A 113,378-nucleotide genomic window follows, 5' to 3' on the forward strand; every position below is an offset into this window, starting at 1 on the left:
AAATACGCACAAATATATAATAGAAGAAAAGCGTATTCACAGAGATGAAAGATAAAGACGTTAATGAGTCCAAATCTATTTTACATCTAATGAAAATGTGTTTACGTAAATTAATTATTTTTTCTCCTTTTTATGATAACTCAATACAAGAATGTCGAGAAGATTTTTTTAATTCATTTTATGTTTTCATACCTTTAAAATATAGAAAACATGTGACGAATTGATATCTTGGTTATGTAATTTAAACTTTTAAATTTATATTTTGAACTGTAGATAATTTGTTGCCAAGTTGAAAACGAATTATATATATTTTTTTTTTTGGAAAGATCTGTGAATGATAAAAAAATATGCTGACAGTTATTGTTTAATTTTGTGATATCGACGACACTTTGAAGTTATTTCTTTGAAAGATCTGAGAATCGGAAAAAGATTTGTGGTGGAAAGTTAAAATTTAAATTTATATTTGGAGTAATCCCAAATATATTGCTATTTTATTCAAAGGAAAAAGATTAGGACAAATGTCATTATATAATGAACGTTATATTTGAAAAAAAAAAAAAAAAAAAACGAAATCGAAAGGTATCCTAAATTTGTTGAAATATCAGAGAATAATCTGAATGTCTGTATTTTAATCAGAGGGACTAATTATTTAAACTTTCATAGAAATCAATATTCGTTTATCCAAATGATAAATCAATAAAACATATTAGTGATGAGACGATTCCAAAATTTTTCTCGATTCTTATACAATTACCGATTCCGTTCTAAATTTCCGATTCCGATACGATTCCCAATTCCAATTCTTTGAAAATTTATATATATTTAATTAGAGATTTGTTGTTTTGGGTTTTTTTTTTTTTTTTTTTTTTTGTAAATTTTTTAATCATTACATAAACCCCCGCGTGATTTTTGTGTATATTTTTTCCTAAATACTTTCCTTGTAATTGATTGAAAATTGTAATACAACAAAAGATTTATTTTGATTTTAAAACAAAGCCAAATTGTATCAGTTCGTCGTCAGTGTATAACATGCTACTTGAAAGTTTTCATAAACAGTTGAAAATAATCGACGATTGATAGGCAAATGAGAAAACGATGTAAGAACAAAATATTTAACAACGTCCCTACCCATTGTTACGAATGAATTTCTAAATAAAAATGTTACTATTTAGAAAAACATTTTTAGCATGAGTACGGCATGGGCTTCGTTAACTATTGCATGCCTTCTCTCTATAAATGAAGTTAAGGTTTTATTTTGATTATAAAAATTTGGTAGATTATTAGATTGATTTGCTGTAAAAAAAAAAAAAAACACAAAAACAAAAATGAGATGCAAATAATAATAATAATAATAATAATAATAATAGTAATAATAATAATAATAATAATATTAATAATAGTAATAATAATGACAAATTTGTATATTAACACAGGTAAATCCCGTGTTCAAAATTAAATATTACTTTTATAGGTGATTACATGTGAAACCCTTTAAAAAATTTAATGGAAAGAAAAGCAATCATTTTACTATTTAGAGTGGAAGATAAGGTTCTAATATAAATTTAACGTAAAATAATCTGTAATTCTTTTTTGAGGCACCATTATTTTTTTTGTTGGATATTATCTTTGTTCTAAAGTAACACTCGACACTACCTGTTTTTTTTTTTTAACTGAATAAATGCTTTAAAATAAGTTAGATCGTTAAAAACTTACTCGACACTACTTGTTTTTTAACTGAATAAACGCTTTAAAAAAAGTTAAATCACTAAAAACTTACAAAGGTAGGTAGAAACATTTGAAATTTTACATAAAGGGTAATCAGAGATAGGGCAAGCTTTTTAATCAGTTTGGGTCGAAAATTTGAGCTATCAATATATAAATGTACGTATGTATGTTTGCATGTCTGCCTAAAACTTTCGGCAGAGGCGACAGATTTTCACAAGATCAGTATCGTTTTGAAGCTCGACCCTTCAGACGAAAAATTGGCTAAAAACATTAATTTCTTCACCCTCAACTGAGCACATTTCTACAGGGAGGGGTCGCTTTTTTCGCCGATATTTTCGAAAGTCATCTCCTCTTTTCGATTAATTAAAACCTACGTTACTCCCGGTTTTACGCTGGTCGTAACATTTTTTTCCTCCTTCACGGTACGGGTTCGAGCTTACCTTCCTACTACCACTTTTATTTATATTTTTTGCTCAACATACACCTCCAAACACCCAGGCAACGTCGGGCTGAAATGCTAGTATATATATAAAAGTGAAAATGTGTGTGTGTGTGTGTGTGTACCTTTCCCTACACAATAACTGTCAATTTTCAGTCCAAAGACTCGAGATTTGACATAAGGGGTATTGAGATTTGGAGAAATCTTTTGAATCGGTTTTCAGCCAGAAATTTGGTTTTCAAGAGGTCAAAGTTCAACAATTTGACCGTTGAAAACTCTACCAAACTTCTCTGCTAATTTTGGGTCTAAATACTTTTTTAAAAAATTTTAAATGTAGGTTACTGGGACATGGATCAAATTTTATAATTCAATTTGAGTCCAAAAAATAAATGTTTAGAGGTAAAAATTGGGGTCAAAGTATTAAAAACTTTGACCTCTGCAGTCTCTACCAAATTACTCAGCCAATTTTTGGTCTAAAAATTTGAAATTTTACAAAAAGGGTATTCAGAGATATGGAAAGCTTTTTAATCGGTTTGGGTTGAAAATTTGAGCTGCCAAGGGGTCAAAGTTCAAAAGATTTTACCTTTATGGTGTCTAGCGAACTACTCAGCCAATTTTGGGTCAAAACATTTGAAATTTATACATAACGAGTATTCAGACATGTAGCAAGCATTTTAATTAGTTTTGGGACGAAAATTTGGCTGCCAAAAGGTCAAAGTTGAAAGAGTTAACCATTGCAGATTCTACCAAATTTCTCTGCCAATTTTGGATCTAAAGACTTGAAATTTAGATGTAGGTAACTTGGACATGGATAAAACTTTGTATATTGATTTGAGACCAAAATAATAAATGTTAAGGGGTCAAAATTGGGGCCCAAGTTATAAAAAATTGACATCTGCGGTCTCTACGAAATTACTCAGACAATTTTTGGTCTAAACATTTGAAATCTTACATAAAGTGTATTCACACATAGGGCAAGTTATGAACAGCAAAGTTGGGTTGAACTGCTAGTAATATATATATATATATATATATATATATATATATATATATATATATATATATATATATATATATAATGAAAACAAAGGGATGTAGTTTTTACCTGATATACACAATAGTAAACTTCAAACTAATATAAATAACAGTATTTATATATAGAAAATGTAATCCCAACCGAATTAAAAAAGCTCAATATGCAATAGAGAGTAGAGCTCTTTCTCTTATATATATATATATATATATATATATATATATATATATATATATATATATATATATATATATATATATATATATATATATATATAATTCTTTTTAAATAAAAAGAAAAGGAGAAATTATTTTAAGAAAAGAGGAGAAACGCATGAACTAGATATTTGGCCAAGTAACCTTTTCAATTAAGAACTGTTTTCTTTGAATTTGTCCTCAGTCATGCGAGACTTCTGCAATAAAGAAGGAACTTTTCATTGTATTTTATTCTCCAACTGTGAACTATTTCCGACAAAAAAAAAGAATTCTTTTCCAAAAATTCTTATTGCTTGCCAATAAAAACTTCTGAACGAATTTTATAAAAAAAAACACGCACAAACACACACACACACACACACACAAGACAATTTTCTCTTAAAAAATGTTATTGTAAAATTTCAACGGTGAGTATTTTTTTACTTTTTTTTCTTTTTGTCGAATGACATTTGGACACATATGCATTGTGAATGCTTTTCTTTTTCATTTATTTTCCACAAATTTCTAGTTCTTTGATCTACAAACCATTTTGTCATTCATTTTTATTGTTAAGCTAGCAGTGCAGTCCGGCTTTGCTTAGGCCCTATGCACTGTTCATAACTTTATGTGCATATGTATATATATATTTAAAAGTTTGACTCATATCCAGGTAACCTACATCTAAAATTTCAAGTATTTAGACCCAAAATTGGCAGAGGAGTTTGGTAGAGGCTGCAATGGTCAACTCTTTCAACTGTGACCTCTTGGAAGCCAAATTTTCGCCCAAAAAACTGATTAAAAAGCTTGCTGCATGTCTGAATACCCTTTATGTAACATTTCAAATGTTTAGACTCAAAATTGGCTGAATAGTTTGCTAGAGACAGCAACGGTCAAATCTTCTGAACTTTGACACCTTGGCAGCCAAATTTTCGGCCAAAAACCGATTAAAAGCTTGCCATATGTCTGAATACACTTTATATAATATTTCACATGTTTAGACCAAAAATTGGCTGAGTAATTTAGTAGAGACCGCAGAGGTCAATTTTTTCTTTTTTTAACTTTGACCCCATAACATTTATTGTTTTGGGCTCAAATTAAATGAAAAAGTTTGATCCATGTCCAAGTAACCTACATCTAAAATTTCAAGTGGTTAGACCACAAATTAGCGGAAAAGTTTGGTAGAGTTTTCAAAGGCCAAATCGTTGAACTTTGACCCCTTAACAGCCAAATTTCTGGCCGAAAACCGATTAAAAAGATTTTCCTTAATCTCAATACCCCTCATGTCAAATCTCGAGTGTGTAGACTGAAAATTGACAGAGTAGTTTGGCAGGGAAATGTACACACGGAGACACACACACACAGACAATTTAATTTTTATAGATATATAAATTATACTTTTATAGATGAATAGAGCGTATAGACGGGCACGTCTTATTGTCGTAAAATACAATTTATTTATGTTTTCAATATTAATTAACAAACCATAAAACTAAATTTAGGGTTAGGTTAGAGGGAGGGTTGATACGCCAGTCTGGCTCGATTAATGTGTTAGGGTTTTCTAACGACATTATTTGGCTTAACGTGAGATTCGAATAATCTTGAAAGAAAAATGTGTTGTTTGTACTTTTACGATGCCTACGTGATAATTACGCTGGTGATTAATCATTGCTTGCCGTTAGTGATTGATTATTGCTCGGCAAGCAATAATCAATCACCAGCGTAACTACCACGTAGGCACAAAGCAAAAGTACGTATTAATATACTTTCGCACAATCGAACTAGTCGAAACTAAAAGAAACATTATTTTTTGCCCTTACACCGGTTGAAATATGTGACGTAACATATTGCAGAGTTGAAATGTTCAAGATAATAACTAAAAGTGAAAAAAAAAAGAAAGAAAAAAGAAAATGAAGTACTTACTTCTCTAAAAGAACCAATCTGACTCTACACCGTGTGTGTGTATTTATTTATTTATACATACAGAAATAAACTTAAAATTCTTTTTTTTATGGAATTCAATGAATAAGGCTATTTAAAAGGAAAATGTAACTAGTCGACAATTCAATAACAATCGAGAATTTTCAATAAAATATGGCCGCCAGCGATTAAAACATTGAATTAAAGTCCAATTTTCAAACTTTTTAAAAATGTGCTGGTCTATGTGAGTAGACCTAAAAAATAAATTAAAAAAAGAAATAAAAACAAACAAATAATTTTATCCAAAACAGGTGATTTTTTTTTTTATTACAAAAATAGATGATATTTTTCAACGATCCTTATTCTTTAAACAACTGAATATTTTTTCAAACTCTTAAATTCTTTAAAAACGAAACCGAAAAGACTTTCAAAAGAGCCCAATTTATACCTTTCCTCCAGTCCTCCGCTTGTTCTCACAACGCGTCCATTGTGACAACAAAAACACCACAGCACAACCCACTTTTCGCCTCTTCGGTTAATTTTATTAAGTGATCTTTCGGGGAATTGTTTAGTCGACATCATAGACCCAGAAATGTCCAAAAATTCCGCAGACCCTTTCCTGAAACTCCGTGAGAAGCAGAAGAAAACCCGTCTACCGTTGTCGGGGGAGCAGAAAATTGAATTATTACATAAACTCGATCGCGGTGTGTCAGTGATGAGGCTTACCGTGGAATACGGTGTTGGCACGACCACGATTTATGACCTGAAGAGACAACGGGACAAATTATTAGAGCTTTATACCGGCATAAACGATCGGGAAGTGTCGAAACTTAAGAAAAAAACGCAAAAGGCAAAAAACGAAGATCTTGACCGCATGTTAGTTGAGTGGGTCAAACAAGAACTAAAGCGAAATTGTGGTTTGCCTTTATCGAGTTCTGTTGTAATTAAACAGGCTTTTAAGTACCACGGAGAACTGAAGATTGAAGGCGAGGGTGAATATACAGAAAGATGGCTACAGAAATTTGAAAAGCGTCACAATATAAACTATCTGAACAGTTATGATAGAACTACGTCAAGTTGGAATAAAACTACACGAACATACAATAATGTTGACAAGGTGAGTCAAAGCTAAGTACAAGAGTTATTATTATTATTATTATTATTATTTTAAATACTTCTGTATCGACTATACTTTTTATGATGATACTGACTTGTATTTCAGTAATCACACACACACACACACACACACACATTATATATATATATATATATATATATATATATATATATATATATATATATATATATATATATAAAATCAAAGTTGACTTTTTATATCTTGAGTTATCTCCCTTGATATGATTAAAACAAAAACTAATTTAGAATTTTCGGTTTTATATGTAAATTTAATGTTTTTTGTTTTTTTAAAATCATTTTTGTCCACATCACATTGTATGTGTATATTACCCATAAAATCACACGGTAGTGTACTAACTAAAAGATGAACGGTACTTTCGTTATATAAAGGATTTAAACAAGTATTAAATGGTTGTAATTTGTAGAAGTAATAGTAGCAAACTGGGCGACAAACAATCCACTAGTCGACAGCCATTGGTCGACAGTCAGGAAAGCCGTTGATAACTGCCTGTCACGTGCGAATTAAATTGAATAATTTCATTTATATTATCTGAATTTTTCTAACTACAATCCTCATCTGGGATGTCACAACGTTTCGGTCGATGTAACACCCGACCTTCTTCAGGTGCATCTTTTCGAATTTGAGAACGTTTCTAATCCACGGCGTAAATTGTTCTCATTAAATATTTTTAATAATTTGATTCCGCTCCAGAGCTGATGTCCGAGTACGTGGTATCCCAAAGAAGTAAAGACAAACTTGTGTTCAAAGAATTTATTTACACGGAAGACAGAACGCGAGGGATGAGAACTTATTGGAAATGCCATTTAAGAGCAATCTGCAATGGCAGAGCAGTGTCTGTTGTTAGTGATGGCAAAATAAACACTAGGATGACCAAGGAACATACACATCCACCCTCATACCAAGGAGGAGGCTGTGGAGTGGGAGGAACATCCGCTAAAACAAATTTGAAGAATGAGGTTCGTGCCCTGTCCTACCTACGCTGTTTTGACGTAAAATTATTTTGACGGACGTAGACGATGGTGACTCCTTTCCATTCTTCCTTGAAATACCATCGAATAAGTATTATGATAATAAAGCAACAGTGCAGCAGCAGCAGTGCAGCATGCAGCACACACACACACACACACACACACACACACACACACACACACGATTTCTTAATTGGTATTGTAGATTAACACTTTCATCCCCCAAAATATGAGATTCTACTTTTTTAGTCGATTACGTATGAACATCATGAAAAAAAAAAAAAAAAAAAACTCGGTAGAAGAAAAAAAAACTAGTAGGAGGTGGGTGGGGTGGGGGTCAGTTTCGCATATGAATTAAACATAAAATGATCTCATATTCAGGACAGTTAAAAACTTTTTTTTTGCTATGGGAGATAAATCCAGTGGGTTTTTTTGTTTTTTTTTTAATGAAAATCAAGTTCAGTCCGTCTTTGTTTACATTCTTCGTCAGCTGATCGTTTATCCCTTCTGATTAATGTTTGCCCGTTTTAAAACATTTTGTTATTATGAAAAACAGTCAAATTCGTTTAGAAACTGGTAAACATTAATCAGAAGTGACTATTCCAGGGCATTCATCATGCAGCATAACGATTAGCTAACGAAGAATGTAAGATGGGTGGAATTTGATTTTTAACCCGTTTTTTTTTGGGGGGGGGGTATTTTATGCGATTCTGTGTTGTTTACAAATCTACCACTCGGACTGAGGATTAATGGTACAAATGTAGGTACTTATGCAGAATACTAACCGTGCTTTTTTAGAAAGGATTTTCAAGTTAACTTAAATTTTTACGGTATATGTTGTTTATTAAAATGTTAGGTGAAAGTACGGAACAGTTAAACAAACAAACAAAAAACGGATCTCTCTACATGTAAAGAATGGGTTTCTAAATAATAATATTAGGGTTTGTATTACTGTACACATAGATTCGAAAAAGTTGTCAAAAAACAAATATATAACAAATAAATGTTATCAAAGGCAAGATAAGTTACTTTTCTGCCAAACTGGATATATTTTTTTGTTTTTATTCAATGTAACATATTTATTCAGCTCGAAAAACATAGTGTTTACCGATGTATTCGAAAATTCAAGATGGCGTCTCACACCCTCTTTAACACCGTAAGTTTGGAAAAAGGTGTTATAAATTAAAAAAAACTATACAAAATACTATTAAAAACCCGCGGAATATATGTCAACCTATGTCACGGTAACATATATTGAGCGAGTTTTTAACAGTATTTTATCCGGTTTTTTATTTATAACATCTTTTCCCACACTTACCGTGTTAAAGAGAGAATCAGACGCCATCTTGAATGTTCCAATACATACATCGGTAAACATTGTATGGTTTTCGATCTGAATAAACATGTTACATTGAATAAAAACACGAAAAATATATCCAGTTTGGTAGAAAAGTAACTCATCTTGCCTTTGATAACATTTATTTGTTATATATTTGTTTTTTGACAACTTTCGAATCTATGTGTACAGTAATACAAACCCTAACATTATTTTAGCACTTTTCTGTATTTTGCATAAAGTATCAAGATTTGTTGGCAGATTTGCCGTTATCCTCAAACCAGGTAATCACTAAAAGGGACTCTTAAAGGTCGACACCGGTATCAAGTAAAAGTTTGTTTACGTTTTACAAACTTTAAATAAGTAAAATATAATCACTTAATTATTGAAAATGTTATCATGTGATTAAAATTTAATTTAAATTAACCATGTTGTTTAACAAATTAAAAAATATAATGCATGAAGTTTTAAAATGATTAAATGTTTTTTATTTTATTTAAAATTAAAGACATTGACCAATAAAAATGAAATTTTCAGTACTTATGTAGTTTTGGTGCCGTTCTGAAATAATAACGTTATTATTTCAGCACACTCACAGACAGCACCAAAACTACGAATGGCTTTCAGAATACTAACTTGTTACACCAAAACTAAAAATGGTTTTCAAAATAATAGGTTATTATTTTGAAAACCATTCTTGATTAGGAGATGAGGGTGTTTTGTAACTATTCTGTGCTTCCACCTTACAATTAAAAAAAAAGGGGGGGTATCGTGAAACTTGAATTTAAACTGAAAAAAATTATAAAAAATAACATAGTATCATCTGCCATCATATACACCCGAGAACAATATCTACTGTAAAATTAAACCAAAATTTGGTGCTTATGCATTTTTGATATCACGCTATTTTTAAATAGTTTTTCAGGTTAAATTAAAGTTTCACGATATTTTTTTTTTTTTTTTTTACCTGTAAGGTGTAAGCACAGAATAGTTACAAAACATCCTCCCCATGTTAAGAATGGCTTTCAAAATAACATTATTATTGCAGAGCACAGTAACAAAAAAATACATAAGTACCCAAAATTTTATTTTTATTGTTCAATGTTTTTAATGTTAAGTTATAAAATAAAAACATATTTAATCGTTTTAAAATTTCATCTTGCATTATTTTTTAAAATTTGTTAAACAACGTGGTTAATTAAAATAAATTTTAATAACGATGATCACATTTTCAATAATTATGTGATTAATTGTGAAACAAAAACACGTAAACAAAAAAAACCTTCTGCTCGATACGGGTGTCTACTTTTAAGAGTCTCTTTTAGTGATTACCTGGTTTGAGGATATTTGTACAACTAAACGGCAAATCTGCCGATTTGTTTAACTGTCAGGCAATGACGCGTATTAACTAGCCATTACTCTGCAACTCTTAGAAAATAGACGGTGGCAGCCAATATGACATCCCCACTAAAAAAAAGGTCCACGAGTTCTTGTTTGTTTCATTTCAATATTGTTTTTAAATCTAATAAGAATATCTGTAAACTGTTTTTCTTTTTTAATAAATGTGTTGGTGAATGGTGGACGTCTACGGGATTGCCCCCCCCCCCTCTGCTCTATAAATTCCATAATTTTCACTTTTGAAAACTTTTTCCGGTTAATCTCATCGATTACAGACTTCACTTCACTTCCAGATTAAAAAATAAAATTTTGAAAAAATATATCGTCGGAATCAGTTTTCAATTATAACGTTCTACTAAATTAAACATCCACTTTGTGACCATAATCGAGAAAAAATAGCGACTCTCATGTGACCGGTGAATATTCCTGTCTAAAGAAAATGCGTAGAATTTCGGATGAAAACGTCCTAGCACACATACATTTTATTTATATATATATATATATATATATATATATATATATATATATATATATATATATATATATATATATATATATATATATATATATATATATATATATATATATATATAAAGGGGGTTAGAATAGTAGTCTAAAGAGCAGAGTGTATTTTAATGTGATAGTAAAATTACTAATTTAATTAAAATACAAGAAAAGAACAGTGCTCGTTGTAATTCAGATATAATAAGCTCGATAGGCAAATATCCTAGAGCTACTTTAATATTTAGTAATGTGATTCATAATTTAAAATTCAAATTAGAATTAAAAATCTGTTTCATAAGAAGGAACAACAACAAAGTCAATAATTTGTACGATCGTTTCGAAAACAATGTTTTTATTGTGATAGACTAGGTGTATCAGATTTTTTTGTAGGAATTTTTGACACCCCTAACACGAAACTGCAAATAAAATATAAAAAAACTCGTAATTTCTCTTTTAAAAGTGGGTTGTTTATTTTCTTTATGGATTATACTTCCAAAATAAACTATTAAAGTTGTTTTAAAAGTAATAGAAATATTTTTATTTTATTTTTTAAAAAACTATAATGAATTTTACGAACTCAATATTTTTCAATTTTTAAACTTTAAAAATCTATCAATTTTTCAATTGATTCTATTTTTACGATATTTTCAGGGTCAATGTGAAATTTTATGCTCTTTCCAATAAACCGAATATAATATTTTAGACAAACGTTTTTTTTTTTAATTCACCCACCCCCCCATTTTCAAGTGTCTATTATAAAGTAAATGATTAATTTACTCACCAAAGTTTTATATATCACAAATTGAAGAGAAAAGGTCAATAAATAATATATTCAAATTTAAAACAAAAAAGTAGTGTTTTCTAGAAATTTACCTGTAAAGTTCAAAGTTTAAAACCTTTTTTTTTTTTAAACCACGTTATTTGTTTTTTCTTTTGTTTTTTGTTGTTTTTTTAATGAAACCTTGGTCCTTGCTCCTTTAATTGAAAAAAAAATTAGGGCTTGAATTACATTTTTCGAGTAGTTATAAGCTTGGAAAGACAGGAGGTCGAATAATTCACGCCTCCCATTTTGAAATATCTATTAAAAAGTAAATAATTAATTTACTCACCAAAGTGTTATATATCACAAATTGAAGATAAAAGATCAATAAATAATATATTCAAATTTAAAACAAAAAAAAGTAGTGTTTTTTAGAAATTTACCTGTAAAGTCCGAAGTTTAAAACCTTTTAAAAAAAAAAAACCTTTTTTTTTTTTTTTTTTTAATGAAACCTTGGTCCTTGCTCCTTTAATTGAAAAAAATTAGGGTTTGAATTACATTTTTCGAGGAGTTATAAGCTTGGAAAGACGGGGTGAAATTATTCAATATTTTTCACGAAATTTCTGACACACCTAAAGCCACGGACAATAATTTTGACATATAGTTTTTTTTTTAAACAAAGTCTCCTCATCAGCAAAAGTATTGGGTGGGTTTTTTTTTATATGTAAAAGACACCATAAATAAACCTAGCAATTTTTTAAGTAAGGCAGATGTATCTTTTAATTGTTTCAAAAGACGAACAATTAAAAGATACATCTGCCTTACTTAAAAAATTTAAAATTCGGAGATCCATCGGATTTTAGCTCAGATGGTAACAAATAAGGCTAGAAAACTATATATTTTGATTTCTATTCTAGCTGATGACACATAAGTCATTTTTTATAAACTTTTGAAACTATTATATATTTGGTACAATATAATGATCAATAGAGAATTTACTCTCTAATAATAAATGTGAAATCTGCATGAATTAAAATATCATATTTAAGCATATTTTAAAACCGAGTAATGCCAAGTGACCTACTAGTATATATATATATATATATATATATATATATATTAGTAGACTTACTAGTATAAATATATATATATTAGTTTTGAAAATAATAAGCGGAAGTTTCTCAAGAGCTCTTTCGGCTATCATCTCATCAGGAGAAAATCGATAGCGTACAAAATAATATTATGTCGAAAATAAAGAGTTCTAATCGGGAACTTATTAAATGTGCCAAAAGTATGGGGACACTAAAATAAATTTATTAACGTTTAAAAACGATTAAAATATTGGCACAACAAGGGAGAAAAAAAAAAAAACGGGAGAAAAGATTCAAAGTTCCCCAAAGAGAAACAATGCGTTGGATGTTTCCTTTTGCCAGCACAAAGAAGGTTGACGCACCGCAATAGAGACAGACTCCAAAATCTTTAAATGGTTTTTGGAGTCTACTCTATGTGGCACCTCGAACCATTCTATTTTATATCTACCGGCACAGCACGGGTTGTCAACCAAATGTTGGCCAATAGCAGAGTCCAAGGCTGCAGAAGGAGGGAGACCACCAGACCCCATCCTCCCTTGTCTGATCTTCGATGGAACATGCTGGTTTATACGTCAAAAAGTGTAAGGATGTTCGTCCAACATAACCAGCATCGCACTGGCATTTAAATTGATATACAATATTGCTATTTTGGATGTAAGGTCAACTATCCTTGCGAAAAGACGGAAAAGCAGATCTCGTAGTATATACCAAACGCAAGGACACAGAATAATAGCAGTCCTAAATACTTCTGCGAATCTGTTGGAAAGACTTTCCAAACAGATTTGCAGAAGTATTTACGACCGCTATTATTTTTTGTGGAAAAGTGGGGACAGACAGATATTTTTGTATGAAGTTTTATTGATTGGATTTCTAACACTAAATAAATTTATTATTGGCAGACAATTTATTGATATTTTTTAGCCATATTATGGAAAATATTTTTTAATTAAAAATGTATTAATGTTAATGAAGAATATTATATATATATATATATATATATTATATGATGATTGCAACGTCTTGTCAAACGAGTGCCACTCCCTCAGACATTTAAAAACCATGATTCCAAATGTCTGAGGGAGTATCTATACAAATATGATGTTACAGAGTCTTAGCTTTGTACGACAGCTAAGTCTCTCTCTTGGTTCAAAATGCTGAGATCCAGCAACAAGCAAAAGCAAGATAGCCAGCAACAAATATATTATATATGTATGTATATTCAACATATTGACACTATTTTGAATAGAAGTAAATGTGGTATTGTGATGAATGAAATGATTCTAGCTAAGAATAATATAGATAGTGTAAGATAGAGGATAACCAACGATCCCCACCTTCCCCCACATTTGATGACCTTGTTCTCTGTTATATTTTTTAGCAAATAAATAATTTAAAGTGTACAACCTGTTCTGATACTACACTTTATTTTTTCTGTCTTCAGTCAGTAAAAAAGAAATCCTTCTAGATTGAGACAATTTTTATTTTTATCCCAATTTAAAATGACTCTTCTTGGAGAGCTGGAGTCTGTACACTATAAACCAACCTGGTGTCTAAATCTCACTGAGAAGATAACGAAATGAATGATACATAAGTAATAAAAAATTTAGGAAAACTCGTCCACAGAAAACTAATCCATGGAAAACTCGTCCGTTTTTGCTTGGTAGGAAAACTGGTGCATCTAAAACTAAGCTCCTATCTTTACATCATCGATGCTCTGATATCCATCTGACATCAATTGAACTGGATGGCTCTCGTCTAGGGGAAGCTCCATGTTTTGATAAGCTTCTGGGCTTGACCTTTACTCCTGACTTGAAATGGAACACGTACATCAAGTCAGTTACCAAGGTCGCAGGAAAAATGGTAGGATCCTTTTACCGCTCCAGAAGATATTTCACTGTTGATGCAATTCTCTATCTATATAAAAGCCAAGTACGTCCAAGGATGGAGTACTGCTGCCATATCTGGGTAGGAGCTGCTAAAAACAGCCTATCCTGCCTTGACAGAGTATAAAATAGAGTTTGTGGCTTAGTGAGGGATGCCCTTTTCTCTTCCCTGCAACCTCTCTCCCACAGGAGAGACGTTGCGAGCCTGTCTTTGTTTTATCATTACTTCCATGGCAAGTGCTCGTCTGAGCTCCAATCTCTGGTCTCCCCTCGCTAATCTTTCACGATAAACACCCATCTAGCTGAAACCACTGTCAAAAGTTTTCCCCACTCTTTATCTGTGCCAAAACAAAAACGTAGATTCCACGAACAAAGCTTCTTTGTTAGAAGTGCACGCCTGTGGAACTCTGTTCTGTTTGCCTGTTTCCCACCTGACTACAACCTGGATGTCTTCAAGTCTAACATAAAACAAATTCCTGATGAACCGCCCTCTTAAGACACTTTATCAAATCTCCAATACTAACGATTACTATAATACTACCCCATTGATTACTGTACACACAATAACCCTTATCCCCGAATGACTTCTGGGCCTTGCTAAGTAGTGACTACCTTGTAAAAAAAAAAAAAATTATTGAATTAAATATCAATTGAAAACACATTTTATGACCATTCTTGAAGGAGGTATTGTTTTTAGGAGAGACTACACCCATAAATTATTAAAAATATATTTTTACTTGTTTACTGTTGGTTTATAAAATATAAAATTGACTTTTCAAAGTGTTTGTTTTTTTTTTTTACCTAGTTGGATATGTTTTTAGTATATTAACTTATTTTAAAGTGTTTATTCTGTTAAAAAAAGAGACTACATCCCCTATAATACTTTTGGTTTTCCTGATTTCTACTTTCGCTTTTCTTGCTCACATGCCCCTAATCTGAATTCGAAACAGCGGGCGACATTAATGGACTTTTATTGTACACATGGATTCGAAAAAGTTGTCAAAATTGTGGTAGAAACCCAACCAATAAATGTCACAGTAACATTTATTGGGTGCGTTTCTATCACCATTTTGTTTTATTTTTTATTTTGAAGTGATTATGTTCTCCAGCAGCTTCAACATTACTTGCTTTTCGAACTGAATATACATTTTACATTAAATAAAAACACTAAAATCTTATCCAGTTAGATAGAAAAGTAACTTATCTTGCCTTTGGTAACATTTATTTGTTATATATATATATATTTTTTTTTTGGCAACTTTTTTCTACCTCTGTGTATAACAATACAAACTCTTCTATTTTTGTACTATTATCGAAACTCCCAAGATGCGATTTCCTCGCGTCAGACATTTTTCTTGTTCTCACATGACACTCGACACTACTTATTTATTTTAACTGAATAAACGCTTTAAAATAAGTTAAACCACTGAAAACTTAGCAAACAAGGTACAAAACAAACACTCAGAAAAATCGATGGCTGATGTACACGAGTGAGGCCCCTTTAGCGAAATATGCATCGGCTCTGATGTTGCACACAGTTCGTCTGAGGGAGCATTTATTATTCTGAAAAGGAAAGAAGTTTAGCGTGTGTGGCCTTGTTTTTTTTTTTATTTTGGCTTTAACTTTGCACTTTTTGGATTATTTTGTTATATTGCTTTTTTTGGGATGGATATTTTTTGGGGCCGTGTTTTTTTTTTTTTGGATGGATATTTTTTGTTTGGTCGTGTTTTTTTTTTGGGGGGGGGGGGATATTATTTTTGGCCAGAGATTATAGTTATAGGTAGTTATTAACAGGAAAATTGGTTCAGGTCTAGATTAGCACTTGTAGCGATAAACAAAAACCTTTATGAGTACCTGTTATTTTCTTGAATAAAAAAAACCTACTCGACGAGAACACTACTGTTTTTGTTTTAATAATTATTTTTTATTCAAACATAAAAAATAAAAAATTCAATTTGGCTTGAACTTAGCGATTTTAGGATTATTTTGTTAATTTTTTTTTTTTTTAACCGAATTTAACAAACAAAATGAAAACAAAAACAATGTTGGTGCTTATGCACTTATGTTACCGTGATTTTTTTAGGGTTCAAGTGCCACCCACAATGTTTGAACTGTTTCTAATTCTAATGTTTTTAAATGCTTGGAACATGTGCCCATACCCCCTCCCCCACACCGTTAAATCTGATTAAAAAAAATCAATAACAAAATAATCCGAAAATCGCAAAGTTCAAGCCAAATTTAAATTTTTATCCATCCCCGCTCACCCACCAAAAAAACATGGCCAAACAAAAAATATCCATCCAAAAGAAAAAAAAATACGGCGAGAAAAAAATATCTATCGAAACAAAAAAAAAAAAGTATCCATCCCCAAAACAAAAAACACCCCCCTTCCCCGCCAAATATCTATATAAAAAAGTATAATAATAAAAAAACAAGGCCACTCATGCCAAAATTTATTTCCTTTTCGGAATAATGATAGCTCCCTTGAACAAACTACGTACAACATCAGAGCTGATGTGTATTTTGCTATAGGGACCTCAATTATGTATGTCCGCCAAATCGATTTTATTTTTTTTAAAACAACAGTAAACAAGTAAAAATACTTTAAAAAAAAACTATTATGAGGTGTGTACTCTCTTTTAAAAACAATATCTCCTTCAAGAACGGTCATAAAATGTGTTTTCAATCGATATTTGTTCAATAATGGGCCAGTTTTTCTACCTAGCAAAAATGAACGAGTTTTCCATAGGCGATTTTCCGGGCACTGTAATAACACCCGTAACTAAATAATTGCCTTCCAAAATGAGTTTCTACTTTTTAGGTGATTATGGTGACTGAATATTCTAAAAAAAAAAACTTGACAGAAAAAAAACGGAAAAAAATAATTTGAGAATTTGGGATGGGGGATTAGTTTCTTCTATAAATTTAATTTTTTGCCGCTAACCCCATGTCTGACTGGAATGAAAGTAAAATCACACTCAATCATTTTAAAAAGTTAATTTTAACACCTCCTCTCAAAATGTCAAGAAAACTGCCCTAAAACACTGGAACAGCTCAGAAATTCGAGTCATCTCTTACGTTATGTGAAACTCTTAAATTCAAAAAGAATTCATGTTTTTCTTCCTCGACAAATTTTTCAGAGTGTTCATACGTAATCTCACTTTTGCTTAGAGGGATTTGTTGAAGACTTTCATATACTACTACAAAAATACTAATTTTTTATATAGTAAAATAATCCACTTAACTTTTATATTTACATGAAAATATAAGGTTAAATATGAAACGAAATATATTTTAGTAAAGTATATATTTCAATCATTTAAAAAAATTATGCACTTACATTTTTGTTGGCAGAGATACTTTCAATCTCCATCTGTGCATCAGTGGAAATAATATAAACTTAGCTGATAACCATGAATCGTTTATTACTTTATTTAGTTTATGGCCTTTATCAGCATATTAAAAATTTGCTTTTATGACAAGTTAAACACTACTAACAGACAGGAGATGCCGAAATCAAAGAAGCACTGGCGCCCAAAGGCGACTAATTCATTAAAGTTTTTTTGTCAGCTTTGTCAATGACACGGCAAAAGCCAAAAATTTTCATTTTCTTTTTTTGGCATAAGTAGCCATTTTTTTATGTTATTATAAATATAGATTTTAATATCACTAGGTACTTAAAAACGATAAATGATCATCATTTTATCTTAAATGCCAACAATGTAAAATTAAGTTTAACATGTTTTTTAAGGAATCAGTTATGGAATCGGAAACTAGAGTATTTTTTCCGATTCTGATACCCTGAAAAGTTCTGATTTTTCCGATTCCGATTCTGATTAATCGTCCCAACACTAATATATACATATTAGAGGCCTGGCAAGGGCACTGGGGAGACAATTGAAGCAGCAAAACTGAAGCTGACTTGCAGAACACTATATATACAAATGTAAGCAAATTTGGGCATATTTTATTGATTTTAAAATATAGGCTCTTTTTTACCAATTGTCATGATATTTTAATCATAGAACAGTATTATAATCTTGAAAAACTGCAAATTTTCATGTAGTTTCGTCCCATAGAACCAAAGATATGAGCATCTCAATATTCAATTTATATATATATATATATATATATATATATATATATATATATATATATATATTATTATTATTATTATTATTATTATTATTATTATTATTATTATTATTATTATGACCGTTTTATCTGCTTAGTTAAACATGTTTCGGTTACCGAATCGTATCAAGACCCATGGGGTGAGGGGAGGGGGGATTTCAATTCTAATTCGACAATATTTAAGTTTTAGGATTTAATAAACATTAGAAGGTGGTAAGTGGCGAGGTGGAGTTTAAAATATTCAAACACACGTATAGGAATAGAGGGAGGGGGAATAGAAGGAGAAGGTGGAAAAGAAGGGAAGGGCGTAAGATGCGTAAGACTCTGAAGGCGAGGGTAGGGGGAAAGAAAGAGAGATAAGAACTAAAGGGAGAGAGGGAAAGACAAGCAGTCAAAGAGGTGGTGCTCACTAGCAGACTGTTGGACTGTCGTGGTTAATTGCTGGATATATGTCATATGGAGTTTGACATGTTAAAGATCTATGTGGATTGGGGGGGGGGATATTGTTCACAGCAACTAAGATGTGTCCTCTCAAAGCAAGCTTAGTTACATCCAACTTAAGTGCATTTGCCTATTTAAATGCATTGACTGTAAAAGGTCTCTAAGAAATCAAGTAAATTAAAAAATTGCCAAATATGGATTGAATAAATATAAAATCATAAAAATATGCATGTAAGAGGATATAAATAAAATAATAATAATAATAATGATACTGATGATAGTAAAAGAAATGGAATAATATTCGCTAAGTAATTGTATAAATCCAGTGGGTATAAGATAGAAGAAAATAGAAAAAAAAAAATAAATAAATAAAATTAAATAAAAGTGGGATATATAAGTAAGTATAATTAACTAGGCGAGTTTAGTGCCAAATGTATCACATATACACACACACACACACACACACATTATATATATATATATATATATATATATATATATATATATATATATATATATATATACACATTTTTTTTTTTTTTTTTGCTTCTTCTAATATCGTTTTTCCAATCATAATAACCATTTCTGTAAAATCTGATGAAGTTACTGGGTCGTTGATAGGATTCGGTAACCGAAACATGTGTAACTAAGCAGATAAAACAGTAATAAAAATATATTTGTTCTGCAATAGTATTGAGCACTTTCTTTAGGTTTTTACTGATTACCATTTTTGCTAAATGTATATATCACCTTTTTTTGTCAATTTTATAAGTTCCAAATCTCGGCGATTATTGATCAGAATTTAACAAATGAAGACTCGTTGGAAAGATAATGACCTAAATTGTGTAGTGGGCTATGTGACATTTGCCCTTAAGATCACACATTAAGGGGATCATCCATCATCCAAAGCCTATTTTTGCCACTTTTTTTACAGCCATAAAATGTTTCAATTATAATCATTTGTTTTCCTAGTTTTGCATATGAATTACAAAATATCTAATATTTCCCCAAAACCTCTGGTTTTGATGGAGGGTAGACTAAAACTTTTTGTTATGGTTTCGAATGATCTGAAATAACAGCAAGGGGAGACTTGATTCCAAATATTTGTTATATTATATCTCCCCTCTTTGGGTTTCATACATAAAGTAAATTTCACAGTGTATAAGGATTATTTGATACTGGGGATAGTCATAACCGTACCCTATTTCTAAAAGAGGGAAGATATAACATATGAGAAATATTTGAAATCAAGTCTCCCCTTGCTGTTATTTCAGATCATTTGAAACCATAGCAGCAAGTTTTAGTCTCTCCACCATCAAGGCTGGAGGTTTTGGAGAAATATATATGTACTAGCTCACAGCCTGGCATTGCCCGGTTGTGCAATATGCTTAAACATAATACTTTAATTTATACAAATGTATTGTTAAAGTCAATCCTCTATTGAGTATTATATATTATGAGGAATAATTTGCCTGGTGGTCTAATTCGCAAAAAAAATTAAAAAATAATAATGATAATGTCATTCATAAAATCCCGTCTGTGTTTGTTTACACTATCATGTCAGCTAATATTTGGGATTGATGATGACTGCCCTGGAAAAGTAAATTCTGATTAATGTTTAGTTTTAAAATATGCAAACCAAGAAATGATTTGCGGCGATTTTAAATGATACCGCTTCTTTTCTTGTAAATTGAACTCATTAATAAGAAAAAATTTAAATAAAACGGTGAGGTACACCCAGGCTTGAACAGGGGGACTATTCGATCTGTAGTCGAATGCTCTACCACTAAGCTATATCTCCAGATTATAATAAATCTATTTTGTTTTTATTTAAAGAAATGATTTGCTGAAATGTTATCTCCCTTTGCTGGTGTAATGTAAAATGTTCCTCTGTAAAAATTATTCTTTTTTATCTATAAAAGATAAAAACTATTTTTAAGAGTGGATTTTTTTCCGACTTTCGATAATTTATTGGATGAATTTCTGTACAAAACATATCTAAGAACACTACCAGACATCATTTTGATTAAGTAGGTTTTCTTTTCTTTTTATTTTTAATAGAGGAAAATAAAATTTTTAGCGAGACCGATCGCGACACAGCCATCTTGTCAATTTACAACTATGAAGAAGGGGGGGCAGGGAAGATAACTCCATCTAATTCTTGAAGTTTGCCAAAATTTGACGAGATCATTTTTACAATTTTGAATAATTTTAGTTATTCCTTTTTCTTTTTCTTTTTTTTTTTTTCAGCAATTGTTTTAAAATTTAATCATAAAATTATTAGACCTTCATGTGCGTTTTGACAAACTTCAAGAGTTAGAAAGAGTTATCTCCCCTTTGGTTACCCCCCCCCCTCTCATCTTGTAGCTGGAAATTGCCAAGTTAGCTGCGTCGCGAGTGGTCTCACTAAAATTTGATTTTGCTCTGTAAAAAAAAAAAAACACTTGATCAAGTTAAGCGGTATTTTTAAAATGAGAACTTCATTTCGTAACAGGTACATACATCATAAAGATTATTCGGTACTCATGCAGCATTGCAGCATGCACTTATTGATCCGTGCTGCTGAAATAATAGCGTTATTATTTAAAAAGCCATTCTTAACATGGGCAGGGTGTTTTGTACATATTCTGTACTTTAACTTTATAATTGAATAAAAAAAAACATAAAACTTTAATTAAACTTGGAAATACGATTTAAAAAATAGCGCGGATCGGATCAGTAAGTGCATTAGCACCGATTTTTCTTTATCTTCGTTTTTTAATATGTTTGCTAAACTACACAAGAAGCACCCAATATTTTTAAATTGTTTAAGAATTTATTTCGTTTTACTACACATCTTTACGTTGCATTTTTTTTATTACCCTGGAATTATGGTCGGTTTTTTTGGTTTTTTTTGTATCGCTCAAAACGCAAAAGTGTTAGAATTTGTGAGTTTTTTATTACTGCTATTGATTTGAACTTCGAAACGCTTCTCGTGTCATAATCCTTTTATTTCTTTACTTTTTTACCGCCTATACTCTTTTTACTCAAAGTTTCAAAGAAACTGCTTAGGACTGTGATCATTTCAACATCGTAATCATAAGATCTCGTCATTCATCAAAACAAAATCGAAATCGGGACTAGTAAAAGTCAATTTCTCTCCGATAATATTTTCTTTTTATACAATTCTGGTGAATTAAAAAAAAAAAATTTTTTTTTTTTATCCAAACGTGTTTTCTCCCCATTCTCAAAACAAAATATTGATAATATTTCTGTTGAAGCATGTGCTATTTGAAGGATAATTACCTCGTCCAAACTCGGTAAGTTTTGTTTTTGTTATTATGATTATTTTCTCACCTGATATGGCACCATGTTTGATTACATTAGTGATCTTTTAAACCAACGCATTTCAGGTGACAACATTATTACGTACTTAGATGTCATGTCGAAATTAGTATAAATTCCAAAAATTACAAAAAAAATGATCCAGCAGATGATGTGCGAGAAGTATTTTAAATAATCAAAATAAATAAGCCACAATAACCCAGACGTTTAAAGATGGTGGGCCTAAGGCATTGCCAAACGAATGTGAAAAAACGACCGCATAATTCCGTGACGCCAGACTTGTGTTTAACTGTACAAACTAAGGAAAAGCAGAAGCGACTTAATGATTTTTTAAAACGTTTGTTTATCTTCTTCAAACTGCAATTAACTTTGTTATGATTTTTTTAGGTTTTAAGATTTACACATTTTAATGATAAATGATGTGATGTACATTAACAAATATTAAATACGGTTTTATTAAATATGTACGAGTGTTCATTTCGTTAACTACCGGCTTCCATACTTTTGTTTGGTAAAAAGAGACAAACAAATATGCGAGTCGTCTATAAAATGTTTAATATTTGTGCAATGATATTTTTTAATCGATTTTAATTTGGCGATAATATAGCTAGCAAGAGTCCTTAGAGTCATGTTTATATTAAAAAATATTTTTCCAAAAATTTAAACACAATTAATTAAAAATCCATGTTGTAACGGAATATTTTGAAATAATGGAATTTTAATCATTTTAATCTTTTAAAAATTATTAAATTTTTAATTACAAAAAATGCTATTAAAAAAAAAACAATATTAAATTTTTTTTAATTGCAACTTCAAGGCAAGTTTTTGTTCAATACGTGTATTTAATTATATTTAATTGGAATTCATTGAGATGAGTGTTATTTATTAATTTTTATTTATTGCGGACTATTATCCTCATCTTTTATTAGTTGTTTCACGACGTTTCGGCCAACTATTCCTCTGGCTTTCGTCAGGTGGTAACCGCGACAGATAGGAACTCTCCTGACTGCATTCACTGCAATTACGGACTTCCTATAAGTGTTGTCACGTCGTCTCACCACGTTTTTGGCCAAGTAAGCCTCTGGTCGGCTTTGGGTAGGATTGAAACTGCTATCTTCAGACAGTTCTCATCTGGAACTGTAGAGATTCAACGTCTTTATCAACTGCGCCACGGGCCCGGTGAGACGACAACAATTATGGAAAGCTGTTATTGCAGTGAATGCAGTCAGGACATTCAGAGTTCCTATACGTCGCGGTTACCATCTGACGAAGGTTTGTTAAGATGGAGTCGACAAATAGATTTTTTTTATATATATGTCATTTTAAGCAAAAACAATATTACCTACTTAATTGCCATGTCGTAAATAGTAATATATTCAACAATTCATTGAGTAGAAAGTTATATATAGTAAAAAGCAATTTTTACGAACAATTGATAAAATTGCATTAGTCTTAGATGTTATAAAATAAACGAAGAGGCTACACATAGGACATAACTCGGAAAATTTAGATTACACCGATATTTGTAGCCTATAGCGATACATTTTTTTTTAAATAAAAACACTATGAATTTTCGTAATTTTTGGATACATTACTATTTTCGACGGGAAAAGTAAGTATGTAATATTGTTTTTGCTTAAAACGACATATTTAAAAAAAAAAATGGGTGCTGATGCAGTGCTGAGAGTGATCCGCGATATTTTTTAAATCGTATTTCCACGTTTAATTAAAGTTTTATGTTTTTTTTGGTACTCATGCAGAGAGTGATCCATGCTGAAATAATAACGTTATTATTTAAAAAGCCATTCTTAACATGGGGAGAGGAGGGTGTTTTGTACCTATTCTGTACTTTAACCTTACAATTGAATTTAGTGCACTTATTGATTCGTGCTGAAATAACAAGGTTATTATTTAAAAAGCCATTCTTAACATGGAGAGGGGGGTTGTACCTATTCTGTACTTTAATCGTACAATTTAATAAAAACAGATATCATAAAAATTTAATTAAACTTGAAAATACTATTTAAAAAATAGTGCGGTGCAGTGCATTAGCACCAAAACAATCAATCCGTCGATCCTAGCTTAACGCGCACGTTTTTGGAATTTATACTAATTTTGTCATGGCACGTAAGTGCGTAATACTGTTTTCACCTGAAATGTGTTGGTTTAAAAGCTGACAAATGTAAACAAGCACCGACACCAATCCCTCAATTAATCTGGATCCATATTGTTTCTCGACAGTCGGTTGTCATGGCGACATCGTATCTTGTGCGCGTGCGTGAATTTGAATTAACAAAATCGTCTTAAATTCTGTTACTAAAAAAGACAGTATCGTTGAACATGAAGAGAATGTTTCAGGTGTCTGTAAATGCTACCATGCTGCCGAACTGTAGGGAAAACCAGAAAAAGAGAAAACGTATCAGTTTACCGATAATTGAGAAAGTGCGACTTTTAGAGAAACTTGAAAGCGGTGTCAGTGTGAAGAATTTAATGGCAGAGTTTGGCGTTGGCACCACGACCATCTACGACTTGAAGAAAAAGAAAGACAGGCTCTTAACGTTCTATAGCGAAAGTGACGAGCGAAACTTGATGGAACACAGGAAGACCCTGCATCGACCCAAAAATGTTTATCATGATCGCTTATTGATGGAATGGGTTCGTCAACGTCGAAAAGCACAGAAGCCATTAAACGGGATGATCATCACCAGACAAGCGAAAATATATCACAAGGAACTCAATTTAAAAACTAACTGCTCATATTCGGAAGGATGGCTACACAAGTTTAAGAAAAGACACGGCATTAGATTTTTAAGGCGTTCTGCTTATAAAGCTGCTCAACGCGATCAGGTAAAGTATAAATGCGTTCGGTGCAACTTCACTATTATTGCGAAATTCGAAATTTTTTATATTGAATTTCAAAGCAAACCAATGATCTCGACATGAATATATTTATAAAAAAAAAAAAAGAAAAAAAAAGTAAGAAAAGCGATAAGATAGAAAAAAAAATTGTTTTTGACGAAAATCAGCGAAAATAAAAGTTTGGGCTAAAAAACACCGGAGACTTTCACAGGGAAGTAAATAGCGTGTAACTATTACCAATTTTTTAAAATACAGTGCCTTGTTTTTTAGCATAACTGAGTTATTTCCCTTGTTATTATGTCACGTCTTTCCAAAGAAATATAGCGAGTGTTTTTTTTTGTTTTTTTTTTTTAAAAAAACACGCGTTTTTTATTTTATTTTATTTTACTTGAGTCACCACTTATGAAGACCCGAAGGCCACTCGAGGATATGGGTTAATGAATGTAAGGTGGTAGTGTAGTAACTGTTAATGATGTAAATTGGGTAGAATTTGATTATTTCAGAAGACGGTTCAATAAGAATTTGTTTACATTGGATTTGAAGGCTACTATGTTGTATTCAGCCGAGAAGCAGACCAGCGGAATAGTGTTCCACAAGTGGGCAGTTATGGGAAAGAAACTTTGTTCATGAAATCTGCGTTTAGATTTAGGGACGCTGTTTTACAATTTGCCATTGTTCTGAGGAAGACAACTCTCTTTGATTAAGAGATTTCATTTTTTTATCCCATAATTTAGGATGCTCAAATCCTTATGTTTTATTAAATTAAAACATTAAAAAAAGAAACCTGCTATGAATTTTTTTAATGTAACAAAGTTGAAAACATTAGTAATACAAAATGTCTTTACACGACTATTAAGAGAATCCTTTCTGTTTTCACATCATAATTTACGACGCTAAAGCCAACAGAAGAATGACAAACTGTAAAACAGTGCCGGAATAGATGGGTACTTATGCAGAGAAAGTACTGTGCATTTTTTATATAGGATCTTCAAGTTTTTACGGTATCTTTTGTCTATTAAATGGTTAAGTGAAAATATAGAGTAGTTAAAAAAACCAAACATATGTACTTATGCAATTTTTTGCTGTTTTTTTATTTTTGTTTGTGTGTTAAAGAATACTTGATCAAATTAAGTTTTTCTTCTTTTTTTTTTTTTTCGGTGGACCTGAACAAGAATCATATCCCCCCCCCCCCCTATAATTTTAACCAGTATTCTGCAGTTGGTATTTTTTTTTTGTACAACCATCAATCTAGAATTACAATCTTATCTCCCACACCCCAAAAAATAACGGGCATAAGTCAATAAGACGGCACCCATGACACTATAACCCTTTATAGCTTTTTCCTTTATTTTACATAGGAGTCACCACTTATCAAGGCCCAAAGGTCACTCGAGGATAATGGTTAATGAGTGTACAAAAGTCAATAGCACAATATCCTAGTAATCGTTAGTAGTGGAAATTTGGTAAATTTGATTACTTAAGGAGATGGCTCATCAAGAATTTGTTTATGTTGGACTTGAATATGATCAAATTGTAGTCAGCTGGAAAGCAGGGAAATAGAAGAGAGTTCCACAGGCGTGCAGTTCTAAGAAAGAAGCTTTGTTCATGTAATCTACGTTTAGGATTAGGTACAGAAAAAGAGTGGGGGAAATTATTGATAGTGGTTTCAGCTAGATGGTGTTTTTCATGAAAGTTTGGCGAGGAGGGACCATAGATTGGAGCTCAGACAGGCACCTGCCATGAAAATAGTGATAGAGTAAAGACAGGCTCGTAACGCCTCTTCTGTAGGAAAGAGGTTGTAGGGAAGAGAAAAGAGCACCCCCACCAGGTTATAAAGTCTATTTTGAACTTTGTCGAAGCATGATAAGAGTTTTCCAGCAGCTCCAGCCCAGATGTGGCAACAGTACTCAATCTGTGGATGTACCTGACTCTTACTTAGATAGAGAATTACATCAGCAGTGAGATATCTACTGGAGCACTAGAAGGATCCCACCATTTTTCCAGCCCAGAAGCTTGTCAAAACATGGAGCCTCCTCAAGACAAGAGCCATTCATTTCAATTGATGCCAGATAGATCAGAGCATTGGTGATATAAAGATAGAAGCTTGGTTTTAGATGCATGAAAATTAACCAGACACTTCTTTCCCCATTGCACCACATGCTCCAGATCAGAGAGGAGAGAATCACAGAACTTGGTCATTTACGGCCTTTGATGTGTTAACATAGATGGTAATAATGTCATCAGCATAAATGTCTTTGAATGATCTTAGGGTATATTTAGATCATTAATGTAGATCAGTAAGAGAGTTGGGCCAAAGATGGGCCCCTGAGGGACTCTGGCATTAATACTGTGAGCTTCTGATTTCTGCCCATCAACTACTACTCTTATGAACCTATCAGAGAGAAAGGATTTAATAATTGAGAAAACATTTCCAGCTATACTGTAGCTGGAGATCTTGTTAAGTAGGCTTTTATGCCATACCCCATCAAAGGTCTTTGATATCTCAAGAGCAATTGCCCTAGAAAGGAAGCCTCCATTGAGATATTCGCTAATCCTATGAGATATAACCATTACCACATCTGCTGTAGATCTAGCAGACCGGAAACCATATTGCATGTCACTAAGAAGGCTATTTTTGCTGAAATTGTTAACTACTTCTCCATTTAACACGGATTCCAGCAACTTATGACGCACAGGAGATTTATTGGCCTGTACTGAGAGGAAGATGACCGATCACCTGAATTTATGAATACAGGGCACACTTTTTTGTTTTCCAGGGTGTTGGGAAGTAATTAAACAGCTTTGTAAGTATGGGAATTCATTCTGGTTGAAGCGTTTTCAGCACTATAACTGAAATGCCATCAGGGTCAGTTGTTTTAGTGGAATCAAGGTTTTTGATTAGCTTGGCAACATCACGCACAGATATTTGTATGTCGCATAGTGTTTTTTTGATAAAAGAGGAAATACGATGGGTTGACGGCCTTAGTTCCATAGGGTATAATTAGTTGCAAAGTTCTTGGCAAAGAGTTTGGCTTTATCTGATGCTGACAAGATTACCTCAGGTCCATTGATGATGGTTGGGATAGAGCACATGATTCTGTTCAGGATTCTGTTTGCTATTTGCCAAAATGGTGGTAACCAAGCCGATGCTTTGGACTTAACGGACTGAACATACAACTCTCTCGCATTCTTTTTTTTTTTTATAAGGTGGTAACCACTTATCAAGGCCTGGAAGCCACTCGGGGATAAGGGTTATTGCGTATATAGTACGTTAGTGTTGAGATTTGACAAAGTGTCTTACTTAAGGGGGCGGTTCATCAGGAATTTGTTTTGTTAGACTTGAAGACATCCAGGTTGTAGTCAGGTGGGAAACAGGCGGACAGAGCAGAGTTCCACAGGCGTGCACTTCTAACAAAGAAGCTTTGTTCATGGAATGTACGTTTTTGTTTTTGCACAGATAAAGAGTGGGGAAAATCTTTGACAGTGGTTTCAGCTAGAGGGGGGCTCCTCGTGAAAAATTGGCAAGGGGGACCAGAGATTGGAGCTCAGACGAGCACTTGCCATGGAAAACAGAGAGGCTCGCAACGTCTCTCCTGTGGGAGAGAGGTTGCAGGGAAGAGAAAAGGGCATTTCTCACTAAGCCACGAAGCCTATTTTTTACTCTGTCAAGGCAGGATAGGCTGTTTTTAGCAGCTCCTGCCCAGATGTGGCAACAGTACTCCATCCTTGGATGTACTTGGCTTTTATATAGATAGAGAATTGCACCAGCAGTGAGATATCTTCTGGAGCGGTAAAAGGATCCTACCATTTTTCCAGCGACCTTGGCAATAGACTTGATGTACGTGTTCCATTTCAGGTCAGGAGTAAAGGTCAAGCCCAGAAGCTTGTCAATCTCCAACCAGAACTTGCCCACATACTTACAAAACTGTTTAAGCGTTGCCTTAAGGAGAAGTGCTTTCCAACACCCTGGAAAACCTCATCAGTATGCTCTGTATTTAAGAATTCAGGTGAAAAGTCATCTCCCTCTCAGTACAGACCAATAAGTCTCCTGTATGTCATGAGTAAGTTGTTGAAATCCATATTAAATAAAGAAGTAGTCAACCACCTCAACAGAAATAACCTTCTTAGTGACATGCAATATGGTTTCCGCTCTGCAAGATCTACCGCAGATGTGCTAACGGTTATATCACACAGGATTAGTGAATCTATTGACAAAGGTTTCCTTTCCAGGGCAATTGCTCTTGACATATCGAAGGTCTTCGATAAGGTATGGCATAAGGGCCTTATTCACAAGATTTCCAGCTATGGTATTACTGGAAATGTTTTCTCAATCATTAAATCATTTCTCTCCGATAGGTTCATAAGAGTAGTGGTTGATGGGCAGAAATCAGAGGTCCACAGTATTAATGCTGGAGTCCTTCAGGGGTCCATCCTGAGTCCAACTCTCTTCCTGATCTACATCAATGACCTCCCAAAACACATACTTAAATCATTCGTTGACATCTATACTAACACATCAAAGGCCGTAAATGACAAAGTTCTCTCTAATTCTCTCTCCTCTGATCTTGAGCATCAGATAGATGTATGCACGCGCTTAGAGTCTATATTCGTAGCATCCTTCCTTAGAGAGAAAAATCTTGAATCGGGTGACCAAGCTTTTAAGTGCTTTCGGCTAACATTTCATCACTGCATTACTTATATTTTCTCTGCTGTTTTTCCTCAAGTCAGGATTGTACCCTAATCGATCATGTCTCTGATAGTATAGATGCAGCACTCTCCTTGGATAGTAATGCCCAAATCATTAGAAAATGATCTCCAGACCATAGTTGAATGAGGACGCAAATGGATGGTAACATTTAATTCTAGGAAAACTAAGATGCTCTCCTTTAACAATTACAAGACACCTCTCAAACAGCCTACATTGATAAAAAATAACACCCTACCTGAGAATTCTACCTTCAAGCTCCTTTTTGGGGACTATTTTACCATATTTTACTTTGTGGGCAATATGAACTGGAACAAATACATAGAGGACATTGCGAAGACTGCTGCAAAGATGTTGGGTTCCCTCTATCGAGCTAGAAGACTACTCACACCTGAAAGTCTCTCGTACCTCTACAAGGCCACCATTCACTCATGCATGGAGTATTGTTGCTACATCTGGGCTGGTGGATATACCACTAGCCTCTCCAGCTTGGATAGGTTCCAAAAAATAGTTGTCAATCTAATCTGTCCCACTTTATCAACTAAGCTCCAGCTCTTGTCCCATCGTCACAATGTTGCATCCCTGTGCATGTTTTAATGGAATGTGTTCTGATGAACTCGTTGCACTTGTACTCCATACATATCTCCCAACAAACCCGTTCAGCAATGAGATCTCACACCTTCACTTTTGAGGTCCCTAGATGTCAAAAAGCTTTCTATTCTAATAGTTTCTTCCATTGAACAGCTGGACTTTGGAATTCCCTTCCTGCTACCTGCTTTCCTGGTCGTACTGCTATGTAGAAGTTTAAATGTAGCATAAACCGACATCTTGCTAACCTTTCCTAGACATGGTTCCAAAAAGTAGCCTTTTTCGTCCACGTGGTGATATGCCTTGTTATGAGTTAACGTTAAATAAATAAATAAATAAATAGAGCTGTTAGAGTGTATATGTGAGTATATTTATCATATAAGTGAATGTTAAATGTCAAAAATGATATACATGAAAAGTAATTATAAAATGCTGAATAGGTGTGGGAGGTTGGTATATTATGGATCTGCAGAATAGATTTCCACATAGGGGCCAAGGAGTCGGGAGTCGGCATTCTAGGAATTCAAGGAGTTGGAGTTGGACTTTCACCATCCGACTTCACCACCCTGGTATAAATACCTACAACCTCTCCATGTTAAGAACGGCTTTTGGAATAAACATCCTTTTGTTTTTTTTTACATAGGCATCACCACTTATCAAGACCAAGATGCTTCTCGGGGATAAGTGTTAAAGAGTGTACAGTAGACAATTGGACAATATAGTAATCATTAGTAATGGAAATTCAGTAAATTTGTTAACTTATATGGAACAGCTCATCAAAAACTTGTTTATGTTAGACTTGAAGACAACCATATTGTAGTCAGCTGGAAAGCAGGAAAACGGAAGACAATTCCATAGGTGTACAGTTCTAAAAAAGAAGACTTGTTCATAACCTAACCTCGAAAACTACACTACATACTAAAACATACTATAAAAAGTATGGGGAAGGTGATTCTCATTTGATTTTTCTTTTATGACAACTTCATTCCATAACGGGCATGCACATCATATTTTTTTTTGTTTTTTTGTTTTTTAATATATTTGCTAAACTGCATAAGCACCATAAAATCTCTCTTCCTCATATTAAGAATAAATTTCTAAATGTTATTCTGCATAAGTACCATAGATTGTTTCCATTTTGTGTTAATTTGTTATTTTTATTATTATCGCTTCTAGTATAAAATGAACCTTCAACTCTAGGTGATTGTCATCACTTAAAACTAATTGTGATGCTTATGCACTTATGTTACCGTGCTATTTGTTAAAAAACAGTATTTTCAAGTTTTATGACATGTTTTTGATTAAAGTGTTGGGTAAAAAAGTACAGAATAATTACAAAACACCCTCCTCTTCCCGATCTTAAGAATGGTTTTCTAAATAATAACATTATTTCAGCATGGTAACATAAGTGCATAAGTACCCTAATTGTTAATCAACGCTTTTAACTATCATGCCACGAGTTCAACCGAAATTCCGCATGGGCTCAAGTTGGATAAAATGCATCTGCAGAAAGTCAAAGATTACATCGGCCAAAACATTGTGAATATGACAATCAATATAAGAATAGTAGTCCAGTGCGAATAATACAAATGTGTTTCTTTGTTATCTGCTCGAATGTTTGATTCAAATGATTGAGAAATATTGATTATTTGCATTATATAATAGATGCTTAATAGATACATAAAGACTACATTTTGTATTATTAATGTTTTCAACTTTGTTACAGTAACAAAAAATTGTCACAGCTTTTTTTAATGTTTTGATTTAATAAAAATATCATTAGTTTGAGCGTCCTAAATTATGAGATAAAAAAAAAAAATAAAGAATCTCTTAGTAAAAGAGAGTTGTCTCCCTCTGCACAATAACAAATTGTAACAGCATTGATTTAGGCACAAATAGAGAGTGCGGGAAATCGTAAATAGTATTTATAGCTAGTTGAGTGTTTTTTGTAAAAGTTTGACAAAAAGGTTACTTTTTTTTTTTTATAATGTAGAATTATGTAAGTACTTCTAACATGCCAATTAAGTAGATTTTATTGCTTTTTAGATGAAATTGACACAAAAAGTCAGTAGATACCATTTTTTTTTTTTTTAAACCGATTTTTTTTTTGTTTTCAAATTTCACTATTATAGCGTAGTTGCACCACGCATCCAATTGCAGCATGAAGCACCAATGGAATCTCTCGCTCAGTTTGCATGGTTTTTGTTGGTCCAAAATAAACTTGGCAAACAACATTCCGTTTCTCTGCGGGTATGTTTCGTATACATAACTTTGATAAATATGTACTGAATTCATGTATTTATTTATTTACTATTAAATATTTATTGAAATCAAAAATTAAAAAAAAACAAAAAAACGAATATTTAAAAACTTAAAGGTTTGATGTAAGAAAAATAAACAAAATATTTGTCCGCAGCGATTAAAACATTGAATTAAAGTTAATTTGGGATTATTTTAGATTATCGCCCTCTGCTACCCCTCTCACATATACACACACAATGAGATTCCACTATTTTTGTAATTACAATTAAACCCCTGAAAACTTGACGGAAAGAAAAAAATATAGATTTTGAATTTAGAGTAGGAGGAATCAATCAGTTCTGCATATAAATTTTACATACAGTAAATCCCCATTTCCCTACTATGCAAATATTTTTTTCGTTATGTTCAACAAAGGGCATTTCTGCGTAGCTTGTTAGCTTGACAACCTTGATAACATAACATTCTAGGAAGAACTGAAAAAGAAAACAAACTAGCGAGAGATCATGTTTTATTGAGAAGCTGGACCTATAATCCAAGAAAGGGAGGTTAAAGAAATGAATTTAGTAACTCACTGGCTGCTAAGATATATCCATCTGGCTTATAAGGAATAGTCCTTAAAATAACAGCTTTCGAAAGAATAGAAATAGAGGGAGAGAAAGATTCATGTCTCTTAGCTGTAATTCAAATTTACAACTAATTTTAATGTCTTAGTTAAGACAGAAATGTTGATTGTCCTCGATAAGCTTTCTGGTTTCTTTTTCCTTGTCTGAGACCTCGACAAAATATGTCAGGTAACTTAGACATATTTAACCCGTCTTTCTTTTAAGACATACTTTCTGCAGCAACTGATCCTTTAATTTGAATTTTTTACCATTGAGCAGGAAAAAAAGTGGCTTGTCTAATCAGCGAACCAAACGGAATCACATGTTGTTCAAGAGGAGGAAATAGAATTAATTAGAGCATGGGAGTGGGAGAATAAGAGAAAGAAGAAAAGAGAAGAAAAAATGTAAATAAAATTTCTACAACTTATTCTAGCATTTTAGGGCAGTTAACTAAAGCTGTTTTTATGGGAGATAAATTATTTTTTATTTTATTTATTTTTTTTTTTTTTGAGAAGGCCTACTTGTTAGGCGGTTATGTGTGGTTTATGACCCTTTCAGTCAGACATGGGGTTAAATATTTAAGACAAAACAAACAAAAAGATGCTCACTGCTCTAAAATGAAGGATTGTTTTTATCAAATTGATCCTGTCAAAAATGTATGCGTGCCAGTGAAAAGATAAGGAATTACATTGTATAATAATGGCTTAATATCCGAAAAATTACTTATCTGCGCAAAATTAAAATGTCATATCCGTTTTCTGCATACCTGAAAACCTATAAAAGTCATCATTTTAAAGGTGGGTATTGAGGTGGAAAGAACATACAAATTTACTGCTAAGAGTGATAATTTACAAACTTATGCTTTTTAAACATTTCAAAAGGAAACTTAGAATTTCAATAGAAATACAATTTAAGCCCAACGATCAATTTTATCCAAAATGTGTGTGAAACAAAAACCAAGTGAAATGCGTGAGATATTCCAATAGTCCCCATACTACAATTGAAAAAGAAAAGTTAAAAATATAAAAATAAGAACATCCACATAATTTTGCCATATTATTTCAGAAAAAAGATTGAGAAGAAATCTAATTCCCTAGTTTACATAGTTTTGGATCGTTTTGCGCAAACCTTTTTTAATCATGATTTATGTATTCATTGTTGTTACGTAATGTTTTTTTTTTAAATTATTTTTCCAATTGAAAAAAGGAACACACTTATTTTAAAACAGATATATAAGAACTTCCAATGCGTGACAAAGATTTAACTCCTCTTTCCTATACGTAACATGATGTAACTGTAATCTAATCTGTATATTAATATGGTAGTATGTGTGTGTTTTTTCTGTGTCATGCTTACATCCGGGTTGTTTAATTGTTATGTACTTCTATTTCTTGTCATGAATAATTTTACCAAGAATTCTTGATAAGTTTTGGTTTCGGTTTGGATTATAACTGATGGCACTTAAGTCGTCTATTTTTTTTATTATAAACTAGCTGTACCCGGCCACGTGTTGCTATGGCTCGGTTTGTTAAAATGGAACTCATTCCTCAAGAAAAATAGGATTTTTTATTGTTTATTTACTTTTAATATTTTCTGCAATTTTTTTTTCCTCCAAAAAAGATTCCTTTTTACCATAAATTGTTAGGGGAACGTTTTTTTTGGTTTTTCTTTTTTTCAGGAAAAGTTGCACTTTTTTCTTTTTTTAAAGAAAACTGACAGTAAACATTTCTTTTTGCAAACGGAATTTTTATTATAAAAAGAAAAGATGAATGCTTTATATGAACACTGTAAATAGTAAGGTGAAAGTAGAGGAAAGTTGTTTTTTTTTTTATTGTGCCCCCCCCCAACGAATACAATGTAAAGAATAACGGTGCTTCTACCCTTTATTGCCAAAATTGGAGATGCCATTTTATTTGACGCACCTTCTGTGCAAATCCTGATTAAATTTAAACTGTAGAACGATTGCCGTTAAAACAAAAAAATAAATAAATAAAAAAACAACCCACTTCCCCGTTAAAAAAAGAAAACAACAATCATTTAAATTAATTTGTTGTTGACCTTTCAAAGTTGCTTCAAATGAACGTTTCCAAATATTTATTTGTTTGAAAAAAAAAAAAAACACAAAAAAAATGAAAACTTTATAAAAATCCAATGTTGCTTTTATTCTTTTATTTGGTTGTCAAATGGCGCTCGCCCAGTTTAAACTATGATGAATATGTCATCTCATTTTTCCAATGAAACGGGTCTCGGAATAGACACCACAAACCTCCTCGTGTTAAGAACAGGTTTCGGAATAGACACCCCTAATCTTGTCAGTGTACTCGAAAACCTAATGAAGTTGACATGTGTAATCTGAACGATGAGTTTGACGTAATGTAATAATGTACCGAATTGAAAAAGGAAAGAAAAGTCGATTTCCGTTGCATTTTTACTAGTGTTGGGACGATTCCTAATTTTTATACGATTCCGATTCCAGGAAAATATTGATTAACAATTCCGATACCAAGTACGATGCCAATTCCGATTCCTAGGGAATTATTGTTTTGAAATATACCAGGTAGTTTTATACTTATGGTCGGTAGTTTCCAAATATGGTCCCTAACTTTGGAAGAGATATTTTATGTCTACACCGTTGTGTTTTGGTTTAAATAAAATTATTATATAGTAAACTAAACGGAAAAATTAGCAAAATTTATTTTAGAGGAAATTAATTTTACTTAATTGGAATACAGAAAAAAAATACCCAAAGAAAATGGAATTTATCCTTCAGAGCAAAAACAAATAAAATAGAATTTATATAACAGAACAAAAACAAGAAAATTAGAGAATAAATTAACACGATTCATTATTTTGGTCCTCATAATTAACAGATTTAATGAATTAAATAAAAAAAATATAGCGGAAGAGAAAGAAAATATATACTAATTAAATATAAAAAAGATAAATATTTAATTTAATAATTTATAAATGAACGTGCGTAATGAAAAAAACAATATACCACGTGACATGGCGCTGTAGATACAAAATAACCCTTCCAAAGTTAACGACCATATTTGAGAAATACCATTAATCGAAAGTTTTTGTGTTTTATACCAAAAGGTAGGTATAGCGAAAAGTTACAATTAAAGGAATTTCAAAAACGATTTTTTGTTTGGCTATTGATAGTTGTGTTTGTGACGGCAGTTCTTCAGACCTCCATAATTCACAAAGAGTAGTTAACACCTATTGTTTTTTCTAACTTTTTCATTGCTTTTACACGTTGTTTCTAACGTGAAGAATAAGTTTAGCCAAACTAATTTTGAAATAGGGTATATCAAAGGAACACATATAAAAATGATACCACTATAAAAAACAAATGAAATACTAGATAAAATTGAGCAAACATAATTACCAAAATTACAGAAAAAGATAAAAAAAAAAAAAAATGAAAAAAAAATGGTGAAGTTTGAGTGAAATGAATTATTGAAAGAAAATTAATTGAACTAATAGAAATGTTAAATAAAAAAAATGTCACATTTCAATATTTTTTTAATAATTAAATTCTCAGGGTTGTCGAAATTAAAAATTGAGTGTTTTTTTTTTTTATTAGACTTATTTCGAATCTTGTTACCTTGAAAAAATACATTTTAAACCCTGTTTTTTTTTTTTTTTTAAATAAATTGAAAAAAAAAACCCAATGAAAAAATTTAATTGATAATTGAAACTTTAAAAACATATTAAACATTGAAAAATTACTTATCTCTCAAATTAACGTCCAATAAAGTAGATCCAGTCTTCATACAGGAATTCGGTTATAATAAATATATCTTTCCCAAACTTAAAAATCAAATCTTTTTCTTTTTTTTTTTTTTATCATCATTTAATTTCCTTTTTTCCTCCCCCCACACCTTTCCACGTTGTTCAGTAGTTAACAAAAAAAAACTTATAGAATTTAATTTTTGAAACCAATGTATAAAAGTTTACATAATGAAATGCAAATATGCATTTTCTTTTGAATTTTTTTTTTTTTTTTTTTTTTTTTTTGGTTGACTGTGTTCAATTCACACATGGTTGATGCGGTTCAATATTGCTAAACTATAAGTCTTAAGTAAAATTCTATTTATAAATACTTTTTAAAATGAAATTATTTAATTAATCGTAAATATTATTTAGACATAAAAATTAATTGATTACAAAACCTTTTAAAAAATATATATTAATTTCTTTTTCGTTCGGCAAAAAACTGCGCCAAACACTTTTTTTTAAATTTTCAATTTAAAATTCTAGAAAAAAGATTATATTATTCTGCTTTTAATATAATCAAATTCAGGGTTTTATCTTTCTGGAGAAAAAAATAATGGATTTTATTTCAATGAAATTAAAAAAAAAAAAACTTGACTGAATCGAATTAATTACCTTTAAATTAACGAAGGGTTATTTAATAACTTTAGGTTTGGAAGAGATAGATATGGGGTCGATTTTTTTGAAACTTCAAAAGGACTGCTGTCCAAATTTTGCGAAATAATACAACGTGATCAATTTCATTTTAGAGATATTTCTTTCAAAAGCCTTTTAAAAAAAGAAAAAAAAAGTATATTGTTCTATTAAACCTTTTACTGTTTAAATAAATTGACTTTGCTCGTTTTATTTTAAGAAAATATAAGTTGAAAAAGCATTTTCATTCAGTATTAGAAGATTTGTCAGTAAAAAAAAACAATCGCCAAAAAGATAAGCGTTTTTTTTATTTTTATTCGCAATGTAGAGCCCTGCATACTTCTTTTCAAGTTAACTCTTGTAGTTTTAATTACAATAGATCTGAATAAATGAACCTTGTAAGGGAGGGGCAGGGGCACTAAGCATTGCCCTGTTAATAATGAATTTCTTTGGTTTCTTTTTATAACATGCTACATTTCTCTCTTGCGGTTAGAAATATCAGGAATTTTTTTTCTTTTTTTCAACATCAGACTAAAAGAATCGTAATGAAGGAATCGGAAAATTAAGGTATTTTTTAATGATGCGATTCCGATTCCGATACCTCCCAAAATACACGATTCTTACGATTAACGATTCCGATTCCGATTAATCGTCCCACCACTAATTTTTACCACAACTGTAAAGCATTTCATTCTATGCAAATGTTGCCTAACATAGTTTAATAATGTTTATAATATTATAAATAATTAGGTTTGGCAGTAAATTCCTAAACTCCTGTCATGCTAAGTAATTTAGGTGACTGAAATAGGAATTGAAAGATTAAGGACCAAATTTCCCGTAAGTGAAAGAAAGTGTGTGTACACGTGGGGCCAAGAATTTTTGTTTTTGAAATTGCAACTTTATAATATATAAAAATCAATAGAACATTAACTCTATAATAATATATATGAAATCTGCAAGAATTAAAATATCATATTTAAGCATACTTTACGACCAGGCTAACAAAAAAGCTATAATAGTATCAGAGCATCTCCATTTACACTGAACATCTACTGAATGCCAACATCAATATATTACATATAAATAAGTCCCCTGTGAAATTTCCACAGGTCCTGTTAGTTTAATATTATTATCATTTATTAATGGTGTGCTATTTAAAAGAAGATTAAAATAAATTTAAAAAAAAAAGAAGCTTAAAATAAATAAAAAAAAATTTGTAAAAAATTTTTTTCAGTGTACAAAAGAACTGCAAGAACTTAGACACCAGAGTTGGAAAGTGGGATTGAGATGTCAGTGTTGCCAAGGAGGGGGCACTGCCCTGCAAAAAGTGCCTAGGCAGCTCCATTGGTATTCCTGGTAAGGACGCCTCAGGCAATTAGTAATAAACTCACCCCTTCTCAAAGAGAGATAGCAAAGCCTGGGAAGATAGACCCTTTATAACTGCTGCTTTTTAGCATACAAAAATAATGAAAATGCAAGACCAAAATCATGTTTACATTATTGACACCTTAAAACATTCTTATGTAGTGGTCATTTTGAAGCCATAAGCATCTCCATGTTTAAAAAAATTGGCACTTGTGTGTCGATACAACTGTTTTAGTTTTCAGTTTGGACATGGGAATAGTACATAGCAGGGGTAGACAAGTGCAATTTAAGACTTAAATTGAAAATCAAAATTTTTTTTCGTAAAAAGAAAAACACACAATTCAGAAATTATAAAATGCATGTTTTTGTTTTTTTGTTGAGAAAGTTAAGAAACTTATAATAACACAATAGTTTTTTTATTTTTTATTATTTTTCTAAAATCAATTAGATATTTTTTTTTAATAAAACATGATTATAAAGTTTTTGTAACATATTTCTGAAAAAATAAATATAAGAAACTTATAATAACACAAAATAGTTTATTATTTTTAAACAAAATAGACATTTCTTTATCTCCATATATAATATTTTGATTGCAGAAATTCCCCTCTGGACCAAAGTACCGTAGGTTTTTAATAAGAGATGCCACATACAAATTCAATACATCTATCCTGATAACCACTACCTTATGTAGCTTACAACCACCTTTTCTGCCACATTCACTTATGATAATAAAATGCTACATTGCATCGGATGAGCAACATCATCACAATCGTCACATCTACAGAGGAAGGAGTTCCTATTTTTCTCTCTTGATATTCAGTGCTCTCACCACTACCAGTTGATGCTAGGACAAATTTTATATTTTCCTATGATATTTTGCTTGCACCGCCATTGACTGGTTGACAGGATATGGCATGAGGGTCTCCTCAGGAAAATGAAATCATACGGTATCACTGGAAGAATACTTAACATAATTAAATCCTTCTTAGATAAGAGAAAAATCCAGGTTGTCCTTGACAGTCGTACATCTAAACAATATGATATAAATGCAGGAGTGCCTCAAGGGTCTATCCTTGGACCTCTATTATTCCTAATATTCATAAATAACCTCCCCAACAAAATTTCCTCTGAGATGGGTATATATACTGATGACACCACACTCTATAACAGGCACGACAAGAAAACGAATGAACACATGTCTAAAGAAATGGCAGAAACATTAGAGGATGACTTCCAATCTGTAGTGGAATGGAGACAAAAATGGATGGTCACATTCAATGCTGCCAAGACTAAACTTGTTTCCTTCAATAATTACAAGAAACCTTCTCTATACCACCAATAGCAATAGCCAATGACTCTTTATCTGAAAGTACATCTTTTAAACTCCTTGGCCTAACGTTCACAGGAAACGTGAGTTGGAACAATTACATTGAGAACATTGCCAGGACCGCTGCGAAGAAGGTAGGCTCTCTCTACCGTGCTAGAAAACTACTAACACCCGAAAGTATCCTGTACCTCTATAAGGCCACCATTCGCCCATGTATGGAGTATTGTTGTCATATTTGGGCTGGTGCATCTGCTACTAGTCTCTCGCTCCTAGACAAGGTTCAAAAGAGAGTCTCAAATCTGATAGGTCCTGAACTGTCATCTAAGCTTCAGTCTCTGCCCCATCAACGAAATGTTGCATCACTCCGCCTGTTCTACAAGTATTTTAATGGTGAATGCTCTGACGAACTGCAAGCACTTGTGCCCCCACGCCGTAAACACCCTCGACAAACCCGACAGGCAACTAAATCCCACCCCCACACAGTAGAGATCCCTAGATGTAAAAAATCTTTCTACTCCAGTAGTTTTTTCCCCAGAACTGCTAGACTTTGGAAATTCCATTCCAGGTCCCTGCTTCCCCAACTGTACTGACATGCAGAAGTTCAAGTGTAACGTGAACCAACATCTTGCTGCCCAACTCCCTACATAGTACCCCAGTAGCTGTTGCCCCTGATAGTAGCCCCCTAGACCAAAGTTACAATGTGCCTTGTTTGGGTTGAAAATGTAATAAATAAAAAAAAAATAATAATAAAAAAATTACATACACATACTATACTATTTCCATTTTCCACTTCACAAATAATAAAATCTTCCCAGCCTTATTCCAACCATTCTTATTGGCTAAGCTCTGACCATTCTTATATTCTGGAATACAATTCTTTCTCTTTATAAACGAACTAGCGAGCGGTACCTGGCGTTTCCCGGGTGTTTGGAGGTGTGTGTGGTTTTAGGTAAATAAAACTCTGTTGGGGGGGGGGGTAAAATAAAAAAAAATGTTTTGGTAGGTAAGTATGAGGATCGAACCCAAACTCTTGAGGCAAAGTTGGAAATTTAAGTGTGAAAAAAAAAGAGTGCGACGTTAACCACTTTTTTTTTTTTTTTTTTTTTCCAAGATGTTGGGGGTAGGGGGAAACAGCTCCACTTGTCCAAATTGAATAGCAATTGTCTTCTGATATAAGGAAATAATATTTCCATATTGAGTAAAGCTCATTGCTTTCGGACATTTCTGGCGATTGAGACCGGAAATATACCTAGACAATTAGTGTCGCTTTTATTATAGGAAAAGGCCTAACCCACATGCGGCGAGCGAAAACTGTTGAATATTTATCTTCCCGAAGTCGAGCAAATTAAATAGACAGGCAAGCTCCGTTGTTAACTCTGAGATATTACGATTTACATGTGATATAAAAAGTTTTAAAAAGTTGTTAGGCGACCGACCGCTTCTCTGAAAAAAGCCTTTTGTAGACATACAGAAAAAGCGAACACACATACATACATTTTCGCTTTTATATTTATAGATGGTAACTAAAAATGAAAGATGGCGTCACTAACACATGTTACACCCGTCGATGTACCAGATACAAAAAACACAAGTTCTGTTCTTAAAAAAATTGCTGAAGACAATATTGCATGTAATTAGACATTTGCTGTATTCCTATTTTTTCAGTTCACAACAATACATAAGTTTATTTTCACATTTACACATCACGACTACTACAACAATGTGTTCTCCATAAAATACATGAACAAACTTAGTTTCTCGCTTTTCTGTGCCATTGATGATGTTCCTATTTACTTGCCTCCCCACAAGAGTAGAGTTAGACACGAGATCGGTTCATAATGTTGAGAACAGCATCAACATTAACCGCTCTACATTTACATTGATGATTTTTCGGTAATGTTGACCCTTTCTGCCATCAAAAAGTCATCAATGTTTAATACTATTAAAATAACGTTTAAAATTCAAGGAAACAAATAGTTTCTATGATATGATAAATTTACAGTTCCTAGTAATGGGGAATCACTTTTTATATTAATTTATTAATGACAACCGGTCGTTTCAAGCACACCCAAAAACTCCTACAAAACAAGTTTATACTCTTTTTTTTTTTTTTTTTTTTTTTCATAGGCATCACCACATTATCAAGGCCAAGAGGCCACTCAAGGATAAGGGTTAAAGAGTGTACAGTAGAAATTGGGCAATATAGTAATCATTAGTAATGAAAATGTGGTAAATTTGATAACTTATATGGAACGGCTCATCAAGAACTTATTTACTTTAGACTTGAAGACAACCATATTGTAGTCAGCCGGAAAGCAGGAAAACGGAAGACAATTCCACAGGCGTGTAGTTCTAAGAAAGAAGCTTTGTTCATGGAATCTACGTTTAGGTTTAGGCACAGATAAAGAGTGGGGAGAATTATTGATAGTGTTAACAGCTAGACAAGTGTTTCTTGTGAAAGTTTGGCGAGGGGGGACCATAGATTGAAGCTCAGTCAAACACTTTCCATGAAAATAACGATACATCAGAGACAAACTCGCAACATCTCTTCTGTGAGAGGTTGCAAAGAAGAGAAAAGGACATCTACGAGGCTACGAAGTCTATTTTGAACTCTATCAAGGCAGGACAAGTTCTTTGTAGCAGCTCCTGCTCAGATGTGGCAACAGTATTCCATCCTTGGACGTACCTGGCTCTTATATAGATAGAGAATAGCATCAGCAGTGAGATATCTACCGGATCGATAGAAAGATCCCACCATTTTTCCAGCGGCCTTGGCAAGAGATTTGATGTACGTGTTCCATTTAAGATCAGGAGTAATGGTCAAGCCATGAAGTTTGTCAAAACTTGAGGCCTCCTGAAGACGAGAGCCATTCATTTCAATTGATGCCAGATGTGGATCGGAATGTTGATGATGTAAAGAGAGAAGCTTGGTTTTAGATGCATTAAAAGTAACCAGCCACTCCTTACCCCATTGTACTACGTGCTCAAGATCAGAGGAGAGAGAGTGGAGAGAACTTGGTCGTTTACTGTCTTAGATGTGCTACCATAAATGTCTACAAATGATGTAAAGATGTGATTTGGAAGATCATTAATGTAGATCAGGAAAAGAGTTGGGCCAAGGATGGACCCCTGAGGGACTCCAGCATTAATACTGTGAGCTTCTGATTTTTGCCCCTCAACTACTACTCTTATGAACCTATCAGAAAGAAATGATTTAATAATTGAGAAGACATTTCCAGCAATACCATAGCTAGAGATCTTATGAAGTAAACCTTTATGCCATACCCTATCAAAGGCCTTAGATATGTCAAGAGCAATTGCCCTAGAAAGGTTGCCTCCGTCGAGAGATTTGCTAATCCTATGCGATATAATTGTAAGCACATCTGCTGTAGATCTAGCAGAACGGAAACCATATTGAGTGTCACTAAGAAGGTTATTTTTGTTGAGATGGTTGATTACTTCTGTATTTAACACAGATTCCAGCAACTTACTCATGACGCATAGAAGACTTATTGGCCTGTACTGAGAGGGGGATGAACGATCACCTGAACTCTTAAATACAGGGCATACTGATGAAATTTTCCAGGGAGATGGGAAACAATTCTCCTTAAGACAACGTTTAAACAGTTTTGTAAGTATGGGCGCTAATTCAGGTTGAAGTTTTTTGAGTACTATAATTGGAATACCATCAGGGCCAGTTGCTTTACTCGAATCAAGGTTCTTGATTAGCTTGGCAACATCACGTACAGATATACGTATATCACATAGCGTGTTTTCTGATACAGGAGGAAATATTGGGGGTTGGCGGCCTTGATCGCAAAGGGTAGAATTAGCTGCAAAGTTCTTGACAAAGAGTTTGGCTTTGTCTGATGCTGACGAGATTACCTCAGGTCCATTGATAATAGTTGGGATGGAGCACACGCTTCTGTTCAGGATTCTGTTTGCTATTTGCCAAAACTGGTGGGAACCAAGCCGCTGCTCAGCTACTTTAGATTTAACAGATTGAGCATACAACTCTCTTGCGTTCTTTATTACTTTCTTACAATGGTTGCTGGCAGTCCTGAAAGTGGCTTTAGTTTCCATACATCTATTACGTTGGAAACACTGGAAAAAGTGATTTCTGTGCGCAATGGCAGCAGCACATTCTGGAAAGAACCATGGCTGGCTGTTAGGTTTTTGCTGAAACTTTTTCGAGGGTATGAAACGGTCAATACCTACAATTAACCATTCCGTCAGGTAGAGGACACATCCTTTTTAAACATGGAATGCAGAGGTAGATCAGATATAAATATACGGAAGCTATCCCAGTCAGCCTTAGTGTATCGATATACTGTACGATGGAGAGGTACGTTTGGGGACTTATTACATTTCATTTTTATCTTAATTGATACAATAGAGTGGTCGGAAGATCCAAGAGGCGACAGAACAGAAACTGAACATAGTTCAGGGCAAATTGTGAGAAAAGAGGTCTAGTAGGCTCGCATACTGGCCATCATTGTCGGGCACACGGGTGGGTTCCTGAACAATCTGAGTGAGGTCATAGGCAATGGAGAAATCATGACAGAACCTCTCCTCATCATCGGTCTTGTTTGAGTGGGTCAACCATTCGACGTTGTGAACATTGAAGTCTCTACATACGTGAATGTTAGCTGAAGGATAAACAGATAGGACTTGGTCAATTTTCTCATATGCTTTGAAAGATAGTAACTCCGCTGTTATGGGGGCGATAGAGAGTAAATATAAATGCCGTAGTGTGAGCTAAAGCAACCCGGAAGCACATATAGGGTAAGTTAGGATCTTCCCTGGAGATGTCCCTACCACATGGAAAGCTATCTTTAATATAGGTACATATTCCATGCCCATGGCGATCTTGGGGGTCAGATTTAGAAGTTAAGTTAGAGTATCCTTTAATTACGAACTTTTCTATACTTTTTTATACTCACCCACAAAAAAAAAATTTATTCAGTTTTTTGTTGTTAGGAAAGAAAAACAGGGTCAAAATGAAGATACTGACAGAAATGAATAGATACTTTTTAAAAAATAACATAAAAAAAATGTGAATCGAACAAACCAAAAAATTCAAATATTTAGCAGCGATTATTATCCAAAAACCGGTGATTTAAATAAATAAGAAAAAAAATTGGGTTTGTTTTACTATACACATAGATTCGAAAAAGTTTTCAAAAAACAAATATATGACATCAAAGGTAGGATAGTTACTTTTCTACCTAACTGGATCAGTTTTTAGTGTTTTTATTTAATGTAAAATGTTTATTCGGTTGGAAAAACAGTGTTTATCAGTATATTTGAAAAAGACAGATAGCGGCAAGCTCACTGTTGAATATGTTAAGTTTGGGAAAATGAGTCCAAACTAAAAAGTTATACAAAATACTGTAAGAAACATATCGAATATATGTCAGCTTAGGTCGCATTAGCATATATTGAGTGAGTTTCTAACAGTATTTTGTATAATTTTTGCAATTTTAAATTAGCAAATTCAACTACAACTAAAAATTATTTTATTTTAATTGTTAAAAGATTTTTATTTTTAGAGTGAGGTTAACTTGATTTTAGTGCCTATTTTCAAAAAAATGTATGAGGCTTTTAATTAATAAACTTAACACAATAAACGATAGTAAACAAAAGTTACTTCCTTTATTTAATTTTAGCATCTTTGGGCATTTGTAAAAATTATACATAATTATAAGTTAAACGTTGGTAATTTTACACAAAAATTTGGAAGGTGCCTTATATATAAACAAAATGTGGGGCTTCTTCATTATTAGAGTGAAATTTGCAAATCAAAAGATTGAATTTTAAGTAAAACCAATGGTATCATTCGTATATATAAAATCAATGGTATCTACTAAACTGTCATGTCGCAATAATGAAAATATCCCAAATTTACAAAATAACGAAAAGGTAAAAAGTTGATTATTAATGAAAACACACCTTGTCCTCTCACCCTACTTCTCAAACTCTATTATACAAAATACTGTTAGTAAGGTGGGGGACGAGGTGTGTTTTCATTAATAATTAACTTTTTACCTTATCGGTAGGGATTACCTCGTATTGAAATATGTCCCTGTACACGAGTCTGAAAAGGAATTTCACTTCACATAGGCGCCATTGAAATTTTTCTTCTTTTGGTCAGCAAGAAAAAAATTATAAGTACATTATGATATTTACCTTCTATTTTTTTTTTTTTTTTTTTTTTTTAACTTTTCAAAAGGCAGCTATCAACACAGTGAAGCTTTTCCATTTTACAGATTATGGCAACACATCAAAGGCCGTAAATGACCAAGTTCTCACTGATTCTCTCTCTTTAGATCTTGAGCAGGTGGTACAATGGGGGAAGAGGTGGCTGGTTACTTTTAATGCATCTAAAACCAAGCTCCTATCTTTACATCATTAACGCTCTGATCCCTATCTTCCATCAATTGAAATGGAGGGTTCTCGTCTTGGAGAAATGGAACATGTACATCAAATCTGTTGCCAAGGTCGCTGGAAGAATGGTGGGATCTTTCTACCACTCCAGCAGATATCTCATTGCTGATGCAATTCTCTATCTATATAAAAGTCAAGTACGTCAAGGGATGGAGTATTGTTGCCACATCTGGGCAGGAGCTGCTAGAAGCAGCTTATCCTGCCTTAACAGAGTACAAAATAGACTCCGTAACTTAGTGGAGGATGCCCTTTTCTCTTCCCTTCAACCTCTTTCCCATAGAAGGGATGTCGCAAGCCTGTCTTTGTTTTATCGTTACTTCCATGGCAAGTGCTCGTCTGAGCTCCAGTCTGGTTTCTCCTCGCCAATCTTTCTCGAAAAACACCCGTCTAGCTGAAACCATTATCAATAACTTTCTCCACTCTTTAACTGTGCCTAAATCAAAACGTAGATTCCATGAACAATGCTTCTTTCTTAGAACTGTATGTCTGTGGAACTCTCTTCCGTTTACCTGCTTCCCAGCTGACTACAACTTAGTTGTCTTCAAGTCCAACATAAACAAATTCTTAATGAACCGACCCCTTAAGTAATCCAATCTACCAAATTTCCATTAATAACGACCACTCCGATATTATACCATTGATTACTGTACACTCAATAACCCTTATCCTCGAGTGGCGACTCCTATTTAAAAAAAAAAAAAATTTTTAAAAACGGTTTTCGAAGACAATTAGCAAAAATTAAGTTTTACTAAACTGGTTTAAGATTTTCAAAGTTTTCAGAAAATATTTACCTCCATGTTTTTATGATTCGAACTCTCCAGTTTCTTTTTAACAAAATTCAATTTTTGCAAATTTCCTTTGAAAAAAATTTCATTAATAATTAAATTCCTATCTTTTAGTTTTTTTTTGTAATTTTTGGATATGTTCATTACGGTGACATGACAATTGAGTAGATACCATTGGTTTTACTTGAAATTCAATATTTCAAACTAGCATATCGACCCGGCATTGCTGGGGTGATGGTCTGGACCCTTTAGCAGTTATTTTTCTGGGTCAAAGCCAATAAAAAAATTTTTCTTCACATCCTATTACCCTGTATCTCAAATTTCGAGGCTTTACACTCCAAATTGGCATAGTAATTTGGTAGAAAATGTAAAAATGAAATATTTTGAACTTTGACACTATTTTTTTCATTTTCAGTTGGCTGAAGATATCCAGTCAGATGGTAGACCTGCCCCTGTACTTTGAATGTTGGCATAAACCCCCCTTCATATTGGTAACTGGATCTGAAATGCACAATTGTAGTGCTTTATTTTTTTCTTAAAGGTTCTTGATTCAGGATTTGAACCTGTGAGCAAGCGTAGTAGCGATTGTGGAAGTTCTTCAAAAAGTGGGAGTTTCACCTTGCTATTTGAACAGCATATTCCCGCTGGCTCACTTGGCCATCTTTTCACAAAACAATGGAAGCATTTCTTATACATAGAGCCTATTTTTATGTCAGGGTGTTCAGCATAATTAGGAGAGGGAATATAGTTGAATGCTTTTAAAGACCAGCGTGATTTTGTTGCTCTTGAATGTCCTTCCAAATTGGCTCTATATTGTATCTGACCCTCCATCTGTCTGTCTCGTTGCTCTACATTTTCTGAAGGGTGTGCAGTGGATATGGCTGAAGCATTTCTCCTTAAACGTCTGTCTCGTTGTTCTTCGGTTTCGGAAGCGCGTGCAGCAGATTGACCTAATGCCTTTCTTTTTAGGACGATTCTTTCGTTGCTTTTCAGTCGAACTTGAAGCATGTTTTTCCAAATAACTTTCTCTTGGATCTTTGTCTATTGAAGCTTGAGAAAAAACCTGGATTTTACTCTTTTCATTTGGGTAAATGGGGAGATTAGCGTGCAGTGCACCATCTAATGCTGCGATTAAGACACTACTTGTGTAAGGCCCCAGCAAATTGGAATTATCACGAATTGCATCCGAATCTGCAATGAAGGAAGAACCACTTCAGCCAAATGACCCAAACAACCATTTTCAACAAATACGACCCTATCATCCCCTGCCTGTTCTGCTTTGTCGTAGGGCACAGTAATTATTGATTGTTGCGCTATGCATCTTTGCATTAGTTGATGCCTCAATGCACTTTTTTTGCATAATTGATAGAATGTTCTCAAAATTAACAGCTGTAATATAAGTGTAATGAAAGTAATGCAAAATAGACTGACGAAATTATTACAATCAATCGTTTGTTTAAATTCAAAATTAAAATTAATATTTCTTAAATCTATAAATAATTTCAGCAAGCAGTCATTGATAGAAAGATGTAAATAGAAAATATCGTAACATAAATATATAAAAAATATGGTCAGTAATTTTTTAAAAACTGGTAATACCTTGCTTAATATACAAGATTGTGTTGAATCTGTAAATAGAAAAATAGTAAAAAGAAAGAAAGAAAGGGACAAAGTAATTTTATTTGGGGGGTTTGGCTACAATTCATGTCACATCTAAAGTAATCTATGCCTGTTTTTGTTTTTTGTTTTTTTTTTTGTTATAACGTTCAAAGTGTTGTTCTGCTTCTACTAAATAATAAAATTTTTTAACAATCATTGAATTAACCCCCCAACCACAAGAAAAATATTAATAAATGCTTCACAGAATATTGGCTGACCATAACCTATAAAAAATTATTTCTTACTGTACACAAATATTTTAAAAAATTTTTTTGAAAAATGCCAAGCAGATGAAAATTATTTTCTTAAAGCTACTTTTCAGTTAATAGGAAAAAATGAAAAAAAAAAAGGAATTTTTTGTTTTTAGAAGTTGTTATTGCTTGAAATTTTACGATAATTTTTTCATTAAAAATGTCATTTAAAAAACAGTTCAAAAATGTAAAAAAATATTAAATACAAGAGAAGTTCAAAATTAAAAATAATATTTCTTAAATCTATAAATAATTTAAGCAAAAAGTCAGTAATAAAACGATGTAAATAGAAAATATCTTAACATAAATATAACAAAAATATGGTCAGTAAATTAAAAAAAAACTGGTAATACCTTGCTTAATATACAAGATTGGGTTGAGTCTGTAAATAGAAAAGTAGTAAAAAGAAAGAAAGAAAGGGGCAAAGTAATTGGGGGGGGCTACAATTCATGTCAAAGTTAAAGTAATCTATGCCTGTTTTTATTGTTGTTGTTATAACGTTCAAAGTGTTCTTGTGCTTCTACTAAATAATAATTTTTTTTAACAATCATCGAATTATCCCCCACCCACAAGGAAAATAGTAAGAAAAAAATGAAAAAAAGAAAAATAATTTTTTTCAAAGAAGTTTTTATTGCATGAAATTTTACGATAATTTTTTGCATAGGAGTTACATTTAAACGGCAGTTTTCGTATTTTCAATGTGTTTTGGGTTAGTTTCGTATAATTGTATTTTTTAAAGGTTCACCTAGGAAAATAGGAAAAAAATGTGTATTTTAAAATTTTAACAGATTATCTAATATACCCATAGATACAAAATATCTCCATCTTGAGAGATAATTAAAAACGATTTATTTTTAAAAATGAGGCGTGGTTATGATTTAGTTTTTAAAAAAATCATATATGTGTGTAAGGGTGCGTTGCTATAGAAACTAGATCTAAGATTTAGATGTAAATGGCAATTTTCGTATATACAATGTCTTTTGGGGGTAGTTTCGTATAATTTTATTTTTGTAAATGTTCACTTAGAAAAAAATTAACACCCCCAAGATTAACAATAAATTATTGTCTTTCATTTGATGCTAAAATTAAGACAATTAGAATCATCGTTTATGAGGAGTTTTGATTATTAGATTAGCCAATCAAAACTGTTCCTAGTGTCCATACACATTTTTGATTTTATAGATATATAGATAGATATAGATTTTGAATTTCGCTATTATAACGAAGAAGAACCCAAACCAACAATTTTGAACAAGAATGACCATTAAAGTAAATATTGTATGAAAAATAACTCCGTATTATGTTAAGAATTGCTTTAAAATTAATAATTTTTGATCAGGTATCACTACAGAATTTGAACTGTACTGAACTTGATGCTTGTTCAGGTCAACAATTGTTGTCCTAAACATAAAATAAGATGAAAACATTAGCAAACATTTACTTGTGATAGTAAAAAAATTCAGACATCTTTAGCTAGGACAACAATCTGTACAAGCATAATTTTTTTCTTTTTTAAACCCTAATCTAACCCTAACCTAAGTTTTAGGTTTAATATAGCAAAATTTGGGTTTGGTTCTGTTCAAATTCTGTAGAAGCATTTAATGTTTAACCAAAAATACATAAAATAATAAGCACATAAATCATGATTTTTATTAGTAAAGTTGCTAGCTGCACAATTGTTGTCCTGGAGTCTTTTAGTTTAATTTTTTGTTTCGTTGTTTTGTTTTGTTTTTTTTTTAATTTATTTTTTTATTTTTTTTTTTATAATAGAACTTTGAAAGTTAAATTTAATTATTACAGTATAGATTGGTCATTAATTTATTACTTGAATTAAATTGTTATAAAATTATAACTAATATTGTTAAGTTGATGTTTTAGTCACTATTTATGAAATTATTTGGTATAAATAGCTTTGGTTCAGGATTTGTTAAGAGTTTAAAATCATAACTGACTTTTTATTTGACAGCTTAACTGCTCCAAAATTCTTGTTCGGCACTTTTTTTCCTCCCCACAACTCTCCACTGTTGGAATTTACAAATAGAAACTCACTGTGGCATCATCGGATATATATAAAAACACTTTTTTTGCTCAGGCAAAATAACGTTTACACAGTGTTTCGAATGTGGTTTCCATGAAGTGCGCAAACTTCAATCGTGTTCTTTCTCAATCTCAGTAATGACTTTCACAACTAATGGACATGTTTGCTCAACCTAATAAGAATCCAATTATTAAGGGAAGTTTTATCCCCATTTATATCCACAGACGGTATCTATGGAACTCGTACTGCTGTTATTCCACATGGTATTAATGGAGAAGGCAGGAACTCAAAGCTTCTGCTATTAAGAATTTATATTGTTAACACATTTTGGAAAGCATATTAGTACATTATCATTATTCTACATTCAACTTGCTGCAACGATCAAATTCTGATTCATCAAGATTCGTGCTTCCTTTCTTCCTCAATCTAGAATTTCTCACAATCCATTCATCTGAATAAAAAAAAATGTTTTCTATATTTCCCATGATGCTATAGTGAGTTTCTATTTGTGAATTCCAACACCAATCACAATCAAGTATTTGTCTCGCTTAACTCAAATTAACTGATCAAGGGCAACCATTTGAAATTGAAGAAAAGTTGTCTGCTCTGAATATTTTAATCTATTTTTATGAATTAAATATTTGCCGATCTTACAGTACTTTTTAGTATCTGTTCTCATACTGTACTAGGAGAAATCTTTCTAGATTGGGCAATTTTAATTTTTGTCCTAGTTCAGAGCTTTTTTTTATTTTTTGAGAGGGGTTGATTTTCTCCACGTTAAAAATCTTCCTTGTGGGGAAGCAAGTATTTTATTTATTTTTACATCGGTAAAACTTTTACTTTAGTGTTTATTATGACATATAATTGTCAGTGTGGATCTTAACACCTTTTCTAAGATGCAACAAACGTCAACGAATTATTACCCCCCCCACGTCGATTTCCTATGAGGTGTCATGAAGCAATGGCTTGAACAGGTTACTAAACGTGTTCATCAGTTTGCTATGTAGATTTAACATGCTGAGCACTCCCTTTTTGATCAATAGCATTTTGTTGGTTTTATCGTGTTACTAGAGAATTTCCTAGATTAAAAAAAAATTCTTTTGTATGAAAGAAAACTCAACCCAAATGTTTTTTATTTTGTTTTGCATAAAAGTCGCAGTTGACAAACTTTCTTCTATTTCTGTTTTTTCTTTTTACAATGATAAAAGTAACATTCAGTAAAATTCACAAATCCATTGAAAAAAAGAAATTGGTGCTTCTATATTGAATGAACAAATCAAAATATTGAATTTCAAGTGAATTGTTATGGCACAAATAGTAACATATCCAAAAATTACGAAAAACATCTTGTGGGGCCAGTCATCCAGAGACAATCGACCCAACAACTAACTTATTTTGGTTAAAGACGAGGGTTCGCCTTTTATTTGCAAAGGAAGCAAAAAATCATATGATCTGGATGCTGGTAGCCTGGAAGGTCGCACGTCACCGGAGTCTAAGGTCTTGAGGTCTGGAACGGGTACTCTAGATGTAACGTGGTTCAGAGTTGCTTGCTGGGCCTGGAACGATCGACTGGACGTCAGGGCGATCTGAAATGAATGGTGGACACTGAGAATGAGGTGGTCAGTGTTAAAGAACGGACGACACTGAGAGCATAGGGTCAGTGTTAGAGAACAGACTACACTGAGAACGGAGGATCAGTGTTAAGGAACGGACGACACTGAGAACGGAGGATCACTGTTAAGGAACAGACACTGAGAACGGAGGATCAGTGTTAGGGTACGGATAACGCTGAGAATGGAAAATCAGTGTTAAGGAACGAATGGTCGGTAGGGAGCCAGGTGCGAGCAAGGTAGCAGACCAGAGGTGTGAGGTGCAAGCGAGGTTGCAGGCTGAAGGTGCAGGTGAGGTTGCAGGAAAGCTACAGGAGGAAGCTGGAGGCATCAAGGGCTGGAAGGCTGCGAGAATGAGCAGGAAGCCGCTGGAATGAGCTGGAAGAGCTTGAGACTGGGAGTGAAGTTCGCTGCTGGTGGGTCTCAGGAGGCAAGCAGTAGTGAATCGCATTGTTTAGTCCTGATGTCCTGATAAGGGCTGTTTGAACTGCTGCTGAGACAGCTGGTGTCGCTGGAAATCCTGGGTTCAGTCGACGTGACTGATAGCGTCAGTTGTCGCTTCGGGAGCCTCCTCCTACTCCCCGGGCTGGAGCTGGCGCCCGGACGAAATTTAGTTGACTGGGCCAAAATGGGCTGTATCCATGTGGCCAGTGTGATATTAGAGCCGTCGCTCCCAATAAGACAAACAAACGACTAATTAATTCTAGAACGAAATTTATGCAATCAAAAGAAGAGTGTGAGTTTGTTGATTCCATTTAAATTAATTTTGTCTAAAAATTAAAAAGTCAATCGCCTGTTTTGTTGGCGTTTTGTTGATATATTTGAATTCCGACGTGAGTGGCGAAATTGATAATGAAAAGAGAAAGGGAAGGTCAATATATTCACTGAACTCGAATATGTTTATATGTTTAACTAGTTTTAGCCAATTGCATCCTTTGTTTAAGGTAAGGGAAAGGCAAAGAGAACAGCGGTGGGGGGGGGGGCGAAGAAAGAAGGCTGTGATTTTGAAACCACGACAAACGATAAGGTAGAAAAATAATAATTTTTAATGAAAAAAGAAATTTGTGAAATAAGCGAAATCGCTATATTACACTTACTAAAAAGAGATAAGTTGAAAGGGGAAATAATTAGGAGTTTTGTTGCTTACATCACGTGACGAATGTAAGTCAAACTGTCAGACAAATTTTATTCCTCTTGTAAACTTTTGTCGGAAACTGTTTTATGAATAATTATTTTGCTACCTTATCGTTTTCCATAATTTTTGGATATGTTGCTATTTGCGACATGACAGTTATGTAGGTACAATTTATTTTACTCAAAATTCAGTATTTCCATTTTCGTTCGTTCATATAGAAGCACCAGAAATTCTTATAACGTTGTATCAGATATTTTAGAGTGAGAATGGATCACACTTTCCTTTATAAATTTAATGTAAATTGATCACCTGCTTTCTGACCATCATTAATAAGTTGTTTTTTTTTTTTGTTTTTTGTTTACATATTTTCTTTAAAAAAGTAAATCATTGGCATTGCTCATACAGATTAAAGAACTCCACGCATTTGCCAGTTTCTGTTGCATGAGCAAAATTATGTATTCAGGTTTCATTGTGGTCATGCTCGAACATTGCAAAAGCATGGCCGGAGTGCATACATTCAGAGGATGAGTGTTAGCAAATCACAAAAATAAATTGTTTAACATTTTGTAGCGAATTCGTTAATTTATGGAAATTATAAAGAAAAAGAAACTAATTGTATCACTTGCATACTATTCTGCACAAGTGTCGAAATTGTAGCAATAAAAAAAAAAAAAATGGTTGGTAAAAAAAACAAATGCTCCCTCTCCATCCCCGCAACAAATGTATACTCATGCCAAAAAAAAAAAAAAAAAAAATGGTTACATTCTTTGCTGGATGGGTCGGTAAAATATGCTTAAATATATTTTAATTCGGTAATGGTGAATAAAAGGAGAGTCCAACTTTCAATCAAACACACCAGAAGTTGGCACCTGCGTCTCTAAATACAGGTATGGAAACACAGAATTGATATAATTTCCAAATATATTTTATGATTATTTTTTTTACGCCATTATAATAAAAATGTAAAAAAATATGTAAACTTTTCATCAATTATTTTTTTTATTTTTTAATTGCATATCATATATAAACTTGATTAAACATAGTTAAAACTGTAAAAAAATCACACATTCATAGTTTGTTTTTCATGTTTCTGTGATTAAATATATTTGTAAAATATCTAAATAGTTTGACAAAATATATAATGTATGAACTTAAATAAATAGTTATTTGAAAAGATATATGATTAAAATATTTTTTAAATTGAAAAAAAATGTACATATTTTATATATTTTTTATTAGAAGGGCGTGAAAAAAAATAAACATGAAATATGATTGAAAATTGTATTGATTCTGTGCTTCCATACTTCAATTGAGAGACGCGGAACCAACTTCCGGTGTGTTTGAAAGTTAGGGTCTCCTTTTATTCACCATTACCTTTCATTTATGCAGATTTTGTATTTGTTATTGCAGAACCAATTCTTTATTGAATATTATATTGTACCTAAATATATTACTAATTTCTAAAGTTTTTTAAAAACAAAATGGATGTCCCAGCTAGAATTTAGTGCTCCAGCCACGTTCTCTACTGTTTGAGCTATTAACAGATAGATAAGAAAGATTTAAAATTAAACCACTTCAAGCTACCTTTAAAGTTGCTCATATGCACAAATAATAGGAATATGTCGGCAAATTGAAATGAAGTTTGCATTTTAACTTGCTGACATAGTTCTCTACACATTATTCATCCATCCAAACAAAGATTTTACTTGTTATAAACCATCCTCAGTATATGATTACTATTTTCTGTTAATTTCAGTGTTATGTGACCAGTAGTTTAGGAATTTATTGGTTAAATATTTACACACACATACAGACTTTTTTATTTTTATAGATTAAGTTTTCGAACATTGGTTAAGTCTAAGAAATGGGTGATCCTTTTATGTTAAATTAATACAGTGACGCCCCCCCCCCGTCTAAAATCTTGACTAAAAAAGAGACAAGAAAATATGAAAATCTCTAGAGATATATGCGATATATGTATATCTGCTATTATATGAAAGGAACTTTGTGTGCGTGAGTTCATTTGCTATGAACTGGAAAATGACTGGGCTGATTTTGATGAAATTTCATACAAAGGTACTTTGTGTCTGGCAGTGTTCTTAGATAGGTTTTGTATCGGGAGATCTTTGATAAGTATCAATAGCCGATTATCAAAATAATCCAATGAAAGAAGAAATAAACAATTTTGATCAAAGTTAAAACCTTATACAGCCTAACATCACAAGTGCATTTGAGAAGTTTTATTACTACACAAGACGAAAGGCTCGACATATAAAATCAACAGTAGGTTCTTTGACATGACAGGTGTGCATTCAAAATTAACGTTTCTGTTTAAGGCACAATTTATGATTGAGGATTAAAAAAATGTTACCCACTTCCTGAGTACGGGGTTTTCACTACATTAAAAACCGACCTTGTATCTAACTTGTATCCTAGGAAGGCAAGTAAATATATTTTTTGTCTACATGTAGAAAACATTTTTTCTGTTTTTAATGTTTGCTAAAAAGTTAATGCAATAAACTTAGCTGAGGTGTTGACATATGCTCCATCTTAGAAAAGGTGGTTCACGCTGACAATTAAATGTAATAAATGTTGAAAAAATAGTAAAAAAACATGAATGTTGGATCTTTGAGGCGGCAAGTAAATAGGAACAACTGTCATTCGTGCAGAATAGTTAACAGTCGAGAAATTGTAAACAACAACAAATATCAACAAATACCTTATACCAAACAGTAAAATGAATTGTCTATCTTTTATACGTGCTGAAATTGTTTTTAAGATTTTTATTGCATTTTTTTTTCACTGTCTTTACAACAAATAACTGGTTTCTTGTCGCTTAATCATTGGAGACTTCATTCTTGAAAAATTGTTAAAAAAAAACAAAAAAAAAAAACATCTATGACTTACCACTAACTCTAAATTTGGGGTGCAACTCGAACTTAGTGGTAGAATAAGTCATTTGTTTTACATCTTTTCAGGGATTAAACCTCCCCACTCCTGAAGCGATAAGCGGCTATTTATTTGTTTTTTATTTGGTGTATAAAAAACTGGTATAAACAACATATTTTTAAGTTACAAAACTTAGTTTTTAGCACGTTAAAAGTAACAGGTCGCGGTAGATAATTAAATTCTACTGCATTTGGTATAAGTTATTTTTATACAATTTTTGACTATTAACTTTTACCAAGTGAATAAATACTTTTAAATTAAGAGTGCTTAGATCCTATTTTAAACTATAGAAACAGGATCCCCCCCCCTCCAAAAAAAAAAAAAAAAAAGTACTTGGAAAAATCGATTTTATGACGAGTTTTAAGAATGGTTAACCGAAAAAAAAAAAAATAGTGAATGCTACTTTTCTACCTATCTGAATGAGTTCAGGTGATGTTTGAAAATATTTTCAAGCGCTTTTCTTTATTTTTTTTATCTTAAATTGTAGGTGTATAGGTGTCAAAAAAAAAAAAAAAAAAAAAAAAAAACGCTAACCCCTAGATCAAAATGTTACCCGCTAGATTGCAAACGAAATCTCCAGATCTAGCAGGAAAATTGCTAAATTGGCAACACATGTTGTGGCTGTTACTAGTAGTAGTAGTAGTAGAACTGTGTGGAGTTTACTACTAAATTGTGTTAATTTTTAATATTGCTTTATCGTTTTGAATGTTTCCGTCTGAATTAATTTGGTTTTTATTTTGTTATTAAATCGTAGTGTTAACCTTTTCAAACATGATGCACTAAATTAGAGAATGTAATTGTTTAAAAACAGCACCTAAACATACGAAGCAAAGACTTAGGTTGACTTTAATATGTTATCTTTACATTGCATGAAACTATGCACAAGCAGTTTTATTTCAGCCGTATTTTCGTAGATGTGGACATATAGTCAGGGATTAATTTAGTTAGTAGTTTATATTACATTTTGAATTACCGGTGTCATAGAACATATATCATTTTCAAATATTTATCGGTCACGCTCTACTTAAAAAAGTAAATATGTACCATAAAAAAGAAAAACGACGAAATTATTACTGATGTCAGTTTTTTTGTTTGATTTGGTTTTCGTTTATACAATCCTCACTGTTATTTTTTTATGCAAAACAAAAGACCGCGCGTCTACGAAAAAACAAAAATAAAAGTGGTATTTAAAAACGGATAATTTGTATCGTAAGTATCCGCATTTAAAACCTGTAAATGGCTTTAGTTATTGTACAGTATAATAAGTTTTTGTTTAAGAATTGTTTACGAAAAAATAGCGTGAGCCAAGACTTGCATTCTGCTCATAGTTCTATCAAAGATATATTTTATACAAACCAACTTTTTAAATATATATTAATTTAAGCCGTTTCTTTTTTCTTTAAATATAAATAAAATATTCGGTAAACAACAGTTACTACTATTCTTTTCATATTTATTTAAGAGTAACAGATATACATTTTGATTCGCACATATAAAGACTTTCTTTAAAATATTGTATACAATGGAAACCCCAATAGAGAGAAAAAGACGTCTGGCAAGAGAGCGGAAAAGACGGCAAAGAGCCCGAGAAACACAAGCGCAAAAACTCTGCAGAAGAGAAGCAGATGCCCGGTATCGGATGAAGAAATTAAGTTGTGAAAGTTTTGAAGAGACTGAAGCGAGACGGCTTAAGTCACGACTTCGACAAGCTCAACGTCTTGCGAATGAGACTGTAGAGGAGGCTGAAAAGAGACGTTCATACATGCGGATGAAGCGGGGCGAACGAATTGCGAATGAGAGTATAGAAGAAGCCGAAATGAGACGAGCAGATTTGAGAAGGAGACTGGCCGAACGGATTGCAAACGAGACCAAGGAAGAGGTTCAGGCAAGGAGAAATAACGCAGGTTTCCGAACAGCCCAATTATTAGGAAATGAATATTTGGAGAAAGTAGATTTCCCAGTTCACAACAGCTTATCAATTGGAATGAAAAAAGCAGTGCACGTTTACTTTCAGGTAAGCCTTGGTTATAATTTTGAAACTTATATGAATGAAAGGTATTTTTTTAACTTGGCCTTACATACTTGCACTCACAGTTGAATGCCTACAGGAGACAACTTGAATGCTTACTAGACACTAACCTCAGGTGTCTTTGATCTCTCTGTTGTGGAAACTTTCTCTACTGAAAGGTAGAGGGTTACAAGGATTTTGCAACAATGGTTTGTTGCGACCTGTGACTAGGTAAAAATTGTAGAACCTTGTCGGTCTGTTAATAAGGGTTAACGATTCAATTTCCTTCAACTCCAATCCCAAACTGAACATCACAACCAAAATTCAGTTCACTCCATCATTTTTATAATCCAGTTATCCAATCAAATAAGTTAAGCGTAACAACTACCAATATAAAAAAGAGTCATCACACACACAAAAGGTTTCTGCTGCCACTCTTCCTGGGAGTCGCAGGTAAGTGCTTCAAGTTTTCTCAATGCTGTATAAGGGTTTGTCAGAGAGAATGACATGAGGATACTTTGAAGTAAACTCTGAACAAATATTAAAAAAAAAAATAGTGTGCTGTTTCATCAAACTATCCAGCATGTCCCCCTGGGTTGTGGACAGTGAGGATGAGGGGGTCATTCTCTATTAATAAAGGACAACTTTAAAATAAAAATGAAAAATACAATGAGGAACTCGTACATAAAAATTACTACTTAACTACTGTCATTTTAATCGCTATCTCTACTAATATATAAAAGGCACTTTGGGTGTGTGAGTGAGAAGGAGTTCCCTATGGACTCTGAAACTGCTGGGTCAATTTTTTTGTTGTTGAAATTTCACACAAACGTACTTTATAAGTATCGATAATAGAAAAAAATCTGATGAAAGAAGGAACCATCCTATTTTGACCTAAGTTAATATCACAAGTGCATTTGAGAAGCTTTGTTACAACACAAACAGAAGGGCCCAACATTAAATCAATAGTAGGTTCTTTGATAAGAGAGAGGCGTGTTCGAAATGAATGTTTTTGTTTAGTTAGTGCACAATTGAACCATGATACTGGGCTTTTGAAATATAAAATGTAATTCTGTTATATAATAATTTTATAAGATCGAAAGTAGGTTCATAAAAGTAGTGGTTGATGAGCAGAAATAAGAAACTCCAATACTGAAGTCCCTCAGAGGTTCATCCTGGGTCCAACTCTCTTCCTAATCTACATCAATGATCTCCCAAATCACATCCTTAGATCATTCGTAGACATCTATGCTGATGCCTCTACCATCTATGATAACACTTTAAAGGCCATAAACAACCAAGTTCTCTCTCTCCTCTGATTTTGTAGCATGTAGTACAATGGGGAAAGAGGTGGCTGGTTAATTTAATGCATCTAAAACCACACTTCTATCTGTACATCAACATTCTGATTCTTGTCTGGCATCAATGTAATGAATGGTTCTCATCGTGGGGAGGCTCCATGTTTTGACAAGCTTCTAGGTCTGATCTTTACTAGTGATCTGAAATGGATCAAATCCATTGCCGAGGTTGCTGGAAAAATGGTGGGATCATTCTACCACTCCAGTAGATATCTCGCTGCTGATGCTGTACTATAAGAGCCAAGTATGTCTAAGGATGAAGTACTGTTGCCACATCTGGGCAAGAGCTGCTAGAAGCAGCTTATCCTGCTTTGACAGAGTTCAAAATAGACTTTGTAGCCTAGTGGGGGATGCCCTTTTCTCTTCCCTGCAACCTCTTTCCCACGGAAGAGACGTTGCGAGCTTGTCTCTGCTTTACTATTATTTTCATGGCAAGTGCTTGTCTGAGCTCCAATCTATGGTCCCCCCCTTGTCTGACTTTCATGAAAAACACTCGTCTAGCTGAAACCACTATCAATAATTTCCCCCACTCTTTATCTTTGCCCAAACCTAAAAATGTGGATTCCATGAACACAGCTTCTTCTTTTAGAACTGCACGCCCGTGGAACTCTCTTCTGTTTCCCTGCTTTCCAACTTCGATTTCATAATTCAATTGAAGGTAGTTACTTTGTTTTATGATACATTATGATAACATTGTGTGATAAAATTTGTGAAAATTTTAAATTATTTTCGTATGAATATATTTTAAATATTTAGAAAATTATTTATAGAAATGTAAACTAGGAAAGGTTAAATTACTTTATTGAAGTAAAATATTTCCATATGAATATATTTTAAATATAAAAAAAAAATTATAGAAATGTAAAACATAAGTTATTTTTTTATTGTTTCACGATAAAACAAAAAGTATTTACATATGGTTTCGTATTTCGTTTCCTGCTTAGCGGCTTCCTTTCCATATTTAGCTAAACCGAGTTCACTTTCGGTGTCTTCTACTACTGAATTTTTGGATTTATCCGACATCTCAGGCAACCGGCAGAAAAAAAAAACACAAAAAAAACTGATCCTCTTTTTCGAAGGAGGTAAAGCTTTGAATGATGTCTTGAGGCTGAACAGTTCCATAGCTTAGAGAAATTTGAATAAATTTTTATTTGTTTCTAAAAGAAAAAGTCCCCTGCCTCAAATGGAAAGATTCGTTTCGAACATGTCGCATAACAGCGTAATATTAACTTTCCTACGCAGTCGTTAGCTTGCGAAAAGTAGTACCAAATTATTGGTTTGTTTGTTTTTATTCATTTCTCGAGATGGCGGGTTCATATTATAAACTAAATTGACATTTTTAATCTCGATTAATCTTTATATTTTAATATTAGTATCGATCGGAGAAGAGGATTCTCAATGTGTCCACTACAAAAGCCCACTATTTGTTAAAAAAAAAAAATCCTTAACGTTGTTTGCTTTCTTTCTTTTTTTTTTTTTTATTAATTTTATTTACAAACAGTAGTAGCAGCAACAATTTTAAACATGTCAGACATCTCGATAATACAGGAAGAAGCACCCATGAAATATCAAAACCTAAACCATTCCGAATCGAGAGAGGACGTCTTAGAGGCTTCCTATGGAGACGAGAATGTCCATTCTTTGTTGTACGACGGCATTCCGCCTCTTAAGACGACAAATCGAGCCCAAAGTATCAACAAAGAAAGTGGTTATTTTTCCGCCAGAAGGAAATCTCGCTGTGGGGCAAGACATCGTAAATTTTCCGAGGAGATGAAACTTCACCTTTTGGAAACCATAAAACGTAAACGATCCACGTTAACACTGCGCGAAATGTCATCCATTATTTTGCGCAAATTCCAAGTGAAGGTCACTCCCCAATGTATTGCTTACAACCTCTGTTCGGTTAAGATGCGAAAAGCAATCGCGGCTGGAATCAGTGTAAATATTGACCACATTTTTTATTTTAATTTTTTTGTAATTTCAATTATCTCTAAAATATTTATTCACAAATCCGTTTCGCGTTCATGCAATAGTAATAACGGCCAGGCAAAAATAACTCGTTATATTTAGCACAAATGAATAATATTGTCTTTATTTGTTAGTTTGGACTTACTATTCTCATTTTGGCGCTTGTTAAGATAATCGAAAGATTAATTTTTTTTTTAAATGTTTTAGGCAACAATACTTATTTGTCATGTCGAAAATAGTAATATATTAAATTATGAAAATTCATCACGTAGAAAATTATTTATAGTTAAAAGTAATCTTGGGGGGGGGGTCATTTTCTGTAGATGTGAACACCTTGAATATTGCAAATACAGAGCAGGTTTGGCAGACTAATAAATGTTTGAAGCCAAAATTTTAAAAGAAAAAGGCCAAAAGGGGCCAAATTGAAACCTGAAGCCACACTTTTAGAAACAAAAAAAGGCCAAATGGAAAGTTTTTTATATTAATGCAAAAAAAGTTATATTGAAGATGTTAACTGGGCTATATTAAAGATGTTAGCTTCCAAATATTTGTGTTTCTTAATTAATTTTGTATTGTTTTCAATAGCAGTGAAATAAAGACATTCCTATGAAATTGAAAGCATAGACTTTTTTACTAGGCACCTCCAAAAGTCACCACAGAATTACCCCCCCCCATATGTAAAACGATGTAACTTTATTATAAATTAATATTATCAATATAACTTTTGTACCATTTAAAAGAAGGGCAAAATAAACTAGTAATAATTAAAAAAAGATTTTTTTCATCGTACGAAAATAATGAAATTGCGAGACGAAAATCGTGTTTACATAATTGGCGCTTTAAAATAACGTTCCCATGTAGTAAGCATTCCGAACGTGAAAACATACCCGTGTTTAATAAATCTAGCAAAAATCAACTAATGGTCAGATTTTCGTGAAATTTTCGATACTTATCCATTTTAGAATGAAATTACATATAAAATGCAGTTTCCGTAAAATATACGAGGCCAAATATTTTTTTTAGTGCGTGCCCTGCCCCGCCCGCCTCCATATTTATTTTTTCGAAATCTGAACAAAATATATTTAAATCTATCGACATTTCTATTTATTATGAAACATAAGAGTTCAAATAAGTAAGCATTTTTTTTAAATTTAAATACACGTATTGAACAAAAAATTACTTTGAAGTTGCAATTTAAAAAAATGGGGTTTACACATAGATCCGAAAAAGTTGTCAAAAAACAAATATATAACAAATGTTATGGAAGGCAAGATAAGTTACTTTTCTACCTAACTGGATAATTTTTTTGGTGTTTTTTATTTAATGTAACATGTTTATCAGCTCGAAAAACATACAATGTTTACCGATGTATTGGAAAATTGGGGTTTGTGTTACTGTACACATAGATTCGAAAAAGTTGTCAAAAAACAAATATATAACAAATAAATGTTATCAAAAGCAAGATAAGTTATTTTTCTACCTAACTGGATATATTTTTTGTCTTTTTATTCGATGTAACATGTTTATTTTCTCCACGTTAAAAAAACGACCCTGGTGTCTAACTCTGTCCCGTGGGGAGGCATTGTAAATAGGAACATGTTTATTCAGCTCGAAAAACATGCAGTGTTTACCGATGTATTGGACAATTCAAAATGGCGCCCAACTCTCTTTTTAACACGGTAAGTTTGGGAAAAGGTGTTATAAATAATAAACTAGACAAAATACTATTAAAAAAAAAAACACCGAATATATGTCAACCTATGTCACGGTAATATATATTGAGCGAGTTTCTAACAATATTTTGTCTAGTTTATTATTTATAACACCTTTTCCCGAACTTACCGTGTTAAAGAGAGAGTCGGGCGCCATTTTGAATTTTCCAATACATCGGTAAACACTGTATGCTTTTCGAGCTGAATAAACATGTTACATTGAATAAAAACACGAAAATTATATCCAGTTTGGTAGAAAAGTAACTTATCTTGCCTTTGATAACATTTTTTTTGTTATATATTTGTTTTTTGACAACTTGTTCAAATCTATGTGTACAGTAATACAAACCCCACAAAATACTTTTAAAAACCTACCGAATATATGTCAGTCTATGTCACGGTAACATATATTGAGCGAGTTTCTAACAATATTTTTGTTAGTTTTTTAGTTTTAACTCATTTTCCCAAGCTTACCGTGTTTACCAGAGAGTGCCCCGCCATTTGCAATTTTCACATGCATCGGTAAACACTGTATGTTTTTCGAGCTGAATAAACATGTTACATCAAATAAAAACACTAAAAAGTTATCCAGTTAGGTAGAAAAGTAACTTGTCTTGCCTTTGATAACATTTATTTGTTATATATTTGTTTTTTGACAACTTTTTATGTGTACAGTAATACAAACCCAAAAAATGATATAAATTTAATTTTGTCTTTTTTAAATAGCGTTTTCCGAATTAATATATACTATAATCAGTTGAATTGCCAAGAAAAAAACTTCCTAAAAGTTAATTAATTTTTAAAAGATTAAAACTTAAAATTCCATTATTTCAAAATCTTCCATTACAACATAGATTTGAATTAATTGTGTTTAAATTTAAAAAAAAGATATTAAGTTTTAATATAAACATGACTCTCGTCAGCTATTTTATCGCCAGATTAAAACCAATTTGAAAATATTATTGCACAAATATTAAGCATTTTGTACCCCCCCTCATATTTTATTTGTCTCTTTTTACCGAACAAAATATGGAAGCCCGTAGGTAACTAAATGAACATTCAGTAAAACCGTATTTCATATTTAATATACAAATGTTTATAATATTATTAATCGTTAAACTGTGTAAATCTTAAAACCTAACAAAATTATAACAAAGATTAATTAATTGCAGTTTGAAGAAGATAAACAAAGATTTTTAAAAATCATTAAGTCTCTTCTGCTTTTCCATAGTTCATATAGTTAACACAAATCTGACGTCACGGAAACATACGGTCCATTTTTCACAATCATTTGGCAGACCCTACTTTTTACATATATGTTTTGAGGGAATTGCAGGCCTACTGGCCAGGGTTGAAGCCAAATTTTAGAAAAAAGGCCAAAAACTACCAAATTCAAAAGCGAAGCCACATTTAAAAAAAAAAAAAAAAAAAAAAGGCCAAATTAAAAAATTAAAGAAAAATTGACTATATTGAAGTTTTTAACCCCTATATGTCTGTAGTTTTTTGTTATTTTTTCTGTATTAGCTTTGTAGTGTTTTCTTTGCCAAAGACGTTACCTATGAAATTGAAAAATGATTTACCCCCCCACCCCCCACCCCACCCCCAAGCATAGTTTTCGGTTTTAATTTAATAGAGAATGGTCATATTTTTAATATTTAGGCAAATAATCTCATTACAATACATTCTACAGTTTAGATATGTTTAATATTATGCAAGAAAACGTTAAAGAATATTAGTACTATTTTAATATTAAATAATTTGCTAACTTTGTAAATGAAAACACTAAGATACAACCCCCCCCCCCCATAACAAATAGATCTGCTTTTTTAGATGATTACGTTTGAATATCTGGAAAAACTTGGGTAAAACAATCATTTTAGAATTTAGAGAGAGATCAGTCTCGCATATAAATTTATAAATTTAACGTCAGGGTAGCGTTTTAACAGCATATAACCAGAATTTCTTTTGCGAATGGAGATAAATTGTATTTTTTTACAAGATTAGTAACTTAAATTATTTAAATATAACATTTTCACATGTTATTCTTTCTTTAATGTCTTCCAGTACGATTTAAAAAATTATAGACTTGTTTCACAGTATGAATTTATTTATCTAAATATATTTTTTAATTCCCCCCACCCCCAATGATATCAATGAGACTACGGTTTCAATTTCATAAAAAGGGACTTTGCACCCTCACCGTTACGAAAATAAAATTAATATAGGAAACATGCAAACATTTGAGAGTTAACATCTTCAATATAGCTGAAAAATGTGTTCAAAATACTTTTCATTAACTATTATCACAGATTGTATAAATTGACAAACACAAAAATTATGAGAGAAAGAAGAAGTGAGTTGGGGTTTTACATGAATGAGGTTTAACTCTTGCAGTTTATCTTTAGAAGATATGAAAAACATCATAAGATAAAAACAAATATCAAATTGAAATGCAGCTATGTATATAAACGTTTGTGATAGTTCATGAGAATAGACTGTCAGAACAGAGGTAAATGTGGTAGAAAGGTAACAAATGTAAGTGGTCCAGAAAGTTCAGTTCTGATTTTTTATATGAAAGATGCAGAACTGATAAATCTGTAGAATTGAATGCATGTGCAATAATTAATGGAACATTTCCCAATTGAGTAAAATGACTGTATAAAAGACACATGTTGGTCAATGGTAGCAAAGAGAAACGTAATTCTTCCTGAAAATGTCTATAACATGGCAAAGAAATAAAAGGTAATAAGTTGAAAGTTCATGGCAAATAATGGAGAACGTCTTCTAAGTACTTAATTTTAACATTATTTGTGATGCTGCTTTCTTCGTTACTATAAAGTCTGTCACTGTTGTGTAGCTTTATCATTTTAGTTGTGTATATAAAGTCTTTGCAACAAATACCGTTATGTAAAAAGGTAAGAACAAACTCCTACAATAGCATCCAGTAATTTACTTTGAATTCTGTTACGAGACTTTGTTCTGATAGCATTAAAGAAAACATTCTTTCAACGGTTGCATTACTTGCAGGGGTTATTATGGATGTTAAAGCATATGCTGCAAGTTCCTGAAAATTATCATGTTTGGCCACACCTTGCTAGAATTTAAGAGAATATGAAGGAATGCTATTCTCTGCAAAATGTTGTTCTTCACACCATTCTACTAAATAAACTTTTCTGTATTGTGCTTCAATCATAGTTATTTTCCATGATATGTGGAAATAGCAAATCTTCAAACTTTGCTCTTAATCTTTAAGAACTTTATCAAGGTATAGAAATGAAAGTTCTATAAACATGTTGTCAGCTTTGGGAAATTTTTTTTTCTACTTGATGTAAGGCTTCTTGCAACATAGCTTTACACTTCAATTTCACTTCTATTATTTTGTAGTTTTTGTCCATTTCTGCGACAGCAGTTAATGTGAACCTATAGATTTCTTGACTGAAACTGTCACCAAAGTCAACATTTTGTTATAATGTTTTAAATGTCCCACCTTTGTTGAAAAGCTTTTCGTACAAATTCTAATGATGCATTATCAATTGCTTTGAGAGTTTGTGTGGATCGCTGTTTTCTTGTTGAAATGTTGAATTATCATTTCAAATTCCTGAACAGGAGTTTGCAAACAAAAAATAAAAATAATCCTATCTGCCAGCATTTCTTTTAGCAGACGACTTTTGTATTTTGCACTAATACTTAATTTTGTTTCACAAGTACTAAAATAACCTAATAATTCCTTCCAGTTCATCAAAATATTATATAAAATTTTTCCTCTTAGTAGCCATCTTGTTTTAGATAAATTTTGAAATGGAAGAGGAACATTTTTCCTTTTGTCGTTTTCATCTACAGGGTTAATAATTTGAACTAAATTTTTGAATTCTTCTCGTCTAAGGGCACTATTACTGAACCATAATGGCACTTCAATTAAAAGAAAACCAACATTAGAAGGCAACTTTGAGAATGCATGTTCGATGCAAAGACTCAAAGAATGACAGATGCATTTCATCTGAATACAATCTGGTGATTCAGACTTAATTCATGACCACACTGAATTTTTACTGCCAATCATAGAAGCTGCACCATCACTAACAAATCCAGTTTTTAAACAATTTTAAAAACAGTTTTTAAGAGTTTTGCCAAAATCAGTTATTTCTTCAACTATTTTGTCAAACAAAATATCTGCAGTAGTTTCGATTACTGGTACAATAGATAGAAAAGCTGTTTGGATATTTTACAGTAAAATCTTATTGATGCTTCTGAATCGCTACATCAGTTGATTCATCCACAAGTAAAACATATTTTTTATCTTTCAAATCATTTTTTAGTTCTTTTAGAGCAGTCGAAATTGCATTTTTAATTATTGCAGTGCACATAGTTCTATGCACGTTTATATTATCTAGAACATTTTTTTCACCATATTTTTTCACAATCTCACCAATATGGTGAATTGACTGGATTGAAAAATGGCAAGTTATAATTAAACAGTTTTATTTCTGCTTCCTTTTCTTGGTCGTTTGATTTTGTACATATAAAATTATCAAGAACTTTTGAGAAATATTCCTGTTTGGCCTTTTATCTTGATGCTTTTTTTTTTTTTTTGTGTGCTGAAATATTGTTTTGCTTAGGTAAAACTGTCACTTTGCACAACACAGTATGCTCGCTGACAACCATCAGCACTTTTGAGCTTTGGATATGACTTTTCCCAGGCTTTGTTATATTTACGCCTAGTTTCATAACTATTTTTCCACTTGGCCATTTTGAAGGGATAACCAAGAAAAAATATTGATATTTGTTCAATTAAAAGGCTAGACTTGATTGTGTGTGTGTGTGTGTGTGTGTGTGTGTGTGTGTGTGTATATATATATCATTTATTATTAGTCGAATATTAATTGAAATGAAAAAAATAAAAGGAAAAACTGAAACTCAGTGACCTAACTGGACAGTGCCAATGCCAAGGCACCAATACTAAAAAAAATGTCTCCAGAATGGTTTCTTACTCAACTGTGAACTCTCTGAGAGGTTCCATATAAACGTTTAGTAAGTAAGTGTGGAAACAAATTAAAACACTTAGGTGTGAAATTCCCTGGTGTGGCCTTTTAGTCTTTAGAAAAAGATTTTTTTTCCTGATATGACAAATGTTAGCATGTTCATTCTGAGGGCTGTTTTTCTCATGCAAATCCATGAATCTAGAAAGAAAGCCAAAATGAAAAAAATCTACAAGTTTTGAGATCTAACTACTTTTAAATTACTTAATTATGACTTTTTCTTTAATAATTACTATTTGAAAAAAAAAAGGCCAAGCTGCTTAAAAAAAAAAAAAAAAAAAAAAGCCAAATTTCGCGAAATTTGGCCTTAAAAAAGCCGACCTGGCAACCCTGCGTAAAGGACTTCAGTTGATCCATTCGGCGGAAGTTATGTTAGACACATTTTTAGGTACGGATGACCAAAACTGTATAAAGGTATTTTTTTTTTTTTTTTTTTTTTTTAATGCAAATATAAAAATAGAATTTTTATTCAGGCCTTGTTTGAACTTTCATAACAAAATTATAACCGTTATAATAAAAATATGTTTATGAACTGTGTTTATCTGTTTTTGTTGTTTTTTTTTTTATGGACTGTTTTCAAATATTGGTATTTTTTGTTTTCTGTTTTTCAAACGTTGGTATTTTTGTTTGTTTTACATCAAACATGAAAATAAAATTTTGGTCAATGTCAAGTTTCTTTCCAACTTCTCAAAAAACTTTAAAATGACGACTTTATAGGTTTTCAGTGGTGCGGTGCTGAAAACGAATATCACATTTAAATTTGGGGCAGATAAGTAGTTTTCATGATAGGAAGAAAAAGAAAGTAATTTCTTCATATCATGAAAACTACTTATCTGCCCCAAATTTAAATGTGATATTCGTTTTCTAGCACCACCAAAAACCTATAAAGTCGTCATTTTAAAGTTTTTTGAGGAGTTGGAAAGAAACTTGACCTTGGCTAAAACTTTTATAATAAAATATAGGCGAACCTGTACAAGAGTGCCCCCCTCCTAAAATGCTTTTTTTTTTTTTTTTTTTTTCTGATCATAGACTACAGACCTAACTATCATATCAACAGAAAAAAAAAATTGATAAAATATCAATGTAATGAATTTAAGAAAGCGGTTCACTTTTTCGTTATAATGTTCCAGTGGAATGTCGTTCCACTTGCTCCCTGACTTACTGTACATCTCTTTACCAATGTGTCACGTGATTAGTTACAGTGAGATTTCCTTAAATTCCCTTACAACAAATGGTAAAAAAAATTAAAATATCCCCTATTGATACTGAAATATATTTGAAGTATCTTTTAATATGGGAGCGTTTTTTTGTTTGTTTTTTAAATTTTTATTTATCTTTTTTATTCTTATTAATTATAAGTTACACAGCTATGAGATCTACGCACACACAGAAAATCTCACGTGTCATGTGACACGTCGGTAAGAGATGAATAGTAATTCAAGGAGCAAATAAGTAAAACGTTTTAACGAGAAAGTAGCCCCCCCCACGTCTTTTAAATCATTAAATTTATTTTTCATTACTTCATTTGCTAATTCATATTAGTTAAGTCTGTAATCTATTATAATCGCCTGAAAAAAGTTTTTTTAAGTAAAAACAAACAAAAAAACGCATTTTTATAGATTGTACAGGTCCGCCAAAATATATATATGAACTTTTTTCAAACATCAGAGGTGTTGGTAATTTTTAAATTTTTTTAAATCAAAAATCATTAAAAAAAAAAAAACAAAAAAACGTATCCAATAAAGAATATTTCCAAAATAATTGTCATTGATTAGAACTCACATTAAAAGTTGTTTATCTCCTTTCATTTTACTATTGAGAAAAAAACGGTTCATAAATATTTTTATTATAAAGGTTATAATTTTGTTATGGAAGTTCAAATAAGGACTGCTTGAATAAAACTTATTTTTATATTTGTATTAAAAAAAAAAAAAAGATACATTATATACAGTTTTGGTCATCTAAAAATTTGTTAGATGTCACTTCTGTCAAATGGACAAAGTACCAATCTTAAAGTCCAAAAAATACTTCGTCCATCAAACTTAAAAACTGAAACTCGAAATGACATGAAACATCAATTATGTATTTATTTATTTGTTTAACTATCATTATCTATATATTAATACGATAGCGTATGTGTTATTTTGTGTGTCACACTTTCATCTTTTTTCTTCTTAGTGACTTTTGTTTAATTGTTATGACCTTCCGTTTCTTGTAATTAATAATTTTATCAAGAATTCTTAAGTTTCAGTTTCGATTATAGCTGAATGAACTCAAGTTATATATACATGCATATATATATATATATATATATATATTCTTCATAAGTTTTGCTTTCGGTTTCGATTTTAGCTGATGCATCCAAGTCATATGAATTTTTTTTTTTTTTTTTGAAATCACAACTTTATAAGAATCGATAGAAAATAATATATACGAAATCTGCATAAATTAAAATATCATATTTAAGCATATTTTACAACTGCAATGCCGAGCGTCCCTGCTAGCTTATATAAAAAAATTTAATAGTCTTAACAAGAGAGCTACAATAATATCAGGGTGTCTCCATTTACTCTGAATATCCACAAAATGCCAACGTCAATACATTACGTATGAAAGAGCCGCTGTGGAATTTCCGCAGGTCCCGCTAGTTATTATTAATATTATTATCATTATTATTGTTTTTGCTGCACCTAAATGGCGCACATTTACCAGGAAAGAAGAGAATTACTATTTGGTAATCCTTCTAAACTAAAACAAAATTATTTCTAATATTTTTTTTCCATGCTTACCTGCTCGAATTACTATTTTGGGTTCTTTAGACCCTTGTGTCTCCCAATTTTTAGTCTGCTAAAATTTTAATCACATGATTACAGTATAGCGACAATAAAATAAACCATTCATTAAATTGTTGCTTGTTATGGATTAAACCGAAATAATTTAATTTTTAAACGAAAAAAGTCAATTTGGTATACCTTTTTAGTATTTTTTTTACTTGCCATTCACATTGGAAATGTTAACTTTTACAGGTATGCATACAATGAATAAGCACCCCAACCTTCCCATGTTAAAAATGGCTTTCAGAATAGACACCCCCCCCAACCTCCCCATGTTAAGAACGGCTTTCTAAATAGACACCTCCAACCTTGTCAGCATACCCGAAAACCTATAAAAGGTGACATGTCAAATGTGAATGAGGAGTTGGACGTACTGTAAAAATGTACAGAATTTAAAACAGAACGAAAATAAAATTTCTGTTACATTTTTACACCAACCGTAAAACAGCATTCTCTGCAAGTTTTACCAAAAATCAATTTATTTTCAGTTATTCTGTACTTTCACTTAGCAATTTTTTAATAAACAAAAAGATATTGCAAAACTTGAATTTAAAATGAAAATACTATTACAAAGAAATAGCACGCTAGTATAAGTGCATAAGCACCACTTCATTTGACATATTTATATTCTAAAGGACCGTTTGAATAAGTTTTTCAGTTCTCGATGATTGTTTAAATTCTGAAAATAAAACAAAAAACTGATTAAAATTCACCCAATAAATGTCATGTGACACTTATAGGGTGGATTTCTATCAGTATTTTGTTTATTTTTCAAGTATTGTGCTGTTACTGACACTCCGAAGACGATATATTCTTGTCGGCCATGTTGTCAGTTTAACTTACCAACTCTACACCACTTGTTTTTTTAACTGAATAAAAGTTTTAAAATGCATTAAAACACAAAAAAAACTTATCTGGGTAGGTAAAAGTAGCAATACACATGAAAAAATTGAAATAGCTTAAAATATTTCAATATTGGTATACATAGAAAGAGCTTGATGAGCTAAGAATCTTTTTAAATTTTAAAAATCTGATTAAAATTAAGGAAGTTATGACTATTTTTGTGCCTCACACGTTTGGATATTTTCCCCTCTTTAAGACCGTATGTGTTTTGTCACATTTTTTACACTACTTTTTTAGTAAAAATGTCATATCTTTGTTAAAACACAAGATTAAGCAATGAAATTTACCATAGAAGTGTATTTTTGTACAAGGAATCAGAATATGCGACTGAAGATCTCAAAAATTTTATGGTTTCCAAATAATCTGCAGTAAATGTGCATAAATATGCTGCAGTTCCTTAAAAATGCCATGTATCCATAAACAGAAAAGAAGTTGGAGAACTTAAAGTTGAATTATAATGTGCTTTATGTACAAAAAACTTGAATCTAAACATAGGACCATTTAAAAATGAATATATTGCAATATTTCTTTGGTATTATTTTAGATTAACACATTCTGTTTAACCCCACCCAACCCCTTCTGACCACCCCTCCAAAATGTGATTCTACCTTTTTAGGCAATTATGTATGAAATGCCATGAAAAACTTTAATGAAAGATAAACAAATTATTTTAGAATTTAATGTAAAATAATTCCCCATTACAAGTCATTCTAGCATTTTAGGGCAGTTAACTGGGTTATTTTATGGGAGATAAATCCTGTATGCTTTTTGTTTTATTTTTTTTTTTTTTAAGACGATTATGTGTGGTTTTAAGAGGGTTTCTATGCAATGAGAATATGGAGAGGGTTGCCATTCAGACTTTGAATTAATTGTAAGGCTAAGGAAAATTATGTGTGAACATACTGAAGACTTGACAGAAACAAAACAATATTAGAGGGTGGGGGTGGGGCGGTTAGTTTCACAAAAATTTAATTTCAAATAAATATCTTATTGAAAGTTATATATATATATATATATATATATATATGTGTGTGCATTCGACAGGTAAATAAGTCAGAAAATGTTATATTTAGTTTTAATTTAATAAGAAACTGCATTACGAAATTTCGAAGAAAATTCCATAAATTTGTTGATTTCTATTTTCGAGGTTGAAGGTGTTTATTCCATAGGCCATTTATACTACGCTGGAGCAGGTTGTAAAAATACCTTTCGTTTAATAAGTAGAAAAAATAACAGGGTTTGTATTACTGTACACATAGATTCGAAAAAGTTATCAAAAAGCAAATACATAACAAATAAATGTTATCAAAGGCAAGATAAGTTACTTTTCTACCTAACTGGATATGCTTTTAGTGTTTTTATTTAATGTAACATGTTTATTCAGCTCGAAAAACATACAGTGCTTAACGATGTATTGGAAAGTTAAAAATGGCGGCCGATTATCTCTTTCACCCGGTAAGTTTGGGAAAATGAGTTAAAAATAAAAAACTAGTCAAAATACTGTTAAAAACCTGCCGAATATATATCCGCCTATGTCACAGTAACATATATTGAGCGAATTTCTAACAGTATTTTGTCTAGTTTTTTATTTATAACTCATTTTCCCAAACTTATCGCCTCAAAGAGAGTCAGCCACCATTTTAAATTTTCGAATACATCAGTAAACACTGTTTTTCGAGCTGAATAAACAGGTTATATTAAATATAAACACTAAAAACATACCCAGTTAGGTAGAAAAGTAACTTATCTTGCCTTTGATAACATTTATTTGTTATATATTTGTTTTTTGACAACTTTTTTTAAATCTATGTGTATAGTAATACAAACAAGATTTTCATACATCTTTTGATTTGGAAAAAAACATTTGTGGCTGTTCGCAGTAAAACATTGTTTTAATTTGCTGTTCAAAACGAATGCAATGAATATGCAAGCTATATATCTACAAAAGTTTACTTTGTTTTTTTAACCAGGTTTTTAAATTTGACCAGAAATGTGAGAAATTATAATGGATTCATAATGCCGAATTGGTTGGGATTGTTATTATACATTCTGAAAACCGAATAGTTCTAAACTAATGTTATTCTGATAACAAAATAGCTCTAATTAAACATATCAGAACATTTGTATTTATATTTTCATGTTTTTCTTAATTCGTTTGTGAATAAAAATTAAAGAACGCGTGTTGTTTATACTGTGCTATGACTACTACTACTACAGCTGCTGCTACTAATACTAAATTAATTTGACCAAACTCGAGAAATAGAAACATTTCTTTTTCGGGTAGGTCCTTTTAAATTATTATCAATTACCGCGGTTCTACTCAACATAGAATAATACTAATTGATAAAAATAGTAAAAAGAATGATTTATTTACTAATGGGTGTCCGATGAAATTTTTTTTCAAAATGTTCGATACTCGTCATATTAAAGTCTTATTTTTAACACGACAAAAAAAGAAATGGTCAAAAATATTTCGGACACTTGACAGTATTAAGATTAACACATCTTCTGATTGTTTCCTAAATTTCATGATGAAATTCTTCATACAATCATGGTACGGGCCTTTAGAAAACAGGGAGGGTCATTACAAAACCTTACCGAAAATGCCATTTTATAATGTTTACATTTTTATCACTTTATTTGCCTAAAACTCTTAAAATATATAATGTACATTCATATTTATTAATTCATTTGAAAGTATATTCATTTCCGAAGAAAACAGTAGTATTTTGAAATCTTGAGGTGCTTTGGTTTGAAAAATATGGCTATTTTAGTAGAACTACCTTGAAATCTGTGATTATCGAAAGCGTTTTTTTTTTTCGTCCATGTGTATTACTAGTAAAAGAGTAACTTTTCTCGCCTTTGATAACATTTATTTGTTATATATTTGTTTCTTTACAACTTTTCATTTTGTTGTATATTCTGTAAAATCCCCATATATAGGTATAAAGTACAAAACGACTTTATTTTGGAGATCACAATCGTTGCTTATTCTTCATTCCTACTTTTCTTTTATCTCCCACTACTTCCTACTCCCACTTCGAGATTGACATGCTTGTTTTCAGGTTTGGCCTCGTTATTTGCGATTTATTGCCAATTTTTGTTGCAAATAAAAAAAATGACATTTTAAATACACACCATTGATATTATATTTTTAGAAGAACATTTAAGATATATGGAAATTGAAATCAAAATGAGACAGTGCCTTTAGAAAAGTTAGGAACAAATATTGAATTAAGAATTTACTTTGAAATAATTACTCTTTATAGATGTAATTTATAATTATAATTAATTCCCCTTTTGAAAATGAAGTCTTTTACATTATGTCTGTACAAGTTAATAACAGAATTGAAACTCATACAATTTATAAGATGGTAGTTCAAATTGGTCAATTAATATTTGACCTTTAAAGAATAATAGAGAAAGTCGATGTATTTAGCTTTTCATACCACACGCTGGCTTTCTCTGACTTAGCTAAAAGAAACCTGTGAATGGAGATTTTGTTTAATGAAGAGTTGCTATACAAATATCACATATACTGCACTGTTATCCTGAATAGCTTAAAAATATTTAATTATTGCATTTTCTTTTATAGTTATTACCAAATATATTTTTATGTACATCATTAGAAAAATACTGATAGTTAAAAATTTTTTAAAAAGCCAATAAAACGTTTGAAGTTCAAACTACTTCAAGAATAGTTGTAACATTTTCACTAATAATTGCTTTCAAATAGATATATTTTGTGAAATAGTGAAGAAAAAGTTCTACACGACATTGAAGACCTTTGGCCTATTCCTATTTTTTTGTTTATGTATTATTAATTAATGTTATTATTGTGGGGAAAAGAAGTAAAGAGAGCGAGACAGAGAGTCGAATTTACAAGGTTCTTTCGTAGAAAATATATCAACATAACAAACAAGGTTAACTCTGAATTTATAAAAGGAAAAAGATTTATTACATTTTAGGAAATATTTTCATTGAAAATAATAGTTCATTTATGAGTGAACAAAAGGGGGAAATTAGTTTGAGATTTCGAGGAAGTTTGAGTTGATAATTCAAGAGCCGTGATTAGTTCACGGGTCTGTAAATCGTAAAGAAAACTTCCTCACTCAACTATATAAAATAATTTTCACTGAAAGTTTTTGAGTAGAGTTAATTAATCACTCTGGAAGGTTCATTGAAAAATGTTAGAAGTTTTAAAATAATTATTTTCATAAACTTAATTTCAAGTGAGCATACGATAATAAAAGGGGGAATGCAAAAGTTAGTTACTGTTTCTGTGTGTGTTCGCCTACATTGTCTGATTAGCTGACTGTTATGTTCAAAGTGTTGTCGTGTTAAAGTTGAGTTGCAGACAGTAGTGATATATGCCTTCCAACACTATCTCTGAATTTTTGTTAACTGTTTTTTTTTGGAAAATACAGAGCTCTTTTAAAGATTCTCATCGGCTCCCACAGACACCGAATTTCCGACAGCTTGGAAAATTCTCTGATTGGTTAGAAAATCAAAACATTGAATTTTTAAAGTAATTTAGTAAAAAGGCGCCTCTAGCCGCATGCGCAGAAAACGTTTCGGGGCACTTGAACTTCCGGCAGCGAAAGAGTGAACATCGTAGCTCACCATAGACCAAATTTCTTTAATTATAACATCTTTTTTTTAATAATTACATTAAATAAATATTTTTGTGAAGTAAAAAAAGCCAAAATTGAAGCCAAATTTTTAAAAAGGCCAAATACAATTATTGAAGGCCAAACTACTTCCAAAAAGGCCAAATTCACGAAATTTGTACTTAAAAGGGCTAATCTGGCGACCCTTTTTCGCTACTTTAATGTAGCCTTTTGTTTTAGCCGATAGCGATAGATTTTTTTACGAAAAACACAATAGCATTTGTTGGCACTTGTACAGTTTAATCAAGACATTAAAAAATGAAAATATCGAAAAAAAGATTATATTGTACGTATCCGTTTTGGACTGAAGATCTCTGTACTGTTGTTTTGGCTTAAAACCACATATTAAAAAAATCGATCGATTGACTATCTTAACAACCAGTCTCATTTTTATATTCACAATGTCGAACATTGTCAATGTTCCTACCGATGTAATCGCCGACCTTCTTCGCGGACATCTTTTCGAATTCAGAATTTTTATGTCGAACACCAACTGGAACCCGTTTGGTTCGAACTTAACCTTAATCCACAGGAATAGATTATGTTCTCATTCTGTCAGCCAAAGAAGCAGGTAGAAAGTGTCAGTTTATGCTATTCTCAAAATAGCATTCCGAAGAGTACAAATTATCCATTCTCCTATAAAGAATACCAACATTTTTAAAAAAAAATTTTTTTTTTTTGTACTTCTCCAGTCTATCGCCGAGAATGGAAACGCCATTTTTTTTTTTTTTTTTCTCGGGCATTAAAATTAGAGGGAGAAATCAGTATTTTAAACTATGACCGAAGTAGGAAATAAATAACAACAAAATTAAACTAGATATTAATTTCTTCCAGAAAGAACTATGAAAAAAAGTAAATAAAGTGAAAGAGAATATATATCCGTAATTGTTTAATTGGAAATGTTTTGATTTAATTAATGAAAACGGAGAAACTTTTCATGAAACGTATGGAGGTGATGGTTATACAACTCCGCCTACTGATTTCTCCCTCTGATTTTCACAACAGCTGCCCCAAGAAAAATGGCATTTCCATTTTCGACGATAAACTGTAGAAGTACCTTTTTTTTTTCTTAGCCAACAGTTTTTTCTATGCAGAAATGATTTTCAAATAGGCAGTTTAACTTTCAAAAATCACTTTCAATTTGCAATTATTACTTTATACTTAAACATTGTTTGCTTCTCTTCCATTATTAAAGAAAAAATGGTCATCACGGGTTTAACTGTTTGTGAAACTAAATTCGAAAGTCATTTTTAATTAAAAGAAAAAAACAATCGAGTCTTGTGCTAATTTGTGCGTTCCTAAACTAAATAAAATTGTTTTTTTTTTGTTTTTTTACTACAATTAAGCCCCACATCAAGTATTGTGGGTTTTACTTTTTTATGGGTACGTATACACTATTTGATCCACACGCTGAAATAATGTTATTATTTAGAAAACCATTCTTAACAGGGGGATGGGGGGGTTGTAACTATTCTGTACTGTCACTTAACAATTTAATAAAAAAAAATTTTTGAAAACTTGAATTTAACTTGAAAATACTATTTTAAAAGTAGTGCGGGTTAAATAGTGCATAACCGCCTATTTTCATCTCGAAAGTCAAATAAATAAAACAAAAAACCCCATTCGCGCCACAATTGTATCAGATAAAGGCCATTTCTAGAGATTTTATTTATTTATTTTGTACGTGAACGATACAATAAAGTTATTGTGGGGATTGTGGGACACTAGTGTCTATTATTTGTTGATTTACCTGTTTTAACACAATGTTGGCATTATTTTATTTATTTATTTCAGTAAATGTTACCTTACGCTACAACAAAACACTGACCACTCTAATTTGTTTTTTGAAGGTATTCGAGGTTGCTGACAATGAATTTGATAATCAAACCCGTCGCAAATTTACTGTTTGCATAGTAATAATCCCTGGATTCTGGAACTATTTTGCGCCATTACACCGCCTTCAATAGTGTTTTCTTATAGTGAAGTGACTTATCACATCGCGGAGGAATCTTTAGCAGACATTTGAAATAACAAAGTTTTAAAAAAAAAATTTTTTTTTTGTTAGTGTTACATAGTTTTTAATGCTTTTTAATTGATCTAAAAAATTAATTTTTCACGAGTGGTTTACAAAAAGATATTTTTATGTTCTTCGTTCTTTTTTGGGGGGGTATTCAATTATAGAACTTGTGTAATTTAAGAGGTGATTCTGCAGTCTAATTAACCATTTTTCTGTAACACGCCGACATTTACCGAGTAGAATACGATTTAAAATTTCACACCCCTGCTCCTCTCCCCAATGTAAGCAGAATTTTTGTGAAATGTTAAACAGTATTCTACTCAGTAAATATCGGCGCGCTACTTACAGAAAAACGGTTGATTAGACAGCAGAAGCACTTCTTAAATTACACAAGTTCTATAATTGAATACCCCCCCCCCCCAAAAAAAAAGAACGAAGGACATAAAAATATCTTTTTGTAAACCGCTCATGAAAACTTAATTTTTTAGATCAATTAAAAAGCATTAAAAACTATGTAACACTCATAAAAAAATTAACCACTTTTCATTTTTTTTTTTTTTTTTTTGACTCTTTTGTTAATTCAAATGTCTGCTAAAGATTCCTTGTGATAAGTCACTTCATTATAAGGAAACACTATTGAAGGCAGTGTAATGGTGCAAAATAGGTCCAGGGGTTAATACCATGTAAACAGTAAATTTGCGACAGGTTTTTCGGTTATAGCGTAAGGTAACATTTACCTTTATTTATTTCACAGAATGGCTACGACCACCCCCTCCATAAAAATGGGGAGGTGAAAAAATACATATATAACAAATAAATGGGTATTACATTTTATCTCCTAAAATGGAGATGCCATTTTCTTTTTTACCTGTCGTCAGAATCAAAGGGAGAAATCAGTATTTTAAACTATGACTGAAGCATGAAATAAATAAAAAAGATTAAACTAGATAATGATTACTTCCAGAAAGAACTAATTACTACGTGCCCCAGTGTAGTATAAACACCCCGCCCCTCAACCTCCCCATGTTTAGAACAGCTTTCGAGGTTGGGGATGTTTATTCCGAAAGCCGTTCTTGGGTGGAGAACTGAATATATCCTACTTAAAAGCTTCATTGTGTCTAACTTTGCCTTGTTGGGAAGCAAGTATATAGGGCCACAACGTGGGACTTTGTTTTAAAGAGCGGCTGCTTTTATATAGCAAAAAGGGGGGTACAAGACAGTTCAGGTAATACTGAAGTATCTCAAAATTGTCTGTTTTAGAATTCAGTAGCAGGATGATGGATACACAGGGAAGTCTGGTGTTACACACTCTTTCAAGCTACATACATATAGAAAACATTAAAAACAGGGCGTATACATATGCAATATTAGGATGGGAAACATATAGACCAAGTATATGCATATAAGAATTCGTCCACTTTACAAATAGTATAAGCTTTGGAGCATAAAAAAATTAATGCCATCCGCACAGTGGCAAGAGGATCGGATGCAGAACATTAAGCTTACTGCTCAAAGGAAAAGTTATCTTCAAAGATACAACTCCACTGAAATAGAACGGAATAGGGGGAAGAAACATAGAGAATATAATCCAAAAACTAAAAATAACAGAAACAACAAGTTGTTTATCTCATAAAAATATTTATTCATGGTGTTTAGTTTGGTTGTTTTGTTTCACGGCATATAAACCCTTTTCAGATCATTTAATGCTACCAGACAAGGTACTGGCTTCCTGACCTAAAATGAACCAAACATTGATGTTCTTGTTTTTTACCTTACCCTTTGCAAAACTCAATCATCTGCAAAGCTAAAAACAAAAATAACAATTTTCCTTTACAAAACGACTAAGCACTATGAATAAAAATTTGAAAATATAAGAAACTAACTGGAAGCATCCAAACTTTCATTAAAACCCAAAAAAAGGTTGATATACTGTTACAAAAAAAAAATGACTGACTTATTGTACTGAAGAGACTCAGAATTTCAACAAAGATCCAAAGATAGATTCATCAACATTGCTGCTCTCATTCTGAATGTCACGACCCATGCAACAATATTATTCTCTTTCCCTGCAAACAGAAAATGTTGATGTAGTGTTAATAAAAATGAAATTAGACATTGTTATAAAGCATCTGGGGGGGGAAAAAAAAGTTAAAGAAGTGACATTGCAGCCTTATAGTCAGCGCAATATGTACAATGATGAAAATGATATCACAAAGGCCACATTTTATCTGCAACAAGTGTGCATCGTATTTATTAATAACATAATAAATAAAATACAAACCAGGCTTCCAAACACATCTCTATTGGATTGAGTCTTCATTCTATTTTCTTCTCCTGAGGAAGAGCTGAAAGTCTGTAGAGGAGTTTAAAATTTTAAGTTCTCAATATAAAGAAATATAAAGAAATTGCTTCTGAATTTTCAAGATGAGGATTGATAATTTGAATTATTTTTCTCACCTTCAGTGTTATTTGCACAACATTTCCACTGATGTACGTTCCAATCTTCTTTGGTTATATCTTGTTAAACTTCTGAATTTTCCTGTCGAACTTGATGATTTCGAACGGATTATTTTATTTAATCAACAGGGGTGACTGGATAGAAATCTTAACTAATTCACAATTGTATTCTTAGTATTGCCCACACTGATGATTGAATCATCAACCTCCAAAAGAGTGTCACTTACAACTGAATTTTATCTAGTACTTCATCCATTACACCATGTGTCCTTGCAGAACAAGGACATGCTAATCTCGATAATTAAATAAAGGGATCCATTGGAAATTCCTTAAAGATTTCTGAGTTCGACAGAAAGGCTTCACCAAGATATACCTGAAGAAGGTTGGAGGTTCATCGGCCAAAACGTGTGAATAACACTCGAGATGAGGACAGTAGTAATACAAATGGATTGAGGATGATCTCCAGGTGAGTATGCAGCCTCTTATCAATGCTATTCAGTCTCAGTGGAGAGGTACCTGCTGAAAAAAGTTGTCAAAGCATAACATTACCCCAAAGATATCATGTGCTAACTTTGGGCATTAGTAACAAAATATCACCTAAAAGACTTCCCTTATCTTAGCATCTTTCCTCAACTGGCTGCCATTTTATTCGTACATATAATTGTCTGTGAGCAAGGATTCTCAACTTATAACCTCTTCTCAAACTTCATCGGAACCTCAAGAACAGCTTATTTGCATTAACCTGTATCTTAAGAGGTCAGTTACTTTTTGGAGAGGTACTGACAATATTAAGAATGTGTTAAATCAAGAAAGCTGTGTGTGTAAAAACCATGTGGTACCACCGACCCCAACGTTGTTTCCATGGTCTTCGCCTTCGTTTTCTCTTCTGGCTGTGTCACCGTCTCACCAAGGGGGCACACACGGGTTCACAAGTATAAAAAACTGAAACAAAATACAAACTTTGCCAAATATCAATTGCATTCTGGGTGTGAGTGACACTATTGACCCTTTGAACACTAAAATCCACATCTACATGTATAGAAGATCGAGCATATCTCTTATTAATTTATCTCACATTTCTAAATCGATTGAAGAAAAGGAAGTTGACCTAATCACATTGTGTTCCATGAAAGTAAACACACCCTATTTTAATTTATAAAAAAAAAATTATTCTATTGTTGTAGCCTTGCAGGTCGGTAATAATGAAGACAAAATGCTGGTACAATTAACAAAAAATATATTAGCAAAAGTTTATTACAGAAGTACGCATCATGAATCTGGAAGCCATAACTGCCATGAATCACTATTCAATGTGTTAAATGAATATATATTTATAATCTCTAGGTAAGTCCATTATTTCTAAAATGGGTAGATCAGTTTACCCCTTAACAGTTATAATTCGAAAATATATTTTCTTAATTGATCTGTAATAAGTGTAAGTAGTTTTTTTTTTTTTTTTTTTTTTTTTTTTTTTATCTAATATGTAAAGTTATCTTGTCTGGTTTTCATAGTTTCTTAGAGATAGTAATTAAATCTGATGAATCAATATTTGATTAGTCTTTTTCTTTTCTTTTTTTCTTAAAAAATGTACTTTGGTTCTTTTTTTTTTTTTTTTTTCTTCAAATAACATTTAATCTGGTTTGGAACTTTTTAACATGCAGCCATTTTTAACTAATGCCTTCACATCTTCACCTGCTTACATTTTTAATAAAAGTAATTCTACATTTCTTTATAACAACTTTAACTTAAACAATTACATATTAACAGCACATACTAAACACATGTTTAAAACACAGAGTACTACTGTTTTCAAATTAAATCCACCTTCTCTTACAAATAAAATAAAGGTTATTAAATTAACAAGGTGTAGAACAAAATATTATTTTAACATAAATTCTTTAAATTTACTGATAAATTATGGTGATGGAAGAGGATGACAACAAACAATATACAATTGTTTTATGTACGTTATTTTTCTTTTCTTTTTTTTAGTGTGTAAATGTTTGTTGCGTTGTTGTTTCAAATAAGTTGCAGTTAGACAGCTTAAGATGGTTCTCACAGAAACCGATACTATGTATATAAGCAGATGAACATAAAAATTGCATATCGTTCTGACAAGTTATTCTTCTGTTGATCCCAGATTTTTGGCTTGTATCAAATCATTTTTTCTAACCTCTGTCAAAGGAAAAGGAAATTTTTTTTTTTTTATAGATTACAGTTACTTAGAAAAAATAGCTATTTTAATGAAGTAAAAATCATATTTGTAATAAATTTAGAAAACTTTAATAATTAAATTCATTGCAATAGAATGCAAATCATTTTTATAGAAAACAAATCGGCATATTTACTGAATTACTTTGTGAAATAAAATTCCAGGTTAGAACATGTCGAAATTGTTTAAAGTCCTAGCATTGTATCTCTTGAACTTGTCACAAAATTAAGTTTGCATCTTCAAAGAAAGCAGACAATTTGTCATCTACAGGAATAGGTTAACAATCAGCAAGAAATGTCAGAGGAAAGCAGGTGAAACTAAGGAAAAAAGAGGAACTGGCAGATTTTAGTGAAATAAAAATAAATACAACATTGGTAGAAATGTACTTTTCTCTTTTCCAAAAAGATGTATTTCTTTTAATAAATGGAAGACTTCCATCTCTTCTGTTTTTGTAAATATCTTAGATTGTTATGTTTTTAAACCATTTTTTTTTAAATTATTATTACAGACTGAATCTTTATCTCCAAATTTCTCTAATGGACCAGAAACAAGTTCCAGATTGAACCCAACTTCTGAAATTCTATCTTCTGCAAATTCTTTTATTCAAAATGATTCTCCATCTCATCCAACTGCTGCAAAACAGAAAAAAACAGATAGGCAATTTGGAAACCAGTTCTTTGAAGAAAGACAGTAAGTATTAAGTCACTTATCACCACAACTGCTTTTTGTAATACGATTTGATTCATCCGAAGTTAAGTGTTCAATTTAAATGGCAAGTATCTGCTTAACTTCAATGAAATTAGGAAAATATCCAAACTGATTCATTCTGGCATGTATTTTTTTTTTTTTTGTCAGAAATAGGCAGCTCAAAGTATCATACTAGTATTCTGTAAGGATCGCTGCAGGCAAGAACATATAGGATAATTGACAGAAGACAGACACATAGATCTTAACAAGCAATTTAATAAATTGTTATAGCACAAACAAGAGAGAAAGAAAAATAAACATTAAAATAAAAACAGGAAACAAGTGCTTTTCTTTTGCTAGAATGGAAGCGATGTATGTAGCATTTAATGCACAATTTTATGCAAAAAGTTTGACAGTTCGAATGACACACATTTTTAAGTTTGTTTTCTCTGAGAACTAAATCAAACAATCCTGTTTTGATAAATTGCTTTGTTTATCATGATTCTTATAATAATAGAAATGTTAAGACAATCATGCGCCCCATATTCATTGCTTTTATATTTTCTTCAAATCAATAAATCATGTTTATATACATCAATGCATGTAAACCTGATCTCCAACAAGACCTGATATGCTGTTTGACTCTATCATTTTCTTCCAATTCATTCTTTTAAACTTTGCACCTTTTCCCACATTATCGCCCGCTCCACAGTAACTACTGGTATGTTTCTTCTACCACCACCACCATGTTTTTTGTTGTGCTAAGCATGCAAGAAGACAATGTATAACATTAAATGTAACTATATTTATAGTCTCTGTATAAGTTCATTATTCCAGAAATAGGTATATCAGCTTATCCCATAGCATTTTTATGTACAAATAAATCTTTCATTCATATAAACTTTGCAATAATATTTTTTTTACTCAAAATGAAATGCAACAAGTCTTCAGACGTACCTCTCCACCGTATAGTATATCGATACTCTATGACTGACTGGGATAGCTTCCGTACATTTATATCTAATCTACCTCTGCATTCCATATTTAAAAAGGATGTGTCCTCTATAGTATCAGACCTGACCGAATTGTTAATTTTAGGCATAGACAGATTCATACCATCCAAAAAATTCCAACAAAAACCTAACAGCCAGCCATGGTTCTCCCCAGATTGTGCTGCTGCCATCGTGTATAGAAATCACTTTTTCCATAGCTACCAACGTAATAGATGTACTGGGACTAAAGCTGCTTTTAGGACTGCCAGCAACCACTGTAAAAGAGTAAAAAAAAAAAAAAAAATGCAAGGGAGCTATATGCTCAGTCCGTTAAATCCAAAGTAGCTGAGCAGCAGCTTGATTCCCACCAGTTTAGGGAAATAGCAAACAGGATCCTGAACAGAAGCATGCGTTCTATCCCAACCATCATCAATGGATCTAAGATCATCTTTTCAGCATCAGCCAAAGCCAAACTATTTGCCAAGAACTTTGCAGCTAATTCTACCCTATGCGACCAAGGCCATCAACTCCCCATATTTCCTCCTATAACAGACAACACACTATGCAATATACAAATATCTGTGCGTGATGTCGCCAAGCTAATCAAGTACCTTGATTCCAGTAAAGCAACTGGCCCCGATGGCATTCCAATTATAGTGTTGAAAAAGCTTTGACCAGAACTTGCCCTCATACTTACAAAACTGTTTAAGTGTTGTCTTAAAGAAAAGTGCTTCCCAGAACCCTGGAAAATCTCATCAGTATGCCCTGTATTTAAGAATTCAGGTGACGGGTCATCTCCCTTTCAGTACAGACCAATAAGTCTTCTGTGTGTCATGAGTAAGTTGCTGGAATCCATATTAAATAAAGAAGTAGTCAACCAAAGAAGTAGTCAACCACCTCAGCAGAAATAACCTTCTTAGTGACATGCAATATGGTTTCCGTTCTGCCAGATGTACAGCAGATGTGGTAATGGTTATATCTCATAGGATTAGCGAATCTCTTGACAAAGTCTTCCTTTCTAGGGCAATTGCTCTTGACATATGAAAAGCCTTTAAGGTATGGCATAAAGGCCTACTACACAAGATTTCCAGCTATGGTATTACTGGATATGTTTTCTCAATTATTAAATCATTTCTCTCTGATAGGCTCATAAGGGTAGTGGTTGATGGGCAGAAATCAGAGGCCCACAATATTAATGCTGGAGTCCCTCAGGGGTCCATCCTGGGCTCAACTCTCTTCCTGATCTACATCAATGATCTCCCAAAACACATACTTAAATTATTCATTGACATCTATGCTGATTACACCACCATCTATGTCAACACATCAAAGGCCGTAAATGATAAAGTTCTCCCTGATTCTCTCTCCTCTGATCTTGAGCACGTGGTACAATGGGGGAAGATGTGGCTGGTTACTTTTAGTGCATCTAAAACCAAGCTTCTATCTTTACATCATCAACGCTCTGATACCCATCTGGCATCAATTGAAATGGATGACTCTCATTTTGGAGAGGCTCCATGTTTTGACAAGCTTCTGGGTTTGACCTTTACTCCTGATCTGAAATGGAACCTATACATCAAATCTGTTGCCAAGGTCGCTGGAAAAATGGTGGGATCCTTCTACTGCCCCAGTAGATCTCTCACTGCTAATTTCAATTCTCTACCTATATAAAAGCCAAGTACATCCAAGGATAGAGTACTGCTGCCATATCTGGACAGGAGCTGCTAAAAACAGCCTATCCTGCCTTGACAGAGTACAAAATAGACTTCCTAGCCTAGTGGGGAATGCCCTTTTCTCTTCCCTGCAACCTCTCTCCCACAAAAGAGGCATTGCGAGCCTGTCGTTTTATCGTTATTTCCATGACAAGTGCTCATCTGAGCTCCAATCTCTAGCCCCCCCTCACCAATCTTTCACGAAAAACAACCATCTAGCTGAAACCACTGTCAGTAAGTTTCCCCACTCTTTATCTGTGCCTAAATCCACACATAGATTCAATGAACAAAGCTTCTTTCTTAGAAGTGCATGCCTGTGGAACTCTCTTCCGTCTGCCTGTTTCCCACCTGACTACAACTTGGATGTCTTCAAGTTCAACATAAACAAGTTCCTGATAAACTTCTCCCTTAAGTAAGACACTTTATCAGATCTCCATTACTACGATATTGTCCCATTGATTACTGTACACGCAATAACCCTTATCCCCAAGTGGCCTCCAGGCCTTGATAAGTGGTGACTTCCATGTAAAAAAAAAAACAAAAAAACTGAACTATGCTGAATCAGAACATGTAAGTTTTGTAAGTATAGTTTATGTATTTACCCAGATTATCCCAGACACACAAAATCTGTTTTTCATACATGTGTTTCATTGGCTAGCTAAGATATTTTCCTCATACCAAAATTTATGAATGTGAATTGATTCCATAGCGGGGGTGTGATAACAAATGGTATATATGCTCTGAAAGTGGAAATTCATCTTTATTGAGCTTAATATTTGTCATAACTCAAAATATAATTTATGGAATATATATACTTTACTTTAAGAGAGAGAGAGAGTGTAACAAAAGAAAATCGAAAGAATTGCTGCCAAATTTTACGGATTAAAACCACTGCCCACCCCAAATACAACCCTTACCTTGAAGAGTTTGAGAATTCCATGTTAAATTTAGTCATAAGAATTAAATTTAAGAAACAAAAGCACCATTATAACCAGTTACTCGAAAAATAAATAATTTTGCCGAAAAAGTTAAAAAGAATAAACATATTCGTCCCTGCTGCTAAAACAAAAAATTATAAACTTGACTATCCTACATATAAAAGACTTTTGTATAAAGAACTTAATAAATCTTATGAAATAGTCCCTTCTAAGACTTTAGATTCCATTAATTCTGAAGCTAAACAGTTACTGACTTCTATGAATATTCATAACTTCACTGAAATAATTTCTCTGGGTACCCCTAGATTCACCCTCAAGGATCATAAACCTAATTTCTATGACAACCCCTCCATCAGATTGATCTGCCCATCTAACTCTGACTTAGGTGCTGTAAGCAAAAATATCTTAGATAGAATTATCCCTTCTATTAAAGAAAAAGTAAGTTTCCCTCTTCGGCTAAATTCAGATTCCGTAATTAATTGATTTGTCTCCCTTAAAAATAAACACCTTAACTTCATAACCTTTGACATCTAAAATTATTAGCAATCAATTTCTCTGATCCTTTTAAATAAGGTTCTAATCTTTGCTCAAAGAAATTCTGACTTAACTAATTTAGAAATTAAATTAATTCTCCTAGCAAGAAAGTCCCTTATACAATTTAAGAATAAGTTTTGGACTAGAAAGAACACCCCTGATAATTTTGACATCTTGATGGGTGCTTCTGACTCTGCAGAAGTTACTGATTTAGTGGGACTCTTCTTACTGAAAGAACTTAAATACCACTTTAAACATATCCAAGGGGGGCCTTTATAGAGATGATGCCCTTTTTACTACAACAGCCAGGCCAAGAAAGTACAGCAAAACAATTAAAAAATTACATAACTTCTTTAATAACTTTGGCCTTTCTATAATTATCGAACCAAACAAAAAAACTTCAAATTTTCTAGATGTTACACTTAATCTTAACACCGAAACTCATAGCCCCTATCATAAACCCAACCTTACACTTTTATACATCCATAAATCTTCTAACCACCCCAACTCAATTATAAAATCTATGGTACCATCCGTCTCTAGAAGAATTTCTGCTCTTTCTGCTGATAAACAAACTTTTAATCAAAATGCTACTTTTTTCAATAATGCCTTAAGGAACTTAGGACACAAGGAAAAGATTAAATACAACCATTATGCTCCTCCTGCTGGTCACCTTAAATCTGTAATCACACACAATATGACTCACAAGAAACCAGTTCAAATAACAAGATCTGCCACTATCAATAACAATGAACCAGTCTACATATATAATCCAAACCAAAATACTAATCGTAATACCTCTAACCCACCCAGTCACATCAGGAGAAAGAAAAATGTTTGGTTTAATCCTCCATTTAGCGTAAATGTCAAAACTAATATACCTAAGGAATTCTTTAACATTGTACAAAACTCTTTCAAATACCCACACAGATATAGTTCTATTTTCAATAAAAACTCAATTGGGATTTCTTATTCAACAATGCCTAATTTAGCACAAAGAATCTTAACATCTAATAAAAATATTAAGTCAGCACAAAAAATCCCTTTTCCAATTAAACCCAAAACTAACTGTAATTGTAATAACAAACATCTTTGCCCACTCAATAATAATTGCATCCATAAAGATGTTATATATTCATGCACAATTACTGAGCTCCCACGCAATCCTCCCATAACAGACACTAATATTTCGTCTTCAAGTTATCCTTCTTCCCATCCTCCATCTGATATAGTTACTAATCCAATATACCACTCAAGCAGCCCCTCCATCTACAGTCATACAACTAGCAATAATAATAATGATGATAATAATATTAATGAGAATAATAATATTTCTCCTAACAGCCATCCTAACACTAACAACACTCATTATCCCCTCCAAAACAGTCGTACTATCATTGTCCCACCCTTTGTTGAACACAATGAACAAAATTCAAACTATTTAACTAATACAAATCAGCAAATTAATATTAATTAGTATCAGACCTCGAGCTTTTAATAAAGTACATACATATATCAGCGCTACTTCAACATTAATTAAAGAATATCAAACCCTATTTCTTCTGTTAACAACCATAATTCTAATAATAACCAAGGAGCGTCTCTAACCACTTTAATTTAAAAACTTAACTCTGATAATAACCCCTTCTCAATCAAATGGACTATCATAAAAAAAGTTAAGTCTTATACTCCAGGCTCTGTCATGTCGTCTCTGCACAACCGAAGCTATAACTACTTCCCCTCGAAGTAACAATATAATAAATTCTAAAATCAAATTGATCTCTTTCTGTAAACATAAGTCCAAATTTAATTATGGTAACTTTTAAATTACATAGCTATTACTTTAACCTTTCAGATATATATAATTTTTCTTTAACATTATTGTTTTTTTCTACATACTTTCTCAATACTTTATAACTTAATAATCCTTTATTTTAATTCTTTATTTCTTCTTTGTTTGGCCGTTTTTTTTTTGTTTTGTTTTTTTTTTGCCTGCAATTTCCGTTTTAGTCTTTAAATATTCCTATCTATCAAATATATCAATCTACCTACACATTCATATCCTGTATGTATATTTACTTATATTTTATTATATGCATTTACTTACATACTTACTCGCTTTATTCGGAATTTGCAGATACCGGCCATCCTCTCCCCTTAAAAAAATTTTTTTATTTTATTTATTTATTTTTTTTTATTTATTAATTTATTTATTTTTTTTTTTCATTTAGTGTCTTTTAATAACTCTTGCTGACATTTTCTTAAGTAATAACCTGTACATTTCAGTTGACCTCTTTTTTTGCCCTATATTTTTGCGCCTTTTAACGTCATCTTGTCTGGGTCATTTTGACATTTGCTTTTCTATTTTATATTTAATTCTATCACCATTTAATCTTTTTTTCTTATCTTCTTCACTGATTTTTCTTAATTACACTTTGTCTCGGCAGTTGTGTTAAACGCATATCTTGTTTTTCTTTTATTAATATTATTGGAATTTTTTCCCCTTTTCCTTGTACATATTTGTGTATTATTCCACGGATTTCGGCCTTTTGGATTATTTTGGACCATCTTCCAATTACGCGATTTCCTTGGATTTTACTTGTGCGAATGGAAATTTAATTAACTTTCTTGGATTTACATTTTTAGATTTTACCGTCATTGGATACTTTGCCTTTCACCAGACTATCCATTCACCATATTCCTTTTTGTTATCAAGTAAGATTTTTGACTTACTTGCAGTTTCATCAAATACATTTGTATGCAAAATCCGATCCCGCATTTTGCTAATTCCTACCTTCTGATTAGAAGGAAAGTATCTCTTCGAAATTCCGTGGATTAAGGACTATCCTCTTATTAAGTGTTTCCTTTTCAGATTAAATGTTTTTAACTCTTTTTCAAAGTGTTTTTTAACATGTTTTATTAACTACTTGCTCATATATATATATATATATATATACCGTTTTATAAATAAAACTCATATTTTCTCTGCAATAAGTATTGAGCACTTTCTTCAGGTTTTTACTAATTAGCATTTTTGCTAAATATATATATATATATATATATATAACTACTTCATTTACTCACATAAAATTAATATATGAAAGTATAAATTTATGCGTACTTTAAGTATTTATTTCAAAAGTGCTCAATACATAGGTAGAGCTAGTTAGTAATTTATAAAATATATATGGCGATTAAGCTACACTGAATATTCCGCGTTTCATCCACTCTAGGATTCTTCAGGCTTATGCACGAATTCTGTGGTTGTCTGTCGTTTTTATATACGCACCTTCTATTGAGATTTTAGTTAGCCAATCAGCTTTCTAGTATCCACTGTGCCCTTCCTATCAGCCAATGAACATGCATTTACAAGACAAAGGCCCATTTGACCTGTGGTGACCTGTTTTTTTTTTTTGTGTGTGTGCTCTATTTAGTCTGGATATCTAGTGTCTTGACCTGTTTTAAATCTAGATTAGTTTTTTTTTATGTTAGTTTATATATATATATATATATATATATATATATATATATATACATACTAACAAAAGTTCCCGTCATTGGCTGGGTTCAAAAGCAGCCTACAGAAAATGGACTCTGATTTATTAAAGTATGATAGGTTATGAAAAGGAAGGGTTGTAAAGAGATAGCTTTGAATTTGGGGGTATCAAAACCAAAGCAAAATATGATGAAAGTAAAAATAAAATAGATGAACCCCATAATTTATTATACCATACTTGTTCACATTGAAACACTTATCAAAATATTCTGTAGATCTATATTAAAAAACCTTGTTAAACTTTGTGACATATTTCTATTCTATGGAGGTCAGGCGCGAATGAACACCCCATAATTTTATTATACCATATTTCTTCAAACTGAAACATAATTATCAAAGTATACTTACGCAGATAGATATGAAAAGTCTTTATTAAAGTTTGTGCCTATTTCTATTCTATGGAGGCCAGACGCGAACCCAGACTCCACAATTTTATTATACCATCCCTATTTAAGTTAAAACATACTTATCAAAGTATTCTTATGTATATCTATATCAAAAACACTTGTAAACGTTTTTTAAAATTTTTTATTTCCATACTTTGTGGACCAGGCGCGAACGCAGACCTCACAATTTTAATGAACCACCGTTCTGCCAGATCAAACATACCCATTCCTGTGTCGCGATACATCTTCTATCATTATATGTAATCAGTTTTTTAAAATAGTCAACCATATAGGAGCCTATTCGTGACCAGACACACACACACAGACATTCAGCTTTATAATATATATATATATATGTGTGTGTATTTGTGTGTGATAGTTTAAATATATGCATGTTTATTTATTTGTTTATTTTCTATTGTTTTTGTTAGTTTTAAAATTATTTTGTATCTCTATCCTAGAGTAATTTTTATCCTGTGAACACAGTTGTTCGCTATTTCTCTCCTACAGTTTAATAGATGTTGGGGTTCTTTAAAGTACAGGATAGCAAATTTTTCATGAAGGCATAATCTAGAGTGGATGAAACGCAGAATATTCAGTGTATCTTAATGGCCATATACATTTTATAAATTACTATATATATATATATATATATATATATATATATATACCAGGAAGGGGCACACAAGCAGAAGGAAAACCATGATGAGACGCTGCATACTGTTGGAGATGCCATGTGATTCCTACTGAGGTTCGTTGTCGTGGATTTCAAGGACACTATCATCTCATTCCATATAAAAATAGGAATCATGGGCCGTAATTTAAAAGTTGCCTCTGATTGTCTTAAGAACACAGCTCAATATGCATCCAGCTGGATTTGGTCGAGAGTAAAAAGGCTACAGCATGAACAGACTTTATAAATTCTCCTTGTTGATCTGGATTGTTTTGGTTTTTTTGTCTTTTTTTTCAATACCCTGCCTGGTGGTGAAAGCTGCTTCGTAGCATTAGGAATCGTAGTACCGCCTTGAGCTACCAAAACTGTTATCGCTCTGGTTGGCAGCTGATGAGAGCAGGGTATCGCATATGCTTTCACATGTTGTATGATATATACACCCACACACACACACATACACATATATTAGACTAGCTGTACAGTTCTGGTGCTACTCAGGACCCATTACATTCAAATTTGTTTTGTAATATAAATATGTTCTATGTTCACGCCTTTTTTATTAGGTTTAGTATCTCTGCTAAGAAAGAAAATAAGGAACACCACTAAAAGAGCAAGAGCTGATTTTTCTTTTCAAATGCTTATTTTAGAATTTCTCCATATTAGTGAATGAATGAATCATATTATTTATTTTTTTAAAGAAGAAATGTTACTGAAGTACATTAATTTTTTGTTAATAACAAAGTACAACAATAAAAAGTGAAAATTGCTTGATCGGAATTAGTTTGATTTTTCAGCTTAAAAACTATAAAGGTCCATCTTTTAAAATCTGACCGACAATTTTGTATTCTTGTAAAAAAAAAAAAAATTCTTTTCCTATTTATGTTTATATATGAATTTGAATGTAAAAATTTAAAATTTATGAAAGGCAAAAACAATGTGCTTTTTTTTTTTTTTTTTTTTTTTTTTTTTTTAACAAACATTTATTACCTTAAAAATATGTAGAAAGCTTTCGACTCACCTTCATATATTTATAGTAAATAAACGTTTATTTTAAAGAAAAAAAAAAGCACATACTGTTTATTTGTTTTTTTTTTTTTCAAATGTTTAATATTCTTTCTATATATCGAAATAACAAATATTACTTGTGATATTAGTTTGAAACAATTTAAAAATGTTGAAATAAACTTCTCCAACTGTTATATCAAGGTATTATGTTTTTCATAAAATAATTAAAAATTTATTTTTTGTTTCTTATATAGACAAGGTTCTTTAGGGAAACCCATTCTGATAGGTGAATCGCATGTGCAGTTACCCTCTCAGCGGCAAGTGCCACAACATATGCAGGTTGCTCATCCACCTCCAGCTCCGGCGCCACCAGCTCCAAGGCAGATGCAAGCATTAGCACCGCCAGTTCAGGTACCAGTGGCTAAGCCAAAGCCAGTAGAAAAGCCTCGGCCCCGGGAAAAACGAATATTTGTTGTTGCTGACCATCAACGCTGTGTCATGTCTAATTTGTCCTCCCTCTGGAAAAGTGGGAAATTATGCGATGCAGGCATTGGCAACGGTACATCAATGGTATTGGTAAGTTCATTTGTTTTATTTTCCAATGGAGACCTTTTATATCTGGTTGATTTCTAAAACCTCTTTCTTTTCGAATAATACAAAAATAATCTCAAGTACCACCCTCCCCTCATCTTAATTAAAAAATACAAAACTTTTCTCAAAAATAAATCCATTAGTTTTTCACAAATTGTTATATGATGAACTAGATTTTTTATCCTAGAAATGTGTTAGTCTTCCAGCAGTAACATGACTAAAAGTGTCACCTTTTTTGATAATATTGAAAATTTTCTTGATTTTTTTTTTTTTTTTTTTTTTTTTTTTTTCAAAATCCACCAGTGGTTAGGCGTGGTTCTATGGACTGCCCCCAAGATTAAAATGTCAGAATGTTAAGCTAGAAAAATGAGGAAATAAGATAAATGGGTGACAACAGAGGGGTCAGCAAATCTATTGCTATCTCTTGATGGATGGTGCTCTGACAGTTTGTTAGTTTTTGGGAGTGGGTGAGATTATTTGGTTCTGCTGATCAGAATTTCTAGTCTAAAGTAGATATATTTAGAAGATGAGTAGATTGGACAAGACCAGGAGATCGAGTTAAAGAGACAAGTAGATGACTGAGCGAATGACAATGATTATCACGTCAGACAAATGATCTCAATTAGATCTTAGCTGAGATTTTGAATTTAGAGGACTGGAACTTAACACAGATATAGATTTTAACATATATTATGTATATATTTGTGGTTGTATTTTTATTGTGTGAGTTTGCGTTAATTTTGCGTGAAACATAACTTGTGAACCCATGCATGTTCTCTTGGCAATGGATAATGCAAGAGACAAGGCGGCCAGAACAAGAAGATGAAAAAAGAATCCTATGGCACAAACGTTGGAGCTCAACAGTCGTCAGGGCCCAACATGGGTTATACATAGGATTAATGGTTATTTACATGAAATACTTATTAACCTCAAAATACTCTTGTCAGGGGTGCAGAAAAGGTTAATTTTTATATTCTTTTTCTTCTTGGATACAAGGCACAACAAAGTGCAAAATAATATTTGGTTCTAAGTAATAAGTCTTTTGGAGGTTGATGGTTCAATTCTCAGTGTAGGCAGTACTAAGAATATTAAGATTTTCTAGTCATGCCTGATGGAATTAAATTAAATAAAAGGTTCTCTTTGAAATGTCATACAGATATCAAAGTTTGGCATAAATATTTTCGAGTTTAACAAGACTAACTTTTAGAGTGTCAAAGGTTAAATCGGCTGAAATCTTTTGAGAATAGCATCTTAGATGAGTGTCATACTATGTACACCTCCCCCAGAGCCAGGCCCCTAGGGAGCGTAAGAAGTGATGCATGGAAATATAAAAAATGTTGTCCCCAAAAGCTGTGATCCAGGACAATCGTTAGAAATGATTCACCTAGGCATACAAAGGCAGTAGGATGAATAGTCAACTGGTAGTGGCTGATAGGACGAGTGCAGAAGTAATCAGTTTCTATTAATCGGCTGTGGTGGTGACTGACAAAAGACTGGACATAGGATTTCCAATCCTGAGCCAGTATATTCAGAAATTTTGAGTTTGGTGACAGTTTACAACTTCAAGTAGATTAGGCAGAGCTTTAGCAGACCTGAGATCAGCTGACATCAACCGAACAACAGTGATGGCCTTGACAGACAAATTATCTCAATTATATCTTAGTTGATACACTGAAACTTAACTAAGATGTGGGTGTTAGCATTTGAGTCATTTTCCGTGGTGGTATCACACATACACAGTACAACTGATCTATACGCAATGTGTCTGAGTTTGTGTTTTCTTTTGTGAGTTTGTATTGTTTTATTTCTGACTCAACATTTTTTCATTTGTATTTCAGGTTCACAAGGTTGTCCTTTCTGCTGTTTGCCCAAAACTACTTTCCGTGTTTAGTACAGATGTTTTATCGCAAAAATTTCTACAAGTGAATTTCCCAGATGAAGTCAGTACAGAAGCATTGAATGCATTTGCTGAATATATGTATAATGGAATTTTAGATTTGGACCGTGAAATTTTGGAACAACTGAAGATTATTGCCAAAAGGCTTGACATGAAGGAATTTATGCAATTATGTGATAGCCATCTTCCAAATCCTATCCACCAACCTTCCGCTGCTGCTGCTTCATTCACAAATTTTCCTTCAATTCAAACCAATATGTCAATTCCTGCTATGAGCTCATCAACCGACTTACTTGGTTCTCCTGTCTCCATCTCCACAGAATGCAACCCTTCCATCACCACTCGGGTCATTGATGTCAAGCAAGAAATCACTGAAGCTGATCTGGCCCAAGTCCAGAAGGACACGGCTGCCATCTTTGGGCAGGAATCAGCAGTAGCACCACTGGCTCCAAACAAGTCTGGAAATTCTGCTGGCTTTGTCATTTGCCCCAGTATAAAAACTGAACCAGTTGAAACGGATGATAATAGGTATGGACAGTCAAGGAGCAATAGGAACAGTAACCAAGTTTTCACATCAACCACTTCCCCATCGTCATCGACAGCAACATATACATCAATATCATCAGTTCCACAATCATCATCATCCACAGAATTTTCCATTCCATTTTCACAATCAACAGACGTTAAATCTACCCGATTAAAAACTACTCACTCTTATGAAACCCCTCTTGTGTCAGACTTATCTCCAGTTTCACACATTGTTGAAACAATGTGTTCCCAACCCAGCCCGATGAGTGTAGACTCTTCCAAATCTGTAAAATGGCCGCCTGCCTACAGCTCTTGTACTGAAGGTTCATCAACATCAACTAGTAGTGAAAACATTTATCCGGTTGGACTTTTTACATCAGCAGGTGACAGCCTACCCATATTAACAACAGAAACAGTTGATGTAAAAACTATTGACTTGTATTAAACAGATTCGACTTGATACCAATGAAAATAGGGATTTTAACTAGAAACAAAATGTACACACATGTGCATGTACACATACTCATACAACTAATATAGATGTATTATTATTTCGTTTGTCCATATAAAATGTTATAAGGAGATCTAATATTTTATGTATCTATTTTAGCCTAACGAGTATCTACGGGAATGAAGCCCGGAAGATTCTTTGTAGCTTAATTCTCGTGTGTGTGTGTGTGTATATATATATATATATATCTATACACACACACACATTCATACAATTATATATGTATATACACACACACACACACACACACACACACATATATATATATATATATATATATATATATATATACACACACACTATTATATATATATATATATATATATATATGATGATTGCAACGTCTTGTCAAACGAATGCCACTCCCTCAGACACTTAAAGTCCATGAGCCCAAACATGACTTTTTTTTTTTTTTAGTCCTACTATAGGCATGACACTGAAGATGGTCATTGAGATCAATTATTACATGCTTCCAGCATTTCAAGCCTCCATGTGTCACAACTTTTCCATCGCCACAGGACCACTTTTATAGAGAAATGCCTAAGGGAGTATCTATACACAGATGATGTTACAGAGTCTTAGCTTTGTACGACAGCTAAGTCTCTCTCTCTCGGTTCAAAATGTTGAGATCCAGCAACAAGCAAGAGCAAAATAGCCAGCAACAAGTTAAACTGCAGACCAGCTTAATGTGGGTACTGGTCTCCCGCTTTATGGTTTTTTAAATTAGAGATTTGCTTCTCCTAGAAAGGTTGCCTTCACCACGGCTTACGGGAGCCCTCTCCACCCCAATACACACATACATACACACAAACACACATGGTGCTAGTTGGTCGTTGACCCTGAAAAAGGGTTAATTTGCCCTTTGGAAGGTTTTGTTTTTAATCCTTCAGGGAGACTAGCAACCCTCCTCACCAAACAAGTCTGGTTGGAGTACCAGTTTAGTCACCGGTGACCCGACCATGAAGCAGGTAGTACTGGGTTACATGGTACCAGTAGCATATCACATGACCTGACATATACATATATATACACACACACACACACTCATACAACTAGATATATATCTGCAGACATATTTCATTTTAAAACTTTATCCAATAGCGACAAATCATCTTTCCATTGATCCTTGGACATCAATTAGAATTATTCATTCTGCTTTAACTAAGAATATTTTTGAACTGTTAAATTTGTTAGATTACTGCCTGATATCTCAGAGGACAAACTATAATTTGAAGTTGTAGAATAACAATTCTAAGGAAATAAAATCTAATGCGTATTGTTATTCACATCATGCCTACCTTGGATTTGGAAGGTTTCTTTTTTTTTAAATCATAATTTCATTTTAAGAATTTGGCCTGAAGAAGCTTAGCATAATAAAGCTGTAGCTGAGACATCTGTGTACATATATATATCCGAAAACGCTTGTATAAATAAAAGTTTATATTTTGTATAAATATATATGGGTGCTGTAGTTGGTGTTTGGAGTATTGAAGGGAACATGAGTTTGGAGCTGTTGCAAATTAATTCAGTGTTAAATATATATGCAGGAGCATGTAGATATTTTTATATTTATTAACCAGAAATGTAACAATGATAATGTTTCCATATATATATCTAATGCTCAATTAACATAGCTTTAAACCTGCATATCCTTCAATATGCCAGCAGTTTTTGAATATTCACTTTCTCAAGCCTGCCCAATTCCTCTGAGTCTCCACTGAGATATACACTGTGTAACTCGTTTCAGTAAAAACAAACCAAAGTGCTAGATTGTGAAACAGCAACAGAAAGTTTTATTTACATTTAAAGATTAATTAAATGTTTACATTCTTGGGTTTCATGTAGTCAACACTCTAACAGATTAAAAAATACTCTGCAAATTATGTGTTAAAATGTTTGACATTCATTTAATGAAGAAAAACAAGGTTCTGGAAGTTTCTTTCAAGGCGTGACTCTTGGATGGATTTTTAATTATATAGTATGTAAATAAAACTTGTGCAAAGATCCACCATAATGTTGAAAACTTTTCTATGTTGATATATTCCTACAGGTAGACAGCTAAAGCTTCTTTTTATATTTATATTTATTAGGTGTTTATTTAAAATTACATTTTTTTTAAAAAGCAAAGCTATAAAAAATGTTTATGATGTATGTACTTTTCATGGAACGAAAATGTCATATTCCAAAAGTTATGTAATTTTATCCAGTATTTTTTTTTTTAATTATTATTAAAGAAAATCAAATTTTATGATGAAGTGAATGAGAGAACTGCTGGGCACCATGTTTTAAATTTTGCCAACAAAATTCAAGGCCAAGAATTCAGTTTGATTTTGTTTGTACTCAGAATAGTGAAAACTTTTTAATTGCTAAAAATTGTAAATTTTTATTTTCTTAGTTAAAAAAATACTGCATCAATTTACGTGATTTTTGGAATATATTTTCATTACATGACAAGAAACATTCATAAAGATTTGTCCATATATTTTTTTTTTTTTAATAAGTGTAATTCTAAATTTTTTTTTTTTTTTTTTGAAAGATAGCTCCAAACAGTGAGGCAATTTGTTTAATTATTAACTGACAATTATTTTCATCAACATACTTCGTATATGAACAATTTCAATTAGATCAAGTTACTCAAGTTACGATGTGCCAGTTATGCCGAATACATAAAAAAAATGTTGCTTATTTTATAACTCATTCTGAATTGAGAAAAAATTATTTTCAAAACCCCAAAATTTTAATTCAGTGGAAATGACAACCTACAGTAGTGATTTCAGTTTCACATGTTATTTAGTAGGCAATCAATTTACAACCAGACGATATAGTAGTTGGAATAAAAATAAACTTTGTTCAATAATTGTTCTCTAAATGTGAAGCTTGACAAAAAATTATGCAGCCTCTATTTTGAATTCCCTTTATAATTTTAGCTGTGAACATTGAATATATTAATCTGCACTTCGATATTCGAAATAATTTCAAATTTTATCAAGGTATTTGACAATGGATCTACTCTTATGATTTTATCTTGTTCTGATTTACATTTAGTTTTTTACATGCATAATACGAATTTCTATTTGAACAATTTTTATGTTGTATTGTATGAACTAAAAATAATTATCAACTTGTAACAGCTGTAAAGAACGATAATGTTTAATTATGCTCTTTATTCTGAGTTATGATTTGAAAATAATTAAAATTGTTAAAAATACAGCTCCATCTAAATAAATATGGAGCTGTTCAATCTTTACAAGTTGATCTTCGTAGTCAACTCGAGTTTTTTTAATTGATCTAAATGTGTGTGTGTGTGTGTGTGTGTATATATATATATATATATATTAAAAATGTAAATTTAATATATATATATATATATTAAAAATGTAAATTTAATATATATATATTAAAAATGTAAATTTAATATATATATATATATATATATATATATATATATATATTAAAAATGTAAATTTTATATATATATATATATATATATATATATATATATATATATATATTAAAAATGTAAATTTTATATATATATATATATATTAAAAATGTAAATTTAATATATATATATATATATATATATATATTAAAAATGTAAATTTAATATATATATATATATATATATATATTAAAAATGTAAATTTAAGAAGCCAATTTGTTTTTTAAATAAACATTTGTTTAAAGATCAAATTTTCGGCAAGCGTAGCGCCTTTTTCAGGATAGAAATAGTTTTTTTTTTCTTTTTCTTTCTTTGTAGCATGTTGTCAGTTGAAAAGTAAGAAACCCTGTGGTCTTCTTCAATGGTAATAATAACAAGTCAATTCCAGAGGACCGCATGGTTGCATATAAAATAAATTATGAATTTTTTTTTTTTCTCGTAATAAAAGCATTGTTTGGATTTAAATTGAAAAGTTTAAGAAGCCAATTCAATGCATTTTTTTTTTTTTTTTTTTTTTAATAAACATTTATTTGATTAAAGATCAAATTTTAAGCACAACTATGCATTCCTCAAGGCTTGACTTTTAAAATATCATTGAAGAAGATACAATTTCTTAACATTCCACGAAGAAAGAAAAAAGAACTATTTCTATCCTGACGATAGTGCTATGCTCGCCAAAAATGTGATATTTCAACAAATGTTTTATTTTTAAAAATAATCTGCGTTGAATTGGCATCTTAAATCTATGTTTGCAATTTAAATTTAAACAATGCTTTTATCACTAATAAAAAAAAATCTTCATTATATATAATATACATATGTATATACAATCTTGCGTAGGATACAGTAAAATCATTTTAGTTTTTAATATTTATTTGCATATTTTTAAACTTAAGATAGACAACTCCTATATTCTTCGAGTTATATTGAATGATTCTCCTTATGTTTTTTGTTTTTTTAGGTTATTATTTCAAAATGTTTCAAAAGCAGTTATCTGAGTCAGACTAAACAATTAAATAAACATGTAGCAACGTATGTTCTTGTATTACCTATAAGACTGTACAATAGTAACAAATAAAAATTTGCTTAGTCAGAAGTAAAGTTTGGAAAGTCCAGCAAAATAACTTTATTCCTAACTGTAATAATAAAATTGGCATTCTAAGATGATTGAAAATTTTATTTGCAATAATTATGCATGAAAAAAACAGAAATTGTTTCAAGTTGTTTTTTGTTGTTTAATTGATCTAAATGAAAGGATCCATAATCAGTTAAGCCACCTGAACTGACTAGCGTTTTCTTTATTTTAATCAATTTGGTGTCACAGACAAAATATAAGTATTCAAACCTAGCACAAAAGAAAGCTGGTTTCCCCCTTTCTCTGTTTCTCTACACTAAATGAATGAAAAGTCCAAGTTCAATCTCACACACACTATATTTTGATGACTTTTTTTACTCTGAGTTGCATGCAAGGCGCTGTTCATGTTGAAAGGATTAAAAAGAATTTAAAAACAGTATGACGACAGAAATGCACACAATAATTTATGACACATAAAAGTGATTGTTTTGACTTGTTATGGTTAACTTTAGTAATAACAGCCTCTCATTTTTATTTCTGAGGCAAGGAAGAGATATATAGGAGAGATTTGTCCCAAAATGCACTTTATATTTTCTTTCCTTCTCAAACAACTGAGAATATTCTATGAAAGATTTTCTATTTTTGTATTAAAATGCTCAAATATTTATTTGTTTTATTTTATTTATTTTTTGTTTTAGTATTTATTTCAATAGTGCTCAATACATGAGTAGAGTTTAGTGATATATTTATGACAAGTGCACTGCACACAAGTGCGTTTCGTCATTAAAATACTTTTTCTCAAGATGGTGGCATTGAAAGTTATTCTAGTTGAATAAAATATTTTCTTAAAGTAATTAAATCGAATTACATTTTTTTTTTCTTGTTAAGAACATGTGTCAATGTTACATAAAGAAAATGACTGGAAATTTTCATCATAGAGAGCTAGTTTGTCAAACATTACTTCACTTTATTATCATATATTTTAGGTGGATCTTTGTATCAGTGTTGCTCAGTGGAAATATGCCACAAAGCTAGTATAGGTTTGATAAAAGATCCCCCCCTCCTTGAAAACAAATTAAACTATGATTATCTAGTCCATTATCATATGTGAGTCACATGAAAAAATGACTGTATAAATTGCTAAAAAAATAAAAATAACACAGAGAGGTGTTCTTTATGAAAAATTTGAAAGCTGTTAATGGATCTGCGAACAGCCAATCGAATTGCCCAGAATTTAGTAATGGAAGCCTGAAGGAGCTATTAGTATTTACGTAGGGAAGGCGTAATGGGTAAATGTTAAAAATACGAAATGAGAAAATTAAACTCAGATGGTCTGTTCAGGAGAATTGCTCTCATATAGCAAGGTTTCAGGTATCGTCTGGAAAAATAATGGAATTTCTAAATAGTGAAATCTACAACTACCTTCTCCAGATCTGATTGTTTTGAGTCATTTGGTCAAATATAATTTAGGATATTAGAAAAATGGATGACAAAATGATAATTTTCTGTAAGACGCATCAGTGGTTGTCAAGAAAACGGATCACATTGAAATTATGTTTGGTGTCTGAGTTTATATTGCTATGCTGTCTTTTTCAGGAAAAAAAAAACTATTTTTATTTTTCTCGTTTAATAAAATATATAATTATAAGGGCTAAACAAATGAAGTCTTCAGGATAGATAAACAGATGGCAAAAACAAATATTGATGTTGGAGAGAAATGCAGTTGAAATAGCAATGAAACACTTGGAAATGATATAAGAAATTGTTGGATACTGAGTTTTCATAAGAAAATCTTTCAAGTTACACAAACACTTTCTGATCCAACTATAAGAATTGAGAAGAAAATAGTACAAGAGGCTATAAAAATGAAGAGTAAGTCTGACTACAGGATCATTAGATGCTGTTGCAGGTGATATAAACATTGTAATGATCCTATTGCAAAAACCAATCATAAAAGCAAGGGTCATTTCAAAAGATGGGATCGTAATACAATTATGAACTATTACAATTAATTACAAGGGTAAAGGAAGAGGGTTAGGTAGAGTGGGTTGCTTGATCTTATTCATGTCTAGAGATATTTTCAAATTTTGAGTGATGTAACCTACTTTAAGAAACTCGAGAATTTTTCCATCAAACTCAGAATTTTGAATGGAGCTCTTTATTTAATCAATGAAGGTAGCATGCTCTCATTCTGTCAGCCATGAGTAAGGACCTGTGACGTAACACATAGAACTGAATTTTACTTAGTATTTTAAGTGACACTTTTTCAGAGGTTGAAGGTTTGATCCTCAGTGCAGGCGATACTAATAGTACAATTGTGAATTACTTGAGACTTTTACTTGCTTATGGCTAATGGAACAAGAGCATACTACCTCCGCAGATTAAATAAAGATTTCCGTTTAAAATTCAGTACAGATTCTCAAGTTCAACAAGATACACTGGAAGAAAGTTTGATAGTTATATTGGCTGAAACATGAAAATAACACTCCAGATAAAGTACCACAAAAATTCAGAAACATAATGTCAACGTAAAGGTAATTAAATGGGCTTAAAGTTTGTGAATCAAGTCCTGGAATTTATTCAGTGATTAATTGAATAGCAAATAAAGCTAGATAAGCATAGATGAAATATACAGTGGGGGTCAAAAGAGTCTGCAGACCTATTTTTTCTCAATTTCTTTATTTTGCTTTATTTTTCATTTTGGACTCTTCCATCATTTGCTGGTTGCCATTCTGGTTCGTTCCATTACTACATTTTACGATAAAAGCCAGAATTTAATAAATAGTTCGACATTTTCCACTTTTCAGGTGAGCCAAAAGTTTATGCAGATAATCTTAATTTATTGATAATGGCTAAAGGAAAGATGTTGACAGATAGGGAGAAGCGTGAAATTGTTACATTTCTTGCTGCAAAGAAGTCTACATTGGAAATTTCGAAAATTTTGAAACGAGATCATCGAACTGTGAAAAGTTTCATTATTGATGGCAAAGATGGAAGAAGAAAGTATAAAAGTGGCAAACCAAAGGTGATTTCACCACGAGATATTAGAAAAATCAAGAAGAGTTTGTTAGCAAACCCACACAGCACAAGCAAGGCTATTTTCGACCATGCAGGAGTGTCTGGCATCTCTAAAAGGACCCGAAATCGGATTTTGAAACGGATAGCCGACCAGAGAAGACAGACAAAATGTCCTCCTTTGAGTAATATAAACTGTCAGAAGCAACTAGCATGGGCCACTAAATATTTGAAAACCAATTTTCAAAATGTTCTCTGGACTGACGAGGCCAGAGTAACCCTCGACGGCCCCGACGGATGGGCCAAGGATGGCTTCTTAAAGGCAATAGCCCACCCTTGCGATTCAGACGTCAACAGGGAGGAGGAGGAGTGATGATTTGGGCTGGTATTATTGGAAGTGAGATTGTTGGTCCTTTTCTTGTCCCTGACTGTGTCAAAATGAATTCTGTGAACTACTGCAAGTTTTTGGAAGCAAATTTATATCGCCCTGGTTGAATTCACAAAATGATGTTCTCAACCAGAATCTAATTATCCAACAAGACATTGCCTCAAGCCATGCTTCTTGGTTCACAAAAGCTTGGCTTTCAGACAAAGGGATCTCTGGTGAACGTCTTTACACAGACATCTCTGGTGAACGTCTTTACACAGACATCACCACATTATCAAGGCCAAGAGGCCACTCAAGGATAAGGGTTAAAGAGTGTACAGTAGAAATTGCACAATATAGTAATCATTAGTAATGAAAATTTGTTAACTTATATGGAACGGCTCATCAAGAACTTATTTATGTTAGACTTGAAGACAACCATATTGTAGTCAGCCGGAAAGCAGGAAAATGGAAGACAATTCCACAGGCGTGCAGTTCTAAGAAAAGCTTTGTTCATGGAATCTATATTTAGGTTTAGGCACAGATAAAGAGTGGGGGGAATTATTGATAGTGTTTTCAGCTAAACGAGTGTTTCTTGTGAAAGTTTGGCGAGGGGGCGACCATAGACTGAAGCTCAGTCAAATACTTTCCATGAAAATAACGATACATCAGAGACAAACTCACAACATCTCTTCTGTGAGATAGAGGTTGCAGGGAAGAGAAAAGGACATCTCCTACGAGGCTACAAAGTCTATTTTGAACTCTATCAAGACAGGACAAGTCCTTTCTAGCAGCTCCTGCCAAGATGTGGCAAAAACATTCCATCCTTGGACGTACCTGGCTCTTATATAGATAGAGAATTGCATCAGCAGTGAGATATCTACTGGATTGATAGAAAGATCCCAGCGGCCCCGGCAACAGATCTGATGTATGTGTTCCATAAGATCAGGAGTAATGGTCAAGCCCAGAAGCTTGTCAAAACTTGAAGACGAGGGCCATTCATTTCAATTGATGTCAGATGTGGACAGTTGTTTCTTTATATCATTGCTCTTCGGTGTGGCTAGAAAATTATGTATTTTCAACAGTCAAATGTTGTACCAATTGAGCCATTAGCAACTGCAATGTGACAGGAAGAAGTATATTTGCTTATACACGTTTGAAATCATGGGCATACATGAGTACTCTATTTTTTTGTTTTTAGAGGAGCTGTGCATTTTAAGCTAAGTGGGAGCCATTTGGCTTGGGTTCAGCTCCCTTACCAGAGAGCTGAACTGAAGATGGGGAGATTTCTCACTGAGTAATAGACTTGAATTTTTTTTTTTTTTTTTTAAGTTCTCTGATTTTTTTTATTTTTTGAACTGAATTTATTGTATTGTTTCTATTTGTCATAGATAAATAGTATTCTTCATCTAGATGTCTGTACTTTTGTTTGTATATTTCCACTTTCCAATAGCCAAAAAATTGAGATCGTCTGATTACCAAAATAATTGATGAATATCTGTTGTCGCTTGTTGGCAAAAATTTAGACTTTACCCATTTCAAAATCAAATAAAACGTCACAAATAGAATCCTATCATCGCTGTTCATTTTTCATTTTTATTTTAAAGAGTATTTAGGTGTCATTCAGTTTTATGAAGACATGAGATTTTTTATGTATGTTCGTAAAAACAATATTAAAAATGAAATTTTCTACTTGAAGGTTAAATTAAGTAGAAAATCGGAAAATTCCATTAGAAATTGTAGATTAGACACTATGTATTGAGGATGCTGTGTCACGGACAGGAACTCTCCAGTCAAACTGTAAAAAAAAGCAGACATGTTTCAGACAGAGCTCCCTTCTATGAGTGATAGGTTGAGAGAAGAGTCACAGAGTATTATGTATGTGTAATTAATTGATTGACCATAGTCAAGGGTGACCTGAAGGTTTACTTCTTGTTGGCTTCTATCTACAGGGTGGAATTGTCGCAATAGAAAAGACAATATGATTCCATTTCTGTTTGATGAAAACCGTTTTTCTTTTTTTGTTGCAGACCATCTACTAGTTGGTCAGTTGTGTACAAATCCCAAGAGCGATAGGAATCTTCTATCATGTCTGAAAGTGACACAATGTTCAATGAGTGAGATAGGAGATGTGTCACTGTACAACTCATGCTCTCTACTGAACTAAGTTATGACAACAGGACCATTGCCAACACCCTCAAAATGCAAATCCGGATTGGCCATGGTTATAGTCTTTGAGGGCCACCTCACATCTTCAAAGTTGGCTTGAAAATCAACACCAAAGTGTACCTGGATGTGCAAAAGCGTGTGGATCTGGCAGTGGTGCTCGGCCCTGGCCTGCAAGTTCAAAGAGGCCTTACTACGACTTTGTACCCTTCTTTCATTCGTCCACCTCTCCTTCCCTGACCTGAACCCGCTGGACTATTTTGTTTGGTCATACGTTGAGAACATCACCAACATGATCTCCTACAACACCAAAGCCAGCCTGATAGCTGCCATCTGCCAAGTATTTGGCAAGCTCCCACCGGCATTTGTCTCCCAGTTCTGAACCCGTATCGAGGTGGTGATTGAGGCTGAAGGCAGCTTCATTGAATAGATGCCAGCTCTACTACATAATCATTACCTGAATTGATTATTTCAATGAAAGTTTTAAAATAAAGTTGTGGTGTTGTTTTCTTTAAGGCGACAAATTTATCATTCCACCCTGTACATTGAGATGTAGGGGAGAGTGCCACTTTTTTCTCTGGATTGTTCTACTTTGATTGATCATCACTTTGTCATGCAGAATGTTTAATGAGGCATGTTGTAGACTCGTGCTAGGGGTTACAAATGAAAGAAACAATAAGTAGTGTAAAGTGTATAAAATATATGTATTTATCATAAAGAATACAGGAGCCACTACAGTGGTATGAGAGGAATGTGTTCGTAGTATGCGGTTAAACATGGTATGAATGTTGCCATTTAGTCTCTGAAACCAGTGGTATTCATAGGACTGGTTGATTCCACTTAGTTCTCAAATAGGTGTGATTTATACCCCACAATAAGGCATCAAGTAGTATTATTTGAGCTATTGGCTTAACTCGACTAAGAATTGAACACTGATCTCCTGTCTCAGTAGAGAGCACTCTAACCATTATGGCAAATGGTTCTTATGCATACTGTAAAAGAAAAACTTGAAAGGATTGTTAACCCTAAATGATTGTATGATGTCAGTCTTAATAACTTTTGCATTGGCTGTTAAAAAAAAGAAGACGACTACAATTTAAGCAAAAAAGAAATCAACATCACTGATGCCTGCTACTGTTACATGTTATCTACACAACATGACTCCAGCTGTTTATATGATAAGCCATAGTCCAGATTATCTATTTGAGTCAAGAAATTGGGTAAATTTCACTATAAACGATTTTAAAGGAAAATACTATTGAGAAAGTAGTCCGAATCAATTTATTTTGCTTTATGTGTAATGTATAATGAATTTCCAACAGAATAAAATGTAGTGGAAAAAAAAATAGTCAAGAAATACCTACTACCAAAGACACTAAAAATAGGTTGGAGGCATGGGAGAACAATCAGTGTGGATTTTGTCTAGTTCAAAAACTGAAACAGTATTAAAAAAAATTTCTCAGTTTAAAATATATATTTATTTATTTGATGAGTTGTGATACAACAAAACAGGACTGTATGTCGATGACTACATATATATATATATATGCATGTGCACGTAACATTTTTTATTTATTTACTTACGTGGCGGAGTTATACAACCATCACCCCCATGCAAATTTCTATACTGATAGGTTTTTTGAAATTTTTTCACTGGATTATTATTGATTGAACACTAACCAAATTATGAAAAAAAATTGAAAAAAAAAAAAATATTTCAACATTTGAAAGGGGTACTCACTTTTTAGTTACCATGTTCTGGTAAATTGGTCACCCATTTTTTTTTTTTTTTTTGGCTAAATACGGAAGTGTCTTCGGGAGATATAAAATGGTCGCATGTTGACGAAGCAATGTATCGGGAGGCGTACGGGATGGAAAATTATTGGTAAATTTTTAGATTAGGTCCACCTCCTCAATTTTCTTTTAAATGACGACTTGTAAAGGTTTTCGGGGTTTGTATTACTGTACACATAGATTCGAAAAAGTTGTCACAAAACAAATATATAACAAATAAATGTTATCAAAGGCAAGATAAGTTACTTTTCTACCTAACTGGATATATTTTTCGTGTTTTTATTCAATGTAACATGCTTATTCAGCTCGAAAAGCATACAGTGTTTACCGATTATGCTGACTACGAAAATCGCATTGAAATTTTGCAGAAATAAGTAGTTATCAAGATATAAAAAGTTGTATTATGCATTGTAATCTTTGGCGGCCATCTTTTTTACGCGCGTGCATTTGTTTATGGCGCGTGCGCGCATAAAAAGATGGCCGCCAAAGAATACAATGCATAATATAACTTTTGGGTTTGTATTACTGTACACATAAATTCGAAAAAATTGACAAAAAACAAATATATAACAAATAAATGTTATCAAAGGTAAGATAAGTTACTTTTCTTCCAAACTGGATATATTTTTCGTGTTTTTATTCAATGTAACATGTTTATTCAGCTAAAAAAAACATACAGTGTGTACCGATGTATTGGAAAATTCAAAATGGCGCCCGACTTTCTCTTTAACATAGTAAGTTTGGGAAAAGGTGTTATAAATAATAAACTAGACAAAATACTATTAAAATCCCACCGAATATATGTCAACCTATGTCACGGTAACATATATTGAGCGAGTTTCTAACAGTATTTTGTCTAGTTTTATATTCATAGCACCTTTTCCCAAACTTACCGTGTTAAAGGGAGAGTCGGGTGCCATTTTGAATTTTCCAATACATCGGTAAACACAGTATGTTTTTCGAGCTAAATAAACATGTTACATTAAATAGAAACACTGAAAACATATCCAGTTAGGTAGAAAAGTAACTAATCTTGCCTTTGATAACATTTATTTGTTATATATTTGTTTTTTGACAACTTTTTCGAATCTATGTGTACAGTAATACAAACTCCAAAAAAATATGCGGTCTCGTTTATGAATATAATAAACGCTTTAAAATAAGTGAAACCACTAAGAACTTAGCCAGTTAGGTAGAAAACGGACACTTAGAAAATCGATTTTATTTTAAAAAAAAATATATATTAAACAAGAAAAAATATTTTTTAAAAATATTATGGGGGGGGGGCTATAGTCTATTTTAAAAAACAATATCTCCTTCAAGAACGATCATAAAATGTGTTTTCAATCGATATTTATTCAATAAGGGACCAGTTTTCCTACCTAGCAAAAGGGGACGAGTTTTCTGGGGTCGAGTTTTCCGGAGACGAGTTTTCCTAAATTCCATTATTTTTACTTTCTATGGTTTTGATATACCGCGTTTTTATTGGTTACAAAATGGGTGACTGATTTATCAGAACGTTGTAACTAAAAAGTGAGCACCAGTCACCACTTTCAAATGTCGAAATAATGATTTCTTTAAAAAAATTTTTTTTTTTTAATAATCTGTTTAATTAGTGTCCAATCAATAATAATCCAGTGAAAAAATTTTCCAAAAACCTATAAGTATAGAAATTACGCATGAGAGTACAACTACGGCACTTTCGCAAAGATTATTTACGTTATTTACGGCACTTTTTACAAAGATTATTTACGTTAACTCTTTTCATAAATAATTTTTTTTTAAAAGTAACTAAACCATTTATTGATAATTTGTCACGTGTACAAACATTTATTTATTTATTTATTTACGTAGGCTTAACTCTTTTCATGAATAAGAAAAGTTTTACTCTTTAAGAATAATAAAAGGAAAATATGCAGAGAGTGATCCGCGCTATTTTTAAATCGTATTTCCACGGTTAATTAAAGTTTTACGGTATGTTTTTTTTATTCAATTGTAAGGTTAAAGTACAGATTAGGTACAAAACACCCTCCCCTCCCCATGTTAAGAATGGCTTTTTAAATAATAACGTTATTATTTCAGCACGGATCACTCTCTGCATGAGTATCATAAAAATTAATACAAATAATACTTATCTCAATAAGTGAAAGGCTCATTTCTACCGGAAATGAAATGGGGACAATCTCGCAGTTACGAAAAATATTTTCATTTATAATTTAATATTTTTATAATTCGCAATGTTAAATTATTTTAATAACATGCAAATATTCTTTGACTTTAAAAATAGATTTTCTGAAAATTTCAATTAAATTGGTAATGTAGAAATATGGTTCTATAGACTTTGAACGAACCAAAAATTAAATTACATTTTTATATATATAGATATATAGTTGTTTTTTTTTTAGTAGAAATGGTAATTAATAAAAACTGAAGAAAGTGCAAATGTGCGTTTTATTTTTTTATTACCGTATCTTTCTGTTAAGTTACATTATTGTTTCAGCTACCCGGCCGTTTTTTGGCCGTCTGTAGCTTCCTCAGACTTTTACAGAAATGTTTGTTATGATAGGATGAAAGAGTGAATGATGTCAGGGGAGGGGTGCGACAAGAGTGGAGAAAAAGAGGAAGGGAACAAGGGGGGGAAAGTGGTAGGGGGTGCTTGGTATGTCGGTAATGTTTTAGTTTTGGAGTTTAAGAACATTGTGGGGGAGGGTCTGGTAAGTTCATTTCTGGTGTGGCTGAGGGCATAGGGATACATGGAGGGGGAAGGGGAATATATGGGGGTAGGCGAAGGGGAGTTACTTTAAAATTCGAGTCTTAATGTTAAAGTTTTTGGCGTCTCGTTGGTGAGATGATTTCTTGATAAGTATGTCTTGACCTGTTGGGTGTTCGCTTAGCTTCGGAGGTGGGGGGGGGGCTATGATTCGGTTATTTTTATTTGGTTTTTATTTGTTGTTACTTGTTTGGAGAGGGTTATATATACACTCATGAGCAAAAAAAATGGGCCAAGAGTGAAAGAAGGAAGAAATCTAT

At 32.2% G+C, this 113,378-nt stretch overlaps 1 protein-coding gene across 5 annotated transcripts; it reads left to right on the plus strand.

Annotated features, from left to right (window-relative positions):
* The first annotated feature begins 5,900 nt into the window (after positions 1-5,900).
* LOC145303495 (uncharacterized) lies at positions 5,901-99,947 on the plus strand. 5 transcript variants are annotated; one of them, XM_080144920.1, is made up of 4 exons: positions 5,901-6,425; positions 84,988-85,169; positions 95,217-95,538; positions 97,392-99,947. In XM_080144920.1, the coding sequence occupies exons 1-4, from the start codon at positions 5,901-5,903 to the stop codon at positions 98,421-98,423; spliced, it is 2,061 nt and encodes a 686-aa protein (XP_080001046.1). In that variant the 3' UTR covers positions 98,424-99,947. The 5 variants fall into 5 exon arrangements, with proteins under 5 accessions (XP_080001046.1, XP_080001050.1, XP_080001047.1 ...); XM_080144924.1 differs by lacking the exon at positions 5,901-6,425 and adding an exon at positions 6,786-7,423; XM_080144921.1 differs by lacking the exon at positions 5,901-6,425 and adding an exon at positions 24,369-25,153.
* The last annotated feature ends 13,431 nt before the right edge of the window (positions 99,948-113,378 follow it).

The sequence above is a fragment of the Euprymna scolopes genome, chromosome 19 (assembly GCF_053919585.1).
Source record: "Euprymna scolopes isolate OS-2025 chromosome 19, ASM5391958v1, whole genome shotgun sequence".
NCBI lineage: Eukaryota > Metazoa > Mollusca > Cephalopoda > Sepiida > Sepiolidae > Euprymna > Euprymna scolopes.

What these genes read in the sequence shown, in the direction of transcription:
- LOC145303495 (XM_080144920.1), top strand. Translation starts at nt 5,901, where the DNA reads ATGTCCAAAAATTCCGCAGACCCTTTCCTGAAACTCCGTGAGAAGCAG. An exon ending in CATACAATAATGTTGACAAG is followed by an intron (nt 6,426 to 84,987) that starts GTGAGTCAAAGC and finishes TTATTATTACAG; the next exon opens with ACTGAATCTTTATCTCCAAA. An exon ending in ACGGTACATCAATGGTATTG is followed by an intron (nt 95,539 to 97,391) that starts GTAAGTTCATTT and finishes TTTGTATTTCAG; the next exon opens with GTTCACAAGGTTGTCCTTTC.